Source organism: Maylandia zebra, linkage group LG14 (assembly GCF_041146795.1).
Source record: "Maylandia zebra isolate NMK-2024a linkage group LG14, Mzebra_GT3a, whole genome shotgun sequence".
Classification (NCBI taxonomy): Eukaryota; Metazoa; Chordata; class Actinopteri; order Cichliformes; family Cichlidae; genus Maylandia; species Maylandia zebra.
The window spans coordinates 39,943,850-40,067,573 of record NC_135180.1 but is presented as its reverse complement, the minus strand read 5'-3'; the positions used below and the strand labels follow the sequence as shown (position 1 = coordinate 40,067,573).

Below are 123,724 nucleotides of genomic sequence, written 5' to 3'. Positions count from 1 at the left end.
GTCAGGGGGTCCTTTTGTCCCTCTGTGGGGAGAAACTCCCACTGGGTTTAAATCTGGGACTCTCCACCATTTGACCTTAGAACTGAAGAAGCTTCTCGGATGAGAGGTGAAACGTCTTCAAGTAACTTAAAGAAGTCCAGACGCTTTTCTTTGCAAGCTCCTTTGACCACGTTGTTGCAGTATATGAATGACTAACCTGGTATTGTGGATGGATTATCTCAGTTGTTCTCCTGACTGAAGTTTGGTCCGTTTACAGCATCCTGCCATGCGATTGCATTTGTCTCTAACCATCAGGAACCTTCACGTTAACTTTTATAAGTGGAAAAGTGTTAGTGTTCGTCCTCCAGCTTCACTGTTTATGTTATGCTAACATAGCTGTGTCGCTAGCGATCACGTAGCACATCATTATATACCAGCTAGCCCAACTTCAGTAACCCTACAAACGTCACTGCTGTTTAGTTTCCTGTCTTCATTTATGCTGGAAGTGATAGCAGAGTGTGTGTGGGGTCCTCCACGATGCTGGTGGCTTTGCCGATTCAGCAGGTGTGACAGGCCTCTGTGATGGCTCCAATGATCCTCTCAGCTGCTCTCACTAACAGTTGTAGAGCATTGTGATCCGATACGGTGCCGTTACCATCCAGACAGTGATGCAGCTGCTCAGGATGCTCTCGATAGTCTCTCTGTAGATGGTGGTGAGAATGGATGGAGGGAGATGGGCTTTCCCAGCTTCCTCAGGAAGCAGAGCTTAGTTATGGAGCTGGTGTTGAGGGACCAGGTGGACACCGAGGAATCTGGAGCTCTTGACGACCTCCACAGAGGATCCACGATGTTCAGTGGGCAGTAATCTCTCCATGCTCTGAAGTCAGGTCTCTTTTGTTCTGTCCACTTTGATAAACACACGGCGGAGGCGAACACATTTCAATACTTTTCAGGATTCTGTTATTACTCTGTGGCTGTCACGATGCGCGTGCGCACACACACACACACACACACACACACACACACACACGCACACACACGCACACACACACACACACACACACACACACACACAGCTGAACACTTCCCAAAAACCTCGTTCACCCTTTCAATGCAGGAACAGCGTGATCGTTTATGCCGCTCAGGTGCGTCCACCTCGTTCTGCCACCGTCACATGTGATGGTGTCACATTAGAGTTACAGGTGCAATGATGTGAATGACTGTTGTCAAAAGGATCTCATTGATCTCATTATATTTCATGTATTTATAGTGACAATAAAGACAAAGACAGGTTGGATGGCACTGCGTGTGATGTCAGCAGTTTCAGTATCAGCAGTACCTGCTGCAGAACCGTCTCCTGGCCGGAGAGCACGGTGTGTTTGCAGCTCTTCCAGAAATGTGGAAAATACAAGTCCTGCAGACTAACGTCAGGGTGAAGAAAGAGTGATGATGAGACATTCAGGGACCAAAGCGTAATCACGGCTCTTCTCTCAGTTTGACCTTCACTTTCCTCAGGAGATCACTGACTTTCTAACAAACTGCCTCTCGGATGAATTTTGGTTTCAGGTTTCTGTCAACGTATCGATCGATTCTCACCCTGCCAGCACAGAGTGAGTCGGTGTGAGGTCACAGCAGTGTTGTAGTGCATGATGGGAATCTGCCAGGCCGCTCAGCTGCCAACATTCAAACCTCATTCAGCTCACAATGCAGTGTTAATGAGCTGCTTAACATGCACCATATGATGAGCTCCTCTAAAGATGCCTCTGCAGGCACTTTGTCAGAGTGAAGGTGACCGCGAGCTGGACAGAGACGCCAAGTGTGGGCGGAGAGATAAACAAGACAACAATGCAAGCCGGGCCGGGGGGGGGGGGGGGGGGGGGGGGGGGGGGTATTGAGGGGGCTGCAAGGAGTGATTAATTCACCCCTCCCAGATTAATTTAGGCAATAAGACATCCAGAATTAATCCATCAGCAGGGCTTTGTCTTTCTGTTGCTTCAGCCACATTAATCAATACTTTAATATTAATGACTGTGGGTGTGTAAAAAAGGTCACAACCACATTCAGAGCACAAGTCTCAACAGAGAACGTGACTGGATGTTTCCATCGCTGCTGTGTGAATAAGCAGCTAACTGTGGATGCTCCTCAACCCCAAACTGAAAGTCTAAACATGTAAGGCCCATCAAAAGATGGCATGAAGCAGATCAATAAAGCCAGACCATCAGCATCAGAGGACCGATGACGGAGCCTTGGGGAACTCCACACGTTGTTGAGTTTTATCGCAGGTTTCTCTTCTGAATCCTCCCACATCATGTTTTTTCTCTCTTATTTCTGTAAAGTCATAAACGGATAGAAACCTGCAGCGAGTTCAACCTGTTCAATCGCAGGACCTTTGTGTGTGTGTGTGTAGTACTAGTAGTGCAGTATTTGTAAGGGTTGAGTTTTTGATGTGTGTATTTTTAGGTCTACAGGTCTGTTTTGTTAGTATTTCTCAGTTTGTAAACGATTTTTGGTTTTTGCTGTTTTCGTGTCTCCCTCACAGGAAGCTGTTGAGTGTTTGGACAGATGTTCTTAGCAGAGACGAAACAACTGCTGCACATCTGGACCGCTGCTGCTGGGAAAACACCTCAGGGTGGCCCAACCTGCAGTCTGGAGCCCTTGAGGCCCCAGAGGGAAACACCGGGAGCGGGTCTGGTTTGTTTATCCGCTGAGTGAGCTCAGTGCTTAAACAGAACTGTGGTTCCGGTGGGAAAGGGTTAAACTGTTCTCCTCACCTGACCCCGCCCCTCCGGACCAGCCCCGCTGCAGCAGCGAGCGGACACTCCGGGAACTTCACTCAGTTTGTTCCCCAGCGGAGCGCGTTCCTCCCACGGGTCCCGGACCACGCTGAGCACGCGCACGGAGCGGGTCGGGTCGGGCCTCCGGGGTTCGGATCTTTCCCGCTTTTTGATTTTCTGCCTGAAGTGGAGCTTGCGCGACTTTTAGCTCCGCGGAGTGTGCGTGCGTAAATCTGCGCGCCTGGAAACTCCGTGGGATGACGCACGCGCTCACCGATCGATTGTTTGACTGATATATTGACGGGCACGCGGTCCGAGACTCGCCATGGACCCCGTTCAGCTGATGATGATGATGATGATGGTGATGATGAAGGTCAGTGTCGGGACCGACTTCAGACAAACTGGTAGAGAACAAAGAGCGCGCAGTCAGCCCGAGGTCAGACACAGGTCATAACCCTCCTCCTCTTCACCCTGGCGCTGGAGCCGGCTCTTATTCGCTCAGACTTAGAAATGATGAAGTTTCTGAGTTCAGATGATTTTGCGCTTTTCTTTCTCTCTGACGATAAACTGAAGATGAATCTGAGCGTTTTTTACTCTTTCACACATCAAACTAAAAAAAAACACGTGATTGGAGTCACGTGATTGGCTCTCAGCTGAGGGACCCTGAAGGTCAGACAGCAACTGACTCCAACATCAGTTTGCAGCTTTTGTGAGAGTGGGTGGGGAGCTGATTTCTGGGTCTGAAAAGTCACTGAAACGTAAATCTGTGAAACGGTTTTACAAGATTTTCTTCTATTTAAAGTCAGGAAACAAAATTGAAACGTGATGAGAATGTGTCTGCGCTGTAATCTTTTTATTCGCTGCGTCTCTTTGTGATGTGGTCTGAGTCTGTTTTCCACAAAGCTCTCTGAAGACGTTTGCAGACGTTTTGTGGTCTCTGTGGTTCTGCCATTTCTTTGTGCTCATTAAAACTTTTGGAATGATTCTTTAAACATCTTAAGTTGACTTTGCTGAGATGATTTTCCATGAAATAGCTGACTGGTTTGGTTTGAATATTTAGAATGAGCCTTTAAAAGCCTGCAGAGCATAGAGGTGACCTCACACAGTCCTGCACTGCTAATTAAAATGTTTACTGCTTCGTGTCTCAGACTCAGTGTAGAAACGTTCACACTGTCTGAAATCTGATCAAACTCTGTAAGTCTGACGATTCCTGTGAAACGGACTCCAGGCAGGTCTTAGGTTTGTTTCCTCAGTCACACTCAGGTCCCCGGGGTGTTAGCATCACCTGCAGTCTGCTGTCAGTCTGAACTCACCCGTCGTTATCACAGTTTTGGTTCCTTCAGTCGATCCAGATCAGAAACAGATCAAATATTCAACTTTTGCTGTTCGGTGTCACAAACGTGAGGCTGCTGATGTTATCTGTGAGCTGATCTGTCAGTGTCAGCACTGATAACAGGAGAAACACCATTCAGCCAGGCTTGGAGTGTTGGTGTTGCACAGTCTGTCCACCAGATGGCGCTCTGCAAGTTTCCTGCAGTAACAGCAAACAGCTGCTGGGAGCAGAGCATAAACGTGTGAATGAACAGCGCCAAAGCAGAACCTGTAGGTGGTGTCCACATAGCAAGGGGCGCTGGGTGGAGCCTGTGGGGTCCTTTCTGTCTGAGCGCTCAGATGTGGGAGCAGACTTTCTAGCGAGTGAAACGTGGAGGCAAAGGAGGTTCAGCCGAGTTCACATGTGGCTGACAGAAACGTGGGGGGGGGGGGGGGGAAATCAAAGCACATCAAAGCCACACATGAAAGAGACAAAGAAGGAAGTGTTTCACATCTGTATGGAATCACCCTACTGCCACATCTGTCCACATCTGTGCACAGAGCCTTCCAGAGTCTCCTGTTTCATTAGAGCGCTGCAGTATTTCTGTTTCTGTTTGAACAGCGTATCATGCACGGCTGCTGAGACTTGAGCTTTTATTTTGAAATAGTCACAGGAAATCACAGAGGTCAGGAAGTTATTGCTAGGCCAAAACGCTGCAGCTGCATCAGCTCCTGACTTTGGTAAAACCAGTCATTCATGTGACCTATGACCTCCTGAAACTACAGGTGGTGTCAAATCATCAATAACAGAAAACCTCCAGACGGAGCTCGCCGTGCTCGATAAAACAGCCTCAGCCAGCAAAGCCAGCATGGCTGAGTCATGAGCTGGTCTGCATCCACAGACACGGGCCAGTTAGGGCTCAGTACTATACAATCAAAATCCTCCAGTTTGCCGCATTAAACCCAGAGCTCAGCCTTGTGGACGCTCTGTTAGTACAGTGACCTCACAGCAGACATATTATTGGTCAGATGATGTCATTACAAAGGCCCCAACAGCACAAACACGGTCCAGACGTCGCGTATCCACAGAGACCAAACAGTTTGTGTATCTGGCTGTAAACGTGTTTAATTCTGCTGTAAAGTTTAAAAACGGGAGTCTATGAGGACTGACTCAGTGCTGCCTCTGCTGGACGCTAGAGGCACTGCAACTGATTTTAAGGAAGCTGATTGGTTATTAACTCTGCATGTTTGCTGTGTTTCAGATGTCTGACAGCAGCAGATCAATGGAGGTGTTCGGGGACCGAGCAGCAAGAAGCAAACGCTATGCCATCAACCCTCTAGGACACAAGTGGACTCACCATAACATCACGTACAGGTAGAGAAACACCTGTGCAGACTTAGTAACATCCTGTAATTCATTCAGTGAAGCTCTGAGGTCATCACGTGTGCTTTTACAAGGTCAGGAACTTCAAAATGCTCTGTTTCTCTAATCGTCCTCTAAGATCATGTGTAAGTTAAAGATTTAATGTCGTCATCGTCTAATTCTGCGTCTTTCTATTATTTTGCTGCATTTCAGCGTTTATTGGTTGGACCTCTGCACCTCTGCCACAGCTTGTATTAAAGCACATTCTACGTGTAGAATATTTAATTATGAAGGTAAACATTTGGAGCCTGAAATTCAAGCTAATACTGAGGGCCTGCTGGCTGTCATATCTACAGTGATTCAGGATGTCACCCAGCAGGAGCCTGAACAGAGAAAGTGACCCTCACACAGAGCCTCGTGTTCGGCCTCCAATTTATACAAGTCAAAAATAAAGAGCAGAATATAAACCACAAGGCAGAGAATAATCTCTGGTGTCCGAGAGTCTAACCAATAAACAGCGCAGGAACCAACCCTTCCTCCTCCTCCTCATCGTCGGCAGCAGGAGCAGCAGCCTCAGGTCAAAGTCTAGAAACAATCTTGACACTCAGGACCCTTCGCTGTAACGCCTGCAGGCAGTTATTTGGGTGGTTATTTTCATTCTGGCTCCTTCCATGCAGGTAAAGGGCCTGTAGTAGCAGGCGGAGCCCGGGTGACTGGAACAACATTTTGTCCTTTCTTTGACAACCAGTTTTTTTTGGGGTTTTTTTTGTTAACGACTGAAAAACGTTCATAGATGACGATGAAGAAAGCGAATGGCGCAGCATCGTGATTGGCTCGTTTGTTTCCTGATTCCATGCTGATGAGTACCTACCTCACTGATTGCCCTCCCATTGTATTTCTATACCAATCACACAACTGAAATCAGAGGAGGCGGAGCATCATTCTCTGAGGACCAATCAGAGTCCAGTTATCTGTCTGTCTCTTCCATCTCAGGATCATCAAGTTCCCCAACACCCTGAATGTGGAGGACACCAGGAAGGCCATCGGCATCGCCTTCACAAAGTGGAGTGACGTGTCTCCGCTGACCTTCACCGAGGTTACTGACGGCAACGCTACCGCTGACATCACCATCGGTAGGACTGAACGTTTAACTGGCTGTGGACCCACAGGGTCAGGTTAACACGCACCTCTCTCTGTGTGGGAGACTTCATTTGAAAAGGGCCAACTTCTGCTTAAAGTGATGGATTAGAGCCCTAACCCTGGCACTAAACAGGTCACAGGTACTTTATTTTAATACAAGATTAGTCCATATCATTAAAAAATTGCCTCGTAATTGTAACTGCCTGTGTTCAAAGTGATTCAAACCTTAGAAAAACCAACCAAAGTATCAACAGAAGGTGGAGAGACGGCATCGATGTTGTGTTGAACAGATATCAGCTGATATTAAAATGGAGACAGGCTGTTGTTTCATGTTATACCAGTTTGTACCACAAGATGGCGTAGTGAGTCAGCCGAACCTTTACTAGTGGGCTGGAAAAGCTGAAGGTTCTGGACGAAGCGGCGGTAAGAGTAAAACTCTGCCCCCTGCTGGTGAAGGCTGCAGCTACATGTTGCTGGTGGTAATTAAAGAAGTGCGTTCAGTAGGTCGTCCTCATGAAAGGACACGAACACGTCTGCAGGATGAGGAGCTCTGCTTTCGTCCTCTGAGATGTTCCACTTCAGTTTCCTATTTCCAGGTTTCTACACCTTCAACCACACGGACTGCTGGTGGTCTCCTCTCCACCCGTGTTTCGATGGGCTGAACGGCGAGCTGGCGCACGCCTTCCTGCCACCACGGGGAGAAATTCACTTTGACAACCACGAGTTCTGGATCCTCGGGAAGTCGCGCTTCAGCTGGAAACAAGGTTGGAGCACGTAGGATGGTTCTGTGTGTGTTTAGTGTGTTCCTAGAAGGCCACCGTAGTCTGAGAGATGAAAGAAACAGCACAAATGTTGTTTTAGGTGTTCCTCACTTTTTGAGTTTATAACATGTGTGTGTGTTATAAACAGCAGCGCTGGTATCGTGACAGGATTTATTCCTCAATGCTTCTTAAATGATAAAAATCTAAACAAACTCCTGAAACATGACAGACAGGAAGAGCACAGCAGAAACCTCAGAGATCATTGTGCGAGTGTGGTGGGCGTGGTCTGTTTGTAGGAGGCTGCAGCAGGAGTGACGCTCCTCTGAGAACACGTCATTACCATCCTGCAGCCGGCGCTCTGAGGATGATAATGATTGGATGTAAAAATCTCCTCCTGCAGGAGTCTGGCTGAACGACCTGGTCCAGGTGGCGGCACACGAGATCGGCCACGCTCTGGGTTTGTGGCACTCCAGAGACCCTCAGGCTCTGATGCATCCCAACGCCACCTACACCGGACAGAGGAACATCGCCCAGGACGACGTGTGGGGCATCCAGAGACTCTACGGTAAACCCCAGCGCGGCCGGAAACGAGCTCGTCCTGCTTCAGTCAGGTTTACAGCTGTTCGCTGCAAAGCTGGGAAACAGCACATTTATGCATTTGAGATATTTAAGGTGGACTGAGGGGAAACTGCTCTGACCGATCAGAAATAAACATCCCCTGATGCAGACAGGCGGAAACACGCCGCTGCATCATGTGACGTGTGTTTGTTGTGTTTAAGTGACTGGACACGTCTGTCGCTCTGCAGGTTGTCTGGATAAGAAGCGAGTCTGCGACCCGTGGGCTCGGCTCGGCTTCTGCGAGCGAAGGAAGACGTTCATGAAGAAGAACTGTCCTCAGCGCTGTGATTTCTGCTACGGTGAGGCCCCTCTGACCTCTGACACCCTCACAGAAGCCCGCACGACGCTCATTGCCCGTCTCCATCCTGTTCCCACTGCAGAGCCTCTGGAGGTGGTCACTACAGCAACACCGCCGGCAGCCAACACGAAGATCAAGATGGTTCCTCGGGGAAAGGTGGTGGGTTTCCGCTGTGGGACCAAAAGCACCCGCTCACCCCCCAAAATCAGGTCAGCTCATCAATGCTGGCGTAATCATTATTGTGGGTGATTTTAACATGTAGATGCTAAGAATGACAGCCTCAACATGGCATTTAATCTGTTATTAGACTCAACTGGCTTCTGTCAACATGTAAAAGAACCCACCCACCACTTTAATCACACTCTAGATCTTGTTTTAACATGTGGCATAGAAACTGAACATGTAACAGAGTTTCCTGTCTGATCATTTCCTGATAAAATTTACAATAACTGAGCCTTCAGTTTTCAGGCCCCTCTTCTGTGGAACCAGCTTCCAGTTTGGATTCGGGAGACAGACACTATCTCTACTTTCAAGATTAGGCTTCAAACTTTCCTTGTTCATGTTTTGAAGCTAATGCTGCGGCGTCACTGGTCATGGACACAGCTCGTCAAGGTTAAAATCTTTCTCGGAGAGTTTCAGGAGCCAGGACGAGTCACAGTTAACGAGCCGGGCTTGTGGTCATTTTCTGTACAGCTGTTTGAATGATTGTGGGCGGAGCTGAAAGCTTAAAGGTCTGTGGTGTCTGTGGTTTTCCTGCAGCTGGTACAAAGATGGCGAGCAGATCCTCTCATCCATTCCAGGGTACATCGTCATGAAGGACCGAGACTTGCGCATCGTCGCCAACGAGTTCAACGAAGGCGTTTACACCTGCCGCGTCCATCGCCGTGGCGACATCGTCTCTGCAAACTCCTGGGCTATCAGACTGAAGCCGGAGCAGGCATCCAACAGCTGAAGACGACAGACAGGAAGTGACCTGACAGGAAGCATGGCGTCTGTGGACTTTTTTCCTGACTTCAAGGGACTTTAAACATTAAAGAACAACGAACCATTGGCAGCTCTGTGATGTCACGGCGCCACATCCTCATGACTGCGAATGACATCACAATGTGTAAAGTGGTGACTGAGCTGACTGGATGGCGTTTTGGTGATAAGCAGCCTGCTGCTCATCTACGTGAGAATATTTCTGTAGCCTGTAGGAACTGTGGCGTTTGACCCCGCCCACTTTAGTTGCAGCGGTTGAGTTAATTACTTAGCAACGACAGTCATGTAATCCCTCTTTGCCCTTTGACCTTTGCTTAGACTTGTGTCCTGTCAGACGCTGTTCCTCTGTCCTCCATCATGGGGAAGCTGTTTCACATCTTTGTGCACTTCCTGTTTCCCCCGCCGGCCCGTCCTCACCGCCACGATTTGAGTGCTGGACTGACGTAGAGCAGCTTTGCATGATTCACAGTTCAGACTAATCCCGCCTCACAAACAGCACGGCAGCGCTCTGAATGCGAGTGATGGGCACTATGACAGGTGTGAGTCCTTCACCCAGTAAACTGGTGGTGTCCTCTTTCTGTCCTTAATGTGTGAAATTTGTTTGTTGTTTTGTTGACAAATTACAGAAATAAACAGAAACATTTTAGTAAATGTTCTCCTGCTGGACGCAGCTCGTACGAGGTACGAGTTCTCAGAGGTGGAGCCCCCTGGTGGCCGTTAGAGAGAACGCAGGTTTGAGACGCTCTCAGGTCGTCCATGCTCTCTTTGGGGGGAGGGAGGGGGAGGGTGCTCCAAATATTCAGATGAAAACAGGTCAGACTTTAAAGAAATGGGTTGGATGATGAATGTGTGTGTGTGTGCGTGTGTGTGAGAGAGACACTGATGTCTGTGGAAACAAAGGCCTGAGAACAAAGAGTGTCTGCAGGGTGAGCGTGGGTCGCTCACCCTGCAGACACAAACAAACCGACAAAATCATTTTAAAAATCAAAAACAAATAAAGTTTAACAATCTCAAGTTAAATATTATAAAATAAATAACTACAACTAATAAATAAAACAAAATAAACATCTGAAATATTAATATTTTAAAAGTAAATGAAAGATTTGTTTTGTGATATTTTTGATTTTTACACAATTATCAATAATAAACAAACAAATCAGCAAGAGCTGCGAGAGCCAAACAGGAAGTAAACTAAAAACAAGAAATGACAGAATTAAAACACATTTACTAAGTGATGCGAGTGGCTTCCATTTACGTGAAAGGCAAAGACCATCTCTGAATGGAGGAGGGGCCTAAGGGTTCATCTGTCGCCATCTTACTTGCTGTGATTGCAGCCATTCCCCAACTCTCTGTGAATGGGACTCGTGGTTATTGATCAGTGGTTGTTGATCAATGGTCATGAGAATTTGCATAATTATGATGAAGGTGACCTCCCAGCCCTTTGTTCCTTCAGTGCTGCTGGTTTCAGTCATTGTACAAATGTCCTGTTTATAAGGTTGGAACCTGCAGTCAGTTGAGACTGAAGACGTCAGCTGATGATGATGAAACGTTTCTCCCACTGAAACCATCCAGATGAACAGACTCAACTTGTGTACATTTACATTTAGTGTAAAAAGATACAAAATAATATTTATAATAAAATCTATGAAAAACAAGTATTCACAGTGAAGACCAGCTCAGGACAAAAGTGTACATAACCAGTTTGACACACACACACACACACACACACACACACACACACACACACACACACACACACACACACAGTCTTATGTGTGTATTCATGTTGTTGTTGTTTCTATATCGTATTTAATAAATGGAAACATTTTATTATTTTCATGTAATTATGTAAAAATACGTTTGAAATGTTCAAAAGTCCGGACTGCAGATTATTGACTGATCAGCTGTTTGTTTACGCTGATCAATGAGGCCTGAAAACATGGTTCACACTCACACAGCACCACCTGGTGGGCCAACAGGGACACTGCAGCAGCTCCCTGCTGCCACCTGCGATGTCCAAATTCATAGGCTGCATCGTCCTGAGGCCGATTACAGCGACGCAGCAAAGGCTGTCCAAATTTGTAGACTCCTCCAAACGGGTCCTCCTGTTCTCCAGATTTGAAGGATGGGTCCGGTGTATCCTTCGTGGCCCGCGTTCCCAGCATTCATAGTGTTTCCAACAATGGTGGCAGCTGCTCAGTTTTAATATTACTCTTACTAATCTTTCTGGGTCACAAAATAAACGTTTAAGATATTTTCAGGCGAGAATGTTTCTGTGTAAACTTCAAATATCTGCTCGGTTTATCAAGACGTCACATATTTGGAAAAGGTTAAACATGATACATAAGTCACTTAAAAATGTCATCGTCCATCCATTTTCCTCCGCTTATCCGGGGCCGGGTCGTGGGGGCAGCAGCCCAAGCAGAGAAGCCCAGAGGGAGGTCTGTTCGTGAGTAAATCGGTTTGGCTGAGATCAAAGTTATTAGATTAGATTACATAAAACTTTATTAATCCATCGGGTGCAGTGGCGGTCCTAGCCTGTTTGGCGCCCTGGGCGTACACTCCCTCTGGCGCTCTGTTTGGAAGCAGCATGTCTCCTCCCCTTTCAACGACCTTTACTCCTGGTCCTAAAGTGAGGGTTAGGGTTACCCTAGCTCTAACCCTGCAGCGCCCCCTGGAGGATGAACCAACTTAGCCAAAGCTGCTCAGATCTGATTGGTCACAGTAACAGCACAGTAAGAGGTCAGAGGTCAGCACAGGCCTTGATCCAGGAAGCAGCTTCAACACTGATCAGCTGATCAGTCAGTTCATGACATCATCACAGACTTCAGAGGAACAGCTGCCGGTCCTCGTCACAGAGCGTGAATCCTAACGGTACCTTTGATTTGAAATCTGTGACATCACTCAGCGACTGACTCTCCACCTGTGAGGTTAAATGTAATCTGATTACACTGTAAACACCCTCGTTTCAGTTTGCAAATAGTTTCATCGTCTTTGCGACTGTGACACCGTCACACCCACCAGTGACCGCCGACTGATCGCTGTGATGTAATCAGGGACTCTACAGTAAGGCACAGTGAGTGTAATCTGATTACACTCACAGATACAGACGTCTGACTCTGACGGAGTCGCCGTCTCAGGTCTGATGACTGATTAGAGACGATCGTGCCGACAGCTTTGACTTGGTGAGCGAGGAAAGGCGGGGCTTAGACACGACACACACACGGCGCTCTGTATTCAAAGTGAACTTTATTGAGTGATCGGGAATGTTCAGGTGCAGCTGCACACGGTGCAGGCTCACCTGTGAGCTCCTCACTACCTTCTGATTCAAAAGACCTTCATGTCCAGACGCCACCATCACTTTGGTCTGCAGCTGGCCCCGCAGGGGGGCGGGGCCAAAGCTCAGGTAAACACAGAAAGGCACAGAGTGAAACATGAACACTGTGAGAAGGACAGCGGGTGGCGACAGGTTAAATCAACAGATAACAGGCTGGTGTCAGGGGGCGGGGTTTGTTTGAGAGGGGGGCAGGGGGTTGGTCTGCTCAGGTGACGGTGGTCAGAGTTCAGGAATGTTTTCGTCGGGTTGGGGCGGCAACACGGTGTTCTGATGGTGCTGGCGTTCGCCGCGCCTCCGTGGCCCCGCCGCCGTCGATGACATCACTCTACATGCCCATCCTGATGCTCTGGATGATCTGGAAGATGGCTGCGGGACAGACGAGGCATCAGCGTTACTGCGTTTCACGTTTGTCTTTAATCCGTTCAGAATAAAATAATCACTGGTGATTTTATTCACACCACTCGAGTTATGTGAAAAACGATTTCACGTGGAAAATGTGATTCTTCATCATTTTGATGTTATTTAAAGGATTTGTTTACATTTTTATTCAAAAAACAAACTTATTTTTAGTATTAATGCAATTTTTTTGCCCTAAAGTTAAAATATTCAGTTTATTTAAATATTTATGACATTTTCAGAACTTTTTAAAGCATTTTTCTCCCTTTGATTTTATATTATTTTAAATATATTTTTTAAAAGTAGTTTCCATTAAAGATAACCTGACACGACCTCTGTGATCACGTCTGAGCGTGCTCAGATCACCCTGATCAAACACACCTGAAGCACCAGGTGCTCGTCATCAATTAAAGGTCACAGCAGCACGGCGTGCCATGACATCACAGGGACAGGCCCCACCCATTTCCAGCTCTTTAGTCAACAGTTATTTAAATCTTTCATAAACCAGAAAATCAAAGGACACGTTTATAACACACAATGAACGAGCCGTCAGCGTGAAGCAGACCTTTATGACCGAAGAAGAAGAGGAGGACTCACCTGATCCACAGACGACGAAGATGAAGAGGGCGAGCAGCCACGGCCCCACACCTTTGTCATCAGTCAGGCTCCTCTGAAACACACACACAATTTATTGATCAGCCCATCACGCTCATCCCGATCTGTGTTTATTGAGGATTGGGTGGAGCAGCGGTTATCACGGTCGCCTCGCTGCAGGAAGGTTGTGGGTTTGACTCTGATTGTGACTAAAACTAGACCTGACACCTGTCCAGGTGTACCCCACCTTTCTCCCAGGCCTGCTGGGACCAGCTCCAAGTGCGCTGCCTTCACGGACAGCCCGTTTCTCTGGAATTCTCAGACTTCTGAGTCACATTGGCTCTAAACTCGATCACCTGTGATCAATACCTGCGCTTTACTCTCCTGTAGAGACACTTTTAAAGCGTCTCACCTTTAAAACAATCATCTTTGACCTTTGACCTTTCCTGTTTTTAAACACATCTGTTACAGCCTGTCTATAGGGGAGCTGAAGTGCTCCTGAAGTTGGCCTGACTGGACCTGACGACGGATCCTCACGCGATCGATCGGTTTCTGATCGTTTATCGATCAGTTTCGGCTCGCGCTCTTCGCCCTGACGATGATGATGACGGTTTTACTCACCGTGGTCTTGGCCACGTTTCCTCTCTGCGTGATGTTCTTGCTGTGTTTCTCGTTCGCCATGCGGATCCTCTGTTTGGCCACCATCTTGTCGTCGCTGTTGTTTGTTTGTTTGTTTGTTTGTCGTCGTTTCGTCCTCGCGCTCGTCGCTCCGCTGTTTCACCCACTGAGACCGACTCTTGTTTGTCGACGTACTCAAAAACCTGATGTCCCGCCCCCTTTCGTGCTGGTCACGCCCACACTCCATGGAAAGCGCCTTACTGCGCAAACATGATTTCCTGCAGGACCTTTCAAAATTAAAGCCAGTTGTGGTCTGCCGTTCAAGAGGACGTGGTTCCATTTTTATCATGTTTAAATCAAGTTTATATCCTTTCTGTGTCGTAATAACTTGTGATGTAATATCTGTTAGCTTTTATTTTGAATCCTTTATTGTTACTTAATTTGAAGGCTGTAATTTATAAAGTATAAAACAGGTTGAATTGTTTATTATCAGTTTTCTTTAATGACTTGCAACCAGTCAAAAGGAAAGGTTCACATTTTTTCATCTTTATCTTTTTAATAGCCATACAATTTATTTATTTACAATCATATAAAACAATTACAGACTCAGTGAAAATTCTGATAAAATGTGTGTTTGAAAAAGTTCCCCTCTCCACTGTGGATTTATCAAGGTTCAAGGTTCAAGGTTCTTTATTTGTCACATGCATAGTTATACAAGTATAACACACAGTGAAATGTAGCCTGACACGCTCCTCGACATGTGCAAAGGGGGGGGGGGGGGTAATAGTATATACACTGGGTGAATGTGCAGTAGTAGCAGCAAGCAGGTGAATTCTGTACATTAATATGAATAGACATCTGACTATTTTACAGGATAGACAATATAAACATATTTAAAATTAAAGGAATTGAAATGTACATTGTGCCTTGGTTTAGTGTCTGGAAGAGTCCTGACTCAGTCAATTATAGATGATGTGAGAGGGCGGGTGTGTGTGTTTAGGGCACGGATGGCTTGGGGATAGAAGCTCCTCTTGAGTCTCTCTGTCCTTGCCCGGAAGATGCGGAACCTTCTACCAGATTGCAGAAGTTGGAACAGTTTGTTGCCAGGATGGGACGGGTCCTTCAGTATCTGCGCTGCTCTAGTCCGGCATCTCCTGGTGTAGGTGTCCTGAAGCGGGGGGAGAGCAATCCTGCAGCAGCGTTCTGCTGTACGGATCACTCTCTGGAGAGCTTTTTGGTCCTTCACACAGCTGTTCCCAAACCACGATGTCATGTTCTGTGTGAGGATGCTCTCCACAGCGCCTGTATAGAAAATCCTGAGGATCTTTGGAGAGACCCTGAACTTCCTCAGTTGTCGTAGGTGATACAGGCGCTGCCTAGCCTTTTTGGTCTGGACCTGAATGTGGGCAGCCCATGTCAGGTCTGAGGAGATGTGGACACCAAGATACTTGAAGGACTGCACCCTCTCCACTGGAGCTCCATTGATGATAATGGGCTTGTAGTCTCTGTGCTGACCCCTTCTGAAGTCCACCACCAGCTCCTTGGTCTTGCTGACGTTCAGCTGGAGGTGGTTGTCCTGGCACCACGATGCCAGATTCTTCACTTCATCCATGTAGGCCGCCTCATCGTTGTTGGAGATGGCACCCAACACCACTGTGTCGTCAGCAAACTTCACAATGGTGTTGGAGCCGTGGGTGGCCACACAGTCTGAAGTGTAGAGGGAGTAGAGCAGTGGCGAGAGGACACATCCCTGAGGTGCTCCTGTGTTGATGGTGATGCTGTTGGAAACGCATCTACCCACCCTCACCACCTGCCATTTCAGTGTTACTGTTTAAACTGTTGTTTTTATAAAGCTGATTTAAATAAAACCTTTCGACTGAGGTCCTTCATTTTTCCTACCCTTCCTTCGCTTTCAGATGCCTTTTATTTTGAAAGCAAAAGCGGAATCCCTTTTAGTCAGTTTCCGACATTTTTGATGCAACTTTGACCTCAAATTTACATCAAAAAGAAATGATATTTAATGATAATTGTTGAACGTGGCTGATCTTATAAGCTCGCGATTATCAGAGAATCGTTAATTACATGTTAATAAATGATAAAGTAAGCGTCTTCTTTTCAGTTTTTAACGACGTGTCACTGACTGTCTGCTGACGTGGCGCTGATAGACCCACCTCTCGGTGGTCTGAAGCATTTCCGGGGTGCTGTTTTCTTCTTCCGGCACAATAAACATGGCGCCCCCCGTCCCGTTGCTGGCAGGTGGGTACATTTTTGTTTATTTTGATTTATATAAAAATGTCTGTCTTTTTAAAGCCCACGGACAACGACACAAAGTCACACATCCGCCACGACCAGCGTAAGCCTCCGCGCTGTTAGGTAGAGCCAGCAGCCCGCCAAACCCAGTGAGGAATCGGATAAAATATTAATTTGTGCGAATATAACAAAGTCACGTGCGCTCGCAATGAAAGTGTTGTATGTTTTTAAATCGGTGGAGTCTTTGGGTTGATTCGGCTGTAAAATAACGCCCGTGTGTGTTTCCGTTAATAAAACTGAGCTGGTTGAATTTTACCACGCTGTTTTCTGTTTCACGTCAGTGAGGTTTCGGGTACAAAGAGCTTAACAACAGCAGAGCAGCAGCTACGTTAGGGTCTGTGTTAGAGCCGATGTGCGAGGCGATGCTGTGCGCTTCAAACGCCGCGTTTGCTGTAAACTCACGTGACACTGTTTTGGTTCAATCGGGATTACGTTACATTAAGGGATTTTTAAATGGAGCTCTTTCAGGGCCTCTTTTACTCTTCGGTTTATTCCAAACTGTGTTGATACCTGAGACCAATGGTCGCAACCCATCTATCCATTCGCTTCCGCTTATCCTTTTCAGGGTCGCGGGGGGCGCTGGAGCCTATCCCAGCTGTCATAGGGCGAGAGGCGGGGTCCACCCTGGACAGGTCGCCAGTCTGTCGCAGGGCCAACACGCAGGGACAAACAACCATTCGCACTCTCATTCACTCGCACATTCACACCTAGTGACAATTTGGATTTTTCCAATTAACCTATCCCCACAAGCTGCATGTCTTTGGACGGTGGGAGGAAGCCAGAGTACCCGGAGGGAACCCACGCAAACACGGGGAGAACATGCAAACTCCACACAGAAAGACCCCGGCCTGATGGTGGAATTGAACTCAGGACCTTCTTGCTGTGCGGCAACAGTGCTGACCACCGTGCTGCAACCAAAGGGGTGTGCAACTCCAGGCCTCGGGGCCGGTGTTGGCAGGTTCTCACCCTGTGTCAGCACACCTGAATCACATGATTAGTTCGTTACCAGGCCTCTGGAGAACCTCAACACATGGCGAGGACGTCATTTAGCCACTTTAATCAGCTGACACATCTAAAACCTGCAGGACACGCCCCCAAGGCCTGGAGTTGGACACCCCTGATGTAAAGCATCTGTTTTCAACAGCATCTCACCGCTGAAGGAGCGAGCCGCTTTAATCTGACCTGTTCACAGTAACAGGTGCAAGAATAATTTGTAATTTAATTTCAGTCTCACAGATTCTCAGAAGCTCCGTAAACACGAAGACATGTTGACTCCTAACAGTATGACTACAATCCAGCGAACGTAAAGAAAGAACTTAAAATGTTTACATTCAAATGACAGTTAAATAAAATTAAAGCTCCGATGAAAATCAGTTTTACATTTGAGGTCTTAAGGATAAACATTGTAGGAATGAACAACTAAAAAAAGTTCAAAAATATTAGAGAGCATTGACGACGGTGAGACCGTCCCTCACAGCGCTGAGCTAACGTCAGTGCTCAGGAGTCACAGACGCGTCAGTGAGCCGTCCACATACTTCTGGTGTGTTTGTGTTTCAGTGCGAGGATCCGATGGCACGTCTCTGCTCCGAGGCCCCCCCCACTGTGAGCCACATGCAGCTTTCCAGAGGTAACCCTGCCCCCTACGCACCCTGTCACCAACACACACGGACACAGTTTGTTTGTTTACAGTGTGTGTGTGTGTGCGTGTGTGTGGCAGGGACTGCCGGCCCAGCAGATGTGTGACCTTCAGCACAGACGGGACACTCTTTGGTTGGTGTAACGGACAAAAGTAGGAGCTTCTCCATCCCTGTGAGTAACATCTGTCTTGCACCCTGTCTGACCTCTGACCTCTAACCCTCTGTCTGCCTGTACATCAGTGTCTCCATCGTGAACCCCTCAGATGGCGCTGTGGTGTCGACCTTTGACCTCCCGAAGACAGCCCTGCTGGAATTTTCTCCACTCAACAACATCCTGGTTACCTGGCAACTGTACACGAGTAAGAGAAGAAGAGGGAGTTTCACGTCCGTAGAGAGATTAGAGATAAAACAAGTTCACATGAGGTCACGAGTCCTTCTACATCAGGGGTGTCAAACTCAAACACACAGTGGGCCAAAATTCAAAACTGGAACAAAGTCGCGGGCTAACGTTAATATTTATTGAAATATATTTATTCCTCCAGATATAAGAATGAATCTTTTCTTATGGACTCAAACAGGTTTTGCTGAAAAACTGAATATGGAACAAGCAAAGCTTGATACTAAACAATATATATATTAGCTGTATAATACCAGTAGGCCAGCTCTGATAATAATTTGGTATGGCTTCGCGGGCCAAATGTAATTAGGCTGTGGGCCAAATTTGGCCCGCGGGCCAGAGTTTGACACCTACGTTCTACACCCAGACAGGTAGACTGATGTCATGTGACATAAACATTTCTCAGCTGTTTGCAGACTCTCCTCTGCACTCGGAGTTCACGCTCAGTCGCAGAGACAGTGACACTAGACCGGTTGCGCAGATACTCCTTTTTGTTCCCCTGTGCAGGCAGGTGTGCCTGTGTCTGCACGGAGCCTCTCTCCTGCAGCATGGCATGTTTAATTTTATCCAAACAAAGAAAGTGAGTTCTGTAGGCGTTTACAGGTGAGGGCTGTCTGCACACCTGGTGGAGCTGTTTTTACTTTTTTATGTAAGAAAAATTCACAGGTAAAGACTTTCTGAGGTTAAATGACTGTTTTTGTGAATGGAGTCTGGTGGAAAGGGACATTTCCTGTGTGGGCTAAACCCACACTGACCCTTTCAGGTGTCAGCGGCACGTGGCTTTAGTTTGTGTGGGGGTGTGGCCTGCTGCAGATAACGGTTTTTAAGGAGGAAAGCTGCTGTGTCTGAATCTAAATTGTCAGTTTTTCTGCTGATTGGCGTGTTTCAGTGTGTTCGGTGTGTCGTGCTGGTGTGAACGGTGCTGTTTAAACAAAGTTGACTCTGTGACGCTGCAGAGACTCAGGACAGTCCTCAGGGGGAAGCCAACCTCCAGCTGTGGGAGCTGCGCAGCGGACGACTCATCAAAGCCCTCTATCAGAAGAAGGTCGAGTCATGGTGAGTCCTGACGCACCCTGACTGATTGATTGATCGACTGATTGGTTGTTGCCTGTCAGTGTTGATGTCTGTGGTGGTCTGCAGGTGTCCCAGCTGGTCTGAAGACGAGAAGATCTGCGTGAGGATCGTCAACAACGAGCTGCACTTCTATGAGGACAACGACTTTGGTAAGGACGCGTGCAGCGGTAGCCAGCGGCTCTGTCGCTGTGAAACCAGCAGCTGATGTCTGCGCCATCGTTTTTCCCAGACTCCATCGCCAACAAGCTCCACATGCAGAAGGTGTCCGACTTTGCGCTGTCGCCTGGAGGTCAGCCCAGCAAGGTGAGCGGAGCGTCCAGCAGCATAGTTCATTCTACCTGAACATGGTCCCACCCACCGTCTGTCCCCGTCAGGTCGCCGTCTACGTTCCGGGCAGCAAAGGAGCTCCTTCGTTCGTCCGCCTGTATCAGTACCCGGCGTTTGGAGGGCCGACTGCTGCACTCGCCAACAAGAGCTTCTTCAAGGCTGACCGAGTGATGATGCAGTGGAACAAGAAAGGTAGGTGTCCCGAGTCCCGACAGCTAGAACCGTGACCCCTGTGAGCGCTGACTTTAACCCGCCTGTCTTTCCCGCAGCCTCGGCCGTGCTGGTGACGGCGAGTACTGAAGTGGATAAAACTGGCGCGTCGTACTATGGAGAGCAGACGCTGCATTACCTCGGCGTTAACGGAGAGACGGCGCTGGTCCAGCTGTGTAAATCCTCCTTTTACTTCCCAGTTTAGCTTCTCGCTGCAGCGCCAGCGCTGGTCACCTGAGGGGTAAAATATGGCGATAGCGACAGGAAATGTTTGTGTAACGACTTTTCTTTATCGCTTTGAAACAGCGAAGAACGGCCCAATCTACGACGTGGCGTGGAGTCCAAGCTCCACCGAGTTTTGCGTGGTGTATGGCTTCATGCCGGCCAAAGCCACCGTCTTCAACCTCAAATGTGACCCCGTCTACGACTTTGGGACCGGACCGCGAAATGCAGCGTACTACAGGTGAGAATCCGCCTGTGCTCGACGGCGTGTTGTCGCCTCTTTGGTCACGTCTGTTAATGATGCCACCGTGACGGGGGCTCAGCCATACGGCGTCTTCAGGAGGAGGTCGGTACGTGATGGAAAAGCGTCGTATCACCGCAGCAGAAAACGTGGTTGGCTCCTCGGTGGGTAACGGCTACCAAACCTGCTGACCTAGTGTAGTCAGTAGGATGGGATGCTTCCTGTGAGAGGCTGCACCTGATTGGTAGCTTTTAACTGTGAGGGGAAATCAGGCTGGATGTCAAACCTTAAACTGCTGGATGTTGTCTGTCTCCCTGTCTGTAGCCCTCAGGGCCACATCCTGATCCTGGCCGGCTTCGGTAACCTGCGAGGTCAGATGGAGGTCTGGGATGTGAAGAACTACAAACAGGTGAGGGAAAAACACCTGCGGAGGGAGGGTGGGGGTGGGTCGAAAAGCAATAGGTAAATGGACCTTCAGCGGTGTTTCACTTCCTGTGAGCGTCACAGCGCCATGCGGTTAGTGCTGAAGCACACGCCCAGCGTGAGTTTCATTCTTCAGCAACACGCTGTCGGCTCACACGATAGTCATAGGGGGCGCTGACTGGAGCCCTGAGGGACACCAGGCCAGGTCACAAAGCTCTGACCCCTGCCCCGATGGTGGAGCCTCAAACCAAGAACCTCAAACCGGCTGTTTGGTCCCGGCTGTTTGATCCCGGCTGTTTGGTCCCGGCTGTTTGGTCCCGGCTGTTTGGTCCCGGCTGTTTGGTCCCGGCTGTTTGATCCCGGCTCTTTGATCCGGGCTCTTTGATCCGGGCTCTTTGATCCGGGCTCTTTGGTCCCGGCTCTTTGGTCCCGGCTCTTTGATCAAACCGCTCCATCTGTGGTTGTGGATGGTGTTCAGTCTGATTTGACTGTTACTGAAGCTTTTTTTATTGTAACTGTATCATTACACAGTTTTATTGTTTCGTATGCATTTTCCGTCACGTTTGTGTGTTTCTGTTATCACATGTCAAAGCGATGCTCTTATTTACAGCTCGTATCATCACTGATTCAATTCAGCTCATTTTTGACTCAGACTGTCAGAAATAATATAATTCTGATCATTTAGATGTGTGCTGTCCAAAGAACCCTCTAAACCTTGGAAATTTAAAAGTAACTGAGGATCCAACAGAGAAACATGAAGCAGGTTTTCCTGTTCTGGCTTTTTATAGCAGAAAACCTTAAAAATATTCTGCAGTCGATCAAAAACTGAAGCAAACCATGAATCAACATGTGAACATGACCTGATGAGGTTTGATTACAGACACAGCTGAGCAGTCATTTGTTTCCATTCGTTCAGTTTGAACAGCAGAGACGAGGCTTTGCTGTCAGAGGCCGACAGCACTGAACACAGCAGCAGACTGGTGGCTAATAAACAGAGAATAATGCAGGAAGCAGAGATTTGATGGTAAACTGGTCTCTGAGTGCTGAGAGAGAGAGAGCTGTGCAGGAAGTACAGCAGCCAAAGTCAGAGGGAGCTCATGAGCATGGTTATCGAACGTGAAGCGCAGTTTGATCTTCTTTTGCTGCTGGTTCAGTCAGTGTTGGTCAGAGTGACGAAACCTGCAGCTTCAGGATCTGTGAGCCGTCGACTCTCAGCGCCGACGGCGTCTGTGGACGATCCACGCTCTGTTTCCACGTTTTTACCTGCTCTTTAATTGTTTGAGCTAGAGCAGGGCGATATGGCCAAAAATATTTATCACGATATATATTTGAAAATTTGCGATAACGATATAACTGACGATATAATTGATGCGAGACAAAATACTCCACAACATTACTAGCGCAAAAAGACAACCTTCCATTTATTTTCACTTAAACAAGAAGCTGGTTTTTATGTACATTAAAGCTTTATAAAAATGTAACAGTGCAAATGCAAATTCCTTGCTGAAAGTTTAACCAAAAGGCATTTCCAGTAGAAATGGGCTGACATATCCTGAGCATAACCATGTATAATATCCACTGAAGTTAAAAAGAGGTGCTTTGCAACATTAAACTGCAGTGTGCAGTACGTATTTTTCGGACCATAAGGTGCACGGGATTATAAGGCACATTAAGCGAAACAAAGCAGTCAGATAAATCAAACTTTATTAAACTCATTCTTCTTGCTTCCTCCACTTCTGTACCATTGATTCATTAATGTTGAATTCTCTGGCAGCTGCTCTATTCCCATGTTGCTGCAGTATATTAATGACTAACCTCGTATTGTGGATGGATTATCTCAGTTGTTCTCCTGACTGAAGTTTGGTCCGTTTACAGCATCCTGCCATGCGATTGCATTTGTCTCTAACCATGAGGAACCTTCACGTTAACTTTTATAAGTGGAAAAGTGTTAGTGTTCGTCCTCCAGCTTCACTGTTTATGTTATGCTAACATAGCTGTGTCGCTAGCGATCACGTAGCACATCATTATATACCAGCTAGCCCAACTTCAGTAACCCTACAAACGTCACTGCTGTTTAGTTTCCTGTCTTCATTTATGTTGGAAGTGATAGCAGAGCTGTACGTTTGATTTTTTTCAGAAATCTCTCAGTCAGAACATGCTATATCATGCTTAGGTAACTAGCGAAACTAGCGAGCTAACTTCCGCTAGCTTCCTGCTAACTTCTAACTCCGTTAAATGTAATACATTTTTTTTCATGGATGCCTGGAAGTTAAACTTTATAGTTACACCTGGTAAAGCAGCAATGCTGATCGTTTTATTAAAGATGAAAGAATTTAGACAGTTTTTAACTCTCAGTGATGCTGCAGTGTTGTTTGACCTGAAGTATACGGAGTTTAGGACCCAGATTACTCCCAGATTTAAGAGCATCTTAGTCCGACAAATACGACAATAACAACGGCCGCTTGCATGTTCTGCAAAAAAATGTGCTTTGTTGTGTATCTGACGGACAAACACCAAACCAGTTCCACATCACGGAAGTTGCACCATTTTTACAAACCAATTCTGGTTCATCTGTTTCACTCAACAATCGGCCATGTGCGTATGAAAACAAAGGCACTGCGCATGCGCGTTTTACTCCCATTCTATCGCGATATTTCATTTTCCTATCTTTGCCTAACATTATACCGGTATTACCGTGAACGGTATAATATGGCCCAGCCCTAGTTTGAGCTGTTTGCTGAAATAGTTTTGTGAGCTTTAACCTGAGATTCTGACGTTTCTGATAAAATACATTTATATGTAAAAGTCATTCAGGATTTAATGAATTGAACTGTAAACCCAGCCCTCATTGAGCTGTCCTGTTACAGGCAGCTTTACAGGAAGAATCAGTGATTTAATCGAACGAGTTGGCGTCTTGTCCATCGGTTTCTCTTTAAACTCCATCATTGTCGTGTTTGGCTTCACCAGTCTCACCTGTCTCGTCCAAGGTGTCCAAATCTCAGGCGCCAGACGCCACTCATTTCTCCTGGTGTCCCGATGGTGAGCATATCGTCACGGCGACCTGCTCTCCTCGGCTGCGGGTCAGTAACGGTTATAAGATCTGGCACTACACCGGCTCCGTGCTTCAGAAATGGGACGTGGCGGCCGGCTCGGAGCTGTGGGAGGTGCGCTGGCAGTCGCTCCCCGACGGCAGCTTCCCCAAGCGACCAATCAAGTACCAGGCAGCGCCCAGCCAGCTGGGGTCCACACAGGCCCCGCCCACACAGGCGTACCGGCCACCCGCACTGAGACACCTGCCCGCCACGCCCAGCTCCAAACTGGTGAGATGACTTTCTGGTTTATTTAGGCAGAAGTCGTCGTTATGGTAACCTGACCTCACCTGTCTTTTCCTGTCAGCACGAGGACGAGCCTCCTCAGGACCTTCGTCCCGGAGCTTCGGGAGAGAAGAGTCTCTCTAAATCTGCTCTGAAGAACCAGAGGAAACGAGAAGCAAAGAAGGCAGCGAAGCAGGTGAGACTCGAAAGTGTGACGTACCTGTGAGCACAGGTGCTGAAATCCAGGCGAGCTGAACGCCGTCACACCGTCGCTCGCACGGCGTCGACGTCTGCTGCTGGAGAAGCAATGGTCACCTGCTCCTGCTCTCTTCCTGCATCAGCTGTTTATACAAACACTACACATGCTGTGCCTTTTTCAAATTAAAAGCACTCTAAAGTTTGGCTTTTACTGTGAAACACTTGTTTACATGAAACATCTGATATTCAGCGTCTGATTAAATTCATGTGTCATCATCACAGAGGATGATGAGGAGACAGACTGATGATGAAGAAGCTGAGAGGCTTCTTCATCATCAGCTGACGTGTGATCATGTGATCTGCTGATATTCATCTGCTAAAAACAGGAAAAGCCTGACTGATGATTTCAGCCTCGTTTCAGGTGTGGAGGATCTTTGTCTGCTCTCACCTGGATCTCACACCGCCTGCCAGCATTCCTCTTACTCCGGGTTCTGCCATGTTGTAAGGTGCTCGAGGCAGTCACGTGAACACGGTCACTGATCTGATTATTTCAACAGGAGGCGAAACCAGAACCAGAACCTCCCACTGACCCCGCCGCTGTCAGTAACAGCCAATCAGAGGCAAGCATCGGTGACCCAGAGGTGGAAAAGAAGATCAAGAACTTAAAGAAGGTGAAGGCTGGTTTATTTCTGTGAACGTCAGTCAGGTGGATCTCAGCCTGGGGGTGGGGTCAGTGGTGTGTGGTGCTCTGATTGGTCAGTCTCTCAGTGACTTTTGTACGTTTCAGAAACTGAAGGCCATCGAGGAGCTGAAGGAGCAGCAGGCATCGGGGAAGGTCCTGCAGAAGAACCAGGTGATGTTTGTTGACAACCCGACACTCATGAGGGGCAAACGCCGCAGTCATCGGCGGGCCCTGGGTGGTGTCTGGAGGAACTGTGATCACGCTGTAGACGATGACTGGTAACGGTTGCTGACATCTTGGTGCTGCGAGCACAGCGGCGCTAACTCTGAGCTTAACCTTTCCTCTGCAGGTGGAGAAGATCCAGAAGGAGGAGCAGCTGCTGAAGGAGCTGCAGGAGCTGCAGATCGGACAGTAAGAGGTCCCTGGGAGCTACAGACCACGCCTCCCATCCTGCAGAGCACAGAGGGACGGTGGCGTCTGTGATTGAGTTTTTAGTTGAGGGGCGGGGCTTATCTGACAGGTGTGGCATGCCTCCAGAGGGTTAGACTGAGTGGATGTTTGTTCCTTATGTTCACGCCCTGCCCGTGGCTGCGAGCGGCGAGCGCTCCTCTGTCTCAGCTGGAGGTTGTCCAGTAATAAACTGTGTAACAGAGCATGAGACCAGTTCTTCTTCTTGTCGCAGTGAAACCTTTGTTTTTATTTGTCACCAGAGTTTTTTTGTTTTTGGCCGTGGGAGTGCTGATAGACAACAAAGTAAGTCGGACTCGAACCCAGGCCTGCTGTTCTGCGACTACGGTCACCTGCTCTCCCACTGAGCCAACCCGGTGCCCCAGAGTCGGGTCCTTTTAATTGGATTCATTTACACAAACTTGGCTACACCTGCCGAGCTTCGTCGCTGCCCTAATATAATACACTTTTTCTCTCTGCCTCACAGTTCCATTTTTTATGGGTAATAAAAAGAAAATAAAGCCGTTATTTCTAATAAATTCAACAAAAAATCTGGTCATTTGTGTAACCCCCGTTCTCTGCAAAGTGAGTCCATTATGTATGGGAAGTGCCCTCTGGTGTGAACAATCACGGAAGCTCCACCACCTCCGTTTCCTGTGATTGGTCTGTGCGAGGCCGTCCAATCACTGCAAAGGACACGGTGATCCCCAGCCCTCTGCCCATGCAGGTAGGGTAGTTGGGTGAGATATCTCACTCGGTGTTCAGAGAACCGGTGTTATGCAAGTGACCAACCTTCTCTTTCAAGCAGCACTCAGTGTCTCGCTGTGGGAAACGGCGCCACTCCTGGATCACGTGCATCAAAGCCTGTAACTCCGCCACCCAGGCAGGTCAGCGCTTCCAAAGGTCTGCGTGTCTCTAGGAGCCCACACTAAGGACTGAGTGTGTGAGTGAGGGTCACATGGATCATCATCATTGTAGCTCCGCGACAGGCACGGCTTCTTCAAGACGCCGCTTTGCTGCATTTATTGAACGCCGTGAAAACTACAAACACAAACGCTGTAGGCCCTTCAGTCAGTTCAAAGTAACGTGTTTCACACAATCCTGTCTGTGTTTCTTCAGCAAAATAAACATGAAGTCAACATGTCTGTATCTGTAAATAATAACTGTTATGCCTACGTGTACAAATATATTTATACAAACAAATAATTCCTTACGATACCACATATATAAAAGCTATTTCTGTGACACAATCATGGTCGGTGTGTGCAGATGTGTCCCACAGAAACACCCCAAAGGCCCCACGAGGCTGCAGTCCTGGGACTTGCACACCATCACAGTAGCCTCTTCCACCCAGTGTGATAAGCACCACTGTGACAGGCTTCAGTCCTGTCTGTGAGGAGCAACAGGCTCACCAGTAGGCCTCAACCTGTGGGTCCTGTTCTTAAAGCTTCTCAGAGATGTCGGCCAACTGGTGCAATTCCAAAGCCAATATGACAGGCTGAAGTAGCAGCTAAATACACTTTAATAGTGGAAGATGCTCTCCGCTAATCTAGCAAATCCTAAAGGAAGCATGACAGATTGGAGAGAGAGCACTGATAAGCAATTATATTCCTAGCTGCTCACCATCTTTCAAATACATGCTGTTGGCGATCAGAGTGGCCATGTGGAAAAGGCTTTGGATGGTCTCAGTCACCCTCAGAAGGAGAGCAGACCTGGCTTTGTGCCCGGCTGCGACGATGGCGTTTTTATGGAAAATCCACATGAAGTGCTGCCTGCTGAGCCTCTGTCAGGCTGCTTCTCTCCTCACTCCTCCTCACTTAAGTGCAGTGAACAGTTAAGTGAATTTTCCTGGTCCAGCACTTGTGATCTTCAAGAATCCCTGGTGTGGGGCCGGGGACTGTTGTAAGGGGGCACCCCGTATCCTTTTAAGTGTGTGTTGTGGACAGATGTGGTGGTGTCAGGGTATACCGAGGATACCCGCTATACAGGATATAAGTGAGGTTTGAAAGCGTTTGTATTACTGTAATTGAAATGCAAAGTTAAATGACCAAAAATCATAACAGGCACATAAAGATTCACCTCTGACCGGCTCAGTTGTGTCACCTTCGTTAAGATAGGACAACGTTTAATTTTTTTTTTCTTTTTTCTTTTTGTCCCGTTTGGATCTTTAGCCATCAGAATTGTTGTCTTGAGGCCAAGAAAGATGCCAAGCGGATTTATTTTACCAAGTGGATCATCATGGCCTTGCCATATTGGTCCATTTGATTGACCTTTATTATAATTATGAATTTATTTTATTTTCAGTTGCAAACGGGACAGACATAACTGTGGGATAGGACAGGGGGAAAGAATGAAAGAAAGAGGGGGAGAGAAAGAAAGAAAACCAAAGGGGAGAAGAGACGGTGAGAAGGGGGGGAAGAGAGAAAAAAAAACAAACAAAAAAAAAATAAAAAAAAACTCCTGGGTCACCTGTATGGAGAAAAAAAACAGAGGAGACAGCAAACAACAAAGAGCAACATAATAATAGAAAAAAAAAAAGCACCATCACAATAAACTAGCTAGCCATAGATATCAATAGTTACTAAATAATAAACGATATTGTGCAACACGCAAGATAGACAGCGCACAGTGTGCTTTGAGGCAGCAGCCAAGAAAGCTGTAGTCCGCGTCTGTGAATACCCATGTGTACACCTGTGTGCATACCTGTGTGGATCAGCATGCTTGCATTCCAGAGGTTTCTCCATGTAATGATCTGCTAGGGAGTGTGGGGAGCCACAGCCCTGTCCTTTAAGGTATCAAGCAGGTATGGAGGAGATCAAAACTCCAGACATCCAGAGGCCCCCAGAACACAAGAGACCAAGGAAGACCCACAGAGGGGCAGCTGCGCCACTGTCCCAGTAAGAGCTAAGGAGAGTCCCAGATGAGGGCTCATTCAGCAGCAGGACAACGTTTAATTAACAGGTAAAAGCTGAAGTTAAATGTCGGACACGTGATTTCAGTGAAGTCTTTACAGGCCTCGGATACGTGCGTGGGTCCAGGCTGGTGTTACAGGCGTGGCCCTTTAAGGATGAGCCTGATGGGAAATGTGTGCGGGGGGTAGAGCAAAAAAAAGGAAAAGGAAGAGTAACGGTTAGCTACAGAAGAGACGAAGAGAAAATAAATAAAAGGAATATAATAACTCCCTCGACAGCCAGAGTTGTATCGGCGATGCCCGCTGTGAGTAAACTGTTTCAGCCCACTGTACGCGGTGTTCGTGCCTTGGAGGAGAAATAAAGGTTCGGTAAAGCAGTTTCCTACGCCTCCCTCGATCTTCTTGCTAGCGGAGTTGACCTGTATAGTAAGCTGTTGCCGGCTGCGAGTCAGTTACGGAACCTTCAAGTAACTGCCAGAGGTTTCCTTACTACGGTTCGGGGCCGCGGATCTGGCGCGGTAACACTGGGGGCTCTTTTCCGGGATTAAACTCCGCAAAGCGCCGAGAGAGAGGGAGCGAACTTTTTTCTCTCTTTTCCCTCGGACGACAGAGAAAATGGCGGCTCCGAGAGATGCTGAAGGGGATGGCATGGTAATGTACTTCAGTAAGAGCAGCAACCCATTTTTGTCAGAAACACCAGAGAGTGGCACAGCTAATGTGGACCATGCCACTTATGTAAACAATAGAATCCACAGCAGCAACCCCTTCATCACGGACATAGAGTTAACGCCAGCGGCGAGCATAGCAGCAGTCGATACGACAGAGTTTGAGGCTGCATGGCATCTCACCCCGCCACCTTCAGCTCACACCAACCCTTTCTTAACACCAATAGCGAAGCAGAATGCAGTGTGCAGTGAGTTTAAGCAGTTGCAGTGCTCAGACTGCGAAGGCCCTGGTAACACTGCATCTACACCGCTCACAGTGGGACAGCATGGCCTGCATGATCACCCATCTCGGATTGTTACATCTCGGCCATGCAGCCAGCCATTCACCGCCATGAACTGTACCTGCAGTGTCCCTAGAAAAACACGGTTTACTGAGCCAGCGAAGCTACACATTATGCCGGGTATACCCCAACCTGCGCAATACAGCTATGAAATGCCAGCTCAGGGCTATTTTTCCCCAACACCTCGCATGGTAATACCAGCACCAGATGGGGGGTGTGGGCTTTGTAAGCATGACCAGGGTCACAGTTCAAAACAAGCCATGCCAGGGCCACGCGGCTGTTTTCCTGGTGTAGTGCAAGACGGTGGTTTTGCAGATTGTAGTGCTGATGGACAGACAAGGGGCAAGGAGAAAATTCCCACATTACAACCAGACCATTTCGATGGGTCAGGGTCATGGAAAGACTTTCTCTATCAGTTCGAGACCTGTGCAAAGGCCAACTGCTGGACGGAGAACACCATGGCTGTCCAACTGAGATTCAGCCTGAGGGGCGCAGCTGGAGCCATAATCCACAAAAACCCCAAATCTGCTCGCTGGAGTTACCAGAGGATTGTGGAGGAGGTGGAGGCTGCCTATGGGCCGTGTTCAGAGCATGCAGCAGCCATTGGCATTGAGCTACGGCAGAGAATCAGGAAACCAGGTGAGGCCCTGCACACCCTCAGAGATGATCTTTATGAGAAGGTTTCCATTGTGTATGCCAACCGCTCCGAGCTGGAGCAGGACTGTATTGCTGTAGAGATCTTCACTAATGCTTTGGCAGATGCTGAAATGGTCCAGAAATTGTTGGAAGAACAACCACGCACCCTGGCAAGAGCCTATGAAATCGCCCACAGGTTCGAGACAACGAAAAGGGCCGCCAGGGCAGTCACACAGCTTATGCAGCCAGGGCCACGAGTCTCTACAGCACAGGGGACCGAACAGCTGCATTACGGGAGAATGTTCATATGCTAAGTTATGAACCACCGGAGAGGGCTCAAAGACCTATCCAGCGTGGGCGCCAAAGCTGGAGCACATCCAACAAGTCAAGCAGGAAGGAGGCTGTTTGCCATAACTGCTCCGGCATAGGACATCTACAGAGGAACTGCCCCTCTCCTCGCTCACCTGCCCAAAAGCCTGTAAAAGCTGCTAGAGGCCCAGCCCCTGACCCAGGCACAGTGTTCCACAACGGAGGCCAAGATGTGATGTGTGTCCAGATAGTAATACAGGGACGGGAAATACGGGCCTTGCTGGATTCTGGTGCACGGCGGAATGTGCTGCCCCTCCACTATTTTAACACCATAGGTAAGGTAAGGTAAGGTAACTTTATTTATACCTAAAGGCAAGGTAAATTTGCTTTACAGAAAAATGACAGCATTTGACATCCCTTTAAAAACACATACCTAGTAAATATATAAAACTCACTGTGACACATACTTTAATATTTCGAATCAAAAACATTTTTATAACGCTTTGTCCCCGCAGAGTCAAGACCCCAGGTGCAGGCATCCATTGCTCAGACTCTACAAGGCATTGGTCCAGAGGGATTGGCCATTCTGGGCGAGGTCATCCTGCCTGTACATGTGGGGAGCGGTGTTAAAAATGTAGACTTTCTTTTGGCCGACATGGCTGAAGGCACTGAAGTTATCCTGGAGCACCCTTTCCTGCAACAATCGTGCGCTTGCTTAGACTACGGCCGCCAAGAGATAACCCTGTTTAATGAAAAGATACCATGTTTTGGTGTGGGCCCTCAACCTCAGGTGCTTGTTGTTAGGGTGGCACGCACTACGGTTTTGGAACCAGGCTGCGAGTATGTGGTCCCCGGGTTTTCCAGCTCCCACTGTGCCGCTCATAGAGACATGATGCTAAGCCCCACAAAGGGCTTTGTGGAGAAGCACCAAGTACTGGTAGCTCACGCAGTTGTGCAACCTAGTAAACCCTCTAGCATCCCAATCAGAGTCTTTAACCCTGGGGCCGCAGCTGTCACCTTAAAGCGGGGTGCCGTGGCAGGGGTTCTTCAGCCCGTGCAGGTCCTGGAGGGGTCGGGGGGTCACCCACCAAGGGTCTTGGCTGCCCTCGAGCTTAATGGTACTCCCCCTGCTTCTGTACCAAGCCATTTGCAGGCCCTTTACGCCGAGAGCAGCCCCGGTTTGACTCACGTTGCCCGCTACGATCTGGCAGGCCTGCTGAGGTCCTACGGTGATGTCTTCTCCACTGGCCCAAATGACCTTGGTCGCACTGGTGTTGTCCAGCATGACATCCTGACCACGCCAGGGCCACCAGTTAAGCACCTGCCGTGCAGGATGGCAGGGGACAAACAAATAGCGGCCGACCAGCAAGTACAGCAGAGCCTGGAGGCTGGGCTAGCTCAACCTAGCAATAGCGGCTGGGCTGCTCCAATTGTGATGGTGAAGAAGAAAGACCAGAGTCCCAGACTATGCGTGGACTATAGACCACTAAATGAGCGAACCCTTAAAGACGCTTATCCCCTGCCACGCATCCAGGACACCCTTGACACGCTTTCTACTGCCAAGTACTTCAGTACACTAGACCTGACTTCAGGGTACTGGCAGGTAGAGATGACCCCCAGAGCCCGAAAAGCAGCTGCATTTTGTACTCGTAAGGGATTGTTCGAGTGGAATGTGATGCCGTTTGGACTGTGCAATGCACCGGCCACATTCCAAAGGCTTATGGACAGAGTCCTGGCTGGGCTGCAGTGGGAGACATGCTTAGTATACCTAGATGACATCATTGTCCTGGGTCAGGATAGCACCCAGATGCTGGAGCGGCTCGAGCAAGTGTTCATCAGATTGCGTGGAGCCAACCTAAAACTGAAGCCATCTAAATGCTGCCTGTTTTGGGAGCAGGTGGCCTATCTGGGCCATATCATCTCTGCTGGAGGTATTTCCACAGATCCCCAGAAAGTCCAGCAGGTGACGGACTGGCCTGCACCGCGGACCGTCACAGAAGTGCGTCAGTTTGTTGGCTTAGCCTCATACTACCGCCGGTTCGTGGAGGACTTTGCCACAGTAGCCAAACCCCTCCACGAACTCACTAAGTATGCCCGTTTTAACTGGACTGCTGAGTGCCAGGGAGCATTCCAGGAATTAAAAAGACGGCTTACAGCAGCCCCTGTCCTGGGTTACCCACTGGACCAGGGTGACTTCTTCCTCGACACTGATGCCAGCAATTGTGGGATCGGAGCGATTCTCTCCCAAGTGCAAGGGGGCGAAGAGCGGGTCTTGGCCTATGGGAGCAGGTGGCTGTCAGCTACCGAACAAAACTATTGTACGACCAGGCGAGAGCTTCTGGCGGTTGTGGCGTTCACTTCCCACTTCAGACAGTACCTGCTGGGTAGGCCGTTCACTGTCCGGACTGACCATAGCAGCCTCCGCTGGCTGACCAGGCTGAGGGAGCCCGAGGGCCAGCTGGCCCGCTGGTTGGAGAAGCTGGCAGAGTATAACTTCCAGGTGCTGCACCGACCTGGGAAAAACCACCAGAATGCGGATGCACTTTCCAGGAGACCCTGCCGCGCTTCATGCCCGTGCACACTCCCAGAGCCCACCATCAACAGCGGCCGGTTCGAGCATAAAGGTGTGCAGTGTAACTTAGAGGACTGTTGTACCAGCATAACCCCCCCAGGGCAGCCCCCAGTGGGGGTAGTGGGGCCTGATGGTACCGATGGGAAAAGCCGGGTAGCAGAACCAGAGTGTGCACCCGTAGCAGCAGTGGACTGTTGTTCCGGTAGTAGCCACGACACCCGCCCAAATATCCACCGGGTGGATGAGTCCCATCACACTAGCTTGTTCAGTGGCTGGACCCCAGAACAGCTCTTGGCTAGCCAGAAGAACGATGTGGATATAGGCCCAGTTTGGGAATGGAAGGAAAAAGGGGGAGGTCGGCCCGTCTGGGCCGATGTAGCGGCATGCAGCCCCGCAACCAAAGCCTACTGGGCGCAGTGGAAAAGACTGTACCTAAAAGATGGAGTGCTGGTGAGGAAATTCCACTGTACAGAAAGTAATGTGTTTTTCCCCCAAATCCTTCTGCTTCACGCCTATCGTTACTCCGTAATGCAGCAGATGCACGATGGCCCAGTGGGCGGCCACTTTGGGGCAGAAAGGACCCTGGCACGCTTGAAGAATAGGTACTACTGGTACAACATGAAAGATGATGTGACCCTGTGGTGCCGCACTTGCACCAGTTGTGCTGAAAGGGCGCGGCCCCTAAAAACCCCCCAGGCAGCGATGGGCACGGTATTTAGTATTTAGTATTTATTTATTGTCATTGTCAAGAACAATGAAATTGCGTTTGGGGCTTCCATACAACCCAAAAAAAGAAGAAAATAATAAATACCCCTTAAAACCCAAGTGTACATATTTAACCCAGTGTGACTCCAATGCAATAAGACAATCCTTAGCAATAATGTTCGTAGAAATTCAGACAAAGACCTGAGAAACATGACAAAATACAACAATGCAACCCATTCAATATTATTGTACTGTGAGATATGATATCAGATATGATAGTTATCTATTTAAGAATGAGGGGGGGGGGGGGGGGCAGGAGGGGGAAGAGAATAAAGATATGATGCACCAATGCAGACCAGTTCATTGCTATTAAGAAGTTGGATATGGTTATTGTCCGTGAGAGGGGGGCAGAGAGTTCAGGAGCCTCACAGCCTGTGGATACAGGCTGTTGGCCAGTCTGGATGTTCTGGCCTGTATAGACCTGTACCTTCTCCCTGAGGGCAGCAGATGGAAAAGGTGGCGCGCAGGGTGATGTTGGTCCCGCAGGATACTGTGCACCCTCCTCAGACAGCGAGTGGGGAAGATATTACTGATCTCTGGCAGACTTGTTCCAATAATTCTGCCAGCTTCTTTCACCACCCGCTGGAGTGCTTGCTGATCGGCCTTGGTGCAGCTGGGGAACCACACTAGAAATCCATACGTCAGAACGCTGCTGATGGCACAGTTGTAGAAGTTCAACATCAGAGATCTGGGAATGTGTGCGCTCCGCAGTCTCCTCAGGTAGTAGAGGCGCTGTTGGGCCTTCCGTGCAACTGAGGTGATATGGTTGCCCCAGGACAGGTCCTCGGTCACAGTTACCCCCAAGAATTTAAAACTGCTCACCCTCTCCACCGCCTCACTGCCAATGAAGAGAGGCAGATGGTTGTTATGACCCCTCTTCCGGAAATCTACAATGATCTGGAGCCCACCAAAACAACTCCCAACTCCCTGATAACGACTGTGTGATGACTATTCTTCCCGTCCCATGAAGGCCACCTGGGTTGGCTGGCAGACTGTTTACTTAGCCTGATAGTGCGAAGGACACTGTCTCCGCTGAACTCTGGACACACACACACACACACTTACACTGACAAGCACTCACTCATCCCCCTCCCTTTCCAACGCCTTCGATGCTTGTGCCCTACCGGGGATGATAGCAGTCAACTGGACCAGCGCAGATGCTGCAGGACCGGATGCGCTGTCTACGCCGGCTCTCTCTTACCCTTTACCCGCCCCTGTTGCTTGTCTCGTGTTTCTATGGTGTGTTGATAGTCATGTGCTTTTGTGCTGAGGTGTTTTTTCTGTTATCAAACTGTTCTCCCACCAGGAGCTCAGTCTGAGTGGAGTTTTTTTTCTCCTCCTCTTACCTCATGTAGTGTATTTTCGTTGTTTTTCCTATCAGCCTACCTTTCTGACATGTCTCCCCAATGTGATGTTTGTGTAAAGTTGGTCAGAAGGTTCCTTTGTGAGTGCGCATGCGCCATTAGCGTGCTGCCTGCTGTAACCCCTAATTTCCCTCGGGATGAATAAAGTATTCTGATTCTGATTCTGATCTCCTTGGTCTTTTTGGTGTTTAAGACCAAGTTATTGTCGTGGCACCATGACTCTAGTTGTTGCACCTCTGTCCTATAGTTTGTCTCATCATTGTTGGATATAAGTCCGAGCACTGTAGTGTCATCTGCAAACTTAACAATGAGATTGGACGCGCAGGAGGAAATACAGTCATGGGTGAAGAGAGTGTATAGCAGAGGGCTCAGAACACACCCCTGAGGGGCACCGGTGTTGACCACAAGGGTGGAAGAGGTGTTCTTACCCACTCTGACACTCTGTCTACGGTTAGTGAGGAAGTCCACAATCCAGTTGCACAGAGAGGAGTTAAGTCCCAGTTGGTGGAGTTTGGGACGGAGTTTGTATGGCCGGATGGTATTAAAAGCCGAGCTGTAGTCTACAAAGAGGAGCCGTGCATAGGTGTTCCTGTGTTCCAAGTGCTTCAGTAATGTGTGCAGCACTGTGGCGATCGCATCCTCGGTTGACCGGTTCTCCCTGTATGCAAACTGGTGCGAGTCCAGGGATGGTGGAAAAGCAGCTCTGATGTGTTTAATGACCAGTCTCTCCAGGCATTTGGCGGGAATGGGGGTGAGTGCCACAGGTCTGAAATCGTTCAGACATGTGACATTTGACTGTTTTGGGATGGGAACGATGGTTGCTACTTTGAAACAGGATGGTACCAGTGAACAGGACAACGAGGTGTTATATATAGAGGTGAAGACGTCCGCCAGGTCCACAGCACAGTCTTTTAGCACCCGGCCCAGCACTCCATCTGGCTCGGCCGCCTTCCTGGTGTTAATGCTCCGGAACACACGCCTCAGCTCATGAGTGCTCAGGACTGGAGCAGGATCGGTTGAGGGGAGAGGGGACAGGACAGGGTCGGTGTTCTCCCTATCAAAACGGGCATAAAAGAGATTTAGATCCTCAGCCAGAGTAGAACTGTCAGCTGAGGGTGATGGTGTTCTTCTTTTGTAGTCCGTGATAGCCCTGATGCCCTCCCAGACCTGCCTTGGGTTTGTGTTGTTCTCAAACCTGGCCTCGATACGCCTCCTGTGCTGCTGCTTGGCAGTCTTGATGCCTCTTCTCAGGTTGGCCCTGGCAGCACTGTATGCCTCCTGGTCCCCGGATTTGAAAGCGTTGTTCCTTGTTCGAATAAGTTGTTGAACTCCGTGTGTCATCCAGGGTGGATTATTAGGGAACACACGGAATCGTTTCCAAGTTGTTACATTGTCCACACAGAAACAGATGTAGTCCAAGACAGTGGAGGTGTAACTGTCCAATGCGACACGATTGTCAGTGTCCTGCACCTTGAATACATCCCAGTCTGTGCAGTGGAAACACTCCTGAAGCATCGGAATAGCATCAGGTACGTGTTGGCGCCCCCATGGAGAGGATTGCAGTCGATCTGATGGGACCGTTGAACGAAACAGAAAGGCATAAGCGGTTCATATTGGTGGTACAAGACTACTTCAGCAAGTGGGTGGAGGCTTATCCAGTCCCCGATGGACAAGCACCCACAGTGGCATCAAAGGTTGTTGCGGAGTGGGTATGTAGATATGGAGCCCCACAGTCTCTGCATAGCGACCAGGGCACCAACTTTGAGTCAGATGTGTTCCAGGGGATGTGTGAACTGTTCGGAATCAAAAAGACACGCACCACGCCCTTTCATCCACATTCCGATGGCCAGGTAGAGCGTTTTAATGCTACCCTGCAGAAGGCCTTAGCCACCACCGCGGAGCGCTGCCACTGGGATTGGGATATAATGATCCTCTATGCTGTCATGGCTTATCGGGCAACTAAGCACAGTTCCACAGGATTGACCCCAAACATGATGCTTCTGGGCCGAGAGATAACCGAGCCTATTGACCTGGTCGCGGGTCTGCCGGCCGACGACACCCCCAACTGCACTGTACCACAGTATGTGGTGCAACTCAGGGAAAGGCTGGAGCTTTCCCACCAACTGGCACGGGAGGCTCTCGGGAAATCTGTTGAGCGCACTAAGAAACAGTACGATAAGAATATCTGCCAAGTTCAGTATCCAGTCGGCGCTGCAGTGTGGCATCTGATCAAAGGGACCAAGAGAGTGCGGCACAAGGTTCGCAAGTGTCTGCCTTCCTATGAGGGCCCCTACTTCGCACGTGTTTGGAGACCACAGACTGGGACACATTGAAGGCTGCTTCTAACAGCTTGGACGAGTTTACGGACACTGTCACCTCCTATATCCACTTCTGTGAGGACAGCATTGTGCCATCACGCACCAGGGTGAGTTATAACAATGACAAACCCTGGTTTACTCCTAAACTCAAAAAGCTGTGGCTGGAAAAGAGAAAGGCGTTCAGAAGCGGAGACAGGGACTTCTACAGAGAGGCCAAGTACAGGTTCACTAAAGAAGTGGACATTGCTAAACATCAGCACTCTGAGAAGATGCAGCAGCAGATCTCAGAGAATGACTCGGCCTCTGTGTGGAAAGGTTTTAGGAATATTACAAACTACAAGCCTAAAACCCCCCACTCCACTGATGACTTGCTCTTAGCCAACACCCTCAACGACTTCTACTGCCGTTTTGACGAGCCATCAGGCAGCCTTCACACCTCCAACGGCCCCAACAATAGAGACACTTTGGACACTCATTCCCCCACCTCTCCCCCCTCCATAGAGCCATCACCACCTTCAAACTGTTCACCTGCAACACCCGCCCCCTCACCCCACACAAAAGAGGATTTCACACCACCTCCTCCCACCACAACTCTTCATATTCATGAAGCAGGTGTGAGGAAGCAGTTTAAGAACCTGAATGCTCGGAAAGCTCCCGGCCCAGACGGTGTGTCTCCTGCCACCCTCAGACACTGTGCAAACGAGCTGGCCCCAGTGTTTTCTGGCATTTTCAACTCCTCACTGCAAGCATGTCATGTGCCTGCCTGCTTCAAGTCCTCCACCATAATCCCTGTCCCCAAGAAACCTAGGATCACTGGACTAAATGACTACAGACCCGTGGCTCTGACATCTGTGGTCATGAAGTCTTTTGAGCGCCTAGTTCTCTCCCATCTCAGGACCCTCACGGCCCCCCTCCTGGACCCCCTGCAGTTTGCATATAGAGCCAACAGGTCTGCAGACGACGCCATCAACATGGCCCTACACTTCATCCTGCAGCATCTGGACTCCCCAGGAACCTACGCCAGGATCCTGTTTGTGGACTTCAGCTCTGCCTTCAACACCATCCTTCCAGACCATCTCCGAGACAAGCTTTCCCAGATGAATGTGCCTGATCCCATCTGCCGGTGGATCACTGACTTCCTGACGGACAGGAAGCAGCATGTGAGGCTGGGAAAGAATGTCTCGGACTCCCGGACCATCAGCTCCCCTCAGGGCTGTGTTCTTTCTCCTCTGCTCTTCTCCCTGTACACCAACTGCTGCACCTCCACCCACCAGTCTGTCAAGCTAATCAAGTTTGCAGATGACACCACCGTTATTGGGCTCATCTCTGACGGGGATGAGTCTGCCTACAGGAGGGAGGTTGAACGTCTGGTGTCCTGGTGCAGCCACAACAACCTGGTGCTGAATGCCCAGAAGACAGTGGAGATTATTGTGGACTTCAGGAAGCACACAGCCCCACTCCCCCCCATCATCCTGACTGACACCCCCATCACCTCTGTGGACTCATTCCGCTTCCTGGGTACCACCATCACCCAGGACCTGAAGTGGGAGCCCACCATCACCTCCGTCATCAAGAAAGCCCAGCAGAGGATGTACTTCCTGAGGCAGCTGAAGAAATTCAACCTGCCAACACGGACGATGATGCAGTTCTACACTGTAATCATCGAGTCCATCCTCACCTCCTCCATCACCGTGTGGTACGCTGGAGCCACTATCAGGGACAAACAGAGACTGCAGCGTGTTGTGCGCTCTGCTGAGAAGGTGATTGGCTGCAGACTCCCATCTCTGCAGGACCTGTACACCTCCAGGACATTGCGGCGTGCAGCTCGGATCAGAGCTGACCCTTTTCACCCTGGACACAGTCTGTTTGACCTGCTCCCCTCAGGCAGGAGGCTCCGGTCCATTCGCACCAGAACCTCTCGCCATAAGAACAGTTTCTTCCCCTCTGCTGTTGAACACATGAACAATAACCGTATGACTGTTCCCACCACTAACACATGACCCTACGCTGTGTCACTGCATCATTTCATGTCTGGCACTGATCACCACCTGCACTCATGTATATATCTTTCAACGTAGCACTCATAATTCTTATTCTCATGTATATATCTCATGTATAGCTCATGCACATATCTTTCTACGTAGCACTTTTAATTCTTATCCCTACTTTTATTTTTTCATGTCTATTTAAGTGCTATTTATGACACTATGTTTGCACTGAAGCACCGCAGCAATTTCCTAATGTTGTAAACCTGCTCAACATTTGGCAATAAACCCTTTCTGATTCTGATCTGATTCTCTGATTCTGAACTGTTTATACTAATGAAGTAAAGCTAGATATAGGGGCAAACGTTCAGCTGTAGTGCCTTAATGTCGTGCCGCATCTTGGATAATATGGGCATCACCTCTGAACACTCATGGATCGATGTAAATGCTGTTGTGTGTGTGTTTTTTTTGTCTTTCTTTATGAATACTGTATATGTGAAGGACGGGATATGGACATTGACTTGCACCCTCCCCAAAGTGAACTCTGTACATCCTATGTTTTTTTTGGTGCACAAGATATGGACAGCTGTCTACTTCAAGATTGTTCCATTCTAAGGATCGCCATTTATGGACTGGGGGCATGACTGCTGTCCCGCATAGAATGCTGTATGTTTCCTTGTTAATGGGGGGTTCATGTGCTGGAATGATGTTAAGGGTTTAATTATCATCCAGAGTGGGGGTAGTGTTACAGGCGTGGCCCTTTAAGGATGAGCCTGATGGGAAATGTGTGCGGGGGGTAGAGCAAGAAAAGGAAAAGGAAGAGTAACGGTTAGCTACAGAAGAGACGAAGAGAAAATAAATAAAAGGAATATAATAACTCCCTCGACAGCCAGAGTTGTATCGGCGATGCCCGCTGTGAGTAAACTGTTTCAGCCCACTGTACGCGGTGTTCGTGCCTTGGAGGAGAAATAAAGGTTCGGTAAAGCAGTTTCCTACGCCTCCCTCGATCTTCTTGCTAGCGGAGTTGACCTGTATAGTAAGCTGTTGCCGGCTGCGAGTCAGTTACAGAACCTTCAAGTAACTGCCAGAGGTTTCCTTACTACGGTTCGGGGCCGCGGATCTGGCGCGGTAACACTGGTGTGCAGGAGCTGCAGCGCCCCCTGGTGGACGGCAGCATTACAACACAACACAGAAATCGGTTTAAAAACAGTGATGTGGTTTTCTCACATCATTTTAGTCTTGAGTGTTTGAGTGAAAAACATCCTGATGGTGGAAATGTTTTTGTTTACATAAAGAGAAACAAATCATCAAACATGCTGAATCAGAGCCGAGTAAAACTGGGAGAACAGCGAGTGTCCACGCTGCATCACTGCACCCCGGCTGTGGTGAACCGTCAGTGATTCTACCTGGATGGTGATTGTAACCAAAGGACCCGACACGACTCAGAAACTCACATTTTTTCTTTTTCTTTTATATTTATTATAAATATAAATAAATAAATAAATGAAGGCTAGAAGGCTGTCCAGTTTCACAGCCCCTCACTTGTGTCCAAACTGGCCGTCAAAGGATCCTACGCAGCATCCTTCCCCTGAAGGATTGTATTGTGCATACTGGGTTGCGTCTTTCCTGTTTTATTTTGAAGGTCTTGTGCTCCATGTTCATTGCGTTACTTTTGTTTCCTCCCTGGCGTCATGTTCATTTGTGTCAGCTGTGTTTTCCGAGTGTTTCCACTTCCCTCAATACCCTTCTGTGCATTTAAGTCCTCTGTCTCTTGCTGTTCAGTGTCGGGTCGTCTGCTTATCTCCTGTCACTGTAAGTCTCAGGATTGTTTTCATGCTCCTCTTCAAGTTTCTGGTCACAGTTTTTGCATACACCTGTTCAGATTACGTCCCATGTCATAGTTTCATGTTTATTTTTAGTTTGCCACAGTTTAGGCTTTAGTTTAGTTTTTTTCCCTCAACTCACCTTGTCTTGTTTTTGTTTTGGATATCAGCCTCAAAGAGCTGGCTTTGTGACAAACCTTTATTACAAGATGACCAACCAATCACAACAGATGCTGTGCCGAGGGTTTTCAGCAGAGGGCGCTGTCTCATTCAGCCAAGGGGTGCAGCAGTCTCCAGCCACACGTTGGCCTTTCCAACAGTGATCGTGAAGCCTCGGACAAACACCAGACATCAGGTTTCTCCCCACCTGCTCCTTAAACATCGCAGTCTCTTCCACAGTTTCATGTCTTGCCTATAAGTGTCCCCTCCACCCCAGCTCACGGTAACGTGACCACATGTGCACAGCAGAGCTGCTGCAGACATATTTGGACCTGTTTTCTCCAAGGAACTGACACCAGTGACCTTAGTCTTCGGGGACACAATGTCTGCACCTCGTCCTGATGCCCAGGTCCAGATGTGGGAGGAGATCCCTCAGGACAGCTGCTGAGTTGCTGCAGGGAAATTTCAGCTCAGTGGACTCACTTTGATGTTGATCTTTGGGGTATCGTTGAACTCTGTGTGAGTCAAACGATGTGGCACCGTTTCCTCCCGATCACGTCACCCAGCTTCGTTTCTCCCAGTGAGATCTGATGTTTGGTTTCTTTACTTTCTCTGATGGGTTTATTTTATACAGGAGTGTTTTTAATGGCTTTATTTCACCTATACTGTTTCTTTTCTGTGACAAATGATGTCATTAAATATGATAATTAATAATCACAGAAATAATAGTATTAATTTGGCGCAGTATGGCTGAGGTTTAGCCTCATGGCTTTTGCAGATGGTTCACTACATTCCAGAACCTTCCGTCATCCTGCCACAACAATGGGTCAAATTCTTTGAAGCACAGAAGAATTTATAGAAGTAAATTAATAAAACATTTTTATGATTAAACATATCCTAGAATCCAACAGTGACAGCTTGACTGCCCTAAACCACCACCCGGACCCCGCCCAGCATGTGTGCGTGTCAGTGGCGGTCCTAGCCCGTTTGGCGCCCTGGCGAACACTCCCCCCCCACACACACACACGCAACATATTAAGGATTGTACGTTAACATCGTTGTCAGAACCACACTGAATTTCACCAGAGAAACACGCACACATATGAAGAGAGAGTGTATACAAACAGCTACCAAACACGTCACACAATGAGAACAGGACAAATCAACAACTGACACTGACTCATTAATATTAAAATCTGTAACATAATGTATTGTTTGGAGTTTAGTCTGTTACTGTTGCTGTTTTTACCATTTCTTCTTGCAGCAACTGTAACTCACATCATTTCCTTAGAGATTAATAAAGTATTCTGACTCTGATTGGTTCAGGATGAGCTGCCATTATCCAATCACACGTCTGCTTACCTGCATCTTTTGCTCGTTTCTCCTCCTCTTCTTTTCTCTTTTTTCTAAACTGAGCACCTGATGGCTTTGAACGTTTCTTGTCCATCTTACATTGGTTTTAATTTTGCACTCCAGTATGAACACCCATCCCCCAACCTGAGGATCACCACAACATAACCTAACAGACCTACACCTTAGTTCACAGATTCACTTTGTCTAAGGTGCATTTCACACGACCCAGGATTCAAATCATGAATCCATGATGGGCTTGGATTTACAGCATTATAAATGAAATGTGCTCTATTTGGAAGCAGCTGGCCCCGCCCCTTTCGACGGGTTGTGTGTGAGACTTTAAATCATCAAACTGTAAATTTTAAATTGTTATTGATCCTTTACCCCGAGTCCTAAAGTGTAGATTTATTTTCTTACTCTTCTTATATTTGTTTGTTTCCTTGCACCTCTGTAACTGCAGCCTCGTCGTCTCGTCTGTCTCTATGCTGGACTGTCTGTAGCGGAGATGACAAAGTTTACTTTGACTTCAGCACCGCGCAGGCGCACCGAGGGCTCTCGCTCACTTCTCGTGTACAGAATTTCAAAAAAACATCGGTGCAAATTATAAGTCTGCATCATGATGTCTGGTGTTTTCGTGTTTGTTGTTTTGTTTTTATTTTTAAGTTGATTATTAGACGCTGCTCCAGCCAGCCAGAGAATCCCCCGCCGCCCCGCCCTCTCCTCCCTGTGCTGCAAGCAGCAGGCGCACCTCGCAAACGGAGGGCGCCCTTACTCCCAGCAAATGGGCGACAGAAAACCGATCGGTGCCTATGACATTCCCAGTATTCGCTGGCTGATGTCGGGGCAGCAGGAGTACGAGCAACTTTTTTTTTTTTTTGTCGATGCCTGTGATGCCGCCCCGGGCAACCGCCCGTGTCGCCCATATCTAAGACCGCTACTGGTGCGTGTGGACCGAGGGGTTCGTCGTGCTGCTCCAACAGGAGTCCGGGAGGTGCGGCGTAGCAACAACGAGCGTGGAGACAAAGCTGGCTTTCAAAAAAAGATTTTTTATTAACAGGAAACTAAAACCGCCGTCCGCTCACCAGTAAAACACACAGTTCCACAGTGGGCCAGGAGCCGGCACCTGTGGGGTCATTACACTTCAACTCAATGAAAAACAGGCCTGCAGAGGGCGCTGTTGCACAGCTGCTCTATCAGCAGATCTTTTGTGGTTTCATACCATCAGTCATTTTCTTTTTGCTACGAGGTCACAACTTTAACAACCTGCAGGGCGGAGGTCATGTGACTCCAGTTTATCAAAATGAAGAGCGGGTGGAGCTCACTCAGGTTCCACATGATGACTCATCGCGGTCAAACAGGAAGGTTGCCGGGTGAGACATCTTTCTCCCAGCATGCTTTGATGATGACGGCATGAACCAAATATGTGGCGATCACATGATTAAAGACAGCGTCTGTCAGCAGAACGCCACCTGCCGTGACTGCGGGTAAACCCCACACGCTTCGGGCCACAAAGCTCTTCCCGCAGGTAGCGACCTCAGGGCTCGCAAAATTTTAAAATCCCCGGTAGCCCTTCGGGCAGGGACTCTTCAGTTTTTGGTAGCCCAAAATAAATTTAAGTAGCCCGAATAAAAAAAGAGCAATTTTTTGATTGATGCTTTGTTTCCTTTACAATATTATACATTAAAGTATAATATTGTAAAGGAAACAAAACATTAATCAAAAAATAGTTAAAACACAAATTACAACATTGTATAAAAATTACAATCATCAACTCAAATACTTGGTTCTAATTGAACAGAAATTTCTATGAACTTGTAAGAACTGTGTAGGACATGAATCTGTGTCAGATCCTGACTTTGAAATTTCCACTGAAGTCACGGTAAGAGGCGAGTGGAACCAAGATCGAGGCCGTTTGCTTTGTGAAGTTTGCACAGACGGCTACATTGTGCCAGTGGTAGTTCACTCTTTGCAACATAGTAGCTGCTCTAAACTGATTTTCAGGTTTATTTTTAGTTTGCAATTGGTGTTTGTTCTGGGAAAGATATTGCAGACTGAGCAATAATGCGTTTCTAATGGGGGCCTTTCTTAAAATGACTGGTCCCAGTAACAAAGGCGCTTGTCGTGTTATTTACACGGGTGCGCATAAGTGGTCCGCATGTGCGCATTCGCTGTCAAAATAAAAGACGCGCAGCAGATAAGAAGTTGCAGCGCGCGTTTGCGTCCATATAAAGGCAGTGTTTTTGTCCTAGAGTGGGATTTTCACGGCACATTCTGCACCACATCTCTGTGCGTTCATCATTTGTTTGAAGCCAGCTCACCTCCTGCAACCACTTGTCCGAGAATACGTGCTTCTTTTGTGGTTCGAACTCCTTCTGACATTTCTTTGGAGGTGGAGGAACATCACAGTAATTGCTTAAAGGAGCTTCTTCGACATCTTTAAGAGTTCTAAACTTTAAGAGTCTGTCCTCCTCCAGAAAATCGTATGTACCCAAACACGCGTTGCAACTTCTTATCTTGTGCGTGTCTTTTATTTTGACAGCGAATGCGCACCTGCGGACCACTTATGTGCAGCCCTGGTTATTTAGCTCGTCATATCGCAGCCACAGAAATTCTTTTGTCCATGAAACCATAAAGCTGCACTTTCTTTTTGCCTTATAGTCTGATTTGTCATAACTTCTCCGTTTTGTGGTAAGCTTTTCTTTGGCTGTCACTTCTTCACCCTGACCTGTCTTATTTGGCTCAGCAGAACTGAAATATAAATCCTGCTGCTTTTATACACACACTCACATAAGCTCAGCGATTCTCTGCGATCAACCTCTCACATGTTTAAGCTGCGGGAGATTTCACTTGTCATGTTTGCATAGTAAGCTAACGATTAATAAGACGATGTCAGAGGAATTGGTGCACAAATTATCATCACTCACAGATCAGTGCTGTCGCTCTCTATACACAGTTCGCACGATTGCAAAGTGAAAGCAAAAAAACAAGCGCAAATTCAAACGCGACTTCAATATGTCACATATTGACTGTGGCTCACCGATGCCAATGACATAATTACCCAGCTACATTTCCGAAAGAATGCAAAAGCATTGACATATATTTTTCCTTCCTACGACAGCCCGACGGACAGGGCAGAGATAGACTTTGGTAGCCCGACTGGAAAAAAAGACTGGCAAAAAAAAGATTTTGCGAGCCCTGGACCTCTACAGCTCCGGCGTCCCAGCGGCTGCTGCACGCTGCTGCATCTTCTGCCTGACGTGAGGCAGCACAGCGTCCCTGTAAAACACCTCCAGTTTGGACACTGTCTCCTCCCACAGCTCGGGGTCAAAGGTCACCAGGACCACAGCCGTTTCCTTCAGGGTGAAGACCACGAGGTCGGCCTCCCGCAGCCCCGTCACCGCCAGCTGACACTGGATCTGAGTGTAGTAGCTGTGGGAGGTCTTCAGGCGGTACACTGGAATCTGGAGGAGGAGGACACGAAATCAGAGAGGAAGAGGTGGAGGAATTGGAGGAGGAGGAAGAATCAGAGAAGAGGAGGAAGAGGAGGAAGAGGAGCAGACTGATGTGTGTTTGCTACCCCGCCGCGCTCCCGTGTGGCCTCCTCATGCAGCTGCAGACAGAAGGCGGGGTCCTCCCTGCAGGCGTCCTCCACCCGCCTGTGTCTGTGCTTGTAGGGACACTTCACCTCCAGACAGAGCAGCCATTGGCCGCTTCGTCTGTCCGTCACGATGCCGTCAGGACTGGCAGCCAACCAGGGCCTCCGGGGGTCGACGAACAAGCCACAGTCCCGAACGCAGACCTGCTGGCCCAACGCCGAGGACTTCAGCCTCTGTGGGGTGATGTAATCAGTGACATCATCAGCAAATGTTCAATAAAGTTTAGTGTGTAGAAAACAGCAGTGAAGGACCTCCTCCTCGTCCCCAGTTTGTAACGTTCTTGTGATCATTGCGGTTTTCTCACATATTTTGTGCGTTTTCTGATATTTTTCACTGATTCTGGTTTTCTTATTATTTTATACACATCTTTCTTTCACGTCACTGGTTTAAAACTATTATTTTCTCTGTTCACTGTTGACCATTACCATAATAATTAGTAATTAGTCATTTATTTGTATTTTACCTGTCAGGCGTCGCACTTTTTAGTCTTTTCCTCGTGATACTGAGCTTCTTTGACTTGTTAAATTAAACTTTAACTCAGAGCGCTCATAATGCCCATATATCCTGCTGGCCGTGTTTGTGAGATGGCGGAGTGTTACAAAGACGCTGAAACACACCTGGTACCTGCGGATGACCTCAGCCTCCATGTGGACCCCCCAGCTCATGGCTCTGGTCTGGACTCTGGGCCCCTCACCTGTCGAGACAGTCAGGTAACCAGTTACTGGCTGACCTCTCGGGATCCTGCACGTGTTACAATAAAAACTCACACCAGCAGACGTCCTGGTGAAGCTGCTAAAAGATACATTTATATGGAGTCAGGGTACCAGGTGGTAGAAGGTGTGGCCTACCTGTGACAGCAGCCAGGTAGGAGGTGGGTGGAGTTTTGCTCTTGCCGTTAACAAAGCCGGAGCGAGCGATGCTGTGTGCCACCGAGGCCGTGATTCGGTTCTTCCTCCAAGCGAACCAGTCTGGGTTGTTTCTCTGTCCGCGGGTCAAGACTTCCACCTCCTCCACCACACACCGGTCCAGACGGACACCCACATCCAGGGGCACCTGCTCGGGTTTGGGAGGGGCTGCTGGGGAAGGTTTCTGGGGAGGATCTGGATCAGCAGCAACCGCCTCCTTCACAGGTTTCTGTGCCCGTTTCTGTCCTCCTTCAGGAGGAGGTCTCGCAGCCGAGGCAGCTTTTTGGGCGCCGCTGTTTCCTGGATCTGCCCGGGAGTCAGTCCCAGTCTGAAGGGGGCGCGCAGCACCGGGTCTGGTTTTACTGGAGGTTCTGGTTCCAGTGATGCCTTCTGGAGTCTGGATGGAGGGGTGGTATCTGACCTGAGGGAGGACTGGTTTCTGAGCCGTGCCAGTACCTGTGGAAGTCTGCTTGGTGTGGTGGTTCCGCATTGTTGTTGGGTCTTGATCCGAAAGGGGACCAGAAGAGAAACTGCAGGAAAGGAATGAAAAGCAGAAGAGTCTGAATCCAGGAAGCAATAAACGTGATCAGATGAAATAAAATCACGAAACGAAATGAATATCAAATCAAACGGGTAATAACAGATTTTTAACTTGACAGAGTCGACCGAGGCTTTTATTTTGAAGAGTCAGATGTTTCGCCACACATCCGGTTCAAACAGCCGAAACAAACCACGTGATCGCCCGACCCGTCCCCAAGCACATACACTCCTGCCACCAGACTCCGTTCAGATTTGTGTAGAAACACGGAGCTCGGCGCTCCGGTGGACGCAGGCTCACCGGGAGGCGTTTGAGACTCACGGGGAGGAGCCGCTCTGGTTTTCGGCCCGGACCTCACCAAGGCAGCGTTCATCGTTTTTCAGGGAGATCCTTCCAAATAATCAGGCCAACTTTAACGTTTCCTCGTCTGTCTTTCAAGAAACAACTAAAAGCTCATATTTTTTAGTTTTTATGCGCTGTTATTTTGTTGTGAAGCACTCCGTGATCCTTGTCTTAATACAATTTTACTTACTTTTATAATGTGTTCTTAGGGTCCTCGTCTTATGGGAAATAGCTTGATCTCTTGAAACAGAAAAACAGGGAAACACAGAAACGGAAGGAGGCCCTAAAGTGAATGAATTTTGAATAGAGTCTGGTTGAAGCCGCTCCGGCTCCTCTGAGAGCACACGGCGAGGTTAGTTCGTGTTTCCAGACCTCGGCCTGTCTGTTCTACGCTCATTAAGCTGTAAACCAGCGGGCTGGCTCCTTATCTAACTGGCAGGTGAGTGAAAGTGTCAGAATGTACCTTACCTGTCTCTGCTGTCGGTCTGAGAGCAGAAACGAAACCGAGTCTATTTAAAGCTTCGCTGACTCATTATCCCGTGACACCAGACACGTCCCGGCATGTTTCAGCTCAGCCTGCTCCCAATAATCTGGGGGATCATCGATGAATCGTATCAATAACAACCGGAAGACTCGGGTTTGGAGTTTGTTAATACAGCCACAGTAGACGCTGAACACTCTTCATCATCATAGCAATAGCCCTGATCAATGTAAATAGCTGACCTGACTGGATACCTCCCTGGACTTTTTAGGGGGAGGTAACAATGTTTAAAACGATAACAATAATATTTATATTTATAACAAAGTGCAATAATAATTAATGTGCAATAATAACAGTGTGCAATACACATACACTTATTCTTCTTTTTTATACTAAGTTAATATACTGTGTTGTGTTGTTTGTTACGTTGTGATGTGTCATATCGTGTCGTGTTGTGTTATATGTAGTGCCGACGTAGGACAGTTTTTCCAATTTCATTGTACTACTGTACTATGTATGACTGTGCAATGACAATAAAGAGTTATCTTATCTTATCTTATCTTATCACTGTGTATGAAGGACGAGCTGCCGTCAGCCCACCTGTGTGCAGGTCGCAGTCTCACCTGGAGGCGTGGCTTCGAATCCACTTCTGACAAAACGCTTTGCTCTTGTTTGTTTACAATAGTGAAAAACAGTGATGCATAAAAATACCAACTATGCATTTTAATATGCTGATTCAATTCAACTTTATTTATACAGCGCCAAATCACAACAACAGTCGCCTCAAGAGAGATAAGATAAGACTTTATTGATCCCACAACGGGGAAATTTTTGCGTCACCTCAGCTCAGGTACAGATATATGAAGGAAATACAAAAATACAATTTAAGTACAATCAATGAAAAAAGTAAGATAATACACTATATACAATGGTAGCATACACAGTATGTGATTATGGATATAGTTGGAAATACGGAAGACATAAACTATATAGCTTGGAAGGTCATGGAAGGTCCATTATGCATGAAGTGGTTACCGTGGATGTTCACAGTGTCCAGTGACTTATGACATCGTGATTGAGGAGTTATAGTCTAACTGCTGTTAGACTTGCTTTACATTGTAAGGTAGACCCTACAACAATAGATACAGAGAAAAACTCAATCATTTGACCCCCATGAGCAGCACTTTGGTGACAGTGGGAAGGAAAAACTCCCTTTTAACAGGAAGAAAGTGCTCTAATAGGGTGATATGGTACTACAAGGTCATTAAGATAAGATGGGGCCTGATTATTTAAGACCTTGTATGTGAGGAGCAGGATTTTGAATTCTGGATTTAACAGGAAGCCAAAACAGGAGAAATATGCTCTCTCTTTCTAGTCCCTGTCAGGACTCTTGCTGCAGCATTTTGGATCAGCTGAAGGCTTTTCAGCGAGTTTTTTGAACATCCTGATAATAATGAATTACAGTCGTCCAGCCTGGAAGTAATAATACTGGTACTGTCTCCAGTCTGGTCAGAGCCCGCTAACTGTCTTTGGTTCTGTGTGGTTGGCTGAACCGCTGCTCGCCTCACTGAAGAGAATTTGACAGGAAGTGGCGAGCTCCTGTTCTTTGAGTCCTTGTTCTGTTAGACCTCAGTTTGTGTTGAACCGCTGTGATGTGTCCTCCTGCAGCGGATCATGCGGGTCTCTCGGGTCTCTGCCGGCCTCTTCCTCACTGATCTGGACTCGGCTCTGAACACCAGCGTGTTGACCAGCAGAAATGTCACTCTCATCATCAACGCCAGTGGGCTCGAGGACATTTCCTACCCGCAACTGGATGGTCTGCAGGTGCTCCACATCCCCGTCCAGGACCAGCCTCATGCCCCCCTCAGAGAGTACTTCGACCTGGTAACTGAACGGATCAACCAGAACCAAACGGGGGCGACTCTGGTCCACTGCACCGCCGGCAGAAGCCGGTCCTCTGCGCTGATCATGGCCTACCTCATGAGGTAGCCACAGTGCTTTAGTCTCACTTTGACAGTCAGGTTCTGGTCTCTGATGTGGTTCTGGTCTCTGTGCTTCAGGTCTCAGGGTCTCAGCCTCCGTCGAGCTCACCAACTTGTTCTGGAGCAGCGACCATTTATTCGACCCAACGCTGGTTTCTGGAGGCAGCTGATAGACTTGGAGAGGACCCTGTTTGGTAGGAACACGGTGAGGATGGCGAGGACACCAGGCGGCGTCCTTCCTGAAGCTCTGGAGGACTCGGACGCTGCAGCGGTGCACTGCCTGAATGTCTGATGCTGGCTGGCTCTGCAGCGTTTTCGGTCTGAAGCGCTCTGAGGAACTGCTTCCACGTGCTCTTCCTGTTGTTGGGAGGAGCTTATAAACCTGTGCATATTTCTCCTGTTCTCTGGGCCTCAGAGTGCTGCTCTGCGATTGGTCGTGGTTTAAATGCCGCTGAAATCATCTGTTTTCTGCAGTGTGTGTGTGTGTGTGTGTGTGTGTGTGTGTGTGTTATGGTGCCAGACGGTTATTTACTTGTAATTTTAATGGTACAAATGAAAAAGTCACATGACTGAGCAACTGGTTCAATCAAACCTTTATTTAAAAAAACCCCCAAAACAAAAAAAAAAAAAAAGCATCAGCAACAGTTCAGGTCAGACGCTGCACACAACCCTGCAATCAAGCTGAACTGAGCATGTGCAAGAAACGCGTGAAAACAACAAGTAAGAAAAAGTTTTATCAAGACAGCAGATTGACCACATTAGTCCGGGGGCGGGGCTGTAGGGGGCGGGGCTGTGTGTGTGGGGGGCTGAGGTCTCAGTACTGGAAGCTTCTCTTGGTCTGGATGTCATCGAGGATCTGCTGCAGCTCCTCGTCCTCGAAGCGACCCTCCAAGCTGAAAACACAGAAAACTTTATTGACACAGCAACCGAACAACCACACAGACACACACACAGGTGTCGTCATGGAAACACAGCATCGTCACAGATCACTGACGCCACCTGCTGCTCTGCCGCCTCCTGCTGCCGGTTCTGCTCTGAAGTATCTGCAGAACTGAACCAGGACCAGCTCTGGACAGGAAACTGAATCTCTCTGCAGCTGTGTACCTGACTCCGTGGTATAATTCTCAAACACGTAGCCTAAAGCAGACGACTCGTAAGCTGGAGAGTCACAGATTTAGAGGATCATCATTTAGCCTGGAGAAATAGTTTGCTGCTTTATAAGAAAGCCCTCCACAAAGCCAGAACATCTTACTATTCATCACTGATTGAAGAAAATAAGAACAACCCCAGGTTTCTCTTCAGCTCTGTAGCCAGGCTGACAAACAGTCAGAGCTCTGTTGAGCCAACCATCCCTTTAACGTTAACTAGTAATGACTTCATGAACTTCTTCACAAATAACATTTTTATCATTAGAGAAAAAATTACCAGTAATCATCCCACAGATGTAATATTATCTACAGCTACTCTTAGTACCATTGATGTTAAGTTAGACTCTTTTTCTCTAATTGATCTTTCTGAGTTAACTTCAATAATTACTTCCTCCAAACCATCAACGTGTCTTTTAGACCCCATTCCTACAAAACTGCTCAAAGAAGTCCTGCCATTAATTAATGCTTCGAGCTTAAATATGATCAACCTATCTCTAATGATCGGCTATGTACCACAGGCCTTCAAGCTGGCTGTAGTCGGTCTTGTGTCAGTGAAGTAAAAGACGGATTTAATGCGACAGGACCATTCAAACAGCAGTCGCTTTCTAAAACACCGGATACAGTGGATGCTAAAGTATTCGGCCCCCTTGAACTTTCCCACATTTTGTCACATTATAGCCACAAACATGAATCAGTTTTATTGGACTTCCAGGTGAAAGACCAACACAAAGTGGTGCACACGTGAGAAGTGGAACGAAAATCATTCATGACTCCAAACATTTTGTACAAATAAATAACTGCAAAGTGGGGTGTGGTAATTATTCAGCCCCTTTGGTCTGAGTGCAGTCAGTTGCACATAGACGTTGCCTGATGAGTGCTAATGACTAAATAGATGCACCTGTGTGTAATCTAATGTCAGTACAGATACAGCTGCTCTGTGACGGCCTCAGAGGTTGTCTAAGAGAATATTGGGAGCAACAACACCATGAAGTCCAAAGAACACACCAGACAGGTCAGGGATAAAGTTATTGAGACATTCAAAGCAGGCTTAGGCTACACAAAGATTTCCCAAGCCTTGAACATCCCACGGAGCACTGTTCAAGCCATCATTCAGAAATGGAAGGAGTATGGCACAACTGTAAACCTACCAACACAAGGCCGTCCACCTAAACTCACAGGCCGAACAAGGAGAGCGCTGATCAGAAATGCAGCCAAGAGGCCCATGGTGACTCTGGACGAGCTGCAGAGATCTACAGCTCAGGTGGGGAATCTGTCCACAGGACAACTATTAGTCGTGCACTGCACAAAGTTGGCCTTTATGGAAGAGTGGCAAGAAGAAAGCCATTGTTAACAGAAAACCATAAGAAGTCCTGTTTGCAGTTTGCCACAAGCCATGTGGGGACACAGCAAACATGTGGAAGAAGCTGCTCTGGTCAGATGAGACCAAAATGCAAAACGCTGTGTGTGAAAACTAACACTGCACATCACTCTGAACCATCCCCACTGTCAGATATGGTGGTGGCAGCATCATGCTCTGGGGGGGCTTCTCTTCAGCAGGGACAGGGAAGCTGGTCAGAGTTGATGGGAAGATGGATGGAGCCAAATACAGGACAATCTTGGAAGAAAACCTCTTGGAGTCTGCAAAACACTTGAGACTGGGGCGGAGCTTCACCTTCCAGCAGGAAAACGACCCTGAACATGAAGCCAGGGCAACAATGGGATGGTTCAAAACCAAACATATCCATGTGTTAGACTGGCCCAGTCAAAGTCCAGATCTGAATCCAATCCAGAATCTGTGGCAAGATCTGGAAACTGCTGTCCATCTGATCTGACTGAGCTGGAGCTGTTTCAAAGAAGAATGGGCAAAGATTTCAGTCTGTAGATGTGCAAAGCTGGTAGAGACAGACCCTAAAAGACTGGCAGCTGGAACTGCAGCTGGTTCTACAAAGTATTGACTCAGGGGCTGAATAATTACACACACCCCACTTTGCAGTTGTTTATTAGTAAAAAAATGTTTGGAGTCATGTCTGATTTTGGTTCCACTTCTCACGTGTGCACCACTTTGTGTTGGTCTTTCACCTGGAAGTCCAATAAAACTGATTCATGTTTGTGGCTGTAATGTGACAAAATGTGGGAAAGTTCAAGGGGGCGAATACTTTTGCAACCACTGTAGGTAAGTATCGGATTCAGTACCACATTCAAAAGTGACCCAGATTGGATTTGAAAATATTGGATTTGCTGTTCACACTGTCATTACCATGATCGGATACGGGTCGCAAAGGGTGAAAAAAAGTCAGATTTGATGCGCTTTCGCCTGCAGTGTGAACGTAGCTTTGTTATTCTGCAATAGACCTAGGATTCCCATGATGCACTGGGTTTTTCCTTTCCAGTCACCTTCCTCACTATGTGCTAACAGACCTCTCTGCATTGAATCATATCTGTTATTAACCTCTGTCTCTCTTCCACAGCATGTCTTTATCCTGTCTTCCTTCTCTCACCCCAACCAATCACAGCAGATGGCCCCGCCCCTATAAAGCTCCTTGAGGTGACTGTTGTTGTGATTTGGCGCTATATAAATAAAATTGAAATGAACTTTCAAAATAAAGCTGCAGGGCTGGTCAGGTCTGTTTTTATGAAGTGTTTTACGTGGCCCGTGTGAGTGCAGCGTCACACGCAGTGCTCTGTTGTCCAGATTCTGTACAATAAAGTTCAGATTTGTCTCATGAAGCTGTTCCACTGTGCCAAAAATCATTATTTCAGTCATAAACTGATATAAAAAAAACTGAGGAGGTGGTCACAGGTTCATCCTGTGGGCTCAGACTAAAGCCAACTGTCTCACCCAGCTGACTCGCACAGCCAATCAGGATGAGCCTGTGCCTCCACCTCCACCTGCTTTTCAGTGATCTTTTATTTTTCATCTGAATCGTTCAGATTCAGGGTTAGACAGACACGTTCATTAAATCAGAAGTGTGAACAGGTAACACTTCCCGCCTGTGGAGGAAACACGACCCGTGTATTTAATGGTGGAACGGCAGGAAACGCATCACTCTCCGTGCCCTCGCCTAACTGGTTGTTGTTCCATGGGCTTAATCAGAACGGTCCCATTTGTCACTACCCGATCCGTACTGGAAACCTGATCGGTACCACGCATGTGTGAAAGGCGTCTACTTCATTTCACGATAGTTACAGGTCAGAGTATCTGTTGAGATGTTAACAATAAGTATCTCTTAAAACTTTTGCAATAATGAAACATTCAATACAATGTAGACAAAAACGAAAAATAAAAAGATAGTTACGGATCAGGACTCCCCGATGCTTACCGCGCATGTGCAGATGTTTTCTTCGTCTTCTGTTCGTTTAATGGCAGTTTACTGCCAGTGTACAAGGACACTGCCACCTGCTGACCGAGCGAATGAACCCTATTGTAAACTGAATTAGCGTCGTTACAAACGTGTGTTAAATTTGATTTAGTGATAGTCGAGTGTGTTTATGCTCGTCTGTGTGGAGAGGATTGTTGGAAAAGTGATGATAATGTGCGCTATCACTGTCAATTGTCAGTAAACACTTCATCTGGCTGATGAATCTTCACGTGACACATTACAAAGTCTGTATTATTAACTCTGTAATTAGGCGCCATTCTTCTTATTTTACGGCGCTGTTGTTCAATCGGGGGACGCTCTCTGTTGAGGAGAAAAGCATGAAGTTGTTTGTATACGGATTATCCATTGTTTAAATGTCCGAAAAAGAGGCAGAGCTGTCGAGAAATGCTAGGAGCTAACTGGGCGCTAACCGTATCATATTAACTGTCACAGTGTTGGCAAAGAGAGAAAGTGACGTAAGATTTGTGCATGCGTGGTACCGATCGGGTTTCCGGTACGGATCAGGTAGCGACACCATCCATGTGATGGTCATGTGACCACGCCCCTCAGCTACAGAGTAAATGGTCTGTGTGCAACGACTTCCTACAGACACACGCAAGGAATTCTTACCAACCCCACTCATGCTGTGATCACCCACCCACAGGTAGGGATGGGTATTGATAAGATTTTCACGATTCCGATTCCATTTTCGATTCGATTCTTTATCGATTCTCTTATCGATTCTTTTTAAAAAAGGAGAACACTAAGGTCGATTAGCTTAGAACTTTGTTTTATATCTTCTCTTTGAACAAGATAGAAATTTAGGAGTAACATGGCCTTACAAACCCAACAGTGAGATCTTAAGAGATCCAGCCTGCGGCTCTTCAATGGGGTGTCACAGGGTCCCCAGGAAAAAAAAAAATTGTAAATGTAAAATAATAAAATAAATATTCTTCTGTAGCAATAACAAAGTATAACATAAATTATTCTGTAGCAATTACACAAGAATATCCAGTAATGTCCCTGCCTACAATTAAACACATTCACTTACCGAAAATCATCTGCTGTGGCAAACGGGTGCAAGCCTTTGACCACAAACTGAGTCTCTGCTCGGTGACATTCGTCTATCCTGGCCTGAAAGGAGATGCTACCGGTAGACTGCAGCGAGAACTGCCAGCATCTGAGCCAGACTCTGTCTCATCATGGTCACCTAAACGCACAGTAATGGCAGATAAGGCAGATCGCGCTAACATAATATGCACTGTTGGTTGATTATTTACCTGCCGCATTAACGGGAGAGGACGTGCAAACGTTACCGCTGCTGCTGGGTTGAGATTCACGAGTCCGGAGCGGAATTAAAAACACGACATTCATTTAAGGTCATCGCGTGTTTTGTGAGCAAATGCTTTTGCATATTCGTAGTGTTTCCTCCCTTAAATGAAGTATCTACTTTGCAAGTATTGCAAGTTGCCCTGTTGTCATCCGTTCTTGTAAAGTATAACCAAACTTTTTAGCGTTTGAGCCGCCATGTTTCCTGCCAGGTAAATGACGCTCCGCAACGTGGTGACGTCATTCGGGGCGACTGGAATCGATAAGGGAATCGTTTGCAAACATGGCAAACGATTCCAAGGAATTGAAACAGTGGGAACCGGTTCTCAACAAGAATCGGTTTTCGATACCCATCCCTACCCACAGGTGTGGTTTCTGGATTCCAAATGTTGTGGCCATTTTTGTTGAATGTTTATAAAATGCAGTTTGTATTCATTTTAGTTCTTTAAAGTTGTAAGAATATGCTGACCTAGTTTTGTTAAGTAAATTTGTAATTAATTTTTGGAAAAGTTCTTTGGAAAGTGATTGGTTTATTAGCTTATGGAGCCTCCCATTAATCAGGGGATTAAGAGCACCTGGACGGGTGTGGTAAATGTTTTTGGTTTTTTGTTTGCCAAATGTCTGATGGGAAGACAGGACGGTTAGAAAATGATTTTTTGACCACTTTTGAAGTTGTTAAAGCAAATTAAGTTAACTTTCGTTTAAGTTGTAAGAAGTTATTTGGTTGATTTTTGTTTATAATTTTGCACGAAATAAACGCCATATGATTTTTAAACAATGGAGTCAGAAGTGCGTTCCAAAAGCAAACCTCCCGTTGCCACCCACGGCCTTTTCGGTGTTTGGAACATAAAAGGCCGTGACACCAAATGTTTCCACCTGCCGCATCCAACCGGTCACAGCAGATGGCCCCGCCCCTCCCTGAGCCTGGTTCTGCCAGAGGTTTCTTCCTGTTAAAAGGGAGTTTTTCCTTCCCACTGTCGCCAAAGTGCTGCTCATAGGGGGTCAAATGATTGAGTTTTTCGCTGTATGTATTATTGTAGGGTCGACCTTACAATATAAAGTGTCTTCAGGGAACTGTTGCTGTGATTTGGTGCTGTATAAATACAACTGAACTGAATTGAACCTGCCTATGTGTTTAACTCAGCTAGTTATGAACTGTGGAGCAGCTCCTGTACCTCAACACTGCAGCTGTCAGAGGCTTTTATTGTGAAGTTCCTGCTGTGACGTGGATCTGACTTACCTGGGGATCAGGGCTTTGGCCTCCTCTGCGGCTTCTGGACACAGGTTGGCCAAACTGGCGAGCTCGAACTTGTGGAGCTTCTTCTGCAGCAGGAGGCTGAAGACAGAAAGATGACAGGGGTCAGAACCGGATCGCCTCAGACCTGGGTAGGAGCCGGGGCGGGGGCGTACCTGCGCACGGCCGTGATGGTCTCGCGGTTCTTGAAGCGGCTGAAACGGGCCGTGTAGTTGAGGGTCTTCATGAAGACCTCGGACAACTCCTGCTCGTCCTCGGCGCTCTCGTTCTGCTGCTTTCTGTGCTCCAGCAACATGTGGACCTCCGAGTTCAGCAGCGTCTCCGCGTTCTCGAACTCTGAGGGGGAGGAGGAGGGGTTAACATCTGTCAATCACTCAGCTCAGAGAGGCTTTGAACCTTCAGCCGAACCCACAGACAGCAGCTCGGTCTGTGTACCCGCGTGCACCCACGGACCGCCCGCGCGTGTCTGTAGTTGTTCGAGAGTGCGTGCGCGCGCTGCAGGTACTCACCTTTTGGAAAGAGCAGCTGAGAAGCGTCCTCTTCAATATCACCAACATGCGGAGGAGCCGCGCCGCCTCCAGCCGCCATGTCGAGGAGCATTCAGGAGCGTGAAGCCGCCCGGAGGGTGAGACACAGCTGCCCGGTCAAGCCTGGCAGCTCGGCAACAAAGCGCAGGTCGGGGGTGAAATCCCGGAGAGAACGGTCGGGGGGTAGAAAGCAGCGCCGCCGCTCCGGACCGCAAGAAAACAGCGAGAACTACTTCCGGGGCGCCCACAGTCACTTCCGCTCTTTGTGACGACATTAAAGAACATTATGAAAAACAGAAGGAGGGTGCAGTTTGTGCCAAAGAGATGACAATATAAAAAAAAAATTACATAAAATTAGAGAATCAGGTCGACAGTTCATTTTCCTGTCTGGCAGGGATTCTTTCAAAGTAACAGTCTCTGCTAGCAGCGCCCTCCTGCGGACGGGAGCGGCAGCTTCGCACTGAGTGTCAGAGAATAGTTTTAAGCAGTTTAAAAAAAGATTATTTTGTTACATGAGTGCCGGAAGCCGCTGAACCCCGACAAAAAGAAACAGAACAGAATCTATCTCAGCGGTCGTAAAAGGGAGACTGCGTTGGCCGGGAATCGAACCCGGGTCAACTGCTTGGAAGGCAGCTATGCTAACCACTATACCACCAACGCCTGAAGGCAGTGGCGCTGTACCACAATAAAACACACGCAGCATCAGTATGACTCAATATGGCGTAACGTGACGGCTGTGACCTCACAGCAGGGAGGTCCTGGGTATCACAGAAACTCAGGAGAGGCTTCTCCAAGCACACCAGCCACAAAGTCAACAACCTAGTGTAGCTGTGCAGTACAGCGACGAGAGCTCAGACCTGGAGAAACCAAACAGCCACTTCATAATATCAGCTATCAATTTTATTTCTACAGCACAAAGTGCTTCACAAGTAGTTCATGAACAAGAGAAAATAGAAAAATAACACATGATATAAGGCAAACGCAACATATTTAACATAAAAACAAAACAAACACAAAACAAGCCTGATGGTGCTCAAACTGAACTTTGAGTTTCATCAAGCCAGTGTAAAAAACGTGAGTTTCAAGACGAGATTTGAAACACTGTATGGACTCTGAAGTACGAATATCAAGTGACAAGTGATTCCCAGTGTTGGGTATGGAACGCCAGGACTGCCATAATGAATTAATTAAATACACCATTAAATAATTAATTAAATGTGGCAATAATTAATTAAAATTGGAATTAATTAATTAAATAAATAGTTATGATATATGTAATTAATTAATTATTGACACATTTAATTAATTATTTATGTATTTCACGTTTTAATTAATTATTGACACATTTAATTAATTAATTATTGACATATTTAATTAATTATTTATGTATTTCACATTTTAATTAATTATTGACACATTTAATTAATTATTGACACATTTAATTAATTATTTAATGATATATTTATTTATTTCATTTTGGCAGTCCTGACGCCTGGCTCTCATCATGAAATAATTTTATCTGTCAGCCTCATCCATCAAACTCAGGGGGCGGGGTTAACGCTGATCGAGTCAAAACCATTGCTTTGGCCTGGTGGCCATTGTTTCTAGCACACAACCGGCATGTGGAAGCTAACAGAACTGAGCTTTGAAAAACCCTGTTTGTGTGTTACCAAATACCGTTTTAATATTTTTTTAGCCGAGAATGTAGTGGTTTAATCTTCATGTGTCTGGTCGGTTTGTCAAGATACAGCCTCTTTGCAAAAGTGTTTCGATGATTTCGGAGATGTCGTCCCAGTCTCACGGCAAAGCGTGGGATAGACCCGCTCCCCTCGCAAGCAATCCCACCGACAAAGCGCAGGCCCCGGTACACAGCTGTAGTAACCCCCGCTGACTTCTTTTACTGAGGTTATATTTATCGATGTTTTATTTCCTGATGTTCTTATGTGTCCTACGTGTTTCAGTCGCCAATTCTGAATTATAACTAACATTAAAAACATGTTTAAGGAGGAGAGAGAGCAAATAAATCTGTTTAACATCTGATCTTTGGGTTTTTGTTCAGTAATCAGCATGACCTGTGTATAAACACATAAAAGAGATAACGTTGGTGTTTCCGTCATGTAGTAACTGCTGGCTTTAACTGTACAAAGGTTGTTCGACACTATGAAACACATACAGACTTCATGATGTTCGGCTAATATTTTTATTGTGAATATTAATCATGCTGACCTCGCTCTGTACACCACGCAGCGAGGTCAGCATATCCACGATATCCTCAGCTCCATGAGTTAACACAAAGTTTCCCAGCTGACTATCTAACTGCCAACTATTCCAGAGACGTGAAAATATACAGCATAAAGAAAAGTGTAAGAGACTCAGCAGCAGATTAGAATAACAGTTTGTGGCGTGAATAAGACACGGCGGGACCACGAAGCAACGTTCAGAGTCATCTTTATTTACATCTCACCACACCACAACACCCCCAAACCCCTCAGTCCCCGTGTTTTTAACTAGGCGGGCGTGATTAAGGATGCCGTGCAGGTGCGTCCGCCCTCCCTGCACGGCACCGCAGACCACGCCCCACCACACAGTTATACATTTAATAAATCACCAAATGAATCCAAGAAACGAGCAAACCTGTTCCGACAGTTTGAGTTTGTATTCCCTCAGCTGCAGACTCGCTGCTGTTTAAATGTTTGAAAAGGAAGATTAGATATAAACAAACGTCAAACATAGACTCAGTCTGCCTTCACATTTGATATGAGGCCAGCACGTATAGTGGCCTCAGCAGGCTATTACTGAAATACACGTGCTATATCATAAACTATGATATAAACAGGGAGGTCCTATTAACATGTTTAGTTTTAAAGGACACCTTCCTGCCTTTAGTCTCATTCATGAGCAGTATTCGTTTTCTTCTAACATCCAGAAGTCTGCACAATGTGTTTCATAGTTTGTAACAAGCCTTTGACAGGTAAACATAACATGACCGAAAAAGCAAAAAAAAAAAAAAAAAAAAAAAGAGAGAGAGAGAGTGTTGACATAAGAAGAGAAAATGCTCTCAATTATGGAGACAGACAAATGGTTCATTTATGTTTGATGTGTGTTTATTCCTCCCTAAATATCGTCGGTGAAGTTTGCCATGCACGTCAGATTTTCCTGCGCATTTTTATACCTCTGCCAACAGAGAGAGAAAAAAAATCACATTCTAACAGACAGCTGGTGCTTAGAATACAGTTGAATAACTATTAAAAAACAGATGATATTTAGATGATAGTTCAGTCTAACACATGTGCCAGTGGTTCATTAAACGTTTGTGAAACTATGCAGTTATGAAACGTAACTTTAACCTCAGCCAAACCGATTTGCTCAGTTGTAAATAAAACAGCGAAGTAAACGTGACCCGACAGACAGAACCTGAGTGAATGAAGTCCAGCGTTTAACCACTGAGAGCTAAAACTCAGCTGAGGTTTGAAAGCTGTGTGCTGGTGATTGGACATCAGCCGCTGATAAAGCTGTTCGCCTATAAAGTGCTCTGTAAGGAAACGAGCTCCAGCAGCTCTGCGCTCGGGGAAAATACTATATTTACTTATCTTGTGCAGTTAAACTGTGACTATCACCAGGTAACTAGGCGTGTTTCTTGAATTAGCAGCAGGTGTTAAACAGCTGGCAGATGAGGAGGAGGATGCATGCAGGTAAACTGAGGGTCTGCTGAGCTGATCGCTGGTTTCGTGAGAAAAATGTCAGCTCGTTCTTTATGTTACAGAAGCACAGAGACACAAGACCAGGCGGAAAGAGACGATCGTTCGGTGAAAATGAGAATCTGCGAATGCAACATGTGGAACACGGAGAGTGGAATATGTAAACAAACCGGTTAATGTACCCCCTCGGTGCACTCTGCATGCTAACTGTTAGCAGAGCTAGTGAAATCTCTGAAAACATCTGAGCACTTTTGCAAACATGTTCTATGTTGACAACCTGACCAGACATACGGCCCGACATTCGCGGCTAAAACACTGTTAAAAGTGTAGCTGGTGACAGAAAAACGGGGTATTTTAAAACTACACCACCACCATTGCTGCCTGTGATTTGATCTGCATTCTGGGATAACTGGCTGCCCCAAGTCTACACAAGCAATCGATTATCTAGGATCGACCTGTTTTGACTTACTTTGCACGGCAACCAATCAAATGTTAGAGAAGCTGCATGGGCAGCGTTAACCCCGCCCCCTGAGTTTGATGGGTGAGGCTGACAGATAAAATTATTTCATGACGAGAGCCAGGCGCCAGGACTGCCAAAATGAAATAAATAAATATATCATTAAATAATTAATTAAATGTGTCAATAATTAATTAAATGTGTCAATAATTAATTAAAATGTGAAATACATAAATAATTAATTAAATGTGTCAATAATTAATTAATTAAATGTGTCAATAATTAATTAAAATGTGAAATACATAAATAATTAATTAAATGTGTCAATAATTAATTAATTACATGTGTCATAACTATTTATTTAATTAATTAATTCCAATTTTAATTAATTATTGCCACATTTAATTAATTATTTAATGGTGTATTTAATTAATTCATTATGGCAGTCCTGGCGTTCCATAGGTTGGGAAGGGTACATTTAAATGTATTCCACTACAGATTACAGAACACATGCCCCAAAATGTATTTTGTAATGTATTTGTAACTGAATACTTTGGATTACTTAATCTATTATCATGCTTTTTATAACTACATGAATGTCCTATTGCTGTGTGATTCATTACTGTTACTGAAGGTTACTCTCCACACCAACACCAACTAGATGTTTAAATCTTAATATAAATGAGTAACAGTAGGTGGACATTAGGTAAGGCTGCACTTTTTGCAGCGATCTCGTATAGAAAACTATTTCTGTATCAGTAATATGTTTTCTTTCTGTCTGTTAATAATCATGTGGAACTGCACATGATTATTTGCAGCTAGCAGGTTGTTAATGCTATCCATTAAAAACAGCATGTTAATACGTGGAGATCCTGAAAGCTGCTCCAAAAATGATCAGATTTTATTTGAAATATTTGTTCAGTTCTCCTCCAAACCCCAGCAGCTGTCTGTTGTAGGCTTTGATTGTTTACTAAAATAATAATAAAAGTGTTCTAACATCTCACTGATTTTATGTGTACTGTGTTTATTAAAAGAGATGAAGCTTGTGCTTCTGTCATGTAGTGATTATGCTTAACTGTATGATGCTTATTAGACATTATGAAACAGATGATACATGAAAGTGAATTTTGCCAAAGTGCTTAAGATGCTTTTTTAAATAATTTTTTATTTTTTTTATTTTTTTATTTTTTTCCTGTCCCATTTGGATCTTTAGTCGTCAGAATTGTTGTCTGAAGGCCAAGAAAGATGCCAAGTGGATTTACTTTAACTGGGTGTCAAAGTATTTAATACTTTGGGAGTAAGTAAAAGACTCATGAAATCAATTCAGACGCAGCTGGCTGTTCACCTGCATCTAAAGGTCAAAGGTCACTCTTTGAGGATGCCAGTGTTCACATGTTGGACAGAGAAGACAGACGGTTTGAAAGAGGAGTGAAAGAAGCATCTATGTCCACTGTGAACGACCATCTTTGAACAGAGGGCGGGGCTTACCACACCAACTGTCGGCCATCTGTAATCTGGTCGTCTTAACGCCCACTCACACCTTGGGTCAGTTGATCTCAGTAGGTCACATGATAGGGGGCAGGGTCTTTGAGTGGTGTCACCTGCTGATGACGACACACCCTTTTCACACCTTGGGTCATGTGATGAGCAGTGTTGGTCAAGTTACTTGAAAATAGTAATTAGTTACTAATTACTGATCACTTCTCTAAGAAAGTAATCCCATTACTTTACTTAATTTTCAAAAGTAATTAGTTACTTAGTTACTTTTTAAAAACATGATACACGACCTGAATACGTAATAAAGAACAGACCTTTCAGCCCAATTCTATTTTTCTCCATAATCCATCATATCAAACTGAATCAAATGAAAAAGTCTCTTTTTAAAAAACCCTGAAGGAAATTGGGTTAAGGCTGTGGGCCTTATGCCAGCGCCGTCTTACCCTTACACAAACATCACATGTGGAAGGCATGTCAGAGAAGTATAAATAATAATAATAGTAAATAATCATTCTGTACATCCTATAATTTTTAATCCTACAACTGTTTATAACTTGCATAGTTCACATTTCTGTATATCTCAGATTCAGAACAGGACACCGTGGGACACAGACGAACCAGCAACAGGCAGGAGAACTCACAGGGCTTAAATACACACACCAATAATCAGGGGATGAGAGACAGGAGGGCAACACGGCTGGGAGGAATCAGAGCTGACGGGACAGGGGAAACGTGACCTGAACACACTCACGTCAGACAGAGACCTTCACAATAAAACAGGAAACTGACAGAGAACCAGACAGGACACTGAACTTGACAGGCGGACTCATAAGTAGACACAATAACACCATGGACAGACAGAGGGAACAGAGAAGTGGGAGCAGGCAGGCAAAGAACAGAAACCTAACAAATGGCAAAATCACAACAGAATACACACTCGGAATGAACAAAAGCATAAGGAAACACAAAACACTGAGTCCTCAGACTCAGGACCATGACAATAACCTTTCAAATGTCTTTTTTAGAGTTCTATGAAAATTTTAAGCTTGCAAAGAAAAGCGTCTGGACTTCTTTAAGTTTCCTTGAAGATGTTTCTCCTCTCATCCAAGAAGCTTCTGCAGTTCTAAGAGCAGTTGGTGGAGCGTCCCTTTTTCACATGACTGTAGCAGCACATGTACCAGTTGAGGCTTTTCCATTGGGACAAAGTCGTGCTGGTCAAAGTCGTCTTTCGTCTGAGGCCATTCATGGTGATGGCGTTTTGATGGGACCCTTTCTTTAAGTAGATGTCGGGGGGACTTATTAAGTCAGTAACTGTATAATGACTGATGATGACGAGCCCAAAGATACTTACCTAGACTTTGATGGGTCCTAAATAAAAGACAGAAAAGATGCATGTAAATAAGACATTTAAAAAAGCATCTTGAGAAGCCTGAAAATATAAAGTCAGACCTTCTTTCTAAGTGAGACTCCAAATCCAGTGAATGCCTGTAACTGCCAGGTGTAAGACTTTCAGAACTGAGTGGACCTAAAAATAAAAACCCTTTATGTGTTAATACAGTTGTAAACAATTATTGGTAACACTTTATCACAAGAGGCTGTGATGTTTATCTTACCTTTCATATGTGAACTAAACTCTGCCTGTTAAAAGTATAAAAAGAGAGTTAAACGACAATGCTTGGTGAAATTTGTAGAATAAAATCAAATGTATATATGAATCAGGAAAGCATGTTTATTTTACAGTATTTCTCATAGGACTTGGTTTGTTAAGAGATGGTGAATAAAACGCAAACAACACCTTCTTATAGGTTCAGCATTTTCAGCTACTTACATTTCTAGTGGTCCCGTGCTCTCTGCTGAAATCAAATGACATTAAATAACATGTCAGAAGAGCCTCCAGCATTTTCTGTGATAATCTTTCCAACCAGCAGATGGTGTCATCGCTACACTGTACAAACTGTGGGGTGTTGTTTTTGCTTTACACCATTATTGCAGGGAAAAAGTCACACTGGGTTATCGTCAACTCCAGCAGATCTCTGCTGCCTGCTCAAGGACCACTAGAACCTCTTCAAGGACTTCTTAAACCAGATCAAGGCCATGCATGTTCTCCTGAACCTCTCACAGCCTCCCCATAGAGATCAACAACCTAATCAAGGACCTCCATGACCACCTTTAAGACCTCTGCTACCCCCAAAAGAGTCTCTACCTCCTCCTCAAGGACCTTTCCTATTTTCTCCAGGACTCCCAAACTAAACTAACCATTACAACAGAGAATCCTGTTCTCTGATTGGCTGTCAGCTGTCTATTAAAGACAGAGTCCAGGTAAACCAGTTAAACCTTATATATAAACTACAGCACTACAGGACTGCCTGGAACCTCCTCAATGACCTCTGATGAGTCCTGAAGGACTCACCTCTGGAAACTCTCCAAAGAAAAAACTATGCAGAGAGACAACAGACAATGTAGTTTAGCTTTGTACAATTCGATCTATGAATATGTCACTGATTTCTCCTCACATTTAAACATTTACATTGAATAATACATTATATATGAACATTTTCTGTATGATATAAATCACAGCTCTGTGATGTAAAACATCATCTGACAGTTTCATTTTGTTTTGTAATTTTTAAAAGTTTAAATGATGATATTACTTTTCTCATAAAGAGGTAAAGGAAAACAAAAATGTGATCTGGTCAATGAAAACACATCACCAAGATCTGAAAATATTTAACCACGTCTTCTGAGAAAAATAAGAAACATGATCATGCTTTGAAAACTGACAGAGAAAAAAAAATAAAACAGATCAATTCTCATAAAATGTCTAATAATAAATGAATGAATAAAAATAAAATGTGTTTTCATTGGTTGTCAGTATTTTATGTAAAATATAAAACCAATGTAATCCAGTTTGCCTCAATATATTATACATTTTGCTTTACTTTGAAATGTATGTATATAATATAAGTATATGTATGTATTATGAACTTTATGGTACATTTATGACCATATGTCAGGTCAAATCTTATTTTAATTTTACACTACATTTTATTATTTCTTTTTCTTCAACATTTAATTTTCTTTCTTCAGTTTTTTTGATAACTAAAATAGAAATAAAATGGAGCTAAAGATCCCTCTGACACTCATTTTTCACTTCATATTGTTATCGTGTGATCTCATTGTGTTGTGTTTGTGTTTATTTGATCTCAATTATCTATTCTATCTAAATTTTTAGGCAATTGTATCTTTTTATCTGCACCATCACTCAAGAAGCTGTTAAATGGTGTTTCACTGTTTTGGAAACAATGACAAAAAGTTCTGTTCTATTCTATAATGTCATTTCTACCAGTAGAAGAAAACAGAAAACTCTAATGTCTCTACTAAACCTCAGTGTCATCTGACATAAATCAAACAACTGGAGGAAGTTACATTTTAGGAAAGACACAATGTTCATTTAAAAGTTTATAACTTTTACAGGATCTTTCTGAAGCTGTTTTATCCTCATTTGTTACTTTATTTTGTGATTTTCCAACTTTTCCAGAGAGGGGCTCTGTAACAGTGTTTTACCTGCAGTAGAAGTCAGATCCAACCATCCTGCTCTTTGTGTTTTCTTCTCTTCTGTTCCTGAAGGGGTGAGTCCAAATCACACAAACAGGTGTCTCTCTCTCTCTCTCTGTGTGCCTGTGGCCCCGCCCCTCCCTGACCTGCCAGTCCCAGCTTGTCCTCCTTGCAGAACAACAGCGCCCTCTGTTGTTCTGCAAGCAGGTGGTGCATCATTTAGTTCAGGGGCTCAAAAAACTTTTTGATAACAAACCACAGAATTAAACATTGAGCATTATAAATTATTTATGTATATGCAGTTTTTCTATAGTTTTATACTTTGTGCCTTTCTTTTCTCCTTTAATCCTCTTGCTTTTTATTCATTCGTTTCCTTATTTATGTCTGAACTCTGGGGGTCAAAGATAAATGTCATTTTGATATTCTATATGTTCTGAACACATAACAGGTTTGACAATAAAGGTAACTTTAACTCTTTTGACCTTTAATTATTCCTCCTCTGTATAAATTTCAGTGTGTAACTATTCCTGAGCTTTGAGAAAATTCAGACAAAATTTACATCAAAATCTGTGGTTCAGTTAGGAATAGTGTTCAGTGTTATTCAATGTGATATAATTGCTCTAACTGAAAAACCAACAGAACAAAAGTGTTTATACGAGGTCTGATACTGAATTGCTCAAACGTAATGTGTACAAAAGCTGTGAAATTGTTCACTTCTGTGAATCACGTTTAAGGCCGATGTGAACAGTTCATAACTAAAAGTAAAGATGGTCGACAAATACCTCCATAAATGATCAATATTTGCAACGTTATTCAGAACAAAATGCAGTCTGTTGAAAAGAGTAAACTCTGTGGGTTTGTGTAATTCAGCAGCTAATTCAGAAGGTTTGTTATATCTGGCTCCAGCAGCTGCACATGTCGATTGTGGGTTTGTCACATTTAAAATGCCTTTAAATATAAATGTAATAAAAATAATAAAATGTACAATAGGAAAAGTTACTGAGGTGAAAATCCGTGAGAAAGTCTCAGAGAGGTTTAAGCTGAAGCGACAGACTAATTAAAAATTCCTCAAACCAAGATGGATTTAATGTGAACAGCTGTTGTAAATATTTTGTTTTTTAAAACCAATGACCCACAGAAAGTATGATCATTAGTTTGTCCTCGCAGGCTTTGTGATATTATCCTCACAAAATATTTGTTTTCGCCAAACTGTAAAAATGAAATGAAATGTCTTTAAAAAATGTGTTTATTTGGCATTATCTTTATTATTGTTTGAATAAATGCATCGTACAAAGTACAAATATAGAATTTTAATTTGGTCATTTTACACTGTTTCACTACAGAATTGCTTTTTAAGCCTGAAACACAATGAATTGATAGATATTAAACTATATTTACAACAAAAATGAAATCAAAATGGAAGACTACTGTTATCTTCATGTGATGGTACAAAGCCTCAGAATAACTCAGGCTTATCGTCCGACAGTTGTCTGGTTATTATGTGGAATTCAGTGATTGAGCAACTGATGAAGAAATAAAGTTAATAGAGTTTTCTGTCTCATTCATTAGCTACATATGTTTCAGTGATAATATTAATGACGTTTGTGACAGCTGTTGTCGTTGTTTATTGGTTGGTCAGTCACTTCCAGTGAAACCGTGGCTCGGTTCCGTAAACTCTCCCTGAGGGCCAAACGCATGTACTCAAGTGGAGTGTCAACAGGGGCTTCAATGTGTGCCAGAGTTGTGCTTTTTCCACTAACACGTTGGCTCTTCACCTGGACCTGCAGGTTGTAATACTGCTGATTACTCCTGTTAAACAGACCCTGTAGGTCAATGCGAAGGTTTCTTGATGTAACCAAGTTGGACCTGGCCTGTTGGCCCAGGCCCCGGCCGTCCCATTCATTAATTAAATTGAATGCTTCGGCACGGTAATTATGAGAGTCTGCGATGGTTTGGTGATTTTCTACTGCTTCGAACATGGTCACTCTCCTCCTGCTGTTGTCCTCCCGAGTACAGATCAGCTGTGGTGGGTTAGTTTGATTGGGTTTCTTGGGTTGCCGTTTGGTGCGGTGTGGCACAGAATACCTGCACTCTCCAGGAGAGATGACTCCACAGTAATCCCAGTTATTGTTGTCTGTTGTGTAGCACCAGCTATATCCCTTGCCATGGTCTCCACAATTGTGATCTGAGCGACAAGGCACACCTCTGTAGGTGACGTCTGGCGCAGGTGAGCAGTAGTCCCAGCTACCATGAATGTGGCACCAGAAGTAGCGAGAATACTGGCAGTCATCAGTGCAGCGTTTTCGGGATATGGTGTCATGAATCACTGCCTTTGGCTCCACTCGTCCACACTTGTCCCAGCCTCCTTTGTCCAAATAGCACCAGTGGTAATCTCGTCCATGTGTGTCACAGGGATGGTCTTGGCGACAGGCGTTGCCTTTGTAATCAACGTTTTTTCTTGGTGAGCAGTAATCCCACCCCTTTGTGGAATGGCACCAGTAGTAGTTCTTACCGCGCGTTTCACAGCTATCATAACACGGCATACCATATGTTAAGGTGTAATGGTTTAAGTCCTCTATCACATCTCCACAGTATCCCAAACCCGAGGCTGTTTCACACTGGTAGTAGCCATTGTCGTGCTGCTCACAGCAATAAAAGCACACGTTTCCCTTGTAGTCCACCCCACTCATTGGTGAACAGTACTGTAGTTCTTCTGTGCCATCTGTCTTGTGTACTGTGCACTGGTATGTCTGCAATAAGCCCTGAGGATGACAGTCGCCGGTGCATTTTATCCCATGGTGGCTGTAGAATGTTTTTCCAGAGGTGGACCATGGAGAGACGCAAAGGACAAGAGTGAGGAAGAGTGAGGGGAGTCTCCTTTGATCCTTCATTTTAGCTCTGTAGAGGACGAGAGAGAGGAGAACAACTCTTTACAATCATACATCAGTAAGAGCAGGAAACACAACACCAAACTGACGTATGTCTGCTCATATTGTTGGGCTTTGTTACAGTGAGACGCTGATGGTAGTTTGGGTTGCGATCATGGACCCTCTGGGCTCTATCCTGGCCATCTGTGGCCACTTCACTTTTCTTTTTTCAACCATTTTCGTTCTGTTAATGCAAGTGGAATGAAACTTCCCAAAGGTGTGTATTTTTTTCAGATTTTTTAATTTTCAACATCAGCTCCTTAATAATGTCAATAATATTCACTATACACCAAATTGTTCCTCTTGACTCTATCGTGGCCATTTGTGGCCAATTGAAACCCATTATAACCACCTTTTTTGATTCCTTGTTACTGACAGTACTATATCATGCGATTTAGGTAAAATTGCTTTCATTCTAAACTCAACACATGAAAATTGTAGTTTTTAATGTTTTTTACCAAATGACATCATTTACCCATTTTTGGCCAAACAAGCGATTTCATGTAATATTCAGAGTTTCTAGTAGCAGCCTTTGATGGCTTACCACACTCCAATGGACCAAAATAATGACACAATTTTGACATAGGTTTGATCTTAAGGATCTAATAGTTTGTGTTTGTGCATGACATTGCAGCACAAACATGTATTTGCAAGATAGACTGGAATAAATTCAAACATTACATAGGCTGCAGTGAATTTCTGTGGATGCAGGCTGTTGAGCTTTGAGCTTCCCAGTCAAACTCAGCTTTGAAGCACATGTTAAAAACACTTTTACTCTTGTATTTTTCATAAAAAGAGACCACACCCAAAATACCAACTCTAGAAACAAAAACAAAAACAACCCAATCACAGGACATTTTGCAGAGTTCAAACCTGCAGCTGCAGCTGGAGCGCAAACAACAACAAACACTGTAAACGTGTCCTGGAGTTTCTGCAGGTGCAGACAGAGCTACTGCTGTAAGTCAGCCTAACAGCTTCCAGATCATTTATTCTGGCTGTATGGCAAGAAGGTCATCACTGCTTCAAGCACTGTCTGTGTGATCTGGTCAGAGAGCAAGGACAGCAGCAGTCCTCTGTCCTTGAAGAAAAGACATCTGCCCAAGATGAAGAAACTTCCTCTCCAAAGATGATGAGTACTAGCCAGTGCCTGAATCCTCTTCTTTGGGGGAGGATTGGGGTTGGGGGGCATGGAGGTGGAGGCTGAGCAGCTGATGGAAAAGAACATAGGAGCATTTTCTGAGACCGAGGAGAGTGACCGAGTGGATCCCTCATGAAAGGAAAACCATGTGGGTCCCACCACTGAAGAGAGACTGCTCTACATCCAGTACCCACTGGTATCAAACCAGGGCTCAGCCTGTATGCAGTTCCCTGCATTAGCAGCCTGAGATCTACTTTTGACGTTTTTATAACAAAGGAGATCTTTTAGCTGCTGTGCACCCTTACAAAGCTGCACGGGAGGCCAAGGTGTGAGGACTGGAGGATCATAGATGAAGTGGAGATGTGAGCCTAAACCAGAATAAAGCAATACATAGCATGTTGGATGACAACACTGGAAGTTCTCAGGAAGTAAAAAAGGGAACAGGGTTCAGACTCCAACTGACGGAGGAGCTCCGAGGACAACGTCTTTCCTTCGGGCACCTTGGTAGAGGAACTCCTGAGATGAAAACTGGCACAGGGGAAACAACCCAGAGCTTCCTCCCCAGCTCCTCCAGTTGCAACAGAGGAAGATTTTGTTGTCTGTCTTTGGCTTCAATAAAACTTCCACAGCAATATCCCACATGCCAAAGCAACAGAGGAATGTGCTTCTTTTGACAGCAACACACAAGGAACCAGCAGTCGATGATGGGGAATAAAGGATGCGTGAGAGCAAGAAGCAATCCTGGACTACAATAGGCACAAATACTGCTTGGATAACTTAGAGAGGATGTTGGCACCTCGAGTTGCAGAAGGAAAACTAACTGATGGCTGCTGGCTCTTCTCTCCAATCTCCTGGATGTCTTGGGATACGATGCCTTTGTCCCACCGGAAACAATTTCACTGAAGTGGGGGAGTGCTCTACAACCTACAGATGAAGAGTGATCCTGGGAGAGCTGGGACACATGCTGGTGACCTCAACAACTGCAAGACACCCATGTCCCTCAGCCACTTCTGCCATTGATCTCAAGATACAGTAGTCTGACCCAGAGTGTGACCCACACCCCACCAACGAAATGAGAAGAAGGTGCAAAAGGCGCACCTGCAGGACTGGAACAGCAGCCCCTTGCACCAGGTGCAGAAAGTGTGCCTACAACAACCACTCTACTGTGGTTAGTACATCGTGCTGCTAATGAGGATGCACGCAGAAGCACACACATACTGGAATATAAATTTTCTTGGTCATTTCAGGGGTTATTTGGTCATTAAATTGCCTTTCTGGCCACTAACACACCATGTGTGATATTCTCTTTGGCCATTCATTCCCCCCCAAAGAAAAAATTAATAAATAAATAAATGAAGTAAAAATAAATCATTGTTACAGTTACTGTTACTGACCTGCAATGACAGTAAAAAATATTAGGTTTCACCATTCATATGCTAAAAAATGTGAACTTTATTACTATTTCCCCCCAAAAGCGTAGCAATAACACATAATCTGACTGGTATTCAAAGGGTATAATATCTGAATTTGAATTATATTTTGGTTTTCATGACTAGGACTGGTGCTAATTTAAAAGATCAAGTCAATGAAAGTAGAAAAATGTTTTAATATATATTAATTTTATAGTATTTTGTAAATGTAAACAGGGGGTGGCCATTTTTGGCCACGAACAAGCTGAGAGGGATTTTTTTTTGTTTTTCTGTCACTGCACAAAAAAACAAAGATACATAAAACTCATTGATACTTTATTGCTATTCATCTAACCTCCATCATGGTTAGAAAATAAATCAGTTTGCATGTATTATTTAGAAAGAAATGGGGATTTTATGCTTTTATCCCCATGTAAATCATTAAAATTATGTGATTTAACTGGTATTTAAAGGGTTAAAATTCTGAATTTGAATGAAATTTTGATTTTCATGAACAGCACTGGTGCTAATCTAAAAAAATCAAGTCAAAAAAAAAGTGGAAATTTTTCTTAATATATATGAATTTTATAGTATTTTGTAAAAGTAAACAGGGGGTGGCCATTTTTGGCCACGAACAGACTGAGAGGGAGTTTTTATGTTTTTGCTCTCCCTGCACAAAAATAACAATGCATTATAATCAATGTTGATGTGAATCAATTACATGCCCCAGACTCTACTATTAACAATACAAGAAATTTCAGTAGCAATGTAATTATATAAAATTGCGAGATTTGAGGTTGTCTTCCAGCTGGTGCAGTGGACAAACAAACTGGTGTTTAAAGGGTTAAAAATTTAAAAAGTAATAATTATTTTATATTTATGAAAAGAACTGAAGTTACTTAAAAGCTTTATGCAGAAAAAATGGCAAAAAAACATAAAGATAATAAAAATTACAGACCTAATCTGTTGGTGGCCACGAACAAGCTGAAAGGGTGGTGATTTTGAACCAACCCAGAGGGTCAAAGAAACAGTGACTACTAGAATCAAACAATCTCCTTCTGACACTGTTCAATGATCTCTAAAATCTGGAAACATCTGTGTTATCATTAGTTTTTTTAATTACACCATGTTACATATTTATGAACTTAAGTAAATCAAATGCATCACTCTAGGAATGGACATGTTTAATGTTGAGTATTAGCTTTATACAACAGTAAAATAACTACAGTATCCTTTACTGTTAAATCTATGCAAGATGATGAATTCTGTTGCTTTGAGTAAATAATTTGGGTTAAATTTGTATCCATGCATCTATTAGCTATTAGTGTTAGTTAATCTCTGAAATCCAATGATCTCAGCTTAGAGGGAAAAACACCAACTTACAGTTGCTGCATCTGCTGCATCTGCTGCATCTGCTGCATCGTCTGCAGTCTGCTGTTTGAGGCTGACGTTCTTTATACACATGGTGTTTGCCTCAAATCTTGGACTGAATCATTTTGGAAGACCTTGTACTCTGTTAATACAGAACAGAGGGCCTTCTTCAAACACAGTGGTCAATGTTTCTGTTTGCTTGACAGTAAATTACTGCTAAGTGTTTCTGGTAAGACCATATAGATCCACTGATCAGCCACAACTTTAAACCACTGACATGTGAGGTGAATGACACTGATCATTTGGATCCAGTCCAATGTTGTGCTGGGAAACCTTGGCTCCTTCATCCATCTCCATCTTTGGCATGTACCACCCACATAAACACTGTTGGAGACCAAACACACACACATTGTTTCTATGTATGTTCACATTTTACTTGTTTTTAAGGACACCTGAGTCTTTAGGATTTCAGTGGTCATCGACGTCTGCTTGACACAAACAGACCAAACATCCTCAGTCCTCCATCAATGTGAGGAAGATCAGACACACAAATGAAATAAGACAAAAGGTTGCTGACAATGTGCTCAACAAAAACACCTCCTGGAGTCTGCCATGTTGATTTCTCTGCTGATATGCATAATGTGGAAGACAGTTAAATTAGTTTTTGGATTTTGATGCTGTCAACAGCACATTTGGTAGACTGTACTTTAGGACTAAGCTGCACAATTCTACTGTAAATGTGTAAGATTGTCACTAAGGGCTTAACAGAAAATGTATTCATTAAGGATTTGACAATTATCATAAATATTTTGAGTCTGTGTTTGGAAAAAGGCAGACCCAAACATTCAGACCCTGAGCCATAGCGAGCACCACAACAAAACCACCTACCTCAAAACCTGGTACACAGAACTTGATAGCAAGTTTTCAGATTTTACCTGATCTGACTTACTGGAAACTGAAGATGATCCTTCAGTTTAATGCAACATGGAGTTCATTGTTAATGCATTTATTAAAAAACATCAAGACTCAACTCAAACCAAACAAAAAGAAATTCAGGCTGAAAAATCCTTCAGATTCCTTCAATACAAATCAAAGAGCTCAAAAAAGAAGAGAGAGAAAAGAGACAGCATCTGTAGGAGGAATAATACTCAGAATGATATCATACTGGAACAAATAATCAGGCAATCATTTTCACAGCCACCAGGTGGCAACATTTCCTCTTCTCCACTACAGATTTCCTGTTTGTTATTTCGTCTTTAATGTGTCCATCTTTCTTCATCACATAAATGAATCATTAAATATTTTACGTAGAAGACAAAGACAAAGAACGAGATCGCGGATACAAGCGGCGGAAATGAGCTTCCTCCAAAGGGTGGCTGGCCTCTCCCTTACAGATAGGGTGAGAAGTTCGGCCATCCGGGAGGGGCTCAGAGTAGAGCAGCTGCTGCTCCACATCGAAAGGAGCCAGCTGAGGTGGTTCGGGCATCTGACAAGGATGCCCCCTGGGCGCCTCCTGGGTGAGGTGTTCCAGGCATGTCCCACCGGGAGGAGGCCCCGGGGCAGACCCAGGACACGCTGGAGAGATTATATCTCTCGGCTGGCCTGGGAACGCCTTGGTGTTCCCCCGGACAAGCTGGAGGAGGTGGCTGGGGAGAGGGAGGTCTGGGCCTCTTTGCTCAGGCTGCTGCCCCCGCGACCCGGCCTCGGATAAAGCGGATGAAGATGGATGGATGGAAGACAAAGACCATTTAAAACTGAGACATTAGAATTACAGAAATATAAACCAGAGCTCTCTGTGCTTTAGATGGAGCTAAATACAAAATACATCAACATGAAAGAACAGATCAGCCTGTAAACTGACAGCTAAATACAACCTGGAATACAAAGACCATTTTTAGAAACTGATAGTTATTCTAAGAATGTCCACTAGATGGAGCCAAGTCCTTCGGAGCTGGTTTACCGAGTCTGTTAACTCTCATCGCTCTGTGTTTAACCCATTCAGAACCTGCTGATGAAGTTCATTCATGTGCACATATCATTGAATCATTAATGACTGAAGACTACACACAAGACAAAGTAAAACAATCATGGAACTTGGCCTCACCAGCAGCCGTGGACCCAAAAGAAAATCACACAAAAAGAAAATCACTACAGCCCACCCGGTGCTGTACAAAAGAAAGTGTGAAAACGACCCACCACCTGAGGTCCCAGGGCCACTGGCTCGTCCTCCTTTCACTGAAATACAACACAGAAAAATATGTTAAAAGAATAAAAGGACACTGAGCGTCAGGCTCGCTACCAGTGTTGGTCAAGTTACTTGAAAAAAGTAATCAGTAACTAATTACTGATTACTTCCCCAAAAAAGTAATCCCGTTACTTTACTGATTACTTATTTTCAAAAGTAATTAATTACTTACCGTATTTTCACAACTATAAGGCGCACTTAAAAGTCTTAGATTTTCTTCAAAAAGTGCGGCGCGCCCTATAGCGCAGTGCGCCCTATAGCGCAGTGCGCCCTATGTGTTGTAAGGAGGACGTAGTAGAGAACACCATGAGAACGTTAAAGGGTGAAGTGGACCTCAAGGACCTTTCCTATTTTCTCCAGGACTCCCAAACTAAACTAACCATTACAACAGAGAATCCTGTTCTCTGATTGGCTGTCAGCTGTCTATTAAAGACAGAGTCCAGGTAAACCAGTTAAACCTTATATATAAACTACAGCACTACAGGACTGCCTGGAACCTCCTCAATGACCTCTGATGAGTCCTGAAGGACTCACCTCTGGAAACTCTCCAAAGAAAAAACTATGCAGAGAGACAACAGACAATGTAGTTTAGCTTTGTACAATTCGATCTATGAATATGTCACTGATTTCTCCTCACATTTAAACATTTACATTGAATAATACATTATATATGAACATTTTCTGTATGATATAAATCACAGCTCTGTGATGTAAAACATCATCTGACAGTTTCATTTTGTTTTGTAATTTTTAAAAGTTTAAATGATGATATTACTTTTCTCATAAAGAGGTAAAGGAAAACAAAAATGTGATCTGGTCAATGAAAACACATCACCAAGATCTGAAAATATTTAACCACGTCTTCTGAGAAAAATAAGAAACATGATCATGCTTTGAAAACTGACAGAGAAAAAAAAATAAAACAGATCAATTCTCATAAAATGTCTAATAATAAATGAATGAATAAAAATAAAATGTGTTTTCATTGGTTGTCAGTATTTTATGTAAAATATAAAACCAATGTAATCCAGTTTGCCTCAATATATTATACATTTTGCTTTACTTTGAAATGTATGTATATAATATAAGTATATGTATGTATTATGAACTTTATGGTACATTTATGACCATATGTCAGGTCAAATCTTATTTTAATTTTACACTACATTTTATTATTTCTTTTTCTTCAACATTTAATTTTCTTTCTTCAGTTTTTTTGATAACTAAAATAGAAATAAAATGGAGCTAAAGATCCCTCTGACACTCATTTTTCACTTCATATTGTTATCGTGTGATCTCATTGTGTTGTGTTTGTGTTTATTTGATCTCAATTATCTATTCTATCTAAATTTTTAGGCAATTGTATCTTTTTATCTGCACCATCACTCAAGAAGCTGTTAAATGGTGTTTCACTGTTTTGGAAACAATGACAAAAAGTTCTGTTCTATTCTATAATGTCATTTCTACCAGTAGAAGAAAACAGAAAACTCTAATGTCTCTACTAAACCTCAGTGTCATCTGACATAAATCAAACAACTGGAGGAAGTTACATTTTAGGAAAGACACAATGTTCATTTAAAAGTTTATAACTTTTACAGGATCTTTCTGAAGCTGTTTTATCCTCATTTGTTACTTTATTTTGTGATTTTCCAACTTTTCCAGAGAGGGGCTCTGTAACAGTGTTTTACCTGCAGTAGAAGTCAGATCCAACCATCCTGCTCTTTGTGTTTTCTTCTCTTCTGTTCCTGAAGGGGTGAGTCCAAATCACACAAACAGGTGTCTCTCTCTCTCTCTCTGTGTGCCTGTGGCCCCGCCCCTCCCTGACCTGCCAGTCCCAGCTTGTCCTCCTTGCAGAACAACAGCGCCCTCTGTTGTTCTGCAAGCAGGTGGTGCATCATTTAGTTCAGGGGCTCAAAAAACTTTTTGATAACAAACCACAGAATTAAACATTGAGCATTATAAATTATTTATGTATATGCAGTTTTTCTATAGTTTTATACTTTGTGCCTTTCTTTTCTCCTTTAATCCTCTTGCTTTTTATTCATTCGTTTCCTTATTTATGTCTGAACTCTGGGGGTCAAAGATAAATGTCATTTTGATATTCTATATGTTCTGAACACATAACAGGTTTGACAATAAAGGTAACTTTAACTCTTTTGACCTTTAATTATTCCTCCTCTGTATAAATTTCAGTGTGTAACTATTCCTGAGCTTTGAGAAAATTCAGACAAAATTTACATCAAAATCTGTGGTTCAGTTAGGAATAGTGTTCAGTGTTATTCAATGTGATATAATTGCTCTAACTGAAAAACCAACAGAACAAAAGTGTTTATACGAGGTCTGATACTGAATTGCTCAAACGTAATGTGTACAAAAGCTGTGAAATTGTTCACTTCTGTGAATCACGTTTAAGGCCGATGTGAACAGTTCATAACTAAAAGTAAAGATGGTCGACAAATACCTCCATAAATGATCAATATTTGCAACGTTATTCAGAACAAAATGCAGTCTGTTGAAAAGAGTAAACTCTGTGGGTTTGTGTAATTCAGCAGCTAATTCAGAAGGTTTGTTATATCTGGCTCCAGCAGCTGCACATGTCGATTGTGGGTTTGTCACATTTAAAATGCCTTTAAATATAAATGTAATAAAAATAATAAAATGTACAATAGGAAAAGTTACTGAGGTGAAAATCCGTGAGAAAGTCTCAGAGAGGTTTAAGCTGAAGCGACAGACTAATTAAAAATTCCTCAAACCAAGATGGATTTAATGTGAACAGCTGTTGTAAATATTTTGTTTTTTAAAACCAATGACCCACAGAAAGTATGATCATTAGTTTGTCCTCGCAGGCTTTGTGATATTATCCTCACAAAATATTTGTTTTCGCCAAACTGTAAAAATGAAATGAAATGTCTTTAAAAAATGTGTTTATTTGGCATTATCTTTATTATTGTTTGAATAAATGCATCGTACAAAGTACAAATATAGAATTTTAATTTGGTCATTTTACACTGTTTCACTACAGAATTGCTTTTTAAGCCTGAAACACAATGAATTGATAGATATTAAACTATATTTACAACAAAAATGAAATCAAAATGGAAGACTACTGTTATCTTCATGTGATGGTACAAAGCCTCAGAATAACTCAGGCTTATCGTCCGACAGTTGTCTGGTTATTATGTGGAATTCAGTGATTGAGCAACTGATGAAGAAATAAAGTTAATAGAGTTTTCTGTCTCATTCATTAGCTACATATGTTTCAGTGATAATATTAATGACGTTTGTGACAGCTGTTGTCGTTGTTTATTGGTTGGTCAGTCACTTCCAGTGAAACCGTGGCTCGGTTCCGTAAACTCTCCCTGAGGGCCAAACGCATGTACTCAAGTGGAGTGTCAACAGGGGCTTCAATGTGTGCCAGAGTTGTGCTTTTTCCACTAACACGTTGGCTCTTCACCTGGACCTGCAGGTTGTAATACTGCTGATTACTCCTGTTAAACAGACCCTGTAGGTCAATGCGAAGGTTTCTTGATGTAACCAAGTTGGACCTGGCCTGTTGGCCCAGGCCCCGGCCGTCCCATTCATTAATTAAATTGAATGCTTCGGCACGGTAATTATGAGAGTCTGCGATGGTTTGGTGATTTTCTACTGCTTCGAACATGGTCACTCTCCTCCTGCTGTTGTCCTCCCGAGTACAGATCAGCTGTGGTGGGTTAGTTTGATTGGGTTTCTTGGGTTGCCGTTTGGTGCGGTGTGGCACAGAATACCTGCACTCTCCAGGAGAGATGACTCCACAGTAATCCCAGTTATTGTTGTCTGTTGTGTAGCACCAGCTATATCCCTTGCCATGGTCTCCACAATTGTGATCTGAGCGACAAGGCACACCTCTGTAGGTGACGTCTGGCGCAGGTGAGCAGTAGTCCCAGCTACCATGAATGTGGCACCAGAAGTAGCGAGAATACTGGCAGTCATCAGTGCAGCGTTTTCGGGATATGGTGTCATGAATCACTGCCTTTGGCTCCACTCGTCCACACTTGTCCCAGCCTCCTTTGTCCAAATAGCACCAGTGGTAATCTCGTCCATGTGTGTCACAGGGATGGTCTTGGCGACAGGCGTTGCCTTTGTAATCAACGTTTTTTCTTGGTGAGCAGTAATCCCACCCCTTTGTGGAATGGCACCAGTAGTAGTTCTTACCGCGCGTTTCACAGCTATCATAACACGGCATACCATATGTTAAGGTGTAATGGTTTAAGTCCTCTATCACATCTCCACAGTATCCCAAACCCGAGGCTGTTTCACACTGGTAGTAGCCATTGTCGTGCTGCTCACAGCAATAAAAGCACACGTTTCCCTTGTAGTCCACCCCACTCATTGGTGAACAGTACTGTAGTTCTTCTGTGCCATCTGTCTTGTGTACTGTGCACTGGTATGTCTGCAATAAGCCCTGAGGATGACAGTCGCCGGTGCATTTTATCCCATGGTGGCTGTAGAATGTTTTTCCAGAGGTGGACCATGGAGAGACGCAAAGGACAAGAGTGAGGAAGAGTGAGGGGAGTCTCCTTTGATCCTTCATTTTAGCTCTGTAGAGGACGAGAGAGAGGAGAACAACTCTTTACAATCATACATCAGTAAGAGCAGGAAACACAACACCAAACTGACGTATGTCTGCTCATATTGTTGGGCTTTGTTACAGTGAGACGCTGATGGTAGTTTGGGTTGCGATCATGGACCCTCTGGGCTCTATCCTGGCCATCTGTGGCCACTTCACTTTTCTTTTTTCAACCATTTTCGTTCTGTTAATGCAAGTGGAATGAAACTTCCCAAAGGTGTGTATTTTTTTCAGATTTTTTAATTTTCAACATCAGCTCCTTAATAATGTCAATAATATTCACTATACACCAAATTGTTCCTCTTGACTCTATCGTGGCCATTTGTGGCCAATTGAAACCCATTATAACCACCTTTTTTGATTCCTTGTTACTGACAGTACTATATCATGCGATTTAGGTAAAATTGCTTTCATTCTAAACTCAACACATGAAAATTGTAGTTTTTAATGTTTTTTACCAAATGACATCATTTACCCATTTTTGGCCAAACAAGCGATTTCATGTAATATTCAGAGTTTCTAGTAGCAGCCTTTGATGGCTTACCACACTCCAATGGACCAAAATAATGACACAATTTTGACATAGGTTTGATCTTAAGGATCTAATAGTTTGTGTTTGTGCATGACATTGCAGCACAAACATGTATTTGCAAGATAGACTGGAATAAATTCAAACATTACATAGGCTGCAGTGAATTTCTGTGGATGCAGGCTGTTGAGCTTTGAGCTTCCCAGTCAAACTCAGCTTTGAAGCACATGTTAAAAACACTTTTACTCTTGTATTTTTCATAAAAAGAGACCACACCCAAAATATCAACTCTAGAAACAAAAACAAAAACAACCCAATCACAGGACATTTTGCAGAGTTCAAACCTGCAGCTGCAGCTGGAGCACAAACAACAACAAACACTGTAAACGTGTCCTGGAGTTTCTGCAGGTGCAGACAGAGCTACTGCTGTAAGTCAGCCTAACAGCTTCCAGATCATTTATTCTGGCTGTATGGCAAGAAGGTCATCACTGCTTCAAGCACTGTCTGTGTGATCTGGTCAGAGAGCAAGGACAGCAGCAGTCCTCTGCCCTTGAAGAAAAGACATCTGCCCAAGATGAAGAAACTTCCTCTCCAAAGATGATGAGTACTAGCCAGTGCCTGAATCCTCTTCTTTGGGGGAGGATTGGGGTTGGGGGGCATGGAGGTGGAGGCTGAGCAGCTGATGGAAAAGAACATAGGAGCATTTTCTGAGACCGAGGAGAGTGACCGAGTGGATCCCTCATGAAAGGAAAACCATGTGGGTCCCACCACTGAAGAGAGACTGCTCTACATCCAGTACCCACTGGTATCAAACCAGGGCTCAGCCTGTATGCAGTTCCCTGCATTAGCAGCCTGAGATCTACTTTTGACGTTTTTATAACAAAGGAGATCTTTTAGCTGCTGTGCACCCTTACAAAGCTGCACGGGAGGCCAAGGTGTGAGGACTGGAGGATCATAGATGAAGTGGAGATGTGAGCCTAAACCAGAATAAAGCAATACATAGCATGTTGGATGACAACACTGGAAGTTCTCAGGAAGTAAAAAAGGGAACAGGGTTCAGACTCCAACTGACGGAGGAGCTCCGAGGACAACGTCTTTCCTTCGGGCACCTTGGTAGAGGAACTCCTGAGATGAAAACTGGCACAGGGGAAACAACCCAGAGCTTCCTCCCCAGCTCCTTCAGTTGCAACAGAGGAAGATTTTGTTGTCTGTCTTTGGCTTCAATAAAACTTCCACAGCAATATCCCACATGCCAAAGCAACAGAGGAATGTGCTTCTTTTGACAGCAACACACAAGGAACCAGCAGTCGATGATGGGGAATAAAGGATGCGTGAGAGCAAGAAGCAATCCTGGACTACAATAGGCACAAATACTGCTTGGATAACTTAGAGAGGATGTTGGCACCTCGAGTTGCAGAAGGAAAACTAACTGATGGCTGCTGGCTCTTCTCTCCAATCTCCTGGATGTCTTGGGATACGATGCCTTTGTCCCACCGGAAACAACTTCACTGAAGTGGGGGAGTGCTCTACAACCTACAGATGAAGAGTGATCCTGGGAGAGCTGGGACACATGCTGGTGACCTCAACAACTGCAAGACACCCATGTCCCTCAGCCACTTCTGCCATTGATCTCAAGATACAGTAGTCTGACCCAGAGTGTGACCCACACCCCACCAACGAAATGAGAAGAAGGTGCAAAAGGCGCACCTGCAGGACTGGAACAGCAGCCCCTTGCACCAGGTGCAGAAAGTGTGCCTACAACAACCACTCTACTGTGGTTAGTACATCGTGCTGCTAATGAGGATGCACGCAGAAGCACACACATACTGGAATATAAATTTTCTTGGTCATTTCAGGGGTTATTTGGTCATTAAATTGCCTTTCTGGCCACTAACACACCATGTGTGATATTCTCTTTGGCCATTCATTCCCCCCCAAAGAAAAAATTAATAAATAAATAAATGAAGTAAAAATAAATCATTGTTACAGTTACTGTTACTGACCTGCAATGACAGTAAAAAATATTAGGTTTCACCATTCATATGCTAAAAAATGTGAACTTTATTACTATTTCCCCCCAAAAGCGTAGCAATAACACATAATCTGACTGGTATTCAAAGGGTATAATATCTGAATTTGAATTATATTTTGGTTTTCATGACTAGGACTGGTGCTAATTTAAAAAATCAAGTCAATGAAAGTAGAAAAATGTTTTAATATATATTAATTTTATAGTATTTTGTAAATGTAAACAGGGGGTGGCCATTTTTGGCCACGAACAAGCTGAGAGGGATTTTTTTTTGTTTTTCTGTCACTGCACAAAAAAACAAAGATACATAAAACTCATTGATACTTTATTGCTATTCATCTAACCTCCATCATGGTTAGAAAATAAATCAGTTTGCATGTATTATTTAGAAAGAAATGGGGATTTTATGCTTTTATCCCCATGTAAATCATTAAAATTATGTGATTTAACTGGTATTTAAAGGGTTAAAATTCTGAATTTGAATGAAATTTTGATTTTTTTATATTTATGAAAAGAGCTGAAGTTACTTAAAAGCTTTATGCAGAAAAAATGGCAAAAAAACATAAAGATAATAAAAATTACAGACCTAATCTGTTGGTGGCCACAAACAAGCTGAAAGGGTGGTGATTTTGAACCAACCCAGAGGGTCAAAGAAACAGTGACTACTAGAATCAAACAATCTCCTTCTGACACTGTTCAATGATCTCTAAAATCTGGAAACATCTGTGTTATCATTAGTTTTTTTAATTACACCATGTTACATATTTATGAACTTAAGTAAATCAAATGCATCACTCTAGGAATGGACATGTTTAATGTTGAGTATTAGCTTTATACAACAGTAAAATAACTACAGTATCCTTTACTGTTAAATCTATGCAAGATGATGAATTCTGTTGCTTTGAGTAAATAATTTGGGTTAAATTTGTATCCATGCATCTATTAGCTATTAGTGTTAGTTAATCTCTGAAATCCAATGATCTCAGCTTAGAGGGAAAAACACCAACTTACAGTTGCTGCATCGTCTGCAGTCTGCTGTTTGAGGCTGACGTTCTTTATACACATGGTGTTTGCCTCAAATCTTGGACTGAATCATTTTGGAAGACCTTGTACTCTGTTAATACAGAACAGAGGGCCTTCTTCAAACACAGTGGTCAATGTTTCTGTTTGCTTGACAGTAAATTACTGCTAAGTGTTTCTGGTAAGACCATATAGATCCACTGATCAGCCACAACTTTAAACCACTGACGGGGCTGTGGCCCCCCCACACCCTCTAGCAGATCATTACATGAAGGAACCTTTTAAAAAACAAGCGTGTCCATGCTCACAGGTGTACACACGGGTGATCACACCCACAAACTACACCCTTTTGGCTCCTACCTCAAAGCACACTGTGTTCTGTTGATCTTATGTGCTGCACAATAATGTTTAATATTTAGTATTTACTGTCATATTCCCATAGATCATCGTGATGTTGTTTATTCTATTACTCTTGTTCTCTTCTGCTTGTTTTCTTTTTTCTTTCTCAGCAGGTGATCCAGGTGATCGATAGATGCATTTTTTTTTCTGCCCATTCTGTTGGTTTTTGTCTTTTGCCCTTCTCCCCCGTCCCTCTTCTCAGCTGTTTCTCTTTCCTCCAGTCAAGTCTGTCCCGTATTCATTAAGTGAAAATAAAATAAACAATAAAAGGTGAATCAAATGGACCATTACGGCAAGGCTGGGATGGTCTGTTTGGTAAAGTAAATCCGTTGGGCATCTTTCTTTGCCTTTAGACAACAATCCATCCATCCATCCATCCATCTTCATCCGCTTATCCGAGGTCGGGTCGCGGGGGTAGCAGCCTAAGCAAAGAGGTCCAGACCTCCCTCTCCCCAGCCACCTCCTCCAGCTTGTCCGGGGGAATACCAAGGCGTTCCCAGGCCAGCCGAGAGATATAATCTCTCCAGCGTGTCCTGGGTCTGCCCCGGGGCCTCCTCCCGGTGGGACATGCCTGGAACACCTCGCCCAGGAGGCGCCCAGGGGGCATCCTTGCCAGATGCCCGAACCACCTCAGCTGGCTCCTTTCGATGTGGAGCAGCAGCTGCTCTACTCTAAGCCCCTCCCGGATGGCCGAACTTCTCACCCTATCTCTAAGGGAGAGGCCAGCCACCCTTCGGAGGAAGCTCATTTCCGCCGCTTGTATCCGCGATCTCGTTCTTTCGGTCACTACCCACAGCTCGTGGCCATAGGTGAGGGTAGGGACGTAGATCGACCGGTAAATTGAGAGCTTCGCTTTTACACTCAGCTCCCTCTTCACCACGACTGACCGGTGCAGCGTCCGCATTACTGCAGCCGCAGCCCCAATCCGTCTGTCGATCTCCAGCTCCCTTCTCCCATCACTCGCGAACAAGACCCCGAGATACTTGAACTCCTCCACTTGGGGCAGGAACTCATCCCCGACCCGGAGTGGGCACTCCACCCTTTTCCGGCTGAGAACCATGGCCTCAGATTTGGAGGTGCTGATCCTCATTCCCGCTGCGTTACACTCGGCTGCGAACCGCTCCAGTGCGAGCTGGAGGCCCTCACCCGATGAAGCCAACAGAACCACATCATCCGCAAAAATCAGAGATGAGATTCTGAGGCCACCAAAGCGAAAGCCCTCCGCCACTTGGCTGCGCCTAGAAATCCTGTCCATAAAAATTATGAACAGAACCGGAGACAAAGGGCAGCCTTGGCGGAGCCCATAACCCTAACCCTAACACTGTTGGAGACCAAACACACACACATTGTTTCTATGTATGTTCACATTTTACTTGTTTTTAAGGACACCTGAGTCTTTAGGATTTCAGTGGTCATCGACGTCTGCTTGACACAAACAGACCAAACATCCTCAGTCCTCCATCAATGTGAGGAAGATCAGACACACAAATGAAATAAGACAAAAGGTTGCTGACAATGTGCTCAACAAAAACACCTCCTGGAGTCTGCCATGTTGATTTCTCTGCTGATATGCATAATGTGGAAGACAGTTAAATTAGTTTTTGGATTTTGATGCTGTCAACAGCACATTTGGTAGACTGTACTTTAGGACTAAGCTGCACAATTCTACTGTAAATGTGTAAGATTGTCACTAAGGGCTTAACAGAAAATGTATTCATTAAGGATTTGACAATTATCATAAATAATTCTATCTACCGAGGGAATATACAGCCATACTCCTGTGCGCTGTGTACATCCCTCCCTCCTCCAATGTCAACAACAGGAATGAGGCACTGAATGAACTGTACCAGCACATCAGTGAGCAGCAGACAGCCCATCCTGATGCTTTTCTCATCCTGGCTGGGGATTTCAATCATGCAGACTTAAAGTGCGTGTTTCCAAAAATACAACAACACATAGACTTTCCAACAAGGGGAAATAACACACTGGACTTTGTTTACACCACCCAGAGAGGAGCTTACAAAGCTTTTCCCCTCCCCCACCTCGGCGCCTCAGACCACATCACTGTCATGCTAATGCCTGCTTACAGACCGCTCGTTAAAACCACCAAACCGGTTCGTAAGCGGATACAAGTGTGGCCAGAGGGGTCTTCAGAGGCTCTACAGGACTGCTTTAATACTACAGACTGGAACATGTTTAAGCAGGCTGCCACCTATAACAACACCACTGACCTCCAGGAGTACGCAGAGACTGTTACTGCCTACATCAACAAGTGTATTGAGGATGTAACAGTCACGAAAACCATAACTGTATGGGCAAATCAAAAACCATGGATGACAGGAGAGGTCTACAGGCTGCTGAAAGCTCGGAATGTTGCCTTCAGAGATGGAGACGAGGCAAGCCTGAGGACAGCTAGGGCCAACCTTTCCCGTGGCATCAGAGAGGCTAAGAGACAGTACTCCAAGAAAATATCTCATCACTTCAAAGACAGCAGAGACTCACGGAGCCTGTGGCGGGGCATTCAGACCATCACAGATTACAAGCCCCCACCACAGACCTGTGATAGCACTATCCCCCTGCTGAACGAGCTGAACACTTTCTTTGCTCGCTTTGAAGTCCAAAACAGCACCACTGCACAGAAGACCCCACCCCCTCCTGGTGACCAGGTGATGACTCTGTCCCCGGACAGCGTGAGGAGATCCCTCAGCAGGATCAATGCACGTAAAGCTCCGGGTCCTGACAACATTCCTGGTCGTGCACTGAGAGACTGTGCAGTGGAACTCACTGATGTCTTCACAGACATCTTCAACATATCACTCATCCAGGCTGTCGTCCCCACATGTTTTAAAGCCACCACAATCATTCCGGTTCCAAAAAAGTCATCTCCCTCCTGCTTTAATGACTACCGTCCTGTTGCACTTACTCCCATCCTGATGAAGTGCTTCGAACGACTAGTCATGCAACACATCAAGACTGTCCTGCCCCCCTCCCTGGATCCCTTCCAGTTTGCCTATCGGCCCAACCGCTCAACCGATGATGCCATCTCCACTGCACTCCACTCGGCACTCACACACCTGGACAAAAAAGACTCATATGTTCGAATGCTGTTCATAGATTTCAGTTCAGCATTCAACACCATAATCCCCCAACAGCTCACTCAAAAACTGGTCCAGCTGGGGCTCAACACCTCACTGTGCAACTGGCTGTTGGATTTCCTCACCGGAAGACCTCAAGCAGTACGGGTTGGCAGTAACACATCCAGCACCATCATTTTAAACACGGGGGCCCCGCAGGGATGTGTGCTGAGCCCCCTCCTCTTCACTCTGCTGACCCATGACTGCACTCCATCATACAGCTCCAACCTCTTCATCAAGTTTGCGGACGACACAACGGTGGTGGGTCTCATTAGCAACAGGGATGAGACCGACTACAGAAGTGAGGTGAGACGCCTGGCCACGTGGTGTGCTGACAACAATCTCTCTCTGAATGTGGAGAAGACGAAGGAGATTGTTGTGGACTTCAGGAGAATGCACACCCAACATGCTCCTCTGACCATTGACGGAGCGTCTGTGGAGAGAGTGAGCAGCACCAAGTTCTTGGGTGTGCACATCACAGAGGATCTCTCCTGGACGTACAACACCACAGCACTGGCCAAGAAATCACAGCAGCGTCTCTTCTTTCTCCACAAACTAAGAAGAGCAGGAGCACCAGCCCCCATCATGTACACTTTCTACAGAGGCACCATCGAGAGCATCCTGTCGAGCTGCATCACTGTGTGGTTTGGAGCCTGCAATGCGTCCTGTCATAGAACCCTCCAACGCATAGTGAGAGCTGCAGAGAGGATCATTGGTGTCTCTCTCCCCTCCCTCCAGGACATTTACAGCACCCGTCTCACTAAAAAAGCCCTTTGCATAGCGGCTGATCCCACACACCCAATGCAAAGCTTCTTCAAGCTGCTGCCGTCGGGGAGGAGACTGCGGAGTCTCCAGGCCAGGACCAGCAGACTGAAGGACAGCTTCATCCATCAGGCTGTCAGGAAGCTTAACTCCCTCCCGATTCTGCCCCCTCTCCCCTCTCTCCTCCACGGTCTCACTGAACTCTGTCACACACACACAAACACACACACTCTCTGACTCACTCACTGGCCTGCACCAGTTACCAGTCACTTTGTGGAGCATTGGACTGCCATTACCTCATAAGACTTTGTTGTTACACTTTCTCTTACCGTACATTACTAAATCTCCATTTGCACTATTTGCCTATTTGCACTACTCTGCCTGGTTTACACTCAATGTCACTTACCCATTATATTGTATATTATATAGCTTTCTTGTTATATGTAAAATTGTATTTATTTAAATTTTTACTTTTTAATTATTTTACTTGCATTTTTTAATCACTTTTATATTTAAATATATTTAAATGTTCATTTGCTATTTATCTAGGGATTGAAGAGTAACGCAATTTCTATTCTCCGTATGTCCTGTACATGTGGCAGAATCGACAAATAAAGTTGACTTTGACTTTGACTTTGACTTTTGACTAAATATTTTGAGTCTGTGTTTGGAAAAAGGCAGACCCAAACATTCAGACCCTGAGCCATAGCGAGCACCACAACAAAACCACCTACCTCAAAACCTGGTACACAGAACTTGATAGCAAGTTTTCAGATTTTACCTGATCTGACTTACTGGAAACTGAAGATGATCCTTCAGTTTAATGCAACATGGAGTTCATTGTTAATGCATTTATTAAAAAACATCAAGACTCAACTCAAACCAAACAAAAAGAAATTCAGGCTGAAAAATCCTTCAGATTCCTTCAATACAAATCAAAGAGCTCAAAAAAGAAGAGAGAGAAAAGAGACAGCATCTGTAGGAGGAATAATACTCAGAATGATATCATACTGGAACAAATAATCAGGCAATCATTTTCACAGCCACCAGGTGGCAACATTTCCTCTTCTCCACTACAGATTTCCTGTTTGTTATTTCGTCTTTAATGTGTCCATCTTTCTTCATCACATAAATGAATCATTAAATATTTTACGTAGAAGACAAAGACAAAGAACGAGATCGCGGATACAAGCGGCGGAAATGAGCTTCCTCCGAAGGGTGGCTGGCCTCTCCCTTACAGATAGGGTGAGAAGTTCGGCCATCCGGGAGGGGCTCAGAGTAGAGCAGCTGCTGCTCCACATCGAAAGGAGCCAGCTGAGGTGGTTCGGGCATCTGACAAGGATGCCCCCTGGGCGCCTCCTGGGTGAGGTGTTCCAGGCATGTCCCACCGGGAGGAGGCCCCGGGGCAGACCCAGGACACGCTGGAGAGATTATATCTCTCGGCTGGCCTGGGAACGCCTTGGTGTTCCCCCGGACAAGCTGGAGGAGGTGGCTGGGGAGAGGGAGGTCTGGGCCTCTTTGCTCAGGCTGCTGCCCCCGCGACCCGGCCTCGGATAAAGCGGATGAAGATGGATGGATGGAAGACAAAGACCATTTAAAACTGAGACATTAGAATTACAGAAATATAAACCAGAGCTCTCTGTGCTTTAGATGGAGCTAAATACAAAATACATCAACATGAAAGAACAGATCAGCCTGTAAACTGACAGCTAAATACAACCTGGAATACAAAGACCATTTTTAGAAACTGATAGTTATTCTAAGAATGTCCACTAGATGGAGCCAAGTCCTTCGGAGCTGGTTTACCGAGTCTGTTAACTCTCATCGCTCTGTGTTTAACCCATTCAGAACCTGCTGATGAAGTTCATTCATGTGCACATATCATTGAATCATTAATGACTGAAGACTACACACAAGACAAAGTAAAACAATCATGGAACTTGGCCTCACCAGCAGCCGTGGACCCAAAAGAAAATCACACAAAAAGAAAATCACTACAGCCCACCCGGTGCTGTACAAAAGAAAGTGTGAAAACGACCCACCACCTGAGGTCCCAGGGCCACTGGCTCGTCCTCCTTTCACTGAAATACAACACAGAAAAATATGTTAAAAGAATAAAAGGACACTGAGCGTCAGGCTCGCTACCAGTGTTGGTCAAGTTACTTGAAAAAAGTAATCAGTAACTAATTACTGATTACTTCCCCAAAAAAGTAATCCCGTTACTTTACTGATTACTTATTTTCAAAAGTAATTAATTACTTACCGTATTTTCACAACTATAAGGCGCACTTAAAAGTCTTAGATTTTCTTCAAAAAGTGCGGCGCGCCCTATAGCGCAGTGCGCCCTATAGCGCAGTGCGCCCTATGTGTTGTAAGGAGGACGTAGTAGAGAACACCATGAGAACGTTAAAGGGTGAAGTGTGGGCGTTGATCGTATATACCGGGACAATCGCACATACCTGTATAAAAGAACAGGTATGTGCATTATGCAAGACATCGTTGTTTTAACAACCCTGAAAATGGCAAAGAGACACGCTTACAAAGCACAGTTTAAACTGAAGGCCATCAGCTACGCGGAGGAACATGGAAATCGAGCAGCAGTGAGAGAATTTAAGATTAACGAATCAATGGTTCGCAAATGGAGGAAGCTGGAAAACAAGCTCCGGCAGGTCAAGAAGACGCAGCTGAGTTTCCGCGGACATAAGGCGAGGTGGCCCGAGTTGGAGGAAAGACTCGAGCGGTGGATCATCGAGCAAAGAGCGAGCGGGAGAAGCGTTTCGACGGTCACCATTCGGCTAAAAGCAGTTTCACTAGCTGAAGAGATGAACATTGAACATTTCCGAGGAGGTCCGTCTTGGTGCTTTCGTTTTATGAAACGGTGCCATTTTTCCATCAGGACCGGGACTACGGCAGCGCAGCAACTTCCAGCGGATTATAAGGAAAAGCTGGCCATCTTCAGCTCCTACTGCAGCAAACACATCGGCGACAAAGACATCCAGCCCAGCCACATCACTAACATGGACGAGGTCCCGCTCACTTTTGACATCCCGGTGAGTCACACTGTGGAGAAGAAGGGGACCAGCACGGTAGCGATACGCACAACGGGGTATGAAAAGTCTTCTTTTACTGTTGTGCTAATGGACAGAAACTGCCGCCTATGGTGATTTTTAAGCGAAAGACTTTGCCTAAAGAGAAGTTTCCAGCAGGAATCATCATTAAGGCAAATGAAAAGGGCTGGATGGATGAGGAAACGATGAAAGAGTGGCTGAGGGAGGTGCATGTAAGGAGACCAGGTGGTTTTTTCCACGCATCACCATCGCTGTTGATCTGTGACTCTATGCGTGCCCATCTCACAGCCGATGTGAAAAAAACTAGTGAAACAAATGAACTGTGAGCTTGCTGTCATTCAGGAGGCCTGACAAAGGAACTCCAACCGCTGGACATCGGTGTGAACCGCCCGTTCAAAGTAAGGCTGCGAGCGGCGTGGGAGCGATGGATGACCGATGGAGACCACAGTTTCACTAAGAGTGGAAGGCAGCGCCGGGCGAGTTACGCCACAATTTGCCAATGGATTGTAGATGCTTGGGCTAACATGTCTGCTGGCACTGTTGTTCGAGCTTTCGCAAAAGCCGGCATCATTTCCGAGGAGCCGCACGGCACGGAAAGTGACTCTGACGGTGAAGAAAGTGAACCTGGCATGTTTGATGGAGATTTAGCGCAGCTGTTCAATTCAGACACAGAGGATGAGGACTTCCATGGGTTTGATTGATGATAAAAACGTGAGTACCAAACTCAGTTTTGCTCCTGCTTTATTTTTAAATACGCACACTTGTATGCTTGTGTGTTGTTGATGATGACGATTACTGGTAATAAAAATGTGAGTAAGGTACCGAATTCAGGTTTGCTCCCGCTTTATTTTTAAATACGCATACGGTACTTGTATGCGCCCTATGATCCAGTGCGCCTTATGTGTGTGTTAAATACAGTAATGGCACACATAACTGAGACTGCGCCTTTTAGTACAGTGCGTCTTATGGTCGTGAAAATACGGTAGTTACTTAGTTACTTTTTAAAAACACGATTTACAACCTGAGTAGGTGATAAAGTGATAGATCTTTCAGCCCAATTCTACTTTTTCTGCATAATCCATCATACAAAATGTAATCAAATGGAAAAGTCTCTTTTTTTTTGTTTTATTAGTTTTAATCTTTTAACTTTATGCATCAAGCAAACATTTAATTATCTGCAACATTCACTGACTGGAAGAAATTAGTTTAACATTTAAACCTATTTTCTGCACATTCCAGCTCATAAAATAAAATATTTTTGTGTTTACACTCAGTCTTTCAAACAGATGCAAGTAAAACACAGCAGAAAATAAATAAAGTCAAAGACTCAGCGGTCCTGTTGCTCTATTTTCACCTGTAAAGCAGGAGTGGGGTAGGCGGAGGTTTACCCTGGTGTAGGTGTGCCGCAGCAGTCAGTGGAAGGATATGGCAGCTCTGTGAGTTTCCCATTACGTCGTAGCTACTCGGTGCTTGTTTGGAAGTTTAGGGGTTTTTTTGCTGTAAAAAGAAGTTTTCTTCCCACGCACAGCGGACACTAATGTTTTTGTCACTTTTTATGGAATCAAACTCAAAGTAAGGTCAGTACTGGAAGACTTATACCCCACGGATCAAACTACAACTCGTGCTGGTGGCAATTGTCCAAGCCTCAATTGCAAGCCGGTCTGGCTCCCCACAGGCTGAGACCTGCAACTGAGGCGATTTAAAGTTCCTAGCAGGACACTCGGGCAGAGGATCGCTCCAGCCCGATCACAGAAGCGTGGGTACGAGCAACAGTCCAGGATAAAAATAGAATAAAACCAGGTGAACCAGGAAAAGGTAAGCACACCTAATAAAAACAGTCTCACGACAAGCTAAAACAGGACAAGACAGCAGGCTCCACCGAGGAGGAGCCCTCACAACAGCGGCTAGGCAGGCGTCTTGATTCTCCAATTAAGGCTGGGCGAATTGCCACGGAGAGGTGAAGGCAGCGATCAAACCCCCAGGACCGGAGGCGCTTTACTCTCACTGGTGGAGATAACTCGAGCACCCCTCTCCACAACGCCGGAATAAATCAGAAAACTGCCGCGCTGTGGCTGTCATATTATCTACTCGCTTGCTGATCAGTCCGTCGCAGTGTGCCAGCATTTACTGCTGCTTTGCGCCAAATGCACGGGAGGAATGATCCAGAAAAACACCGGCTTAGCTTTATACGGGCTGACGCCACCATGCAATCAATATGCAGGTGGGTTCCCAGTTAACCGAGTTGCACAGCCGAGAGCGAGGGAGGGAGAGAGAAAAGGAAAGGCGAGTAGCCCATCCAGCTACATCAGCATAGGCTTCATTAGTAGCAACAGGCTATTGGTTCTAAAGACTTTCACTTTTTCCTTCACATGGTCAGAGAAATGTCCACATTTGTTTGTAAAGAACAAACACATTGAGGTGTTTGTATGTGACCTGTACATGAACGAAAGGCGTTCTGCTGTGCCGCCTTTCAAACAGCAATATCTGATCAATCTGTTTCCAGAGGTGGGTTGAGTATCCAAAAATTGTACTCAAGTAAGAGTAGCATTACTTTAAAATATTATTACTCAAGTAAAAGTGAAAAGTAGTCGTCAAAAAAGTTACTCAAGTAAGAGTAAAAAAGTACTTGGCGAAAAGACTACTCAAGTAGTGAGTCACTGTTTGAAATGTCCGATTTATTTTATAAATAAATGCTATCAGACAATAAATAAATATACAAACTTTAGTATTTTCAAAAGGAATATGTGTAAAAACATCAACAAAATAAGGCACAACAATTCTAATTTCCAGATTTCAGATTTTCACAACATCAAGCTGTTTTCACCAAAACCTGCAGTAAATAATATAAATATATAAACAGTGCAAACAATTTCCAGTGACAAGATGTGCTGCAAACTTTATATTCATCTTTGCTCCAAATGGCACAGCAGCCTCAGAGAAAACAGAACGAGGCATCTTCAACATATGTTCATACAAGGCAGCTCAGGTTACCATAAGTTGTATGGGTGTGCATCAGAGGTGTGGACTCGAGTCACATGACTTGGACTCGAGTCAGACTCGAGTCATTAATTTTATGACTTTAGACTTGACTTGAAAAAATGTTCTAAGACTTGTGACTTGACTTGGACTTTTACACCAATGACTTGGGACTTGAATTGGACTTGAACCGGTTTACTTGAAAAGACTTGATATTTTACCCCAAATATAAAATTTAACATGCATATTATATAGAGATTGAAAATGTGACGTCATTCACGGGTAAAACCGCAAAGGATTCTGGGAACGCGTGGCAAGAGGTACTAGCGCACGCAGGCTTTCAATTGAAATCAGTTACACAGCGATAAAAAGAAACACAAAAATGTCAAGAAGCTGTTGTATTATTAACTGCAATAGCCGGTCGCATGACAGCCACGGGAAGCCGACGGGTAAAGAGATCGGTTGTTATCGGATTATGTCGTTGAAGAGAAATTGTTCGAGCCATGTTTCCGAAGTAACAAAGACGCGACTGGATTGCAGCCATTCAAAGATCAAATATAACGTCCCAGAACCCTCCAGCTCACAGGTTAGTCTGCTCCAAGCATTTACACAAAGGTCAGTCTGCTGTTGTAGTTAATGCGTCATTTTCATAACATAATTGATGATATAGGTTACAAGCAAGTCTGGCGCTGAACAGAAATTGTCGCGCTATGCTCCTTTGTTTATTGTGCATAAATAGTGAATTGTCCTGACACAATATTGCGTTTCGCTTCTGTTATTATGGTACATTGACAAAAACATATACTTTTATTCACAGGATAAAACAGGTTTTTTGTATCACTAATTGCCCAGTACGATTACAGCATACAATATTATTGTCACTGCTACATTTCTGTGATGCTACCAGAAATTATTTCCACTACTAATTAATTACCGTTGAGCTCAAAGGTCCTATTAATAAACGGTTAAGGAATGTGTATTTATGACGACGATTTGTGAGACTGGTAAACTTATGATACGTACGATGGTCTTTCGTTCTACACGGTGCATTTCAAGGTCCTGCACCCATCCGTCGGTAAACTGTACCTGGGCTTGTTGCAGTGACCGGAAGTTACTAAACTTCATGAGTGTATGCACTCACTCCAAGAACCGTATGATTATAAATATGCATATAAATATGCTAAGATGAGATAGCTGACTTCATCTAACTAGCAAATGTTGTCCAGGCTACGTTGGTGATACAGTTTTTTTTAATGTGTATGATATTTTTGTCATGCGATTTTAAAGCCGGTCCTACAACCGCATCCAAGAATAACATGCAGCTTATCTCAGAACTGTCGGTGAAAATTATTCTTGGAGCTAGGTTTAATTGAGCTGCATTTTAAAGAGGTGCAATTTCACAATTTGTGTATATTTTCTAAGTTCACTATTTTGTCATGTGTTGAGAAAAACACAGATTTTAAAATTACATGGTCTAATATTTACATTTAGCATAACTGCAACATTATTTTTTCGTTTTTTTTTTTTTTTTAAAGACTCGAAAGGACTTGAAATTCAAAGTTTCAGACTTGTGACTTGACTCGGACTTTTACACCAGTGACTTGAGACTCGACTCTGACTTGCCTGACATTACTTGAGACTTGACTTGAGACTTGAGGATAAAGACTTGAGACTTGCAAAACAATGACTTGGTCCCACCTCTGGTGTGCATCTATTTCTGCATATTCTTCACTCAGTGAGGTGATGGTTCAGCTTCAGCAGCAGTTTGCTCTCAGGCAGGGCCGTGCAGAGACGTTTAAAGGGGCGGGTGCTCAAAGTTAAAAAGGGGCACATTGAACCAGGCTGAATAACAACAACACACATTCATCAAGAATCTAATATGGGATTGCATCATACTATATCACTGCTGTGAGGTGGGGCAAGGCAAAGCAAACGTAGCTGTTGAGGTGTTTCTGCTGCTCCTGCTGCTGATGGTGCTAACTACTAACTACTGCTGTGTCTCTCATCTTCGTACTTTCAGAAACAAGGATGGACCCGTGGGTGATGGGTAATGAGGTCATGCTGTTTGTGCACATTTAAACTGATGTGAATGGGTTACACAGTTGCAGCTCAGTGGGGAGCGACTGGTAGTCAGGCTGTGCTGTGCAGTGTCTCAGTTTTTGTATTGTATAGCAGAATGGTATGTTTGGAGAATGTTTCCAAGCTGTTCCTGTTATGTGACGTTAACTGAACTTCAGGTAACCTGCAAGAAAAGAACAAGAAACAAGTTCCTGTGAGGTATTCTGAGCCTCAAGGATGATGATAAACACTACAGAGATTACACATTTCACTCTAAGTCCCTACTTTGACACTGGTGCATACAGATACTTGTATTTCCTCATTATTCTTACGTCTTATGCTGCAATCATTTGTGCGAACCTCCTGCTGATTGTGGTTATCTGTGTGAACAGAAGCTTACATGAACCTATGTACATGTTTCTGTGCAGCCTGTTTGTGAATGAGCTGTATGGTAGTACAGGGCTGTTTCCGTTCCTCCTGCTTCAGATCCTCTCTGATGTTCACACTGTTTCTGTTTCATTTTGTTTCCTGCAGGTTTTCTGTGTGTACACTTATGCTTGTGTGGAGTTTATAAACTTTGTCGTCATGTCTTATGACAGATATTATGCCATCTGCTGGCCTCTTCAATATAAATCATGTATGACACTTAAAACAGTCACCTCGCTGATTTCTCTGACATGGTTATTACCTTTTATTATGATTGTCGTGCTTATATCTTTGAGTGCTCCTCTACAGCTCTGTGGAAACGTCATCAATAAAGTTTTTTGTGGAAACTACGCCATCATTAAACTGGCCTGCTCTGACACCAGAGTCCACAACATCTTTGGACTCATTTACACTTTCATCTCTGTCATTATTCCTCTTGTTTTAATCCTGTACACCTACGTGAGGATCCTCAAAGTCTGTTTTTCTGGCTCCAAGCAGACTCGACAGAAAGCCGTCAGCACCTGCACGCCTCACCTCGCCTCCATCTCGAACTTTTTCTTTGGTTGCTGTTTTCAGATATTACAAAGCAGATTTGACACCAGTGGTGTGCCAAATGTTTTTGGCATTTTATCATCATTGTACTTTCTGACATGCCAGCCGCTCTTCACACCGCTACTGTACGGGCTGAAAATGACCAAAATACGCATTGCATGTAAACAGCTGTTTTGTGGTTCACTGACACGTTTGTTCAGTTGTAGCAGTGATATCTTCTCCAAAAGCCACCAAAGTCAGAGTTATTGTTAATGCATGTCGATTAAAAGGAAACTTATTTTGGAGCTGAAATCATTCAAAATCTGTTTTTGTCAGTATGCTTGAACAAATAAACTAATATGAGTGACTTAGTTTTCTGTTGTGACGCTTGCAGCACGTAACATTTATTTTGTGTGATGTGTGTTTTTCACTTGAGCAGAGATAAACAGTCGGGTGGTTTGGGATCAGTGTGTCTAACTTCCAGAGGGAATGGATCAACACACAAACAGCAAAGTAAAAGCAAAAGATGATCCATCAACAACTGTACATAAACACTTTGAACAGATAACAAAATAAAAATATATTTTTGCTAATTCTTGCATAAAATTACGCATTTAAACTGAAATCACATGAATATAAAGTTCTATTGGTTGATAAATTTCCATCACATGATTCAAAGTGAACTCACTTACTGCCATTTAATAGTGAGAACATTTTCTATAAATATTAAGTCTCACAACACAACTGTTTCCCTCACTGAGATATTTGATCTTGCTGCACTGAAACAATGGGATTAGGGGTTATGCTTTTCTTTCATGTCAAATATTTATAGAAACTACTTGTTTATCAGACATTAACTGGTTATGTAAAATGTAAAGAGCTCTTCTATGTTAATTGTATTTGACTACCATGTGTTAGATTGACAAGATAATTTTATGCTATAAATATGTGTGTGTGTCTATATATATATATAGACACACACACAGTGTATGTACTGTACTTTTTTTCCCAATCAAACTAACAACTAAAACATTTTTGAACAATGACGTGTATTTTTCAAAACAGTATACAATTGTAAGTTGTAACAGCAGTCCAGATTATACATGAGTCATGTGAGTGCATCTCTTCCAAAGTGTACCTCACAAACATCTGCAGGATCCTGAATTCAACATTCTAGTGCCTATGACAAAGTTAACACTGAATTTTCTACGAATACTGGCCCAAAGGTAAAAGGTGAGACTTCCTCGGGTAAAATCATTTTTTTTCTTTCTTTTTTTTTTCAAACGTAAGAGCCTTAAGGCACTATGGCAACAGGAATGCAAATACTAAAATGTGACGGAGAAAAGCTTGAAAATAACATTTTCACCCACAAGCACAAAACCAAGAGCCCTAAAATGTGATTCGTTTTGGCTTGCTTCTATAACTAAAACATGGTAATAACTTATACTAACAAACAAAACAAAACAGTGGTTGGACATCACAACACAACCAAAATTACTGTAATCATGTCCAATGAACTTAAAAATTGTCTGACTTCTAAACAGCTGTTACAATTACTTCAGGCTACAAACTATTCCCCAAAAGAGTATGGCTTGAAAAATGAACATTAAATGCTATAGTACAAGGTTATTATCGTTAACGAAAACTAACGAAATAACGACAACTAGAAGTGTAAAAACATTTTCGTTAACGGAAATAAAAATAAAAACAAAAAAAGCAAAACTAACTAAAACTGTAATGAGTGTTCATAAAACTAAAATTAACTGAATTTATAGCAAAATGTGTTTAGTTTTCATTGATGTGAGCGTGTCCTGGGTGAAGATGAAGTTTAGTTTCCAGATTTTTTCTTGCTGTGTCTCATTATGCCAGCAGGTGGCAGCACGTTAGTCGAGTCGTCTGTGTTGTTGCTCCGCCCACGCGCAGAATCATGTCAGGAAAAGTCGGGAGAAAGCGCCAGAGTCCAATTTGGGATTACTTTGAATATGACTGTGTTTTGGATAAAGCAAGTGTCTTGTGTCTTGTAGTGGAAAGAGACAAATTATGAGGGACATTTCTAAAGGAAAAAAATCCCACAAACCTTAAAGTGCACTTGAAAAGCTCACACAAGAAGGCTAACCTAGCTTAGCTTGAGAAGGGAGCACACTCAACCCTCATCCCCAGAAACAGAAGCTAACCCCAGGCAAGGCAGCGTGATGCAACCCGAGACAACAGGACGGGGACATCTACATAACTGTGTGAATTCACCAAAATTACGAACACCCGGTGCTGCAAGAGTTAATAGTCTCATTGGGGCCAAGATATACATTTTATAGTTGCCTGGTATCAGTGGTTGTTCATCTGCCTTTATTTATTTATTTATTTATTTATTTAAAGAACCCATAGGTGGGAATGTGAGTTGTCTGTCTCTGCGTGTTAGCCCTGCGACAGACAGGCGACCTGTGCAGGGTGCAGGGTATGGTAGCTGCAATAGCAACATACCCAAGGATGTAAGACCATATAGATCCACTGATCAGCCTCAACTTTAAACCACTGACATGTGAGGTGAATGACACTGATCATTTGGATCCAGTCCAATGTTGTGCTGGGAAACCTTGGCTCCTTCATCCATCTCCATCTTTGGCATGTACCACCCACATAAACACTGTTGGAGACCAAACACACACACATTGTTTCTATGTATGTTCACATTTTACTTGTTTTTAAGGACACCTGAGTCTTTAGGATTTCAGTGGTCATCGACGTCTGCTTGACACAAACAGACCAAACATCCTCAGTCCTCCATCAATGTGAGGAAGATCAGACACACAAATGAAATAAGACAAAAGGTTGCTGACAATGTGCTCAACAAAAACACCTCCTGGAGTCTGCCATGTTGATTTCTCTGCTGATATGCATAATGTGGAAGACAGTTAAATTAGTTTTTGGATTTTGATGCTGTCAACAGCACATTTGGTAGACTGTACTTTAGGACTAAGCTGCACAATTCTACTGTAAATGTGTAAGATTGTCACTAAGGGCTTAACAGAAAATGTATTCATTAAGGATTTGACAATTATCATAAATATTTTGAGTCTGTGTTTGGAAAAAGGCAGACCCAAACATTCAGACCCTGAGCCATAGCGAGCACCACAACAAAACCACCTACCTCAAAACCTGGTACACAGAACTTGATAGCAAGTTTTCAGATTTTACCTGATCTGACTTACTGGAAACTGAAGATGATCCTTCAGTTTAATGCAACATGGAGTTCATTGTTAATGCATTTATTAAAAAACATCAAGACTCAACTCAAACCAAACAAAAAGAAATTCAGGCTGAAAAATCCTTCAGATTCCTTCAATACAAATCAAAGAGCTCAAAAAAGAAGAGAGAGAAAAGAGACAGCATCTGTAGGAGGAATAATACTCAGAATGATATCATACTGGAACAAATAATCAGGCAATCATTTTCACAGCCACCAGGTGGCAACATTTCCTCTTCTCCACTACAGATTTCCTGTTTGTTATTTCGTCTTTAATGTGTCCATCTTTCTTCATCACATAAATGAATCATTAAATATTTTACGTAGAAGACAAAGACAAAGAACGAGATCGCGGATACAAGCGGCGGAAATGAGCTTCCTCCAAAGGGTGGCTGGCCTCTCCCTTACAGATAGGGTGAGAAGTTCGGCCATCCGGGAGGGGCTCAGAGTAGAGCAGCTGCTGCTCCACATCGAAAGGAGCCAGCTGAGGTGGTTCGGGCATCTGACAAGGATGCCCCCTGGGCGCCTCCTGGGTGAGGTGTTCCAGGCATGTCCCACCGGGAGGAGGCCCCGGGGCAGACCCAGGACACGCTGGAGAGATTATATCTCTCGGCTGGCCTGGGAACGCCTTGGTGTTCCCCCGGACAAGCTGGAGGAGGTGGCTGGGGAGAGGGAGGTCTGGGCCTCTTTGCTCAGGCTGCTGCCCCCGCGACCCGGCCTCGGATAAAGCGGATGAAGATGGATGGATGGAAGACAAAGACCATTTAAAACTGAGACATTAGAATTACAGAAATATAAACCAGAGCTCTCTGTGCTTTAGATGGAGCTAAATACAAAATACATCAACATGAAAGAACAGATCAGCCTGTAAACTGACAGCTAAATACAACCTGGAATACAAAGACCATTTTTAGAAACTGATAGTTATTCTAAGAATGTCCACTAGATGGAGCCAAGTCCTTCGGAGCTGGTTTACCGAGTCTGTTAACTCTCATCGCTCTGTGTTTAACCCATTCAGAACCTGCTGATGAAGTTCATTCATGTGCACATATCATTGAATCATTAATGACTGAAGACTACACACAAGACAAAGTAAAACAATCATGGAACTTGGCCTCACCAGCAGCCGTGGACCCAAAAGAAAATCACACAAAAAGAAAATCACTACAGCCCACCCGGTGCTGTACAAAAGAAAGTGTGAAAACGACCCACCACCTGAGGTCCCAGGGCCACTGGCTCGTCCTCCTTTCACTGAAATACAACACAGAAAAATATGTTAAAAGAATAAAAGGACACTGAGCGTCAGGCTCGCTACCAGTGTTGGTCAAGTTACTTGAAAAAAGTAATCAGTAACTAATTACTGATTACTTCCCCAAAAAAGTAATCCCGTTACTTTACTGATTACTTATTTTCAAAAGTAATTAATTACTTAGTTACTTAGTTACTTTTTAAAAACACGATTTACAACCTGAGTAGGTGATAAAGTGATAGATCTTTCAGCCCAATTCTACTTTTTCTGCATAATCCATCATACAAAATGTAATCAAATGGAAAAGTCTCTTTTTAAAACTTGTTTTATCAGTTTTAATCTTTTAACTTTATGCATCAAGCAAAAATGTAATATTTAGACCTATTTTCTGCACATTCCAGCCCATAATATATATATATATATATATATATATATATAGCTGCTGGATAGCGTAGTGGTTAGACTACACGCCTTTGGAACAGAGGATCGCAAGTTCGATTCCTGCCTGGGGCGTCTGTATCCAGTAAGGGTCCTAAGGCTAGACCCCCTATGCTAAGCAAGCCTACCGCAGACATGAGCGAGACAGATAAATATGAAGGCATGCCGGCTCGGACGTCGCCCGGATCAACAAGGTCCGCGTCAGGTGTTGAGGAACCAGGGCACCCTGACGAAAAGTGGGCTACTGGAACAAGAAGGCATCGGTGGGCAAGAGACGAAAACAGGGCGTTGTTGGAATGCTACTATGCAAGTAACCCCGGCGGAAGGGGCTACATGAATAGGATGAGGGACCTATGGATTCTTCGATACCCAACATCCACAATGACGGCGAAACAACTAGTAGCTCAGTGTTCCAACATTCGAAAGAAGGGACTGCTCTCACAGCTAGAGATTGACGAGGTACAACACAAATGCTACGGCAAGAAGGAGTCAGGACGCCAGGTCAGGGGGGAGATATCATCACCCCCACCCGAGATTGGGTACATAGCCCCAAGTGCGATAGGAGAAGGATCGTTGAGTGCGAGAGGAACTGACCTGAAAAATAGGAGCTTGAAACTTGGATCCCCCGTAGCCGGTTACCAAGATTACGTAAAGTACCCTCAGAAGGTCTGCTAGATGATGTTAATGCAGCACTACGGGCAATACCTACAACCACGATTACCGACACTAACAAGCTGATCTACAATACGGCAGCAGTGATCAGTGAGATGCTTGGCTACAAGTTGAACAGCGACAAGGGGCAGTACCCTCCATGGAGAAGGAGGCTACACTCTAATAAATAAAACATTGGTTCAAATAAAAAAAACATGTTAACGTTTTCCACTAGAATTTTTGAGTTAAGCCAACTTCTGGCAGAATAGCATTAATTCAAAGCAATATTTTTGAGTATGGTGAAGTAGCTTTTTTGGCCACAATTAAAAACATTCTTAAGTAAAATTAACTTAATAATTTTCGACTAGAACACAAAAATTTAAGTTGATCCAACGTGAATTTTACGTATAGTGAAGTTACTTTTTGGCCACAAAAAAAAAACACATTCTGAGTAACATGAACTTAATAATTGTCAACAAATACACAGGAATTTAAGTTGATCCAAGATTATATTTATGTATGGTGAAGTAGCTTTTTGATCAAAATAAAACACATTTATAATTAAAATGAACTTAACTGTCGGCATAAATAGTATTTATGTTGGTCAAATATGATATTTTGGTTACAGTGTAGTAATTTTTTGGTCCTACAGGAGATTCTATAAGGGCATTTACCTGTTTCCCAGCAGGCTAAGTCGCTCCAAAATACAACCTTGATCAAAAGCTGTGTCTTATAACCATGACTACCGCGTGGGCAGGCTCATGCATGGTGGTGCCTGCCCACAAAGAAGTCAAGGTTCTAAGACCTTAGAAACTTGTCGATCACTTTTTTCCCCAAACGAAGGTCAGCCTTAACATGCGCTGTGTGTGCTCTTGTGTCATGACCTTCAGAAAAAGAAATGGATGTTGTGTGTATTTGTTTGAATGCGGCAGATGTGATGCCAAATACCTGGACATCAGCTAAGGGACTCGTACCTGGTGCTCAGAAAGAATAGAAATTCAGAAAGATGTATTCAAATGAGTTAGACCCATTTAATTACAATAACAAACATCACAATTCTTTAACGTGCGTGTGAAGTGCAAGATTTGTGGGCTTCAGTTTCCTAGAACACAAGTTGCCTGCTGAAACTTAATGAGCTGTGTATTAAAATTGTAATACAACCTACTACTTGAATCCTCTTTTTTTTAACTTTAACATGTGACAGTGAATCAAAACAATAGATGACAGGCTGCTATACATTAAATGCACTAATTTAAACATAAAATGAGCAAAGCTTCTTTCATTCAACTTTGTCAGCACTCTTACAAAGTATTCTTGATTCTCTTCTATATTTGACTTTTCACCCTCAAGATTAAGGCCAGCTAAAGAGGGCATTACACAAACTTTAAAACACACCAATACCCTCAGAACACAGGTCATGGGAGAAATTAAACGCATTCCTTAAAAATGTGCAAATAACAGCATTTAAGGCACGGCAAAACATTAACTCAGAAGACTTAAGAACAGCGCTTTAAAATTTAGTAAAACACATTGAAGTAGTGCCAGAAATGCAGGAATAAGGTTTTTGTGAAACTCACTCACGAATGGTCTATCAAGTCTGCTCTAGAAAATACCAAACTTAAGATTCATTACTTTAGAGCTGGCTTTTTGTCCATCAAGCTCAAGGCATAGCTTTTGAAATACCTCAAAGGTAAATTTCAGCTGCTTGGGATAGGTAAGGTTCAGAGCGTAGATTACTCCCATCATCAAAGCACAGGATCTGGCAACATCAATCCTCTCCAGGATCTTGGATCCCTCAACGATGATGGTTGCAGGCCCATCACCAATGATAGCAATCTTCATGATTTGCATTGCAAGGTCTGCGTTGAGCTCCTCCTCATCCCTGTAGGAGAAATTAAATGTTAGGATGTATAAAATACATAGCTCAAGCACTTCAGGATGACGTGCATAAGGGAATGAACTACTACAGGTAGGAAAATAAGCTAAAACAGGTTGTCTTTTGTGTTTTTCAGTGATTTTACTTTGTCATTCTGTAATTTTTAAAAGCTAAATTAAACCATAATCCAACGTTTAAAATAAAAAATGTCTTGTTTTTCACAGTTTTGTTTTTCCACTTTGAAAAGAAAATCTAATAAATCATTTTTAAGGGTTATTCCACTTCTAAGTGAAATTTTATCTATTGCCATATTGTCACAGTTAGAAAGTGAGAAACAAGCCTTTTGTAAACAGCACACTAATTCTCCGGAAGCAATCCATTTGCTTTAGCAGAGCATAAACAATGTAAGTGAATAGCAGGTGCTAGCATGTTGTGTGCAAAAGTGATTAAAATGACTCAGTAATGAAAACAAATATTTCTTGGGAGCTTAGTAATCATGTTCACGGCAAATGAAAAGTGCAAAAGTAACACGGAAGATTTGCAGAAGCTGATTTAGACTTGAGACTACATTGCAGTTACGACAAACACCGCTGTAAACATCCACTGTATGGTGCATGGATATAACGCAACAGTTGGAAAAGCCTCCAGCTTCCATAAACAAACACACACAGCCACTACTATACAAGCATGGTAAGCTGCAGTAACAATGGATGGATCTTTGATTTGTTGAAGAAATATTGCACAAATAGCATGTTGGTTTATAGACACTGGTCGGCAGTGGCTTCAACTGCTGTGTTATAACCATGTGGAGGCTTACAGCAGTGCTTTGTCGTAATGTAGTCCCAAGTCCAAATCGGCTTCTGAAAATCCTTCATGTCAATTCATACTTTTCATTTGCAGTCAGCATGATTCATGATTCTGAATTACTCAATTCAAGCTTACTTGTTAAGAAGGTCCCTTGGTACCAGGAGAAGATGATGGTTTGAGCCTTTGTCCTGGCAAGAAACACAGCAAAGTAACTGAATATTTCGGTGAGATTCCCACTTTCTTTAGAAGGCTGACCACGTCTTAACTGGAACCCCTAGATCTGCAACGCCAGGACAGTGTATAACACCAGAAAGTTGTGCCTGCACAAAAATACAAAAGATGGTATTTTCAACTTCACCTGTGAGTCTTCAATACAGTGAATAAGTTTCACCTGTCAAAGCTGTGTGAGCTAGAACCAAACATTCAAAACTACATAGACCTGAATACACTGGGTGCTGGAAAGCCTAACGTGGCTTTCCATAGATCAAATATACATAGAGGTGACATGGACTGGGCCAGTCTGTTGGAGCGTGTATCCCCACCGATCGCGATCTTGGAGGGGTCTCCACTCGCCCCCAGTGCATGTATTTCTACTGAGGAATGTGTTAACTCAAAAAACAAACAAAAAAACTAATATATATATATATATATATATATATATATATATATATATATATATATATATATATATATATATATATATATATATGTATTAGTTGTTTTTTATCAACAAAAGCAAACATAAGGTGTGGCATGACAGGACAGAATCATTTCTGACAGTAAATACAAAAAAAACCCCAAACTTTTTATACACAAGCTACAATGTCAATAATCCCACTTGATCTGTTTTCATTTCATTCTCCAAAACCAAATTGGAATCAATGCTGAGTCAGCAGCTATGGTCATTTTTGTGCACCCTAGTGTTGCAAAAACTGGCATACTACTGAAACCATATGTGGGATTATTGACCTTTCTTGCCTTATCCGTTTGGAAAAATATTTAAACATTTTCCTTATTTACCATGGGTGAATACATTCCTCAGTAGAAAAAATGCACTGGCGGCGAATGGGGACCCAACCAAGATGGTGTCTGGTCTTTTACCTGTGAAAATAGGCCGAGCAGACGGTGAAGAACCGCTCTTAGCGGTCAACAGACACACCGGACTAATGGCGACCGACTGCGCAGAAGCCAATGGGGTTGAACTTCACCCCGTAACGTTACGAAAATTTAGAAGCGTTTCTTAACAATTACTAACATAAAATGCTTCCCTTCAAAAAATAAATTTCACATTTCAAAAATAAAATCACAGTGAACACAACTTAGCTTGGCTAGCTACGTTAGCATAGTAGTTAGCGCCGGGGCTAACAACGTCCGCTATCTTTTAATAATTATAAGACAATTACAGTGGTCTGCATTAGAGTAACGTCAGTGTTAAATTTTCCAAAAAGAGCCCAACAATTTATGCTATCGTGGAATTAGCTGCTGTGTGTATATTGAAACACACAAACGCGGGGGCAAGCTAAGATGTATGTTATGTATGTTACGTCGTTGTTTTAAAGTAAACTAACAAAATCCAGAGCGACTGCAAATATGTGTAATTTCGCATAAAATTACTCACCGTTCGCGACGAACACAGCTAAAGACAGCTATGATAAACCTTGAACACGTGCTGTTGAATATGTCCGCTTGAGTAGAAGAAGGGAACTGTGAGCTGTTTACACATCATCAAGTTGTATTTTACATCGACAGAACTTAAAATTATATTGTTTTTTGATTAATAGAAGATTTTAAATTCAGACAAATCACGATTATATATTGAGTAAAGAGGCATAATTTATGTGTCACCCGAACTCAATAAAATAAAATTTTTAATTAGGAAGTCTAACAGTATTTATGAACTTGATTTTTCATTTCACAACAACATATATATGTAAGTAATGACTAAAGGTCACATTAATTACTTTTTAGAGTGTAGAGGGCAAGATCAAAGTAGCACGGAGGGAGGTTAGCCAACTAACGGAGTTGCAGAAAGGTGCGACAAATAAGGTGCCTAAGAAATACAGCAAGCTGTCCATACCTGAGGCCTTGGAGACTGCCAAGCAAAGACTCACAGCCTTGGCCAGCCGCTTGAGGAGGTACACCAGAGAGATAGAAGGCAGGAGAATAAACCAGCTGTTCTCCACAGAACCAGCAAAGGTGTACTCTCAGTGGCAAGGGAACAATAAGAGAACAGCACCACCAAGGCTGGAGACGGAGCAATACTGGAAGAGCATATGGGAGAAGGATGCAACCCATAACGGCAATGCTCAGTGGCTAGAGGATCTGAGGGCTGACCACAGCGACCTCCCTGAACAGGGTCCAGTAACCATCACAGTGGCAGATATCCAAGAAAGGGTCTCCAGTATGAAGAGTTGGACAGCACCAGGGCCCGACATGGTTCACGCCTACTGGCTGAAGAAGCTGACTGCACTCCACGAGCGTCTGGCAGCACAAATGAACCAGCTGCTAGTTAACGAAAGACACCCGGAATGGCTAACTGAAGGCCGGACGGTCCTGATCCCCAAGGACCCCAAGAAGGGACCGGTCCCCTCCAACTACCGACCAATAACCTGCCTCAGTACTACATGGAAGCTCCTGTCAGGCATCGTATCGGCTAAGATGAACAGGCACATGGGTCAATACATGAGCGGGACACAGAAAGGAATTGGCAAGAATACCAGAGGCGCAAAACACCAGCTACTGGTAGACAGAACAATCAGCCGAGACTGCAAGACCAGACTGACCAACCTGTGCACTGCCTGGATTGATTACAAGAAGGCCTATGACTCAATGCCCCACAGCTGGATACTGGAATGCCTAGAATTGTACAAGATCAATGGGACCCTAAGAGCCTTCATCAGGAACTCAATGGGGATGTGGCGTACAACACTAGAGGCCAACTCCAAGCCCATAGCACAAGTCACCATCAAGTGCGGGATCTACCAAGGAGATGCTCTGTCCCCACTGCTGTTCTGCATAGGCCTGAACCCCCTCAGTGAGATCATTAACAAGACTGGCTACGGATACCGACTACAGAACGGAGCAGTTGTCAGCCACCTCCTGTACATGGATGACATCAAGCTGTATGCCAAGAGTGAACGAGACATCGATTCACTGATCCACACTACCAGGCTATACAGCAATGACATTGGAATGTCGTTCGGACTGGAGAAGTGTAGTCGGATGGTAACAAAGAGAGGGAAGGTAGTCAGAACTGAGGGGATTGAACTACCAGAAGGCAACATTGCAGACATAGAGGACAGTTACAAGTACTTGGGGATCCCACAGGCGAATGGGAACCATGAAGAGGCCGCTAGAAAAGCTGCAACCACCAAGTACCTGCAGAGGGTCAGGCAAGTCCTGAGGAGTCAGCTGAACGGTAAGAACAAGATCCGGGCCATCAACACGTACGCCCTGCCCGTGATCAGGTACCCTGCTGGGGTAATAGGCTGGCCAAAGGAGGAGATAGAAGCCACTGACATAAAGACAAGAAAGCTCCTTACCATGCATGGAGGGTTTCACCCCAAATCCAGCACCCTGAGGCTGTACGCTAAGCGGAAGGAAGGGGGCCGGGGACTGGTGAGTGTCAGCACCACAGTCCAGGATGAGACAACGAACATCCAAGAATACATTGGGAAGATGGCCCCAACTGACCGAGTGCTCAGTGAATACCTCAGGCAGCAGAAACCCAAGAAAGAGGAGGGAGACGAGGAACCATCATGGAAGGACAGGCCCCTGCACGGTATGTACCACCGGCAGATAGAGGAGGTGGCTGATATCCAGAAATCCTACCAGTGGCTGGACAAAGCTGGACTGAAAGACAGCACAGAGGCACTAATCATGGCAGCACAAGAACAAGCTCTGAGCACAAGATCCATAGAGGCTGGGGTCTATCACACCAGGCAAGACCCCAGGTGCAGGCTGTGTAAAGATGCCCCAGAGACAATCCAGCACATAACAGCAGGGTGCAAGATGCTAGCAGGCAAGGCATACATGGAACGCCATAACCAAGTGGCCGGCATAGTGTACAGGAACATCTGTGCCGAGTATAACCTGGAAGTCCCGAGGTCAAAATGGGAGATGCCCCCAAGGGTGGTGGAGAATGACCGAGCTAAGATCCTGTGGGACTTCCAGATACAGACGGACAAAATGGTGGTGGCTAACCAACCGGACATAGTGGTGGTAGACAAACAGAAGAAGATGGCCGTAGTGATCGATGTAGCGGTTCCGAATGACAGCAATATCAGGAAGAAGGAACACGAGAAGCTGGAGAAATACCAAGGGCTCAGAGAAGAGCTCGAGAGGATGTGGAGGGTGAAGGTAACGGTGGTCCCCGTGGTAATCGGAGCACTAGGTGCGGTGACTCCCAAGCTAGGCGAGTGGCTCCAGCAGATCCCAGGAACAACATCGGAGATCTCTGTCCAGAAGAGCGCAGTCCTGGGAACAGCTAAGATACTGCGCAGGACCCTCAAGCTCCCAGGCCTCTGGTAGAGGACCCGAGCTTGAAGGATAAACCGCCCGCAGGGGCGTGCTGGGTGTTTTTTTTTTTATTTGTGTTTACACTCAGTCTTTCAAATAGATGCACGTAAAACACAGCAGAAAATAAATAAAGTCAAAGACTCAGCGGTCCTGTTGCTCTATTTTCACCTGTAAAGCAGGAGTGCGGTAGGCGGAGGTTTACCCTGGTGCAGGTGTGCAGCAGTCAGTGGAAGGATATGGCAGCTCTGTGAGTTTCCCATCACGTCGTAGCTACTCGGTGCTTGCTCAGGCGTTTGGGGTTTTTTTTTGCTGTAAAAAGAAGTTTTCTTCCCACGCACGATGGACGCTAATGTTTTTGTCACTTTTTATGGAATCAAACTCAAAGTAAGGTCAGTACTTCCACGCTTTAAACGCTGCACGCTCATACTCTCTCCTTCACTCGATATGTGATCCATTGTTGATCTGCACACAGCTGTTGTCACAACGGCGCACTCGCTTACGTCACTGTCGTGAGACATTCTCGCAAAAAATCACGGTTTTAGTAACGCAGAAACGTAGCTTTCCTACGGGAAAGTAACGGTAATCTAATTACCGTTTTTGCAATAGTAATCCCTTACTTTACTTGTTACTTGAAAAAAGTAATCGGATTACAGTAACGCTTTACAAGTAACGCGTTACTGCCCATCTCTGGTGATGATGGCCCCTAAGTTAAAAGCGAAAGTTGCTCCTACCAGTAAAAACCTATAAAATTGTGAGAAAAATCAGTTTTACTATATACTGTAATTTTACCAGTGTTGGCAAAAAAGAAACAATGGAACATATTCAGAGAGGTAGACATATTGTTTCCATGTCATAACTGTTCACTCGTACAGTCTGTTCTTGAGAACCTGGACCGTCTTTGAAAGGCTGTTCCCTTCGAGCTCCATAACCAGTTTCTGTAATACCTCGAAGGTATACTTCAGTTCCGGGGGGTAGGTCAGGTTCAAAGTGTACATTAATCCAAATAGCATAGCAGCTGCTAGGGCACAGTTATCCAAATCCTACTAGACTCTCTGGCCTTCAAGGACTACCCCGATGTCCTCAGGGCTGTCACTGGCATCTCTTGACTTGATGATGTAGATTCCCATGGTTGTTTCCTCAATAGATTGTTGGATAACTCCTTCATCTGTGGCCTGGAAAATGCACATTCCCAAAATTAAATTCAACAGAACACTGGTCATTGCAAAGAAACAGAATACTGTCAGAGAATGAAGAGGTGTTCAACTATGACCTCAATACATGGACCTAACACATGTAGAAGAAAAAAAAACGTGAAACACCTAAACATAACATCTTCTCTAACCCATATAGACAAGGATGCTGAATAAAGCAGTATTTTTACAAAGTAATGACTGACACAAAACAAGCTTGTCAATTTAGTCTGGTTTTTGGTTATTATGTTAATTTCGTCAAAAGCAATAAATGTGGAGATACTAGCATCTGAACTGTACTAAACTATGATCTAAAACCCAGACATTAGCTGGATCCAAGTATTTCATGAATATTTTTTTTAAAGTCTTCCAGGCCATACAGTATTTTTCTAATAAATAAGATGGCCCCAATATTTATTAAATGTGTCCATTAAAAAGTGAAATTGTGGCATTTCAGCATGTAGATAAAACAAGATTCCATAGCTAAATAGTCTAATCATTTTCAGTTATGTCTATTCATTTTAGAATAAAAAACACATACAAACTGGGGGCTGCCAGTGGTATCCCCCAGTCACCAGCAGATACACCTGTGGCATAAGTTTGAAAATCTTAGATCATTTTCAAAATCCCAGAGGTCAAGGTCAGGCCTCCAGCTCGCACTGGAACGGTTCGCAGCCGAGTGTGAAGCAGCGGGAATGAGGATCAGCACCTCCAAATCTGAGGCCATGGTTCTCAGCCGGAAAAGGGTGGAGTGCCCACTCCGGGTCGGGGATGAGTTCCTGCCCCAAGTGGAGGAGTTCAAGTATCTCGGGGTCTTGTTCGCGAGTGATGGGAGAAGGGAGCCGGAGATCGACAGACGGATTGGTGCTGCAGCTGCAGTAATGTGGACGCTGCACCGGTCCGTCGTGGTGAAGAGGGAGCTGAGTGTAAAAGCGAAGCTCTCAATTTACCGGTCGAGCTACGTCCCTACCCTCACCTATGGCCACGAGCTGTGGGTAGTGACCGAAAGAACGAGATCGCGGATACAAGACAATTATCATAAATATTTTGAGTCTGTGTTTGGAAAAAGGCAGACCCAAACATTCAGACCCTGAGCCATAGCGAGCACCACAACAAAACCACCTACCTCAAAACCTGGTACACAGAACTTGATAGCAAGTTTTCAGATTTTACCTGATCTGACTTACTGGAAACTGAAGATGATCCTTCAGTTTAATGCAACATGGAGTTCATTGTTAATGCATTTATTAAAAAACATCAAGACTCAACTCAAACCAAACAAAAAGAAATTCAGGCTGAAAAATCCTTCAGATTCCTTCAATACAAATCAAAGAGCTCAAAAAAGAAGAGAGAGAAAAGAGACAGCATCTGTAGGAGGAATAATACTCAGAATGATATCATACTGGAACAAATAATCAGGCAATCATTTTCACAGCCACCAGGTGGCAACATTTCCTCTTCTCCACTACAGATTTCCTGTTTGTTATTTCGTCTTTAATGTGTCCATCTTTCTTCATCACATAAATGAATCATTAAATATTTTACGTAGAAGACAAAGACAAAGAACGAGATCGCGGATACAAGCGGCGGAAATGAGCTTCCTCCGAAGGGTGGCTGGCCTCTCCCTTAGAGATAGGGTGAGAAGTTCGGCCATCCGGGAGGGGCTCAGAGTAGAGCAGCTGCTGCTCCACATCGAAAGGAGCCAGCTGAGGTGGTTCAGGCATCTGACAAGGATGCCCCCTGGGCGCCTCCTGGGTGAGGTGTTCCAGGCATGTCCCACCGGGAGGAGGCCCCGGGGCAGACCCAGGACACGCTGGAGAGATTATATCTCTCGGCTGGCCTGGGAACGCCTTGGTGTTCCCCCGGACAAGCTGGAGGAGGTGGCTGGGGAGAGGGAGGTCTGGGCCTCTTTGCTTAGGCTGCTGCCGGCCTCGGATAAAGCGGATGAAGATGGATGGATGGATGGATGGATGGGTTTAGTTCATGAAGCAACCACATTTATTTTCAATAAAACTGACCTTCTATAATAACACTTACCACATGTTCTGTCAATAAATTGCTGGGGTCTTCGTTGAGGTACACGCAGAGCCCCTTGATAATACATTGACACACAAGATCAACATCATCCTGGCAAAGGGTGACAAGCAGCATTTTATAAAATTATTATTTTCCCTAAACTGTAGACACAAATTATGCACAGTAATAGTCATGGTCCTGGGTCGGTGACCCAGCACTTTAAGTTTATTATTAGCATTTTCCAATTTATTGATTATTATTGTTTGAGTTCTACGTGTTATATTCGGTCTGCCTCTGAGTCTGCGTCTGTATCTGTCTGTCTTTGGTGTCACCCCATCTGTTTGTGAGTCTGTCTGTTTAGTTCAATGTCTTGTCTGGTTCCATGTGTCTGAGTTTCCTGTTTTATTGTGAAGGTCTGTGTCGTATGTGAGTGTGTTCAGTTTACGTTTCCCCTGTCTCGTCAGCTGTGATTTCTCCCAGGTGTGTTCCCCTCCTGTCTCTCATCCCTTGATTACTGCCATCTGTGTATTTAAGCCCTGTGTTTCTCAGTGTCAGTGTCCGTCGGACCCTCAACAAGCTGTGTGTGGGTTGCCTCTGTGTTGCCAGTGTTTCGTCTCCAGCTCAGTATTTCTGCTACAGTGTTTTAGTTCACCAGCATTTTTGTTTGTCTTTTGGTGAGTTTAGTTTAGTAAGAGGTTTTCCGGCAATAAAGCTGCGCTTTAAGTTGTACTTCTGTGTCTGAGTCCTGCATTTTGGATCCATCACTCCTGCTTGCCTGCCTGCCACACAGCCAACCGTGACAGAACGACGCGACCAGTATGGATCCAGCAGACTCACTGAGGAAGCGCAGCTCAGCCTTTGACGGGACCCGGCTAGCGCTTGGAGGGCCTCCGTGCTGCCGTTCCTCACTAGCTGCTTACCCTTCGGTCCACTCACCTGCTTCTTCCCCCCGGATGCCCCGGTCTCACAGAAAACGCTCCCGCCGGTCCCGGGAGGATTACTATGAGACCGCGAGCAGCCAGCTTACACCAGCTCAAGCTTTCTACAAGATGTTAGGGATCATTATTGTGCCACCCGACTCACCCAGCGTTTCCACATCACAGCAGGAGCAGCCACAGCCGAGTCATTCTGCCAGCGCTGCTCCCTCTTCTACTTGGAAGCGGCGAACGCCTATTTTAAATAGGTACCTACCACAGGTCACAATTAAGGCGTTCCATGTCTTAAATGTGCATAGGTGTCCAAAGTGTAGATGTTTGAGTTTGTAATGAGTAAGTAGCTCCAATCTACCTTTAACTGATACTGAGCACACTTTACACTGCCGCATTCACTGGAGGAGGAGAGGGAGAGAGACAGCTTTATTAACATTTGCAATGCAATTTAGTAGAGCTTAAATGTACTTAAAGCCCTTAAGTACTGCCCTATGTTTAGTTCAAACACTCACTTCTCCTACAGAGCCTTTAGGATGGAGGTAAATTTTGTTTCACAGGCAGAATAAGATATCTAGAAAATATCAAATTTTTCATCAATTATAGAAACATTTAACATCTATTAAAGATGTAGACAAACTATTCAACATAGTTCTGTGTGTTTTAAAATAAACTAATCATGGTTATTAATTATACATTGACCCTTGAGCGACAGTTGGAACACATCGTGGAACGGATCACTGCAGTTGTGAAGTCTCAGAATCAAAAGAATGACAACACCATGGAACAGAAGTTTGATAGCATCATGGGGAGGCTCGCGGCGCTCCAACGGGAGATCGAGAGGCCAGTGTGGGAGTGTTAGGGCAGCCTGAAAATTCTCCTGGGCTGCTCGCATGCAAATTTACAAAATCAACATTGAGATTGTGGACCCCATCACCCCAGCTGCAGGCCCAAGGCTGGAGCTGAACTATCACTCCCTGATAACGACTGTGTTATGACTGTTCTTCCCGTCCCATGCAAGGACACCTGGATTGGCTGGAGGACTGTTTACTTAGCCTGATAGGCCGAAGGACACTGTCTCAGCTAAACTATGGACACACACACACACTTACACTGATAAGCACGCACTCATCCCCCCTCCCTTTCCAACGCCTTCGATGCTTGTGCCCTACCGGGGAAGATACAACAACAACAACAACAACAACAACAATCTTTATTTATAGAGCACATTTAAAAACCAACGGCATGCCAAAGTGCTTAACATAAAACAAATTAACACAAGTATAATCAGAGTCATAAAAAAAATAAAAGTGTAAAATTATGTTCACAGGAAAAAGCCACCAATAGAAAAATATAACTATAGCACAATATAACTATGCCATCAAAACACAATGGCGATATGACATGCACAGCGCAAATAAAAGCATGATAGGAAAATTAATAGAATAAATCGCTGCAAACAAGGCCAGCATTTAACCGGTAGAAAAAGCAAGATTAAACAAATACGCTTTAAGCCGTGATTTAAAAGATTGAATAGAGTCAGACGCCCGGATGCCAATCAGAAGGTTGTTCCACAACTCTGGTGCAGCCAGAGCAAACGCTCGATCACCTCTAGACTTCATCCGAGATCTAGGCTGCACCAACAGTAACTGTGAGGATGATCTTAAAGCCCTAGCAGGAACATATGAGCTTAGGAGTTCCTTAAGATAGCTCGGTGCTATGTTGTTAGTGATTTTAAAAGTAAACAGCAGAATTTTAAATTGAATACGGTATTTCACAGGCAACCAGTGCAAATCAGCTAGGACGGGAGTAATGTGAGCAAACTTCTTAGTTTTGGTTAGAATGCGTGCAGCAGCATTTTGGACTGTCTGTAATCTATGAAGGAGGGCAGAGTGGAGTCCAAAATAGAGTGAATGGCAGTAATCCAGCCTCGAAGTTACAAAGGCATGGATGAGTTTTTCCAGGTCTTTATGCGGGATATACTGCCTGGCCTTAGAAATAAGGCGGAGTTGGTAAAAACTGGATCTAACGACAGCAGACACTTGTCTATCAAGTTTAAATGAGCTGTCAAGTAACACGCCCAGATTCCTAACAGTGTCGGAAAAGGAGTTAGTGAGAAAACCAAAAGCATCACGAAGTTTGGCACGGAGAACGTTACTGCCAAAGACCACAATTTCAGTTTTCTTATCATTAAGGATAAGAGTATTTGCCAGGAGCCATTGCCTGACCTCACACATGCACTCTCGAAAACAATTCAAGGACAAAGCTAGGTCATCATTTAACTCAAAGTAGATCTGAATGTCATCAGCATAATAATGAAAAGCGATGTGATATTTCTCAAAGATAGCGCTTAATGGAAGCATGTACAATGAGAACAGAGTAGGGCCTAACACAGATCCCTGAGGGACACCACAGCAGACAGGTACAGCGAAGGAAGAGGAAGTGGCCAAGTGAACCGAGGAGAGCCGATTGGACAAGTATGATTTAAACCAATCCAGGGCAGCACCCTTGATGTCTACAGTGTGCTCAAGTCTCGCCAATAGTATGTTATGATCAACCATATCGAATGCCGACGATAAATCCAATAGCACTAGGACCGAGGAGCGCCCATTATCAGCCATTAGTAGAAGGTCATTGAGAACTCGGAGCAGCGCTGACTCAGTGCTATGATGTGGTTTGAAGGCCGATTGGAATTTATCATTAATGCTATTCTCATCCAGGTAGGCCTGGAGTTGAAGCAACACTATCTTCTCAAGAATTTTGGCCAAGAACGGAAGCTTGGAAATCGGCCTATAGTTCGCATAATCATTATAATCGAGGTTCCTTTTTTTAAGAACAGGCTGAATTATAGCATGTTTAAAGGCTGATGGTACGCAACCAGAGAGCAAAGAAGAGTTCAAAAGGGACAATATACTAGGTCCAATTGCACTAAAACAGTCCTTAACTATACGAGATGGAAGAACATCATATACGAGGTTAGTATTGTTCAGTTGTTCAACCAGACGCTTAAGAGTAGGGAGTGAAACGGGTTCAAACTGATAGAAGGAAGAGGAACAGTCAGGGGTAAACGCAGGGCCTGTCATTAAAGGAAGAGCAGATTTAAGAGATGAGACTTTATCTAAAAAATAATTTAAAAATTGTTTGCAAAGAACCGTGGAGCACGGCAGCAGCATAGTGGGGCAGGGGTTGACCACAGAGTTAAACATTTTAAATAAAATTCGAGGATTGTTACCATTAGTAGAGATAATTTTTGAAAGGAAAGCTGCTTTAGCCATTTTGGCAGCAGTTTGAAACTTCAAGCGGCTAATACATAGGGTGTCGTAAGATGCCTGGAGTTTATCTTTCCTCCACCTCCTCTCATCACGCCGACACACGTCGTAGAGCGCGAACAGAGTCGCTTAACCAACATTGTGAATAAGTTCTGGGGCGCTTCATTTTAATAGGTGCAACAATGTCGAGGATGGAGGAACATGTAGTTAACAGGGTATTGGCAAAATTCTCAACCGTATGAGGGGTAAGACAATCTGACGTAATAGATGCAGAATACACAAAAGAAGCAGAGAAATTCACCACAGTATCAGCATTAACACCTTTACACTCTGCATGTGTGGGTGGTTGTGGTGGAGCGGGAAGAGGGAGGCAGCTGGAGATGGGGAGAGAAGGAAGGGAGGGGCAACTGACCCCTCCCTGGGGCCAGCTCCCCCGCTGACCCCAGTAGGCACCCGCATACTCTGCAACCCGCCAGGGAAAGGGGGCCCAGGCCCATCCAGACCGGGGCCCAGAACAGCAATGCCGCCCGGCCCCACAGAGCCCGGGACAGCCCACCCAACCCCACCACAGAGAAAACTGCACCCACCCCCCCATCCACTCATCTTCCAGACTACATGAGACAATAGACGCCCAGGTTTCCCTTGTTAATTCCTAATTGTCCATTCCTCTAAGAAAGGATTTGTTGCTCGAACAGTAAACTGTACTCTGTTGGACTCTGGCAGTATTATTTGCCCAGAGAATTTACCCATGGGACGTTGGTGGCTTTTATGTTCCTCCCTCTGCTAACCTTGCAGCTGCATGTGACATTATCCACTCTCCTCCCTCCCCCCACTGGGTAGGTCATATCATAAACTGATTCATCTCATCTCCTGCTATCTGCATGTTGTGAGGAGGCAGCCTATGACCACTAGCAGTATTAGGCAGTGGTTGGAGGAGGCCTTAGCAGAACTTAAGGGCTGTTTTGAGATGACACACTGGGAGACACTCTGAGCCTCACGGTGAGGACATCAATGGGCTCACTAAGTGTATCACCGACTACATAACCTTCTGCACTGACTCCATTGTTCCAGCTCAGACTGTTCATTGTTACCCAAATAGCAATCCCTTGTCATGATCTGAATGAGTGGCTGGAAACTTCCTCAGTCCCCTTGGTATCCACCCCTGGGCAGGGCCATCAGCAGTACCCCCCCCCCCCCCCCCCCCCCACACACACACACACACACAGGCAAGGTACTCTTTGTGTGTATGTAGACGTCATATGTTAATGAACCTATGCATATTCATGTAACCTCAATAAAAGGACAGTGGTACGGGAGAACGGACGAGAGCAACTGGGGTCAAGCGAAGGGACGGCGCTTTGTCCGGTTCTCTCCCGTGCACGAGTAACATGAAGAACTTTGCCTACTTGTGTCTTGCTTTGCAGTGTAATTATATTGTCTTCAACGTTCCAGCGGATGGGTTCAAGCTACAAACCTATCAGGCACTGTATAAATAAAATTGAATTGAATTGAATAATGAACTAATAATGAACCAAGCTGCCACTATGGGTGTACAGGGAAGGAAGTGCTTGCAACAGGCCCAAGACGTCAAACTCAAAGAGCAGCACTGAGAGGACACTTTAGTGCTGCTCTTAAGCCTGTTAAATCCAAATGAAAAAAATATCTACTGGTTTGGGCATGTTTGCATATTTCTGTTTCATTCTGTGTGATTTCTGGTATTACACAGGGAAAGACACTGTAAGCAAATAAATTGTATGGCAGCCATGGACAGCCATTGCTACATCTCCATGAGTGAATGAGAAAAACATCCCTCCACTCATGCATTCATCCATCCATCAATACTTTCAGTCTGCCCTTCCTTTGGCCTTGTGTTGAGATTGATGTTTCTTTTATGCAACTGTTTATTTTTTTGGTTTCAAAGAGCTATTTAGTTTGCAAAGCATGTCCCTTGGTAATGACACCAGACTACTGTGGGACTAAAGTGAAAAGCTTAAATGAAGCAGAGGTGAAGTCACAGTTCAGTCCGTGTGTCGTTCAGTGTCCCATGTTACACATGACTACAGAGACTTTTGATACTACACATACACTAAACTGTAGTGCAGAGGTAAGTTTGAGATCTTTGTCACAAATGATCCTTCAGTGATATAATGTGTTGCTTGTGTGGTTATTTTGGCTAATTCATGCCACAGTTCAAAGCAGGTGAAAGGATCACTAACATAGTATGAATACTTCTAAATGTACAGTATCCTGTGGATAGTGTTGGCTTGCTGTGAACCATGGAGATCATAAGAAACTCCACACAGTTTTCATATTTTACTCTTGGTGCCTATGTTGATACACAGATGTTTAAATATTTATATTTCATGATTATTTTGTCTCTGTATGTGTTTACAGTAGGTTCCAATGTCCTGCTGATTGTGGTTATCTGTGTGAACAGAAGCTTACATGAACCTATGTACATGTTTCTGTGCAGCCTGTTTGTGAATGAGCTGTATGGTAGTACAGGGCTGTTTCCGTTCCTCCTGCTTCAGATCCTCTCTGATGTTCACACTGTTTCTGCTCCTCTCTGCTTCCTGCAGGTTTTCTCTATTTACTTATATGGAAGTGTAGAGTTTAGTAACTTAGCTGCCATGTCTTATGACAGATACATGTCCATCTGTTATCCTCTTCAATATCACACACTAATGATGTCTAATAAAGTTGCCCTTCTGATAGCTGTGACCTGGATACCCCCTTTACTTGCTGTTTGTGTCACAACATGTCTGAGTGCTTCATTGCAGCTCTGTGGAAATGTCATTAACAAAGTGTACTGTAACAATCACTCCATTATCAAGCTGGGATGTCATGACGCCACAGTTAATAATCTCTATGAGCTCACTGCTGCCTCTGTCACAGTGTGTGTCCCAGTATCTGTAATCCTGTACACCTACACAAGGATCCTGAAAATCTGTTTTTCTGGATCCAAACAGACCCGACAGAAAGCCGTCAGCACCTGCACGCCTCACCTCGCTTCTCTGCTCAACTTTTCTTTTGGGGTTTCCTTTGAAATACTACAGAGCAGGTTTGATATGAGCCACGTTCCAAACATGTTACGGATATTTTTATCAGTGTACTTTCTTACATGTCAGCCCCTCTTCAATCCTGTCATGTATGGCTTGAACATGTCCAAAATACGGACCATATGTAAAAATCTGCTCTTAGGTTATGTTGGGAAGAGCAGGATATTAATCAAAATTGTTCAGATTGAGAAATAAGAGATAAACTACACTGATATGAAGAATGAGCGGTTCTACATATGATATATTGTTTATGCTTTGGAAATTTACCATTCGACAGCTGATGCAGACATGTCTAACAGTCATTGAAATCAGTCAAATAAAAATAATGGAGATGTAAAAAAATGAGGAAGTGTCTTCATTCCCAGACAGATTATTGAAAACTGTTTGAATAATGAAAGAAAAGATAATTGTTTCTGTGTTATTGCTGCTTGATGTGAACATTAACATTACGATACTTTAAACTTGGACCACAGAAACGTCACTACACTCACCTGTTCTCAGCTGCATTTGAATAAAGCACCAAATCTGCACTGTTTTACTTTTGAGCTTAAATTTCAAAACTTACATTTTAACTACTGATTTTATCTACTAGTCCTTTCTTTTTCTTTTTTTTCAATTTTAAATCATGCTTTCTATTTGTTTTGTTTCTAATGTCTCTGTAAAGCACTTTGAATCACCTTGTTGTTGAATTGTGCTATATAAATAGACTTGCCTTGCCTTGATACACTATCTGCAAAAGACTTGAGACTGAGGCGGAGGTTCAGCTTCCAGCAGGAAAACGACCCTGAACATGAAGCCAGGGCAACAATGGGACGGTTTAAAACCAAACATATCCATGTGTTAGACTGGCCCAGTCAAAGTCCAGATCTAAATCCAATCCAGAATCTGTGGCAAGACCTGAAAACTGCTGTTCACAAACACTGTCCATCTAATCTGACTGAGCTGGAGCTGTTTTGCAAAGATTGAGCAAAGATTTCAGTCTGTAGATGTGCAAAGCTGGTAGAGACAGACCCTAAAAGACTGGCAGCTGGAACTGCAGCTGGTTCTACAAAGTATTGACTCAGGGGCTGAATAATTACACACACCCCACTTTGCAGTTATTTATTTGTAACAAATGTTTGGAATCATGTATGATTTTCGTTCCACTTCTCACATGTACATTGATTCATGTTTGTGGCTGTAATGTGACAAAATGTGGGAAAAGCTGAATACTTTTGCAAGCCACTGTATAACAACCCCATTGTCACAAACTGTGGTTCGCTAAGGTTCTTTCTTTCTATCTTTACATCATCAAGTGCCCTGAGATGGCTCATATTAGACTATATAAATAACTTCAACCTGGATTTAAATAAACTGAGTGTTTCAGCTGATCTGAGGCTTTCTGGGAGTTTGTTCCAGATATAAGGAGCATAAAAGCTGAATGCAGCTTCTCCGTGTCTGGTTCTGACTCTGGGAACTGATAAAAGACCGGATCCAGATGACCTGAGGGATCTGGATGGTTCATACTGAGTCAGGAGGTCACTGATGTATTTTGGTCCTAAACCATTCAGAGCTTTATAGGCCAGCATCAGAACTTTAAAGTCTATCCTCTGACGGACAGGCAGCCAGTGTAAAGACCTCAGAGCTGGACTGATGTGGTCCACTTTTTTGGTCTTAGTGAGGACTCGAGCAGCAGAGTTCTGAATGAGCTGTAGTTGTCTGACTGATTTTTTAGGTAGACCTGTAAAGATGCTGTTACAGTAATCAAGCCTACTAAAGATGAATGCATGGACTTTTATCTCAGCCTCTGCACCAAGCACAGATGGATGACGTATGGAATAAAACAAGTTGGAGGTGAACAGTTTCACCCCTGACTTGTTAAAATTAAATCCATTTGCTTTAAACAGATGCCTGCGTTCCCAAAAAATATTAAAGTTGTCGATAAAGTGCACTGAGTGGTCAGCACATGCTGATATAAGCCATTTATTCAGTGTAAACAACCTGCTGAATCTCTCGTCTCCTCCTCTGACCGGCGGTACAGGTCCACTGATGAATACAGCTGCATTCAGAGAGTTTACAGTGTTTAATAATCCAATAAAGTCCCGTTTCAGAACCTCCGACTGTTGTTTGGACACATCGTTTGACCCTGTATGCAGAACAATGATTGTCACAGTCGAATATTCATCTGCAATTTGAAGAATTCTCTCCTTCAGGTTGTTGACCATATCCTTAGGAAAGCAGAGGACTTTAGTGTTCTTACCGCACATCCTTTGTACATCCTTTACGGCAGAGTCA

General features: G+C 44.6%; 11 protein-coding genes, 1 long non-coding RNA gene and 1 other non-coding gene across 17 annotated transcripts; 6 read left to right on the top strand and 7 right to left on the bottom strand.

Moving 5' to 3' along the window:
• Nucleotides 1-2,780: 2,780 nt before the first annotated feature.
• Nucleotides 2,781-9,876, top strand: mmp23bb (matrix metallopeptidase 23bb). Its single transcript, XM_004572576.5, has 8 exons — nt 2,781-3,126; nt 5,327-5,439; nt 6,421-6,560; nt 7,164-7,331; nt 7,729-7,893; nt 8,135-8,245; nt 8,327-8,453; nt 9,004-9,876. The coding sequence occupies exons 1-8, from the start codon at nt 3,079-3,081 to the stop codon at nt 9,194-9,196; spliced, it is 1,065 nt and encodes a 354-aa protein (XP_004572633.1). The 5' UTR covers nt 2,781-3,078; the 3' UTR covers nt 9,197-9,876.
• A 2,579-nt stretch (nt 9,877-12,455) lies between these two features.
• Nucleotides 12,456-14,370, bottom strand: serp1 (stress-associated endoplasmic reticulum protein 1). The gene is made up of 3 exons (XM_004572580.6): nt 14,174-14,370; nt 13,556-13,628; nt 12,456-12,928 (listed from the first exon to the last, which is right to left on the bottom strand). The coding sequence occupies exons 1-3, from the start codon at nt 14,255-14,257 to the stop codon at nt 12,888-12,890; spliced, it is 198 nt and encodes a 65-aa protein (XP_004572637.1). The 5' UTR covers nt 14,258-14,370; the 3' UTR covers nt 12,456-12,887.
• A 1,917-nt stretch (nt 14,371-16,287) lies between these two features.
• Nucleotides 16,288-25,863, top strand: eif2a (eukaryotic translation initiation factor 2A). Its single transcript, XM_004572577.5, has 16 exons — nt 16,288-16,426; nt 18,038-18,107; nt 18,198-18,269; nt 18,358-18,476; nt 19,471-19,570; nt 19,655-19,737; nt 19,818-19,891; nt 19,963-20,107; nt 20,185-20,301; nt 20,432-20,588; nt 20,913-20,997; nt 23,999-24,331; nt 24,408-24,521; nt 25,081-25,194; nt 25,311-25,376; nt 25,555-25,863. The coding sequence occupies exons 1-16, from the start codon at nt 16,399-16,401 to the stop codon at nt 25,618-25,620; spliced, it is 1,743 nt and encodes a 580-aa protein (XP_004572634.1). The 5' UTR covers nt 16,288-16,398; the 3' UTR covers nt 25,621-25,863.
• Nucleotides 25,864-29,178: 3,315 nt separating this feature from the next.
• On the top strand, nt 29,179-37,776 carry LOC143421991 (uncharacterized). The gene is made up of 4 exons (XM_076892058.1): nt 29,179-30,401; nt 30,521-30,849; nt 31,030-33,797; nt 36,745-37,776. Exons 1-4 carry the CDS (start codon nt 29,179-29,181, stop codon nt 37,546-37,548), a joined length of 5,124 nt encoding a protein of 1,707 aa, XP_076748173.1. The 3' UTR covers nt 37,549-37,776.
• A 6,103-nt stretch (nt 37,777-43,879) lies between these two features.
• Nucleotides 43,880-49,023, bottom strand: LOC101468563 (uncharacterized). 4 transcript variants are annotated; one of them, XM_076873533.1, is made up of 6 exons: nt 48,763-49,023; nt 48,485-48,532; nt 47,358-47,944; nt 47,127-47,203; nt 46,431-46,682; nt 43,880-46,314 (listed from the first exon to the last, which is right to left on the bottom strand). In XM_076873533.1, the coding sequence occupies exons 3-6, from the start codon at nt 47,902-47,904 to the stop codon at nt 46,057-46,059; spliced, it is 1,134 nt and encodes a 377-aa protein (XP_076729648.1). In that variant the 5' UTR covers nt 47,905-47,944; nt 48,485-48,532; nt 48,763-49,023; the 3' UTR covers nt 43,880-46,056. The 4 variants fall into 4 exon arrangements, with proteins under 4 accessions (XP_076729648.1, XP_076729649.1, XP_004572644.1 ...); XM_076873534.1 differs by lacking the exon at nt 48,485-48,532 and having other exon boundaries at nt 48,758-49,023; XM_004572587.6 differs by lacking the exon at nt 48,485-48,532 and having other exon boundaries at nt 48,763-49,022.
• LOC101468287 (dual specificity protein phosphatase 14) lies at nt 48,593-54,632 on the top strand. 2 transcript variants are annotated; one of them, XM_004572582.5, is made up of 3 exons: nt 48,593-48,733; nt 50,444-50,760; nt 50,836-54,632. In XM_004572582.5, the coding sequence occupies exons 2-3, from the start codon at nt 50,450-50,452 to the stop codon at nt 51,047-51,049; spliced, it is 525 nt and encodes a 174-aa protein (XP_004572639.1). In that variant the 5' UTR covers nt 48,593-48,733; nt 50,444-50,449; the 3' UTR covers nt 51,050-54,632. The 2 variants fall into 2 exon arrangements, with proteins under 2 accessions (XP_004572639.1, XP_076729650.1); XM_076873535.1 differs by lacking the exon at nt 48,593-48,733 and having other exon boundaries at nt 49,311-50,760.
• polr2d (RNA polymerase II subunit D) lies at nt 51,336-58,629 on the bottom strand. The gene is made up of 4 exons (XM_004572581.5): nt 58,358-58,629; nt 58,004-58,184; nt 57,834-57,929; nt 51,336-51,650 (listed from the first exon to the last, which is right to left on the bottom strand). Exons 1-4 carry the CDS (start codon nt 58,446-58,448, stop codon nt 51,572-51,574), a joined length of 447 nt encoding a protein of 148 aa, XP_004572638.3. The 5' UTR covers nt 58,449-58,629; the 3' UTR covers nt 51,336-51,571.
• A 334-nt stretch (nt 58,630-58,963) lies between these two features.
• On the bottom strand, nt 58,964-59,035 carry trnag-ucc (transfer RNA glycine (anticodon UCC)). The gene has a single exon. It is a non-coding gene; the product is annotated as a tRNA-Gly (tRNA).
• A 6,178-nt stretch (nt 59,036-65,213) lies between these two features.
• LOC101469822 (uncharacterized) lies at nt 65,214-65,880 on the bottom strand. Its single transcript, XR_191797.3, has 5 exons — nt 65,856-65,880; nt 65,641-65,665; nt 65,477-65,552; nt 65,379-65,395; nt 65,214-65,300 (listed from the first exon to the last, which is right to left on the bottom strand). It is a non-coding gene; the product is annotated as an uncharacterized LOC101469822 (long non-coding RNA).
• Nucleotides 65,881-68,840: 2,960 nt separating this feature from the next.
• LOC106675683 (uncharacterized) lies at nt 68,841-74,462 on the bottom strand. Its single transcript, XM_014410817.4, has 2 exons — nt 74,440-74,462; nt 68,841-70,480 (listed from the first exon to the last, which is right to left on the bottom strand). The coding sequence occupies exons 1-2, from the start codon at nt 74,457-74,459 to the stop codon at nt 69,175-69,177; spliced, it is 1,326 nt and encodes a 441-aa protein (XP_014266303.3). The 5' UTR covers nt 74,460-74,462; the 3' UTR covers nt 68,841-69,174.
• Nucleotides 74,463-79,609: 5,147 nt separating this feature from the next.
• Nucleotides 79,610-84,853, bottom strand: LOC143421978 (uncharacterized). The gene is made up of 2 exons (XM_076892028.1): nt 84,848-84,853; nt 79,610-81,249 (listed from the first exon to the last, which is right to left on the bottom strand). Exon 2 carries the CDS (start codon nt 81,240-81,242, stop codon nt 79,944-79,946), a length of 1,299 nt encoding a protein of 432 aa, XP_076748143.1. The 5' UTR covers nt 81,243-81,249; nt 84,848-84,853; the 3' UTR covers nt 79,610-79,943.
• A 12,640-nt stretch (nt 84,854-97,493) lies between these two features.
• On the top strand, nt 97,494-99,133 carry LOC106676636 (olfactory receptor 11A1-like). Its single transcript, XM_076892057.1, has 2 exons — nt 97,494-98,391; nt 99,129-99,133. Exons 1-2 carry the CDS (start codon nt 97,494-97,496, stop codon nt 99,131-99,133), a joined length of 903 nt encoding a protein of 300 aa, XP_076748172.1.
• A 21,534-nt stretch (nt 99,134-120,667) lies between these two features.
• LOC112435972 (olfactory receptor 10A3-like) lies at nt 120,668-121,645 on the top strand. Its single transcript, XM_024805091.2, has one exon. It carries the CDS (start codon nt 120,668-120,670, stop codon nt 121,643-121,645), a length of 978 nt encoding a protein of 325 aa, XP_024660859.1.
• Nucleotides 121,646-123,724: the final 2,079 nt, after the last annotated feature.

What these genes read in the sequence shown, in the direction of transcription:
- LOC106676636 (XM_076892057.1), top strand. Translation starts at nt 97,494, where the DNA reads ATGATAAACACTACAGAGATTACACATTTCACTCTAAGTCCCTACTTT.
- mmp23bb (XM_004572576.5), top strand. Translation starts at nt 3,079, where the DNA reads ATGGACCCCGTTCAGCTGATGATGATGATGATGATGGTGATGATGAAG. An exon ending in GCGCTTCAGCTGGAAACAAG is followed by an intron (nt 7,332 to 7,728) that starts GTTGGAGCACGT and finishes CTCCTCCTGCAG; the next exon opens with GAGTCTGGCTGAACGACCTG. An exon ending in CGCTCACCCCCCAAAATCAG is followed by an intron (nt 8,454 to 9,003) that starts GTCAGCTCATCA and finishes GTTTTCCTGCAG; the next exon opens with CTGGTACAAAGATGGCGAGC.
- polr2d (XM_004572581.5), bottom strand. Translation starts at nt 58,448, where the DNA reads ATGCTCCTCGACATGGCGGCTGGAGGCGGCGCGGCTCCTCCGCATGTT. An exon ending in ACCATCACGGCCGTGCGCAG is followed by an intron (nt 57,930 to 58,003) that starts GTACGCCCCCGC and finishes TTCTGTCTTCAG; the next exon opens with CCTCCTGCTGCAGAAGAAGC. An exon ending in GCCAAAGCCCTGATCCCCAG is followed by an intron (nt 51,651 to 57,833) that starts GTAAGTCAGATC and finishes CTGTGTTTTCAG; the next exon opens with CTTGGAGGGTCGCTTCGAGG.
- LOC143421991 (XM_076892058.1), top strand. Translation starts at nt 29,179, where the DNA reads ATGGCGGCTCCGAGAGATGCTGAAGGGGATGGCATGGTAATGTACTTC. An exon ending in GCCTATGAAATCGCCCACAG is followed by an intron (nt 30,402 to 30,520) that starts GTTCGAGACAAC and finishes TCATATGCTAAG; the next exon opens with TTATGAACCACCGGAGAGGG. An exon ending in CCCAGGCAGCGATGGGCACG is followed by an intron (nt 33,798 to 36,744) that starts GTATTTAGTATT and finishes GAATAGCATCAG; the next exon opens with GTACGTGTTGGCGCCCCCAT.
- serp1 (XM_004572580.6), bottom strand. Translation starts at nt 14,257, where the DNA reads ATGGTGGCCAAACAGAGGATCCGCATGGCGAACGAGAAACACAGCAAG. An exon ending in GAAACGTGGCCAAGACCACG is followed by an intron (nt 13,629 to 14,173) that starts GTGAGTAAAACC and finishes TGTGTGTTTCAG; the next exon opens with AGGAGCCTGACTGATGACAA. An exon ending in CTTCGTCGTCTGTGGATCAG is followed by an intron (nt 12,929 to 13,555) that starts GTGAGTCCTCCT and finishes TCTGTCCCGCAG; the next exon opens with CCATCTTCCAGATCATCCAG.
- LOC143421978 (XM_076892028.1), bottom strand. Translation starts at nt 81,242, where the DNA reads ATGAAGGATCAAAGGAGACTCCCCTCACTCTTCCTCACTCTTGTCCTT.
- LOC101468563 (XM_076873534.1), bottom strand. Translation starts at nt 47,904, where the DNA reads ATGCGGAACCACCACACCAAGCAGACTTCCACAGGTACTGGCACGGCT. An exon ending in CTACCTGGCTGCTGTCACAG is followed by an intron (nt 47,204 to 47,357) that starts GTAGGCCACACC and finishes CTGTCTCGACAG; the next exon opens with GTGAGGGGCCCAGAGTCCAG. An exon ending in AGGTCATCCGCAGGTACCAG is followed by an intron (nt 46,683 to 47,126) that starts GTGTGTTTCAGC and finishes ATCACCCCACAG; the next exon opens with AGGCTGAAGTCCTCGGCGTT.
- LOC112435972 (XM_024805091.2), top strand. Translation starts at nt 120,668, where the DNA reads ATGGAGATCATAAGAAACTCCACACAGTTTTCATATTTTACTCTTGGT.
- eif2a (XM_004572577.5), top strand. Translation starts at nt 16,399, where the DNA reads ATGGCGCCCCCCGTCCCGTTGCTGGCAG. An exon ending in ATGTGAAGAACTACAAACAG is followed by an intron (nt 20,998 to 23,998) that starts GTGAGGGAAAAA and finishes GTCTCGTCCAAG; the next exon opens with GTGTCCAAATCTCAGGCGCC. An exon ending in CCACGCCCAGCTCCAAACTG is followed by an intron (nt 24,332 to 24,407) that starts GTGAGATGACTT and finishes TTTTCCTGTCAG; the next exon opens with CACGAGGACGAGCCTCCTCA.
- LOC106675683 (XM_014410817.4), bottom strand. Translation starts at nt 74,459, where the DNA reads ATGCAGCAGATGCAGCAACT. An exon ending in ATGCAGCAGATGCAGCAACT is followed by an intron (nt 70,481 to 74,439) that starts GTAAGTTGGTGT and finishes CGTCCTCTACAG; the next exon opens with AGCTAAAATGAAGGATCAAA.
- LOC101468287 (XM_004572582.5), top strand. Translation starts at nt 50,450, where the DNA reads ATGCGGGTCTCTCGGGTCTCTGCCGGCCTCTTCCTCACTGATCTGGAC. An exon ending in ATCATGGCCTACCTCATGAG is followed by an intron (nt 50,761 to 50,835) that starts GTAGCCACAGTG and finishes TCTGTGCTTCAG; the next exon opens with GTCTCAGGGTCTCAGCCTCC.